Source organism: Tamandua tetradactyla, chromosome 26 (genome assembly GCF_023851605.1).
Source record: "Tamandua tetradactyla isolate mTamTet1 chromosome 26, mTamTet1.pri, whole genome shotgun sequence".
NCBI lineage: Eukaryota > Metazoa > Chordata > Mammalia > Pilosa > Myrmecophagidae > Tamandua > Tamandua tetradactyla.
In genome coordinates, this window is record NC_135352.1 from 12,852,570 (window position 1) to 12,954,399 (window position 101,830).

Here is a 101,830-nt window from a genome sequence, read left to right on the forward strand (position 1 = left end):
TCCACTGTTTTTTCATCTCTTCTACTGTGTCTTTCATTCCCATAAGTTCTGTGATTTGTTTTTTCAGACTTTCAGTTTCTTCTTTTTGTTCTTTCCTTGCCTTCTTTATATCCTCCCTCAATTCATTGATTTGGTTTTTGATGAGGTTTTCCATGTCTGTTAGTATATTCTGAATTAATTGTTTCAGCTCCTGTATGTCATTTGAATTGTTGGTTTGTTCCTTTGATTGGGCCATATCTTCAATTTTCCTAGTGTGATTTGTTATTTTTTGCTGGTGTCTAGGCATTTAATTACCTTAATTAGTTTATTCTGGAGATTGCTTTCACTTCTTTTATCTAGGGTTTTCTTGCTGGATAAATTTGTTGTCTATCTGTTCTTTGACATTCTGTTCAGCTTTATCTGGATCTTTAGCTTAAGTTTTGTTTAACAGAGGAGAATTTTTCAGTTCTTGTTTTCTTGTTTCTTGCCCTGCTTGTGTGGTGCTTTCCCCCCACACACACACTTAGGAGGGTCTACTTAGATATTATATACCCCAGCCAGATTTTCCCAGACCAAACTGGCCTCCTATCAGGAGGAAAGGGTCACCTGCATTGGTTTTCCCTGAGGGTGAGACCCAGCAGGTTGAAAGACTTTCCTGTGAAATCTCTGGACTCTGTTTTCCTTATTCTGCCCTGTGTGTGGCACTTGTCTGACTGCAGGCCCCACCAGCATAAGATGATGTGGTACCTTTAACTTTGGCAGACTCTCCCTGCTGGGGACATGGTGGAGACAGAGGAGAGGTTGTAGGCTGGTTTTTTTTTTTTTTTTTTTTTTAGAGAGGGAGGAAGGGAAGGAAAGACAGAGAAGGAAGGAAGGATAGAAGGAAGGAAGGGAAACATCTTTGAAAGACAGAGAAGGAAGGAAGGATGGAAGGAAGGGAAACATCTTTAAACATTTTCTTGTTTTATTATATTTTGTTTGTTTGTTTGTTTTTTACATGGGCTGGGGCCGGGAATCGAACCGGGGTCCTCCGGCATGGCAGGCAAGCACTCTTGCCCGCTGAGCCACCGCGGCCCGCCCTGTAGGCTGGTTTTAACGGCTTCAAATTACCAAGCTCTGGTGTCTGGATTCCTTGATGGAGGGATTCCACCTGTGTGGGGCTCCACCCCTCCCCTGGGAAAGGCACAAGCTCCAGACAAGCCCCCAAAAGAGCTCACTTCTGCCTATACCTGGGGCAGTTGCAGCCTGAAAAGTCCTGCCACTGCCTACAAAGGCAGCCAAGCCTTTGTAGATACACAGCCACAAAAACCTCTGTTTCCTTCTTTTTTTTCCCCTTCATCTGTCAGTCCTGCCCCCTTGGTGCCAGGGCAAAAATGAGAAACCTCTGCTTTGATCAGGTTCACCTAAGCTGGGGGCCTATTTTTAGTAGTCAGAATTTGTTAATTAGTTCCACAATTGGCATTTGATTGTGCCCAGTCCCTGCTGCTGGTAAAGTCCTTTCCTTTCCCCTCTGGGAAGTGGCCTGTGGGGGAGGGGTGCTGGCCACCGCATGTTTGGAAACTCACGGTTCTGGGGGGTGCTCGCAGCCGGTCCAGCTGGTCCAGACTGGGGTACGCTGTGTGTCTGGTCATTATTGTGGCTCCAGGAGCTGTTCTTTACTGTTTCTGGTTATTTAGTAGTTGTTCTGGAGGATGAGCTAAAACACACACGTTGTTAAGCCACCATCTTGACCCGGAAGTCTTTGAAACTTATTCTTGCAAAGGAGAATCTAAACCTACTCTAATTATGCCTATGTCACCTCCAGAGAACTTCTTTTCTTGCTCAGATGTGGCTTTTGTCTCTAAGCCTCTCTCTCAGCAGGTGAACTCACTGCCCTCCCCCCTTACATGAGACAAGACTCTCAGGGGTGTAAATCTCCTTGGCAATGCGGGACAGAACTCCTGGGAAGAGCCAATACCTGGCATCATGGGATTGAGAAAGCCTTCTTGGCCAAAAGGAGGAAAAGAGAAATGAGACAAAACAAAGTTTCAATGGCTGGGAGGTTTCAAATGGAGTTGAGAGGTTATCCTGGGGTTATTCTTATGTATTATATAGATACCCTTTTTTAGTTTATGGTGTATTGGAATGACTGGAGGGAAGTACCTAAAACTATTGAGCTGTGTTTCAGTTGCCTTGATTGTTGAAAACGATTGTATAAAGATATGACTTTTACAATGTGGAAAAAAAAAACTGAAGGGAAAAATCTGAATGACCTATAGATATTTCAACAATAATAGTGGGAGATTTCAATACACCACACTCCACTATAGATAGAATAACCAGACAGAGGGTCAACAAGAAAATAGAGAACTAAAACAATGAGATAAATGAATTAGACCTAACAGACACATATAGATCATTACATCTTAAACACCAGGATATACATTCTTCTGTAGTACACATGGAATGTTCTCCAGAATAGATCATATGCTTGGACACAAGATGACTCTATAAATATAATAAGATTGAAATTATTCAAAGCACTTTCACTAACCACAACAAAATCAAGCTGGAAATTAATAACCATCAAAACCAGCGTTTTCACAAATATATGGAAATTAAACAACACACTCAAATAATCAGTGGGACAAGGAAGAAGTTGGTAGAGAAATCAGTAGATATTTGGAGACAAATGATAATGAGAATACAACATATCAATACTTATGTCACATGGCAAAGGCAGTGCTGAGAGGGAAATTTATTGCCCTAAATGACACTATTAAAAAAGAATAAAGGGCAAAAATTGAGGACTTAGCTACTTACTTGGAGAATCTAGACAAAGAATAGCAAACTAACCTCAAAGCACATAAAAGAAGAGCAACAATAAAGATTAAAGCAGAAATAAATAAACTGGCGAACAATAAAACAATAGGAAAAAATCAACAAAACTAAAAGTTGCTTCTTTGAGAAAATCAATAAAATTGATGGACCTCTATTTAGAATAACAAAGGAAAAGAGAGGATTCCAATAAACAAAATCAGAAATGAGAAAGGGGCCATTACCATGGATCCTGAGGAAATTTTAAAAATCATAAGAGATTACCATGGACAACTATATGTCAACAAACTAGATAACTTAGACAAAATGAACAAATACTTTAGAAACACACAAACTGCCTATACTGACTCGAGAAGAAATAGATCTCAACAAACCAATTACCACTAGAGATTCAGTCTTCAAATATCTTCCCACCAAGAAAATCCCAGGACCAGACAGCTTCACAGAGAATTTTTTCAACATTCAAAAATGGCTAAAACCAATCCTCAAACTCTTCCAAAATATTGAGGAAAAGGGAATCCTGCCTAACTCATTTTATGACACTAACATCACTTTAATACCAAAACTGGATAAAGATGCTACAAGAAAGGAAAACTATAGACCAATCTCTCCATTGAATATAGATGCAAAAATTCTCAACAAAATGCTAGCAAGTAGAATTCCACAACCCAATAAAAGAATTGTATACCATGCCCAAGTGGGGTTTATTCCAAGGAATACAGGGCTGATTCAACACAAGAAAATCAATCAGTGTAATACCACACATTAACAAATAGAAAGGGAAAAAATCACATGATCATACTGATCAATGCTGAAAAAGCATGCAACTAAATTCAACATCCTTTCCTGATACAAACATATCAAAAGGTAGGAATCGAAGGAAACTTCCTCTATACCATAAAGGGTGTGGCAGTTAAATTCAGTTGTCAACTTGGCCAGGTGAAGGCACCTAGTTCTGTTGCTGTGGACATGAGCCAATGGTATGTGGATCTGATCTGTTGCTGATTACATCTGCAGTTGGCTAGGAGATTGGACATTTCTACAGCCTTGCTTTAATTGGGACATTTTCTGTCTTATAACTGTAAGCTAGCAACTTAATAAATTCCCCCTTTTAAAAGCCATCTGTTTCTGGTAAAGCACATTCCAGCAGCTAGCAAACTGGAACAGACCCCTACCTTACACCCTATATAAAAATGAATTCAAAATGGATTAAAGACCTAAATGTAAGAGCCAGTACCATAAAAATTCTAGAAGAAAATGCAGAGAAACATCTTCAAGAACTAGTAATAGGAGGTAGCTTCTTGATTTTTACAACCAAAGCACAAGCAGCAAAAGAAAAAGAAAACATGAATTGGAACTCCTTAAGATCAAGAGCCTCTGTGCTTCAAAGGACTTTATCAAAAAGATGAAGAGGCAGCCAACTCAATAGGAGAAAATACTTGGAAGCCAGATATCAAATAAAGGCTTGCGTGCATGAAGAAATTATGCAGCTCAACAACAAAAGAATAAACAACCTAATTATAAAATGGGCAGAGGATATGAATAGACACTTTTCTGAAGAGCAAATGCAGATAGCTAAAAAGCACATGAAGAAATGCTCATTTTCATTAGCTATAAGGGAAATGGAAATCAAGATGACAATGAGATATCACCTCATACCTATAAGAATGGTTTCTATTAAACAAACAGAAAACTACAAATGCTGGGGAGGATGTGGAGAAATTGGAACACTTAGCCATTGTTTGTGGGAATGTATAATGATGCAGCTGCTGTGGAAGACAGTTTGGCGATACCTCAGAAAACTAAATATTGCATTGCCCTGTGACCCAATGTATTAGCAAGGGTTCTCTTGAGAAACACAATCAGCAGGAGACATCAGTAAATATAAAATTTATAAAACTGTCTCATATAACTGTGGGGATGTAGAGTCCAGTAGGCCATGCTGAAGGCTGGGAGATATGATGAAGTTCCTCAACAAATTTTCAAGAGAGGCTGGCTGGGTGACCAGGGGTATGTAAGAGCCCAAAATCTGTAGGGTGGAGCACAAGTTGGCAGCTCCAATGAAGGTCTTCAATGAACTCTCAGGAGAGGCTAGCTGGCTGAAGCAAGAAGAAGAATGACTGTCTCTTCTGAATCCTCCTTAAAAGCCTCCTGGTGATTAGATTAAGTGTCACTCATTGAAGAAGACACTCCCCTTAGCTGATTACAAAATGTAATCATCTGTGGATGCAGCCAATGTGATAATGATTTAAGTACATGAAATGTTGTCATAATAACAGACAGGCTATGCCTGCCCAGACAACTGGGCACCACCACCTGGCCAAGTTGACACAAGAACCTGACTAAGACAGTCTTCCCTTGTCAATTTGACAGCTATATACATCACCTTAAATCATATTGAATCTCTAAATAGAAAAAAATAGCAGACTTTTTTTTTCTTGCCTAACAATATTCAACTGTCCCACGTACAATCGGAAATCCTTTAAATCTCTCCAGAATAAGATGCAAGTCTTTGGGTAATATTCACTCTTACACTTGATATCTTACAGCTTAAATACCATAACCCAAACAAAACAGCATTACAGTCCTCATTTCTGTAACTGATCATGTGGTCGTAGTTCATATTTATCACTACCTTCTTCCACTACCCATTTCATGTTCCCTTTACCCTCAGTAAGGACTTCAGCTGTGGTTCTTTTCCTGGTGAGATGACCCAAACCTTCATTCCTGAAGTTTCAGAGCCATTGGTAGTCCTTCCTGGATTGGATTGTTGTAGTTTTCCACTGATTTTAATCACAGGGCAATGGTAGTACTAAGAGACACCCAGGGGATCATCTATATTCCAGGAGAACTCTTCTATACTTTCATTATGCAGTTGCAGTCTTATTTCCCCCTGATGGTAAGGGTCAATAACCTCAGCCAGTAAAGTCATCCCCTTCTTGGCTTGTTGATCCAGGGCCGTGGGTAGCCCAACATGATGAGGTGGCAGTCTTAGATTCCACTTCAATGGAATCATTGTTGTTTCTCCTGATGGAAGCACTCCCCCTTCTGACACTAAAACCTATAGGCCAGCAGAGCACAAGGTTGTAGAGAAAGGAAGCAAAAATTTTCCTAGTGGATCACTAGGAATAGTAACAAGTGGTGCCACTCCCATTTTCACCCTTTGTTTCCTGGACCCATGGATCCTTGCTATGGGAGAAACAGCACCATACAGTGGAAGATGATTCAGAGTGTACATAGCCTCCTGGAGAACGTCACTGCAGCCCTGCAAGGTATCGCCACCTAGTTGGCACTGTAATTGAGTTTCCAAAAGGCTATTCCACTGTTCTATCAATCCAGCAGCTTCTGGATGATGGAGAACATGGTAAGACCAGAGAATTCCATGAGCATGTGCCCATTCCCGTACTTCATTTGCTATGAAGTGTTTTCCTTGATCAGAAGCAAAGCTGTGTGGAATACCATGATGATGGATAAGGCATTCTGTAAGTCCATGGATGGTAGTTTTGGCAGAAGCATTGTGTGCAGGGAAAGCAAACCCATATCCAGAGTGTGTGTCTATTCCGGTTAGAACAAATCACTTTCCCTTCCATGATGGGAGTTGTCCAATGTAATCAACCTGCCACCATATTGGCTGATCACCTCGGGGAATGGTGCTATATCAGGGGCTGAATGTGGGTCTCTGCTCCTGGCAGATTGGGCACTCAGCAGTGGCTGTAGCCAAGTCAGCCTTGGTGAGTGGAAGTCCATGTTGCTGAGCCCATGCATAACCTCCATCCCTACCACCATCACCACTTCGTTCATGAACACATTGGGGAATGACAGGAGTTGCTGGGGAAACAGGCTGACAGGTATCCACAGAACAAGTCATCTTATCCACTTGATTGTAAAACCTTCCTCTGCTGAAGTCACCGTCTGGTGTACATTCACATAGGATACAGATATCTTAATATTTTTGGCCCACTCAAAAAGGTATATCCACATACCTCTTCCCCAGACCTCTTGTCACCAATTTTCCCATCATACTCTTTCCAAGTCCCTGACCATCCAGCCAAACCATTAGCAACAGCCCATGAGTCAGTATACAAATGCAACTCTGGCCAATTCTCCTTCCAAATGGACAACGAGATGCACTGTTCGAAGTTCTGCCCACTGGGAGAATTTCCCTTCACCACTTTCCTTCAGGGACATGCCAGAAAGAGGTTGTAGCATGGCAGTTGTCCACTTTTGGGTGGTACCTGCATATCATGCAGAACCATCTGTAAACCAGGCCCAAGTTTTTTCTTCCTTAGTCAACTCACTGTAAGGAACTCCCCAAGAGGCCATAGCTCTGGTCTGGGAAAGAGAAGGCAACATGACAGGAGTACAGACCATGGGCATTTGGGCCACTTCCTCATACAACTTACCAGTGCCTTAAGGACCTGCTCTAGTCCTATCTTATGTATACCGTTTCCATTTTATGATGGAGTGCTGTTGCACATGCCTAGCTTTATGGCATGGTGGGTCAGACAACACGTGGCTCATGATAAGCAGCTCAGGCAACTCAAGTGTCATGGTAACTTGATGGCCCATGGTTAAGCATTCAGTCTCTACTAAGGCCCAGTAGCAGGCCAAACCTATTTCTCAAAAGAAGAGCAGTTATCTGCAGCAGATGGCAAGGCTTTGCTCCAAAACCCTCAGGGTCTGCCTTGTGATTCTCCTATAGGGACCTGCCAAGGGCTCCAGTCAGCATCTCTACTTGCCACTGACACTTTCAGTACTATTGGATCTGCTGTGTCATATGATCCAAATGGCAGAGCAGCTTGTACAGTAGCCTGGACATGTCGCAGAGCCTTCTTTTGTTGAGGTCACTACTGAAAGTTAGCTGCTTCTCTGGTCACTTAATAAATGGGTTGGAGTAGCACATCCAAATGAGGAAAGTGTTGTTGCCAAAATCCAAAGAGACCAACCAGGCATTGTGCCTCTTTTTCAGTCATAGGAGGGGCCAGACACAGCAACTTATCCTTCACCTTAGAAGGGATGTCTAAACATTCCCCACACCACTGGACACCTAAAAATTTCACTGAGGTAGAAGGCCCCTGTATTTTTGTTGGATTTATCACCCATCCTCTGACACACAAATTCCTTACCAATAAGTCTAGAGTAGTTGCTACTTCTTGCTCACTAGGTCCAACCAACATGATCAATATAATGGATCAGTTTAATGTTTTGTGAGAAGGAGAAATAATCAAGTTCCCTGAGGACAAGATTATGACATTGGACTGGAGAGTTGATAAAACTCTGAGGTAGGATTGTGAAAGTATATTGTTGACCTTACCAGCTGAAAGCAAACTGTTTCTGGTGGTTCTTACTAACAGCTATTGAGAAAAAAGTGTTTGCCAGATCAATGGCTGCATACCAGTTTCCAGGGGATGTATTTATTTGCTCAAGCAATGATACCATATACAGAATAGCAGCTACAATTGGAATTACCAACTGGCTGAGTTTATGATAATCCACTGTCATCCTCCAAGACCCATTTGATTTCTGCACAGGCCAAATAGGAGAGTTGAATGAGATGTGGTGGAAATCACCACCCCTGCATCCTTCAAATCCTTAAGAGTGGCAGTAATCTTTGCAATCCCTCTAATTCCTCCGGGAATCTGATATTGCTTCTGGTTTGCTATTTTGCAAGGTAGGGACAGTTCTAGTAGCTTCCACTTGGGCTTTCCTACGGTTCTAGTTTGAAAAGGTTCATGTGCCCTAGAAAAGCCATGTTTTAATCCTAATCAACCATGTGGGAGCAACAGTTTCTTCTAATCCCTATTCAGTACTGTATGCTGGAAACTTTTTTTCCAATAAAAATATAAAAATATTTTTATTGGCAAAACATAACAACATACAATCATAAACATTCTTAACATATGCCCATTCCATACTTGGTGTATAATCAATGGCTCACAATATCATCACATATTTGTATATTCATCACCATGATCATTTCTTAGAACATTTGCATCACTCCAGAAAAAAAAAGAAAAAAAAATTCATACTTACCATACCTCTTACCCCTCCCTGTCATTGACCACTAGTATTTCCATCTACCCAATATATTTTAACTTTTGTTCTCCCTATTTTTTTCTATATCCCTTACCACTCCTTTTCATTGATCACTAGTATTTCAATGTACTCAATTTATTTAACCTTTGTTCCCCCTAATATTTTATTTTTAATCCATATTTTTTACTCATCTGCCCATACTGTAGATAAAAGAAGGATCAGACACAAGGTTTTCACAATCACACAGTCACACTGTGAAAGCTATATCATTATACAATCATCTTCAAGGAACATGGCTACTGGACACAGCTTTATGGTTTCAGGCACTTTCCTCTAGCCTCTCTAATACATTTTAAACTAAAAAGGGGATATTGACTTCCGGGTCAAGATGGTGGCTTAACAACGTGCGTGTTTTAGCTCATCCTCCAGAACAACTTCTAAATAACTAGAAACAGTAAAGAACAGCTCCTGGGGCCACGTCAGTGACCAGACACACAGCGTACCCCAGTCTGGACCAGCTGGACCGGCTGCGAGCACCCCCCAGAGATGCGAGTTCCCAAAGCTGCAGCAGCCAGCACCCCTCCCCCACAGGCCACTTCCCAGAGGGGAAAGGAAAGGACTTTACCAGCAGCAGGGACTGGGCACAATCAAATGCCAATTGTGGAACTAATTAACAAATTCTGACTACTAAAAATAGGCCCCCAGCTTAGGTGAACCTGATCAAAGCAGAGGTTTCTCATTTTTGCCCTGGCACCAAGGGGGCAGGACTGACAGAAAAAGGGGGGGAAAAAAAGAAGGAAACAGAGGTTTTTGTCGCTGTGTATCTACAAAGGCCTGACTGCCTCTGGATACAGTGGCAGGACTTTTCAGGCTGCAACTGCCCCAGGCATAGGCAGAAGTGAGCTCTTTTGGGGGCTTGTCTGGAGCCTGTGCCTTCCCCAGGGGAGGGGTGAAGCCCAACTCAGGTGGAATCCCTCCATCAAGGAATTCAGAACCCAGGGCTTGGTGATTTGAAGCCATTAAAACCAGCCTACAACCTCTCCTCTGTCTCCACCATGTCCCCAGCAGGGAGAGTCTGCCAAAGTTAAAGGTACTGCATCATCTTATGCTGGTGGGACCTGCAGTCAGACAAGCACCACACACAGGGCAGGATAAGGAAAACAGAGTCCAGAGACTTCACAGGAAAGTCTTTCAACCTGCTGGGTCTCACCCTTAGGGAAAACCGATGCAGGTGACTCTTTCCTCCTGATAGGAGGCCAGTTTGGTCTGGGAAAACCTGGCTGGGGTATATAATATCTAAGTAGACCCTCCTAAGTGTGTGTGGGGGGAAGACACCACACAAGCGGGCAAGAAACAAGAAAAAGAGAACTGAAAAATTCTCCTCTGTTAAACAAAACTTAAGCTAAAGGTCCAGATAAAGCTGAATGGATAGACAACAAACTCATCCAGCAAGAAAACCCTAGATAAAAGAAGTGAAAGCAATCTCCAGAATAAACTAATTAAGGTAACTAAAAAGGGGATATCTATATAATGTGTAAGAATAACTTCCAGGATAACCTCTCAACCCTGTTTGAAATCTCTCAGCCACCGACACTTTATTTTGTCTCATTTTTCTCTTCCCCTTTTCAGTTGAGAAGATTCTCTCAATCCCTTGATGCTGAGTCCTGGCTCATTCTAGGATTTTTGTCCCACATTGCCAGGGAAGTTTACACCCCTGGGAGTCATGTCCCACATAGAAAGAGGGAGGGCAGTGAGTTTGCTTGCCGTTTTGGCTGAGAGAGAGAGAGGCTACATCTGAGCAACAAAAGAGGCTCTCTGAAAGTGACTCTTAGGCCCAATTTTAAGTAGGCTTAGCATATCCTTTGTGGGGATAAGTTTCATATGAACAAACCCCAAGATTGAGGGCTCAGCCTATTGATTTGGCTGTCCCCACTGCTGGCAAGAATATCAGTTATTCTCTAAATGAGGAATTGAATTTTCCCCCTTCCTTGCCATTCCCCCAAGGGGAATGTTGAAATCTTTAATTAGCTTATTTCATTGAGGTGTGACTCAATGAAGTGTGGGTATTAAGCTTGATTAGGTGGAGACATGTCCACTTGAGAGAGAAACCCTGAACTTCATCAGCCTTCTTAAATCAAGATATCTTTCCCTGGATGCCTTAGATTGGATATTTCTATAGACTTGATTTAATTGGGACATTTTCATGGCCTTAGAACTGTAAGTTTTTAACTTATTAAATTCCCCTTTTTAAAAAGTCATTCCATTTCTGGTATATTGCATTCTGTCAGGTAGCAAACTAGAATACTTACCATAATAGCCCTCACTCCATGAGTTAGAGAGCCAATGTAGGGATTCTACCAGTCGCTTAGTATGTCTATTCCAATTATGCATTCTGGAACTGGAGAAATAACTACAGAATGCGTCTGGGGACCCAACTGACCCACTGTGAGATGGACCTGAGCTAAAACTCCATCAATCACCTGACCTCCATAAGTCCCCACTCTGACTGCTGGACCAGAGTGATGTTTTGGGTCCCCTGGAATTGATGTCACTTCTGAATCAGTGTCTGATAAGCCCCAAAATATCTGTTACTTCCTTTTCCCCAAATATACAGTTATCCTGTTAAATGGCCATTGGTGTCCTTGGGGAAGATTAACAGTATAAATCTGTAGCAGTTTAACAGGGTCCTCTCTCAAAGGGACCTGGCCTCCCACTCAATCAAGATGCTCTGGGTCTGTAAACTGTCTCAAGTCTGTAAATTGATTAAGGGGCCATGACTCTCTGTTTTTGTAATTCAAGTTAGACTTCTGTTCACTTGATCTAGACTCTTTTGCTTATGCAGCTCAAACAAGAATTTAGTAGACTGCCCATCTATTGTACTTCTAGGTACCCCTTGATCTTCTAACCAATGCCACAAATCTCTGAGAGACAGATTATTTTGACTCCTTCTTTGAGTCTGCTGTCCATTAAGACAGCCACATCCGTCTTGTCTTTGGTAATTAAGTGCTGCTACCTGAATTCTGCAAACTCAAGATCTGATCATGCCCATCGTGTTTAAGGATTCCAGCTCAGTGACAGCAGTTCCCACAGTAATACATGACCTACAGAGAAGGGTGACCATAGAGCTCTTTAAGGATGATGGAGCTAGGCTCACAAATTTATTTCTGCCAGTTCTGGTAAAAGATGCATCCTCTTTGACATTCCTGGGGTGTTTGAGCAGGTTTTCCATGAGAAATCCACTCTAGCATTCCAAACTCTCTAAGCTATTGGATCCCCTCATCTACATTATACCAGTGCAGTTCTGGCATTTCAGCTTCAAGTAATGCCGGCCACCTTTTCATCCATGTTTCAGCCAACCATCCAAACAAACTGTTAATGCCTTTTCTAACCCCTGAAGCTGTAACATTGAATGCAGAATCTCCCTTAGTGGGCCCATACCAATAAATTTCAGCCTGATTCAGCTTTATATTCCTCCCACCATTATTCCACACCCTTCAAATCCATTGCCACACATATTACCCTAATTTCTATCTATATAAATTGGAAAACTCATGCAGTTATTTTGAAGTATAATGTACATCCTCAAGGGTGACCTCACCTTTTGGGGCCTGTTGGGACTTTAGTCTATTTATAGGTCTGGAAGAAATGAGGGGTGGTAGAGGTAGGTCATGAAAAGATTAGAGTTTCTTCCAATCAATTGTTTCAGGGCAAACATTTGCAGTGTCATCTGGTGAGACAGGATTAATCACTTTCGGGTTAATCCCTCCAGAGAGGTTGGATGGCCAACTCCTCAGGGCAAGTTGGAGGTGGGATGGCTATATCCTCAGGGCAGACTATTACATGGTTATCTAGAAAAGACTCAGCATGATCTAGGGTTTCAACCTCTCCACCGCCATCATTATTCAATTCATATATTGCCATCCCATTTTTTTTAGGGTCCCAAAACTTTCTAATCAATGCCTTCACTTTAATGGCAGACACCACACCATTCAGTTTACATTGTAAAGTTGCTACTCTAACAATGAAACTCTGAGTCTGATTTTCAGAGATCCCAAGTCTGCAGCTACAGGAAATAAGATTTTCCTTCAGGGCACTCATAGAAACTTTTACATCTGTCATACAGTGCATAATCTTCTCATTTGAAGCCTTCAGCTCATCCCTTTCCCTCATCAATGATTACAGCGTATCTAACAACTAGCCAACATCTCTATACCTCCTAATTCCACAAAATTCCATAAAGGTGTCAAAAACATTATCCCCCAGAGGCTGACTTAATGATATAAACAAAGCATTAGAAGAATCTAATGTTGATATTTTGACTATCTCTTTTGCCAGCTCACCCCATGGATTTACAGTGTCATTCTGATTATGAGATACAGAGTCTTTAGTGCCTTTGAGTCCAGTCAGAGTAGAAAACCAATTGTAAAAACCCATTTTTAAGATTCTGTTTCTTAAGAATTGTTTCTTGATATCACTCCTGATACCAAACTGTATTAGCTAGGGTTTTCTAGAGAAACAATCAGCAGGAGATATCTGTAGATATAAAATTCATAAAAATGTCTCATGTAACCATAGGGATGTAGTGTCCAAGGTCTGTAGGGCAGGCCGCAAGCTGGAAGCTCCGAGGAAGGTCCTCAATGAACTCTCAGAAAAGGCTGGCTGGGCAATAGTCCATTACCAGAAAGAGAGAGTTTGGCAATTCCTGAACATCATGGAGTGGTATAATATTTTCATGCTGAAGATCCTTTAATATTTTAATTTTCTTTCCAAGCAGTATTTGTGATTTTGACAAGTTCTTTTTATTAATACTTTTAATACCTATCTCCCAATTGGTTTTCTGGTGGTGCTGTGAAGGCCCTGTGTCCCATGAGGTCCCTCTTCCCCACTAGGAGTCACCACCATCTCCATGGTGGGCATGTGGCTGGACTGGGGCAGCATGGCCCTGGGTCTGGGTGCATGTTTATGTCAATAGGCCAGGGCAGAAACTGGGGGAGGCCACCATTCCAGGCTGGGGTCAGGGAGGGCTGGCTGGTCCACTACTTGTCATGGCCCACCCACTGGACTTCAATTTGCCTGTCAGTACTGCCTTAGCTGTATGATCTAAGTATTGATATGTTGTATTCTCATTATCATTCATATCCAGATATTAATGATTTCTCTAGAAATTTCCTTCTTGTCCCACAGATTACTTAAGAGTGTGTTGTTTAATTTCCATATATGTGTGAAAGCTCTGGTTCTTTGGTGATTACTAATTCCCAGCTTGATTCCATTGTGGTTAGAAAAAGTGCTTTGGATGATTTCAATCTTATTAAATTTTCAGTCATTTTTTGTCCCAACATATGATCTATCCTGGAGAACATTCTATGTGCACTAGAGAAGAATGTATATCATGGTGTTTTAGGGTGCAATGATCTATATATGTCTATTAGGTCTAACTCATTTATCCAATTATTTAAGTTCTGTATATCCTTGTTGATCCTCTGTCTGGTTGTTTTATCTGTAGTGGACAGTGGGTGTATTGAAGTCTCCCACTACTACTGTTGAAACATCTATAGATCTCTTCAGTTTTGCTAACTTTTGCCTCATGTACTTTGGAGCTCCTTGACTGTGGGCATAAATATTTATGATTGTTATTTCTTCTTGGTTAATTGTCCCTTTTATTAATATGTAGTGTCTTTTTTTGTCTCTTATGATGTCTTTACATTTCAAGTCTGTTTTATTTGATATTAGTATAGCTACTCCTGTTTTTTCTTTTGTTTTTTGGTTACAGCTTGCATAGAAGACCATTTTCCATTCTTTCTCTTTCAATCTAATTGTGTCCTTGGGTCTAAGATGTGTCTCTTATAAACAGTAGTCGCATGGGTTATATGTTTTAATCCATTCTGCCAGTCTGTATCTTTTATTTGGGGAGTTTAGACCATTAATGGTCAAAGTATTTACTGTAAAATCAGTTCTTGAATCTACCATCTTATCCTTTAGTTTTATTTGTCAGATCTATATATTCTTTTCCTTCTCTCTTTTTATCCTTTAAATTACTGTTACAGGTATTCTTCAATTCTGTGCCGTCCTCCAGACTTCCCTCTCCTGTCTTTTTTTTTTCCAGCTGATACTCCCTTTAGGATTTCTTCTAGGGCAGGTCTCTCTTTTTGACTAGTTCTATCAATCCTTGTCTTTGAAGTTTTTAGTTCCTCCCTTCAATTTTGAAGTATAACTTGCCTGGATAAAGAATTCTCCCCAATAAGATGATGGATTCAAGAAATGGCTTTTCAATAATAACTTTGAATGTTTTAATGGACTAAATTTACCAATTAAAAGATACAAATTGGCAGAATGGATTAAGAATATAATCCAGCTATATGCTTCTTACGAGAGATTCATCTTAGACACCAGGATTCAATAGATTGAAAGTGAAAGGATGGAAAAAGATGCTCCATGCAAGTTGTAACCAAAAGAAAGCAGGAATATTTATACTAATATCAGACAAATAGACTTTAAATGTAAAGACACCATAAGAGACAAAAAAGGACACTATATACTAATTAAAGGGACAATTCACCAAGATGATATAACAATTATAAATGTTTATGCTTCCAATCAAGGAGCTCCAAAGTACATGAGACAGATATTGGCAAAACTGAAGGAAGTGATAGATTTTTCAATAATAAGAATAGAAGACTTCAATACACCACTCTCCTCTGTATATAGAACAACTAGCTAGTGGATCAACAAGGAAATAGAGAAATTAAACAACTTGATGAATGAATTAGACCTAACAGACATATATAGATCATTACACCCCAAAACACTAAGATATACTTTCTTCTCTAGTGCTCATGGAACATTCTCCAGGATAAATCCTATGCTGGGGCACAAAACAGGCCTTTATAAATTTAAAAAGATTGAAGTTATTCAAAGCACTTTCTCTAATCAAAATGGAAAGAAATCAGATGTCAATAACCACCAAAGAATGAGAACTTTCACAAACAATATGGAGATTAAATAATACACTCTTAAACAACCAGTGGGTCAAAGAAGAAATTGCTAGAAAAATCAGTAGCTATCTGGAGATGAATGAAAATGAGTATACAACTTATCAGAACTTATGGGATGCAGCAAAGGCTGTGCTGAGAGAGAAATTCCTTAACTTAAATGCCTATTTTAAAAACAAGAAAAAGCAAAAGTCAGGAACTTAACTGCTTATGCAGAGGAACTTGAGAAAGAACAGTAAAGTAGCCCCAAAGCAAATAGGAGAAGAGAAATAACAGCGATTAAAGCAGAGTTAAATCAATGGGAGAACAAAAGTACAATAGAAAGAACCAGTAAAACCAAACATTGGTTATTTGAGAAAATCAATAAAATCAATCAGCCACTAGCAAGGCTGACAAAGAAAAAAAGAGAGAGGATGCAAATAAATAAAATCAGAAATAAGTGGTGCATTACCACCGATGCTGAAGAAATAAAGGAAATCATAAGATGATACTATGTACAACTATATGCTAACCAACTAGGCAACTTAGATGAAATGGACAACTTCCTGGAAACACACAAACAAGCCACACTGACTCAGGAAGAAACAGAAGAACCCAACAAACCAATCACAAGTAAAGAGATTCAACCAGCCATAAAAACCTTTCTATAAAGAAAAGTCAGGGCCAGATGGCTTCACAGGCAAATCTTATCAAAATTCCAAAAAGAACTAACACCAATCCTGCTCAAACTTTTCCAAAAAAATGAGGAAAAAGGAAGAATACCTAACTCATTTTATGAAGCTAACATCATTTTTTTTGCTTTAGATATTTTTGAAGCAATTAAGTATTTATTGAATAAAATAGAAAAATTAATATAACAAAGAGAGAAATGAAGTGTTACATCACCAGGTGGAATTCACCAACGCCCAAAGAATGCTGGTGAATGCTGAAGACAGCACTTTCAGAGTCTGTCTGGGAAAGTCCTGAGTGGAGCCTCCTCCTCTTGGATAAGATTCCCAAAGTCTAGCTGTTTGTGAATAGTTTGTATATTGCTTTTCTTTTCTTTTTACAAACAAAAGCTTTAATTTTATTGCATAATATAACAAATATACAAAGCAAAGGAATAAAAAAGCAATAGTTTTCAAAGCACTCTTCAACAAGTAGTTACAATACAGATCCCAGAGTCTCTCATGGGCTACCGTATGTCAGATTGTTTCTTCTAGCTGCTCCAGAATATCGGAGGCTAGAAGCCCTAAATATTTTTTATCACCACGATTGACTTTTTTCTTTCTTATGAAAAATAATATATATACAAAAAAGCAATACATTTCAAAGCACAGCACCACACTTAGTTGTAGAACATATTTCAAAGTTCGGTATGAGTCACAATTCCACAATTTTAGGTTTTTACTTCAAGCTGCTCTAAGATACTGGAGACTAAAAGAGACATCAATTTAATGATTCAGCATTCATATTCATTTGTTAAATCCTGTCTTCTCTGTATAACTCCACCAACACCTTTGATCTTTCTATTTCTCTCTTTAGGGGTATTTGGGCTATGGCCATTCTAACTTTTTCATGTTGGAAGGTCTGTCACTAACATGGAAGGGAGATGGAACTATCTGATATTCTGGAAAGGCTTGGCCCTCTAGGATTCAGGACTTATCTGGTCCAGGGACCCATCTGGAGGTTGGAGGTTTCTGGAAAGTTACACTTGTGCATGGAAACCTTGTGGAATCTTATATATTGCCAAAGTGTTCTTTAGGATTGACTGTAATGGTCCTGGTTGGGGCTTGGCAGTTTATGATAGGTAGAAATATCTAACTGAAGCTTGCATAAGAGCAACCTCCAGAGTAGCCTCTTGACTATATTTGAACTTTCTCTGCCACTAAGACTTTATTAGTTACACTTCTTTCCCCCTTTTTGGTCAGGATGGAATTGTTGATCCCTCAGTTCCAGGGTCAGACTCATACCTGGGAGTCATCTCCCACACCACCAGGGAGACATTTACCCTTGCATGTCATGTCCTGTGTAGCGGGGAGGCCAATGATTTCGCTTGCAGAGTTGGGCTTAGGCAAAGTGAGGCCACATCTGAGCTACAAAACAGATCTTCCAGAACTAACTCTTAGGCATACCTATAAGTAGACTAAGCTTCTCTGCCACCCACATAAGCTTCACAAGAGTAAGCCTCAAGATCAAGGGCATGACCCATTGACATGGGTGTTCCCAAAGCTTGACACAGCATCAGGGGATTCCTGGATGGTAAAGTTGAAGAGTTCCACATTTTTTATCCCATTCACCAAGGGACTCTGCCAATACTACTCAATCATCTGCTCTGTACACCCTAGGATGCATCCAAGCATTACATCAATCCATTTAGGATTAAAGGACCTCCCCCTGATTCTGGGCTCCCTGTGTTTCAATTTGTTCAAATGAACTTTAGAGATAGGTTGAGTTACATTATGTGCTACAGAAAATTTCAGCTCCAGACCAAATAAAGCCTTCTTCCCCCAGTCTCAAAGGGTACGTATGGTTCTAAAATATAGACGATGTCTTCCTAATCCTTGTGTTCTGAATTTACTTTAACCCCAACTTGATCATCTTCATTCTTATCTCTAAATATCAGGTTATATATATATATATATATATATATATAAACCTATCAAAATCCAGAAACAACAATTACCAATCTGGATTCAATGCCTACTATAAAAGTTTATAATCTAGGCCCCTGTCCTCTTATAAGCACCCTCTAAAGGCCATAGAACTGTTGTTCTTTTGTTTCTGGCTTATTTTGCCTCACCAAAGAAACTAACATCATTTTAATATCAAAATTCGGTAAAGATGCTGTAAGAAAGGAAATCTACAGGCTAATCTCCCTAATAAACATAGATGCAAAAATTCCCAACAAAATACTATCAAATCTAATCCAACAACACATTGAAAGAATTATGCACCATGATCAAGTGGGGTTTATACCAGGAATGCAAGGATGGTACAACACAAGAAAATCAGTTAATGTAATACAGCACATTAACAAATCAAAAGGGAAAAATCACATGAGCATCTCGATTATTGCTGAAAGAGCATTTGCCAAAATTCAACATACTTTTCTGATAAAATACTTCAAAAGATAGGAATCAAAGGTAACTTCCTCAACAATATGTGCTGGTTTGAAAGGATGTATGGACCCTAGAAAAGCCATGTTTTAATCAAAATTCGATTTTGTAAAGGCAGAATAATCCCTATTCAATACTGTATGTTTGAAACTGTAATCAGATCATTTCCCTGGAGATGTGATTTAATCAAGAGTGTTTTTAAGCTGGGCTAGGAGACGACATGATCTTGATAAGTTTCTGGAGTCCTATAAAAGAGGAAACATTTTGAAGAATGAAGGAGATTTGGAGAGAGCAGAGAATGCTGCTGCACCATGAAGCAGAGAGTCCATGAGCCAGTGACCTTTGGAGATGAAGAAGGAAAATGCCTCCTGGGGAGCTTCATGAAACCAGAAGCCAGGAGAGAAAGCTAGCAGATGATGCCGTGTTCACCATGTGCCCTTCCAGCTGAAAGAGAAACTCTGACTGTGTTCACCATGTGCCTTTCCACTTGAGAAAGAAACTGTGAACTTCATTGGCCTTCTTGAACCAAGGTAATTTTCCCTGGATACCTTTGATTGGACATTTCTATAGACTCCTTTTAATTGGGACATCTTCTTGGCCTTAGAACTGTAAGCTAGCAACTTATTAAATTCCTCTTTTTAAAAGCTATTCTGTTTCTGGTAAATTGCATTCTGGCAGCTAGCAAACTAGAACAGAGTATATGAAAAACTGATAGGCAGCATTATACTCAATGGAGAGAGACTGAAAGCTTTTCCCCTAAGATCGAAAATGAGACAAGGATATGCTCTGTCACAGTATTATTCAGCATTGTACTAGAAGGTCTAGCTAGACCAATCAGGCAGGAAAAAGAAGTAAAAGGCATCCAAATTGGGAAGGAGGGAGTAAAACTATCATTATTTGTAGATGACATGATACTATACTTGGAGAATCTGAGAAATCTACAAGAAAGTTATTTGAGCTAATGAAAAATTCAACAACATAGTGGAATATAAAATTAATATGCAAAAATCAGTAACATTTCTATACACAAGCAATGACCTGAGGAGTCAGTTAAGGGAAAAATTCTATTTAAAATTGCAACTAAAAGAATCAAGTACCTAGGAATGAACTTGACTAGGGATGTAAAGCACTTGTGCACAGAAAACTACATAACATTGCTAAAAAAATCAACGAAGATCTAAATAGGTGGAAAGATATTCCTTGCTCATGGAGAAGAATAAATATGGCTAAAAGGTCATTTCTACCCAAACTGATCTACAGATTCAATGCAATACCAATCAAAATTTCAACCTACTATGAAGATTTGGGAAAGCTTGTTACCAAATTCATCTTGAAGCAAAAGAAACCCAAAATAGCTAAAAGCATACTAAAAAGGAAGAATGAAGTGGGAGGAGTAATACTTCCTCATTTTATTATTATTATTATTATTATAGATAATATAATATAAGTTATTATATATAACTTATTATTATGCCACATTGGTCTAAACAGCATGGTACTGGCACAAAGATGGAAGCACTGACCAATGGAATCGAATCAAGAGTGCAGAAATAGGGTGGGCCACAGTGGCTCAGCAGGCAGAGTTCTCACCTGCCATGCTGGAGACCCAGGTTCGATTCCTGGTGCCTGCCCATGTGAAAAAAAAAAAAGGTGCAGAAATAGACTACAAAATCTATGGTCAGCTAATTTTAACAAGGCCCCCAAATCCTCTGAACTAGGACAAAATAGTCTTTTCAATAAATGGACATGGGAGCATTGGATTTCCAATAGCCAAAAGAATGTAAGAGGACCATTGCCTTACCTAAATATATGAACTAGCACCATAAAGCTTCTAGAAGAAAATGTAGGGAAACATTTTCAAGACCTAGTAATAGGAGGTAGCTTCCTAAACTTTACACCCAAAGACAAGCAACATAAGAAAAAATGGATAAATGGGAACTCCTTAAAGTCAAATGTTTCTGCACCTCAAAAGTCTTTGTCAAAAAGGTCAAAAGGCAGCCAACTCAATGGGAAAAAATATATGGAAATCACACATCAGATAAAGGTTTGATATCCTGTGTACATAAAGAAATCATACAACTCAACAATAAAAGAACAAACAACTCAATTATAAAATGGGCTAAAGATATGAAAAGGCACTTTTCTGAAGAGCAAATACAGATGGCTCAAAAGCACATGAAGAGAGATGCTCATTTTCATTAGCTATAAGGGAAATGCAGATCAAAACTACAATGAGATACCACCTCACACCTATCAGAATGACTGCTATTAAACAAACAGGAAACTAGATGTAGAGTATATGGAGTAACTGGGACACTGATGCACTGCTGGTAGGAGTGTGTAATGGTACAGCTGCTATGGAAGACAGTTTGTGGGTTCCTTAGGAAATTAAATATCAAGTTGCCCTATGGCCCAGCAATAGCAATGCTCAGCATATACCCTGAAGAGCTGAAAGCAGTGATACAAACAGACATTTGCACACCGATATTCATAGCAGCATTATCCACAATTGCCAAAAGATGGAAACAATCCAAATGCCCATCAACAGATGAGTGGATTCACAAAATGTGGTATAAGCATACGATGGAATATTATGTAGCAGCAACACAAAACGATGTCCTGAAGCACATGACAAGATGGATGAGGCTTAAGGACATAATGTTGAGTGAAATAAGCCAGACACAAAAGAATAGATATTGTATGACTCCACTTTTATGACCATGGTAAAGGTCATAATACAGGCTTATAATACAGAATATAAGAGACTTAGAGATACATAGAAGCTAGAAATGGGTGAATGGTTAGCTAATGAGGTTGAATTCAAATGTAAGAGAATAGATGAAAGCAAAGGCAGTTTACTAGTGGGTCTATAAGTAATATTACTATACTGAAAGTGAACATGTTTGAGAGGGGTTGTATACACCTATGGGTCCCACTGATTAAACCTATAAATATAAATAAGTTCTTGCATGAACTACTTCAAAGGTATGATTCTTATTGTTCTAGTTTGCTAGTTGCCAGAATGCAGTATACCAGAAATCAATGGCTTTTAAAAAGAGGAATTTAATACATTGCTAGTTTACAGTTCTAAGGCCATGAAAATTTCCCAATTAAAGCAAGTCTATAAAGATGTCCAAATTAAAGCACCAACAAGAGGTTACCTTCACTCAAGAAAGGCCAATGAAGTTCAGGGCTTCTCTCTCAACTGGAAAGGCACGTGGTGAACCTGGCCCCATCTGCTGGCTTCCTCTCCAGGCTTCTTGTTTCATGAAGCTCCCCTGGGGGCTTTCTCCTTCTTCATCTCCAAAATCACTGGCTGGTGGACTCTGCTTGTCATGTCTGTGTCATTCTCAACAAACCAATCACAGGTAAAGAAATTGAATTAGTCATTAAGAAACTCTCCAAAAAGAAAAGTCCAGGACTTTTACCTGGACTTTTACCTGGACATTTACCAGGTGGCTTCACAGGTAAATTCTACCTAACATTCAAGAAAGAATTAGTACCAATCCTGCTCAAATGCTTCAAAAAAATTGAAGAGGAGGGAAGGCTACCTAACTGTGCTGGTTTGAAAGGATGTATCTCCCCTAGAAAAGCCATATTTTAATCTAAATCCCATTTTATGAAAGCAGAATAATCCCTATTCAGTACTGTATGTTTGAAACTGTAATCAGATCATCTTGCTAGAGATGTGATTTAATCAAGAGTGGTTGTTAAGCTGGATTAGGTGATGACATGTCTCTACACATTTGGGTGGGTCTTTGATAAGTTTCTGAAGTCCTATAAAAGAGGAAACATTTTGGAGAATGAGAGAGATTTGGAGAGAGCAGAGAATGCTGTAGCACCACGAAGCACAGTCCACCAGCCAGAGACCTTTGGAGATGAAGAAGGAAAACACCTCCCGGGGAGCTTCATGAAACCAGAAGACAGAAGAGAAAGTTAGCAGATGATGTCGTATTCGCCATTTGCCCTTCCAAATGAGAAAGAAACCGTGAACTTCATCAGCCTTCTTGAACCAAGGTATCTTTCTCTGGATGCCTTAAATTGGACATTTCTATAGACTTGTTTTAATTGGGACATTTTCTTGGCCTTAGAACTGTAAACTAGCAACTTACTAAATTCCCCTTTTAAAAAGTCATTCTGTTTCTGGTATATTGCATTCTGGCAGCTAGCAAACTAGAACACTAATTCATTCTATGAAGCCAAAATCACCCGAATACCAAAGCCGGACAAATTTACTGTAAGAAAAGAAAATGACAGACCAATCTCTATGAATATAGATGTAAAAATCCTCAATAAAATTCTTGCAAATCAAATTCAGCAGCGCATTAAAAGAATTATACACCATGACGAAGTAGGATTCATCCCAGGTATGCAAGGATGGTTCAACATAAGAAAATCAATTAATGTAATACACTGTATCAACAAATCAAAGCAGAAAAACCACATGATCATCTCGATTGATGCAGAAAAGGCATTTGACAAAATTTATGATCCTTTTTTGTTGGAAACACTTCAAAGGACAGGAATAGAAGGGAACTTCCTCAATATGATAAAGGGAATATATGAAAAATCCACAGCTAACATCATCCTCAATGGGGAAAAATTGAAATTTTATCCTTTAAGATCAGGAATAAGACAAGGGTGCCCACCATCACCATTGCTATTCAACATTGTATTGGAAGTTCTAGCCAGAGAAATTAGACAGGAAAAAGAAATACAAAGCATCAAAATTGGAAAGTAAAAAGTGAAACTCTCACTGTTTGCAGATGACATGATCCTATATGTCAAAAACCCCGAAAAATCCACAGCAAAACTACTACAGCTAATAAATGAGTACAGCAAAGTGGTAGGTTACAAGATCAACACTTAAAAATCTGTAGTGTTTCTATATACCAGTAATGAGTAATCTGAGGGGGAATTCAAGAAAAGAATTCCATTTGCAATTGCAACCAGAAGAATAAAATATTTAGGAATAAATTTAACTAAGGATACAAAAGACCTATACAAAGAAAACTACAAGAAATTGCTAAAAGAAATCAGGGAAGACCTAAATAAATGGAATGGCATGCAGTGTTCATGGATTGGAAGACTAAATATAGTTTAGATGTCAATTCTACCTAAATTGATTTATAGATTCAATGCAACACCAATTAAAATCCCAAAAACTTACTTTTAAGAAATAGAAAAACCAATAAACTAATTTATCTGGAGAGGTAGGGTGCCCCAAATAACTAAAAATATCCCGAGAAAGAAAAATGAATTCAGAGGTTTCACACTACCTACCTTTGAGGCATATTACAAAGTTACAGTGGTCAAAACAGCATGGTACTGGAATAAAGATAGATATACTGACCATTGGAATCAAATAGAGTGTTCAGATATAGACCCTCTCATCTATGGACAATTGATCTTTGATAAGGCAGTCAAGCCAACTCACCTGGGACAGAACAGTCTCTTCAATAAATTGTGCTTGAAGAACTGGATATCCACATGCAAAAGAATGAAAGAGGACCCATATCTCACACCCTATACAAAAATTAACTCAAAATGGATCAAAGACCTTAACATTAGATCTAAGACCATAAAACTTCTGGGAAAATATAGGGAAATATCTTATAAAATTTATAATAGCAGGTGGTTTCTAGATCTTACACCCAAAGCACAAGCATTGAAGAAAGAAATAGATAAATGGGAACTCCTTAAAATTGAACACCTTTGTGCATCAAAGAAATTTGTCAAGAGAGTAAAAAGACAGCCTACACAATGGGAAACAATATTTGGAAATGATACATCAGATAAGGGTTTAGTATCCAGAATATATAAAGAGATTGTTCAACTCAACAACAAAAAGATAAAAAATCCAATTACAAAATGAGCAAAAGGCATGAACAGACATTTCTCAGAAGAGGAAACACAAATGGCTAAAAGGGGCATGAACAGATGTTCAACTTCTCTGGCTATTAGGGAAATGCAAATCAAAATCACAATGCAATATCATCTCACACCCACCAGAATGGCCATTGTCAGTAAAACAGAAAATGACTAGTGCTGGAGAGGATGTGGAGAAAGAGGCACACTTATCCACCCTTGGTGGGAATGTCAAATGATGCAACCACTGTGGAAGGCAGTTTGGCGGGTCCTCAGAAAGCTAAGTATAGAATTGCCATATGACCCGGCAATACCACTGCTAGGTATCTACTCAGAGGACATGAGGGCAAGGACACAAACGGACATTTGCACACCGATGTTTGGAGCAACATTATTTACAATTGTGAAGAGATGGAAACAGCCAAAATGTCCATCAACAGATGAGTGGCTAAGCTGTGGTATATATATATGATGGAATATTATGCAACTGTAAGACAGAATAAAGTTATGAAGTATGTAACAACATGGATGGACCTTAAGGACATTATGCTGAGTGAGATTAGCCAGAAACAAAAGGACAAATACTGTATGGTCTCACTGGTATGAACTAACATTAGTGAATAAACTTGAGAATTTCATTGGTAACAGAGACTATCAGGAGATAGAAATAGGATAAGATATTGGGTAATCAGAGCTGAAGCAATACAGATTGTGCAACAGGACTGATTGTAAAAACTCAGAAATGAATAACACAATACTACTTAATTGTAATACATCAGGTATGGAATGTTTGTATGTTAAGAACGTATGTGCCTGTATGTTGTTTTATCAGTAAAATTTTTTTAAAAAATAGATGAATAATATGGGGGAAAAGGGTGAAATAAATTGGGTAGATGGAGATACTACTGGTCAATGAGAGAGAGGGGTAAGGTGTATGGTATGTATGAAATTTTTCATTTTATTTTGTTTTCTGGAGTGATGCAAATGTTCTAAAAAATGGTCATGGTGATGAATACACAGCTATGTGATGATATTGTGAGCCACTGATTGCACACCATGTATAGAAAGTATGTGTGCGAAGATTTTTATCAATAAAAAAAAAGAAGGAAATGTGACCCCCACCATACAGCATGCAAAAAACAACAAAAAGACAGCTTTAGATAATTAATCCTCTGAACATGATATTTCAGTCTTTCAGTCTTGAAATGGCAAGAAAGAAACAATCTTGAAAAGAGCTGAGAGAAGATTTCCCAGGCAGGGGAAAATGCAAAAATGAACAGAAGAGCAGTATGTTGGGAGCAGAAGTATCTGAGAGCTTTGATTCAAGAGGAAGATGAGATCAAAATTTGGGGAAGGAACTAAAAATAGTACCTTCTTCATTAGGCTGAGGGTTCATTGAGAAAATGTCTGTAAAATGATACATGTAGGTGCTTAAGAAATGTTAGCTATTATCCCAACATTGGAGGATGAAGAACAGAATTGCAGAGAGGTTAACTGGTTCCTCAGTTCCAATATCTGTTAAGTGGTACAGTTGAGATTTGAATCAAAGTTTATCTAAACCCACTCACTTTCCACTAAATAACATCTCATTCACAAAAAGAGAAATAAAAAATGATAGTTACAAACATAAGACTTTCCACTTATTTATATATGTAGTCATACATGTGTAGATGTGATTGAACATTGCTTCACATCATTCAAGTTAATGATGATTCTTTTTTTTATTTTTATTGACAAAACAAAACAACATACAAACACGAACATTCTTGACATATGAACATTCCATACTTGGTGTATAATCAATGGCTTACAACATCATCATATAGTTGTATATTCATCACCATGATCATTTCTTAGAACATTTGCATCACTCAGAAAAAGAAATAAAAAGAAAAAACTCATATGTACCCTACCCCTTACCCCTACCTCTTATTGACCACTAGTATTTCCATCTACCCAATAAATTTTAACCTTTGTTCCTCCTACTTTTTTTCTATACCCCTTACCACTCCCTTTCATTGATGACTAGTATTTCAATCCACTCAATTTATTTTAACATTCGTTCTCCCCATTATTCATTTATTCTTAATCCATATTTTTCAGTCATCTGTTCCTACCATAGATAAAAGGAGCATCAGACACAAGGTTTTCACAATCACACAGTCACATTGTGAAAGCTATATCTTAGTGATGATTCTCATTGAACATTTTGGGTATGACACTGCTGTAGATGGTCGGAAAAATAGATTGTCCTCCAGGAAAACAGGATGCATTATTACGTGAAAATATAAATTTTTTATATTGACAAAATTTTAACAGCGTTTTTCTTTAGGAAGAAAATTATGGATAATTTGCAAAATAATAAAAAGCTTACATTGACAGCTCCTTATAAACCAGTCATTTATCCCTTAGTGTTTTTGTTTTGTTTTTGTGTATATTTTCTCCATTTTGGTTAAACCTTTCAAGTTTTCTACAAAGAATACTTTTTTTATTTTAATGGGAAAAAGTTCCTTGCAAGGGGAAAAGGGTGGAGGGACAAATGTGAATCAGCTTTTGTTTCCTTTAGTAATCCCACTCACATAACAATAAAGTGATGCCTTTAAAAGGCCTATGCTCACAAGACTGGAGGAACAACAGAGTAAGAACAACTGAAAAAAAAAAAAAAGTAGAAGGAAGCATATGGAAAAGTGGCAATTTTGGGTTATGGATTTTTGCCAGGAATACTACATAAATTAAGTTCTGTCCTTACTTCATCATGAGGCACACAATGACAATTGTCTCATTATCGGCAATATTTGGTTGATCACTTGATTAGGTGTTGGCTAGATATAGGCAAGCTAATCTTTCACCCTTTGTGCTCTTAAGCAATCTGCGAGAATTTACTCTGAGACTGTGTAAATAATCTTTTCCCTAAACTTTCACCCTATGGTTTCAACATTCACTGACGATTGATATGAATCATAGTTGTAAAAGGGTGATTTTTCTAACTCTTGTTCCTTCTACATTTATTACTTGGCATTCTACTGGAAGAACTCTCCCTTTTCTCCCTATATTAGTTTTTTTTTTTTAAGTTTTTTATTGTAAAATATTACATATATACAAAGAAAAGAAAAAGCAGTGGTTTTCAAAGACACTTCAATAAGTAGTTACAGAACAGATTTCAGAGTCTATTATGGGTTACCATTCCATTATTTCAGATTTTTCCTTCTAGCTGCTCCAAAACACTGGAAGATAGATACATACATACATACATACATTTTTTCTTTTTTTGTGAAACATAACATATATACAAAAAAGCAATACATTTCAAAGCACATGGCAACAATTAGTTTTTATTTTTTTAAACTTTTTTAATTGTGTAATATAACATATATGCAAAGCAAAGAAAGAAAAAAGCAATAGTTTTCAAAGCACTCCTCAACAAGTAGTTACAGGATGGATCCCAGAGTTTGTCATGGGCTGCCAACCCATCATTTCAGATTTTTCCTTCTAGCTGCTCCAGAACACAGGAGGCTAGAAGAAATAAATATTTTTTAATCATCACAATTGACGTTTTCTTTTTTGTGTGTGTGAAAAATAACATAGACACACAAAAAGCAATAAATTTCAAAGCACAGTGTAACAATTAGTTTATATTCGATTTTAATAAGAATAACAAAACTCTTTAAGAAGAATGGGACACCAGTCTGATCGGTGCGTGATGAATTTCCATTGCCCTCAATAGGGTTCTCCGTCTTGTAATAAAATGACCTATATATAGTCCCTGTGGCCTGTTACCACACAAATACAAAACTGCATTTACCACTTCACTGTGCAGTCGTTAATTCCAGTTATTCCAAAAGGACACCCCAGTTGCCAGAGCTTGGGAAGAAAATGCTTTCGTGTCTCCATTTCTACCCTATTTCTATGTTTCATCTGCGGATCACAAAAATCATTATTCGGATTCAACCTATTATTTCAATAGTTTTCAAACTAAATGTGCTTGAGAATCACCCGATGGGGAGGAGGGTGTAGTTTAAATTGTGCATTCCCGGGATTCTGAGTCAGATCTGGGTCGGGTCCAGGCATCAACACTCCAGGTGGTCTAAGGCTCAGTCTTCGCGAAAATCAGGCCGCAAACCCAGCAGAAGGCAAACTTCTTTTCCCAGAGAAGTGGGCGCCATTGGCAACTCGCGGGATGCCCGCTGAGGGAGCCAGGGTGACACCGGAGGGCGGTCGTTCTTCCCCGTTCCACAAGGCCTTCAGGAGGCACATTCAGGGTGTGGAGATCCAGGTGCTGGGGGTGAAGGCGGAGGCGGGAGGCCGGCTCGCTCCCGGGCAGGGAGGCGGGGCAGGGAGGGGGCCCCGCTCCCGCAAGCCCGCCTTCCTTCTCTCCCCCTCTCCGACCCGCGGAGCCTGGTCCCTCCCCTCCCACTTCCTCAAGGTGCTTAGTCACCGTGAGGGTGCACTGGCCTCGGGCGCGCGTCCCCTATAACCCCCGGGACCCGCCCCCGGGCCGCCGCTCCCGCGCGCCACTTCCGCGTGCATGGCTCTGCTGCCCCGGGCTCTGAGCGCGGGCGCGGGCGCGGCAGCGAGGCGGGCGGCGCGCGTTCTTCCCGGCTTCCCGCAGCGGCAGCTCCCGCCAGCCAGCGGTCCGCGCGCCTCCTCCCGCACCATGGCGCACAGGAAGCAGTCGCGGCTGCAGTGCCCGCCGCCCGCCGCCGTGACCTCCTTCGACTACTTGGTGATCGGGGGCGGCTCGGGCGGGCTCGCCAGCGCGCGCCGGGCGGCCGAGCTGGGCGCCAGGGCCGCGGTGGTGGAGAGCCACAAGCTGGGCGGCACTTGCGTGAGTACCGGGTCCCCGCAGCGCTGGGCGGCCCGCTGCCTGGCTTTCTCATCTCTCCGCTAACAGCTCGTGCTCTTTCCTGATGCGATCCCTTCGGTCCAGGCCGAGAGGACCGGGCCCCAGGACAGCGCTTAATGCTTTCCCACCTACGAGCACCTCCCGGGCAGGGACCCCACCGGGTTTACCGAGAGGAGCGTAAAGGGCAGCCCCGGAGTTACACCTTCGTTCGGAGGAGAACTGTGTGTCCACAGCCCCGAATTCAACCCAGTAACGTGAACAAAAGTCGTAGCTCTTTGTTAAATTTTAAAGAACTTTCTCGCATCCTCGCTCCTCAGTGTGGCAAAGAAACGATTGTATTTCGCGTTTGATCTTGTCACCAGATCCATGAAAACATACAAAAAAAAAAATGCATCTGGGAAAACTGCAGCGCGCGCGTAGGTTCGGGGAGGTGGAGGGCAGTGTTGTATATCCTTGAAGCATGCGGTCCCCAGTACTCTTACTTCAGTTTCAAGGGCAGAGGGGTTTTATTGCCGCCGCTCTTAACTTTGGCTGCAGGTTAGAATTACCTGAGAGGTTTGAAAAACTTGTGCTGCGGTGGTGCCGCTGGGTTTCGGGATTTTTAGAAGTTCTGCAGGTGATTCAGAGTTGCAGCCAATTTTGAAAACCATGGAATACAGGTTATCTTGATGAAGGATTGACTATTGCATGAGGTCTCAGACCTTTTGCTTTTGTTTTTCTTATCTTGTTTAGGGATGATTTGTACCTTTTTTTTTGCATTTAATTTTCTTTATCTTTTTAAATTTTTTTATTAGTTTAAAATTTTGTTTTAAAAAGACAACAACAAACAAACGCAAACATTCTTATGATCATTCTGTTCTACATACATAATCAGTAATTCACAATATCATCACATAGTTGCATATTCATCATCATGGTCATTGCTTAGAACATTTGCATCAATTCAGAAAAAGAAATAAAAAGACAACAAAAAAAAATTCATACACACCATACCCCTTACCCCTCCCTTTCACTGATCACTAACATTCCAATCTAAGTTTATTTTAACATTTGTTCCCCCTATTATTTATTTTTATTCTATATGCTTTACTTGTCTGTGAATAGGGTGGATAAAAGGAGCATCAGACAAGGTTTTTCACAATCACACAGTCACATTGTGAAAGCTGTATCATTATATAATCATCTTCAAGAAACATGGCTACTGGAACTCAGCTCTACATTTTCAGGCAGTTCCCTCCAGCTTCTCCATTACGCCTTAACTAACAAGGTGATGTCTATTTAATGCATAAAAATAACCTCCAGGATAACCTCTGGACTCTGTTTGGAATCTCTCAGCCATTGACACTTTATTTTGTCTCATTTCGCTCTTCCCCCTTTTGGTCGGGAAGGTTTTCTCAATCTTTAGGGATGAATTTTAAAACTACAACAGCAACAGAAATGGGCTGTGAATCCTGAGACTGAGAACTTATTCATATTTAAAACATTTTTGTTCTCAAATGATTTCTATGGCCTTTTCTAGTACAAAGTGAGCACCAGGTGCTTGCTGTTGAATATTAAAATAATGTAGCCAACAGTCACCTGGGATTGAGAATGAATTCTCCAAGTTCCTTTGGAGACCCATGTTTAAATTTACTAAGTAGGGAATCCCTTAAGAGCAAGGGTGGATTTTATCTGTTTGTTTACCTCCTGTCACTTGAACAAAATACCTTTTAAAATAACCAAATAAAATACCTTTCTTAATAACCAAAGTACCTTGTTTGATAACCATTTATGAAATGACTGAAACGAAAAATTGAAGTCTATGAAGGGGCTGACTCCAATGCCCAGTGCTCATTTTTCACATTCAAATTGAAAGTAGGAATGAGGAAAAAGGAAAAAAATCCCTATTAATGATCACCTTGCACCTTGACACCCTTGTCCAGACAGACTAGATTAGGAGAAATCTGACTTTCTGTAGAAGGCAGATTGAAAGCACCTCGAGAACATGGATCCGTTGTCCTCTCTCAGTCTCTTTTTTTTTCTTTGATTTCCTCCTTCCCTGTTCATGTTGTAATCTGCCTATGGTATCTCTTGTCATTGCCTAGTTCCACTGGTATTTGTTAAGGGGCTGACCCCATTTTTAGTTTCCGGTTATGATTGTGAACACTGGGAGATAAACTACTTCCCAGAGTGAGCAGATGGCAGCTCAGAACAGTCTCCCATTTACTGCTGTCTTCCAGTGTCTGGCCTTGCTCGTTTTATATCTGCTAACAGGAGCAACTTTTGTTTCCCTAAAAGCACTGATGTTTTTGGCAAACCCCTCATTACACATTTGTATGGCATTCCTTTAGGGCATTTCTCAAACTGGGTTTTAGTTTTGAATGACAAGGCAGGGTGCAGCTATGGGTTGAATATCCTAAAAGTTGGAACCAGTTGATAAAACATGGATTTAGAAAGTTTGATGATTACAGTTTATCTGGGCCATCCACATTTGCAATAAATCTGGGCCATCCACAGTTGCAATAATAAACTCTTGTGCAGTGATTTCCAAGCAGGTATAGGGAAAACTGAGGCTTTCTGAAGCTAATATTTCATTGTTCATTTCTTGAACCATATAGGTGCTTGGGTTGGGCATACTGAGAAGAGAAAGATAATCATTTGTAAGACAAAGATCCCTTCCCTCAAAGAATATACACTCTGGTGGGGGAGATAAAATGTTGACAGTCCCAAAGTACTCTAATTCAGAGAAAGGTCTAAATTACCACTTCTTTCCACTTCTGCCTGGACACCAGGAAGGAGGTAACACTTTCTGAAACTTAAAAGATGAGCATGATTTTTTTTTGACTTGGTAGGGTCAAGGATAAAAACATAGGGACTGGTCTGTTATGTAATCTAATGTATTTGAAACGGGGTATGGGAAGCTCATGGGTAGGGTGTGGTCAAAGTGTAGAGTTTTTGGAAGCATAGAATAGGGTTTTGAGAAGATAAGTGACACAAAGTACAATGAAAGTGATTTTGTGGTAAGTGGTGCTATTGAGAAAATTCACTTGGGGAGGCCAAATAGAAATTTAAGATTGTGGAACCATTTTTACCCTAAAATACATTAACTCTAAAATTTGATAGTTGCCTTGGATGAACTCACATGGATGGTTCAAATTAGTCTTCCTCTAGTAGAAGCTATTTCTGGGTGGTGAGATCATGTTTTATTTTTGTTCATTCATTTTAACTTATTCATCAAAAATGATTGAACATGTACTATATGTCAGGTACTTTTTTTAGATGCAAAAGAAGCCGATTTAAATCTCTGTCCTCATGGAGCTTATTTTTAAGTAAAAGAGAAGTAATACAAGCTTTGTTTGTTTTAAGTTCTTCCGTGAAAGTTTAGCCTCATGTCGTGATAGAACCGGAAGTGATTTAGGAGATCCACTAATCTAGTGTTTCTCAGCCAGGCTATTCTACCCTAGTGTTTTGAAAAATGGGGTTCCTGATGTAAGGTTTGCCAACTTTTAATTTTTTTAGAGTAATGCTATTAAAAAAAATGCTTTCTACTATCATTGCCATCTTTATCAAGAGCGATATATTAATAAAATTAGGAAGCTTGTAATTTTAAATAAAGGACCGTCTTTCACATTGAATGGGGTTAGTGTCACGAAATACTCACTACATAGTCCCCCCATTGCTTTAATTTCATTAGGATTGGATGCACACAGATCCTTATAAGGATTTGGGAAATATTGTTTTGGTCAAGCACTTTCACTTTACTGGGGAACAAATTGAATGTCAGCTAAAATGTGGTTAAAAACAAACCAAGTCTAAGGTGCACGGGTGGTTCAGTGGTAGAGTGCCCGCCTTCCATGCGGAAGACCTAGTTCGAATCCCGGACCATATACCTAAAAAACAAAACAAAGCAAGTCTAGTATACTGTGGAACTGGGGGGCCCACCCATCAGAAACCATGACTTTGGTTAGAGGTAGGTATGACCTGAACACATTTAAGCATTGTTCTCAGAAAGGAAAGGGTAGGGGGAACCTTCTCATTTCTGCTTTTGAGGAACCAGACATTGATTTATTCTAAAAACATTTAGTTAAGGGTCTAAGGTCTGGTGTAAAGTTCCCACAGATGTATTTTTTTTTTAATTTACTTTTATTTTTAATTTGAAATAATTTCAAACTTACAGGAAAGTTGCAAAAATAATATAGAAACAATACTGATGATTCCATCATGCCCCCACACAGATACCCAGTTTTACTATTTAACGTTTTACCAAATTTGTTAAATCACACTATCTATCCACCCATCTATCATTGTCTGAATACTTGAGAATAGGTTGCATATGTCATGTTTCTCTAACACTTAGCACTTTGTGTACATATCCTGAGATCAAGGACACTCACTTTCGTAACTGCTTAAGTCCACCAATCAAGATCAAGAAAAATATCATCGATATAGAGCATACAGGCCATGTTCTATGTTTTTCAACTGTCCTAATGGTGTTTATGCTGGTTTGAAGTTATTGTGTACCCCAGAAAAGCCATGTCTTTCCTAATCCAATCTTGTGGGGGCTGACCTGTTTTTTAGGGTGGAAACTTTGGATTGTTTCCATGGACATGTGACACACCTGGTTGTGGGTGTGACCTTTTGATTAGATGGAGCTGTGACTCTGCTGATTAAAGGTGGGTCTTGATTAGTTTACTGTAGTTCTTTAAAAGGGGAAACATTTTAGAAAAACCTCAGACACTTGGAGAGCAGTTGTTTCAGGGCCGACAGAGATCCAGATATTTGGAAATGCTTGGTATGCTGACAGAGAGCAGATGTCTAGATATAGATGTTTGGAGATGCAGATCCCAACAGACGTTGCCGGGTGCCTTCCCATGTGATGCTTAAGCAAGCAGGAACCCAGAGTTATGTCCCAGAGGAGCTAAGTGAAGGCCGGCAGATGCTGAGAGAGGAAACCAATGGCAGCAGAAGCTGGAAGCAGTGGAACCAGGAACAAGGACCAGCAGATGCCAGCCACATGTTTTCCCATGTGACAGATCATTTGTCTTTCTTGAGTCAAGGTGTTTTTATCTGGATGCCTTAGTTTGGACATTTTTGTGGCCTTGGAACTGTAAACTTGTACCTTAATAAATCCCCTTTATAAAAGCCAACCCATTCTGGTATGTTGCATTTGGTAGCATTTAGCAAACCAAAACAGTGTCCTTTTGAGCATTTTCTCCATTATCAGATCCAGTCCAGGAGCATATCCTGCCTTTGATTGTCACCGTCTCTTTATTCTTTCTTTTTTAAAATTGTGGTAACATATATGCAATATAAATCTTTCCATCTCAACCAACTCCCAAACATATAATTCAGTGATATAATTGTATTCACAGTGTGCTACCATCACTATCATCTCTTACCAAAATTCTTCCTTCACCCCAAACAAACCCTACACCTTTATGCATTAACTCCCCATTCTCTCCTCCCCCCACATTCATTCATTCATTCCCCAACTATATTGTACTTTCTGGCTATGAATTTGCATATTGTAGTTATTTCATATAAGTGAAATCATACAATATCTGTCCTTGTCTGTCTGGTTTATTTCACTCAACATGATATCATCAAGATTCATCACTGTAGGGCGGGCCGCGGTGGCTCAGCGGGCAAGAGTGCTTGCCTGCCGTGCCGGAGGACCCCGGTTCGATTCCCGGCCCCAGCCCATGTAAAAAACAAACAAACAAACAAAATATAATAAAACAAGAAAATGTTTAAAAATGTTTCCCTTTCTTCCTCCCTTCCTTCCTTCTCTGTCTTTCCTTCCTTTAAAAAAAAAAAAAAAAAAAAAAAAAAAAGATTCATCACTGTAGTTACATGTGTCAGAACTTCATTCCTTTTATGGCTGAATAATATTCCGTTGTATATGAATAGCACATTTTGTTTATCCAGTCATTGGTTGATATACCATGGGTTATCTCTACCTTTTGGCTTTTGTGAAAAATACTGCTGTGAACATTGATATACAAATAGCTTTTTAAATCCCTGCTTTCAGTTCTTCTGGGTATATACATAAAAGTGGGATTGATGCTTATTCTTTGTTTTAACTTTTTTTTTTAATGTTTTTATTATGAACAACGAATAGACATACCAATATACAAACATTCTTGACATGCAAACCTTTTTGACATGGTTGCAATCAATGGCTCACAATATCACCACATAGTTGTGTATTCATCACCATGATCATTTTTTGAACATTTGCGTCTCTCCAGAAAAAGAAAGAAAAAAGAAAAAAACTTATACATGCCATACCCTTTGCCACTCCCTTTTATTGACCACTAGTATTTCAATCTACTCAATTTATTTTAACCTTTGTTCTCTCTATTTATTTTTTTATCCATGTTTTACTCATCTGCCCATACCATAGATAAAAGGAGTATCAGACAAGGTTTTCACAATCACACAGTCAGATTGCAAAAGCTATATTATACATTCTTCAAGAAACATGGCTACTGGAACACAGCTCTACAGTTTCGGGTACTTCCCTCTAGCCCCTCTAATACACCATAAACTAATAAGTGGATATCTATATAATGTGTAAGAATAACTTCCAGGATAACCTCTTGACTCTGTTTGAAATCTCTCAGCCACTGACATTTTATTTTGTCTCATTTCTCACTTGCCCCTTTTGGTCGATGCTGAGTCCCAGCTCATTCTAGGACTTCTGTCCCACATTGCCAGGGAGGTTTACACCCCTGGGAGTCATGTTTTAACTTTTTAAAAAAATTGTTTTTGACATTTTTATTATGAAATATAACACATACAAAAAAGCAGCAAGTTTCAAAGTACATTGTAACAAGTGCTTATAGAACAGATTGCAGAGTTTGGTAGGGGTTACAGTTCCTCAGTTTCAGGTTTTTCCATCTAGCTACTCTAAGACACTGGAGAATAATATAAATATTAATAAAATGATTCAGCAGTCATACTCATTTGTTAAATCCTGTCTTCTCTGTTATGCTCCTCTTCCTTTGATCTTTCTCCCAATCTTTAGGGGTATTTTTTTTATGCCCATTGTAACTTTTTCATATTGAAAAGGGCTGTTGATAATATGGGGTAGAGAGATGAAACTAGCCGATATTCTTGGAGAGGTGGCCCCTCTGGGTTTCAGGACTTATCTGGCCTAGGAGCTGTCTGCAGGTTTTAGGTTTCTGGTAAGTAATCTTAGTGTGTGAAACTTTTGTGGAATCTCAGATAGAGCCCTGAGTGTTCTTTAGGGTTAACAGGAATAATGTTGGTTGGGATTTGGCAAACTGTGCCAATTAGCAATATCTAGCTGAAGCTTGCATAAGAACAGCCTCCAGAATAGCCTCTAGACTCTATTGAGAGGCTATTTAGCCAATGATACCTTATTTGTTACTTTTCTTTTCCCCCTTTTGGTCAGGAAGGTGTTGTCTATCCCATGGGACCAAGGCCAGACTCATCCCTGGGAGTCATGCCCCACATTGCCAAGGAGGCATTCACACCTGGATGGCATGTCCCATGTAGGAGGGAGGGTATTGATTTTCCTTGTAGAGTTGGGCTTAGAGAGAAAGAGGCCACATTGGAGCAACAAAAGAGGTTTTCTGGAAGTAACTGTTAGGCATAGCTATAGGTTGACCTAGCTTCTCTGCTACAGAAATAAGTTTCATAAGAGCAAGCCTCAAGATCAAGAGCTTGGCCTATAGACTTGAGAGTCCCTTATTTTTTGAGATGGCATTAGGAATTTCCTTGGTGGTAAAGTTTAATCATTCCATATGTTTTCTGCAGTCCCTCAGGAGACTTTGCCAGTACTTTTTTTTTTTTTTTTTTTTTAACATGGGCATGCACCGGGAATTGAACCCAGCCCCTCTGGAATGGCAGGCAAGCATTCTTGGCTGCTGAGCCACCGTGGCCCGCCCTGCCAATACTTTTTAATTATCTGCCCAACATACTCTGGGATGTATCCAGGTATTATGTTAAGCTATAGAGAATTAAAAACCCTCATTCCCATTCTGGGCTCCATATGTTTGAGTTGTTTAAATGAACTATCCAGACAGGTCAAGTTAGAATATGTGCTACAGAAAATTTAGGTTTTGGACAAAATAAACCTCTCTTTTTTTGATCTCATACAGTAGATGAAGTTCTAAAATATAGACAGTGTTCTCCTTATCCCTATATTCTGAGTTACCTTAGTCCTGACCAGATCAGCTTTGTTCTTATCTCTAATTGAAACCTAATCTATTTTTCAGTTTCTTTAACAGTTGTTGTATGTAGCAGTGTTGATGTTCAGAGCTGTAGAACTCCAGCTCTGAGTCTTAGGTAGCACACAGGTAGCCACAGTCCTAAGGAAATACCAGGTTATACATATATAACACCGCCTCTCAAAATCTAGAAATAATTATAATAATAGAAATATTATTTAATCACATTTAATATGGCTAAATGTGTCTGCCATAAAAGCTTACGATCTAGGCCCAAATTTTCTTATAAGTATTTTCTAAAAGAGACCATACAGTGTTCTTTATTTTCTGGCTTATTTTACGTCATATAACGCCCCCAGGGTTCACTCACTTCGCTGCATACCTTACAACTTTGTTCCTTACTGTAGGCACATAATTTCCCGATATATATATATATATATATATATACACCATTATTATCCATCCTTTGGGCATCATGAATAATGTCCAAAGTCAACAATTCATGTCTCACATTATCCTCACTTGGTTGTAAAATCATCAACACTCTAAATTTTAGGCAATTTGCATTGCTCCAAAGAGAAAAATAACCAATAAACAAATACACCTTCCCCAAATAGAAAATCCAAACCTCTACTTAACTGTTGTTCTTTCCCTTTCCCCAATTATTTACCCCTGGTATTGCTATGGTGCTATTGATGTCTTACTGTTAAATATAGACATAGCATGCAATAGTAGTTTCCCCTTTACACCTGTCTATTATTGACTCTTTGTATAAGATTCATACCTTTTGAAATAGTTCATGCAAGAACTTATTTATGTTTGTAGTGTTAATCGGTGGAATACATGGCTCTATACAACCACTTTCAATAATGTTTACCTTCAATCTGGTAATATTATTTATAAACCTACAAATGAACTGCCTTCACTTCTTTCCATTCCCTTATATTTAAGATCAACATCATTAGCTAAATTGACCCATCTCTAGCTTCTGTGTATCTCTAGGTCCCCTCTATTCTACATTATAAGCCTCTGAGTTTACCCTTATCAAGGTCATATTAATGAAATCATAGTTTCTATCCTTTTGTGCCTGGCTTATTTTACTCAGCTTTATGTTCTTAAGGTTCATCCATGTTGTTATACTTCAGGACCTCATTTCTTCTTACTGGTGCGTTAATATTTCATTATATGTATATACCACATTTTGTTTATCTCCTTGGCTATTGATGGGCACTTGGATTGTTTCCATCTTTTGGCAATTGTGACAGACACAATTGACAGACACAAAATCTCTGTTTGTGTCACTACTTTCAGGTCTTCTGAGTATATACCCAGTAGTGATATTGCTGGGTTGTAGGCTACTGTTGCTTAGTTTTCTAAGGAACTGCCAAACTCTCTTTCACAGTGGCTGTACAATTATACATTCCCACCAGCAGTGAATGAGTGATCCAGTTTCTCCGTATCCTCTCCAACATTTATAGATTCATGTTTGTTGAGTAGCAGCCATTCTGATAGGTGTGGGGTAATATGGGAAATGCAAATATCACTCTAATCTTGATCTGCATTTCCCATATTAGCTAATGAAAATGAACATCTCTTCATGTGCAATTTAGCCATTTATATTTGCTTTTTGGAAAAACGTCTATTCATATCTTTAGCCCATTTTATTGTTGAGTTGAAGAATCTTTTTTAACATTTTTTTTAATTTTTAAAAAATTTCAAACAAACGCAAATATTCTTAACTTATGATCATTCCATTCTACATATATAATCAGTAATTCACAATATCATCACATAGTTGTATATTCATCATCATGATCATTTCTTAGAACATTTCTTAGCCCATTTTATATGTGGGCTGTTTGTTCTTTGTTGTTGAGTTGTATGCTTTCTTTAGGTATACAGGTAATCAAACATTTATCTGATACATGATTTCCAGATATTTTCTCCCACTGAGCTGGTTGTCTCTTCACCTTTTTGACAAAGTCCTTTGGGGCACAGAGCATTTGATTTTGAGGGGTTCCCATTTATCTAGTTTTTCTTTTGTTGCTTATGCTTTGGGTGTACATTTAAGAAGCTACCTCCAATTAATAGATCTTGAAGATGTTTCTGTATATTTTCTTCTAGGAGTTTTATGGTATTGGCTTTTTTTTATTTTTAACATATATCAACATACAAACACGAACATTCTTACCATATGATCATTCCATTCATGGTATATAATTAATAACTCACAATAGCATCACATAGTTATATATTCATCACCACGATCACCTCTCAGAACATTTGCATTAATCCAAAAAAAGAAAGAAAAAGAAGAAAAAAGTTCTTATATATATGGTATTGGCTTTTGTGTATGGTGTAAGGTAAGGGTTCTCTTTCATTCTTTTGGCTATTGATATCCAGTTCTCCCATGCCCATTTATTGAAAAAACTTTTCTGTCCCAGTTCAGAGATTTGGGGGCCTTGTCAAAGACGAATTGACCATAGCTTTGGTGGTCTGTCTCTGCACTCTTGATTCCTCCATTGGTCAGTACTTCTGTCTTTGTGCTAGTCTAATGCTGTTTTGACCGCTGTGGCTTAATGAGCTTTAAAGTTCTCCCACTTTGTTCTTTTTAAGGATATTTTTAGCTATTTGAGGTCTCTTTCTCTTCTAAATGAATTAACTAGCTTTTCCAAGTCTTCAAAGTAGGTTGTTGGAATTTTGATTGCTACTGTGTTGAATCTGTAGCTCTGTTTGGGTAGAAAGGACATCTTAACTACATTTAACCTTCTTATCCATAAGCGGGAATGTCTTTCCAATTATATAGATCTTCTTTGATTTCTTTTAGCAATGTTATGTAGTTGCTTATATGCAGGTTCTTTAAATCCCTGGTGATATTTATTCCTAGATACTTGATTTTTTTAGCTGCTATTTTGAATGAATTTTTTTCCTTAATTGTCTCCTCAGTTAGGCAGTTGTTCGTGTATAGAAACATTACTGATTTTTGTACATTAATCTTATATCCTGCCACTTTGCTGAATTTGTCTATTAGCTCAAGAAGTTTTGTAGTAGATTTCTCAGGATTTGCCAAGTATAGTATTGTGTCATCTACAAATAATGGAAGTTTTACTTCTTCCTTACCGATCTGGATGCCTTTTCTTTCTTTTTCCTGCCTGATTGGTCTTCCTATAACTTATATAACAACATTGAAGAATGGTGGTGACAAATGGCATCCTTGTCTCATTCCTGATCTTAGGGGGAAGGCTTTCAGTCTCTCACTGTTGAGTACAATGCTGACAGCCTGATTAGTATATGTCTTGGAATAGGCTTATTTGGATTTATTCTATTGGCGGTTCTCTGGGCTTTGATTTTCATATTTATGTCTTTTATAAGAGTTTGGAAGTTTTCCCCTATTATCTCCTCAACTTATCTTCCTATCCCTTTACTCTTCTCTGCTTCTGGGACAGCAGTAATTCTTGTATTTGTGTGTTTCCTGTTGTCCATCATTTCTGTGAGATCTACTTCAAATTGTTCCATCTTTTTTGCTATTTTTTCTTTTGTGTATTTGAATTCAATTGTCCTGTCCTCTAATTTGCTTATTCTTTCTTCTGCCTCTTCAAATCTGCTGTTGTGTATCTCTAGTATATTTTTAATTTAGTCTTTCATCTCTTTGAGATCTGCTGTTTTTCTGTTTATTCTTTCAAACTCCTCTTTATGCTCTTCCTAGTGTCTTCCTGATCTCTTTCATGTCATAAGCAAATCTGTAGAATTTTTTTAGGAGATTTATATGAACATCTTTGATTAGTTGTTCCAAAGTCTGTCTCTCCTCTGCTGTTTTAATTTAGTCATTTGATTGGGCCATATCTGCCTGTGTCTTCATTTGCTTTGTCATTTTCTGTTGACTTTGAGGCATTTGATTATGTTGATAGGGTTATTTTGAAAGTTGATTTCCCTTAGTTAACTAAGGTTTTGTATTTGCTTTGCTTAGCTTTGAAGATCTCCTTTTGCACTTGATTTGTCAGTAATTGTCCACCAAACCAAGGGCCAGACCTCACGCAAGGGATGCAACTCTACCTGAGGATCTGTTCAAAGCTAGACAAGAAGTGTGCCAGACTGCACTTTCCATTTCTTCCCAGCAGATGGTGCTCTTGGGCCTCCTCTTCCTGGAAGGCCCCCCTCTTCTTGCCTGTGACAGCAGGATGAGCTGGATGGAGACCTGGTGCAGGCCACCAACCCAGGGACAGTGGGGTGAGCAGTATGCACCTTGGCAGAGATTGTGCTTGTGGGCCTGATGGGACTGGTGGCCCCTAGGCTCCCACCTGGAATGACCTTGGGTTGTGGGACTGGGTATTTCAACTGCTCGGTCCAAAGCCAACCTGGATATGCCTGCACGCCAGCATGGTGCATGGCCATGGGGCACGGGGCCTGGTGTGACGCAGAGGCGCAGCTCGAGGACCTGCCATGTGGGGGCATGACATGCAGCATTTCTTGCTGCCTTATCCCCACCTCCCTACCTGAGCACTCCTGTGGGCCCTGGGCCTCCAATGGAAAGAGATGTAGTGGGCTCTGTGCACTAACTGGATGGTCTGTGAGTAGGGAAAGCAAATTTGCTGGACCACGGGTTCCCTAAAGGAGCTCTGGGCTGCAGAAGTGAGGGGGATGATCTCCCAAGCTAGCTGCAGTGTACTTTCCAGGACACGGTCTCTTGTCCCCAGTGGGGTCCCTATGAAGCCCACTCACCCCTTTCTCTGTATCCAAATTGCTCAGTTTTTTTCATCCAGGACCTCCCTATATAGTGTAGAAGACCCTCTCAGGATATTTTTCTATCACTTCTCCAGTTGTTCCATGGAACAGGGGTAAACTCAGCCTATCCTATTCTGCCGTCTTCCTGAAAGTCCTATGTTTAACTTTTTGAGGAACTATCAAACTGTTTTCCATAGTGGCTGCACCGTTTCACATTCCCACTGTCCTAGTTTGCCAGCTGCCGGAATGCAATATACCAGAAACAGAACGGCTTCTAACAAGGGGAATTTAATGAGTTGCTAGTTTACAGTTCTAAGGGTGAGAAAATGTCCCAATTAGAACAAGTCTGTAGAAATGTCCAATCAAAGGTTTCCATCCAGGGAAAGATACCTTGGTTCAAGAAGGCTGATGAAGTTCACGGTTTCTCTCTCAAGTGAGAAGGCGCCTGGCGAACACAGTCAGGGCTTCTCTCTCAGCTGGAAGGGCACATGGCGAACATGGCATCACCCACCATCAACATTTGAAGTTTTCTATTTGTCTGCATCCTTGCCAGCACTTATTTTCTATTTTTTTAATGATAGCCATTCCCATGTGTGTAAAGTGATATCTCATGGTGGTTTTGGTCAGCCAGTAGCTCCATGGGTTATTCTAAGATGTATGAGTCAACACGGTGCCAGGGGCTTTGGGGGGAGCAGGAACTGGGGTGGGGTGAATTTTTACTCATTGAAAGCATTAGAATGCATCCAGTGAACCCTGCATTCTTGTGAGGATCAGACAACGATAGGTTTGGTTTCCTAATTTTATGCTTCTATATGGTGTGGCTACTTGTCTTGATTTTCTGACTCCTCTTCAGTCTTCCTTTTCCAGGAGGCTTTTTCCCCCTGTACTATGATATGATGGAGTGGGTTCCTGTCTTGGTCACATATTTTCAGGATGAGTAACATCTGTTGGTGTGTCTGAGAGTTCACTTTTCCTTAATGGAATTTATTACTTTGAAGACACTTGATTAGTAAAGGGTTAAGCAGCTCAGGTGTAAGATGATCTTGTCCCCTTAATGTATTGAAAATGAAAGAGGAAGTAAGGACCAGAACTCCTACTAAACTAGTGATTAAACCACAAAGAGAGGGATGTGTAGCTTTTCCACTCTTAAACCAATCTTTCTCAATCAAAAAGTTGTTGGAGTAGGGTATTAGGTTAGACATGTAGAATGGGGAACAGAAAGGAATAACCTGTATAGTTCAGTTAATTCCTTGCTGCCTGCTGCAGTAAAGAAATATTTGAGGGCAGAAAACCAAATAAAATGAACTTAAATTTGAGCTTTTAGAGTCTTGAAAAACCTAAATAAAATGCTTTTCTCACGATCAAATGTAGGCTGGGGAGAAATGCAAATATTGCCCAAAGCCAAAGTATATTAGAGCCTTCTAGGAGGTTTGTCTGTGGTTCACTTTTCTGCCCACACAGAGATCTGAAGAGTCGACTTGAAGAAAAGTTCTTTCTGACTTAAAGGTCCTTTGCCCCAGGGTATGCAGGAGAACATGTTCCCGCCTTCATACTGAGTATACTGGTTCTCTATAAAGGGTAATCGTACTCCTCTGGTGTTGGCATGCCGGTCTCATCAATGAGGGTTGGCAGTTAAGGGCCAAGTACCATGACAAAGTCCTTCTTTAGTTGACCATTCATTTCAGTGTGAACTGGACTGCAGGGCGTCACCAGGAGAGGGAATGTTTTGAAAGAGACCTGGGCAACATGCTGCCCAGTAGATTATTGTATTCATCTAGGCTGAAAACAATTACTTAGCAATGTGGAAATTATAACCTACCTTGAAGATGTAGGTTATGATAGCTGACTGTCATAAGGCTGAATATACAAATATTTTCTTTATTACAGAAGTTGTGGGCTTACAGCACAATCATGCATAAAATACAGGTTTCCTGTATACTACCCTATTATTAACACCTTACATTGGTTTGGAACATTTGTTACAATTGATGATAGCACATTTTTATAATTGTACTATTAATTATGGCCCATGGTTTAATTTAGGGTTAACTGTTTAGTGGAGTTCCATAGCGTTGTAGTTTTCTAGCTGCCGGAATGCAATATACCAGGAATGGAATCGCTTTTAAAAAGGGGAATTTAATAAATTGCTAGTTTACAGTTCTAAGGCTGTGAAATTGTCCAAATTAAAACAAGTCTATAGAAATGTCCAGTCTAAGACATCCAAGGAAAATTCTTCGTTCAAGAAGGCCGATGATGTTCAGCATTTCTCAGCTGGAAGAGCACATGGTGAACCGACAGCGTCTGCTAGCTTTCTCTCCAGGCCTCCTGATTCATGAAGCTCCCTGGGAGGCATTTTCCTTCTTCATCTCCTAGAGTAGCTGGCTGGTGGGCTCTCTGCTTCGTAGTTCTGCAGCATTCTGCTGTGGCTTTCTCATGGTTCTGTCCTTTCTCCAAAAGCTTCCTCTTTTATAGGATTCTAGTAAACTAATCAAGTCCCACATAGAATGGGTGGAGACACTCATTTAATTAAGTGTAATACCCACAGTTGATTTAGTCACATCTCCATGGAGATAATCTAATTAAAGCTTCCAACATACAGGACTGAATAGGGATTAGAAGAAATACTGTCTTTACAAAATGGGATTAGGAGGAAAACATGGCTTTTCTAGGGTACATAAATCCTTTCAAACTAACACATGTGGATTTTTTAAATTTATTCTGTTGCTGTACATACAATCTAACATTTCCCCTTTAAACATATTCAGATACATATTTCAGTGCTGTTAATTGCACTCACAACATTGTCCTACCCTCACCACTATCTATTATGAAAACATTTCCCTCATTCCAAATAGGGACACTATACATCCTAAGCCTTACCTTCCTATTCCCTACCACCCTGACCCCTGGTAACCTATATTCTAAATTCTGACTCTATTATTCTAATTCTTTCAAATCAGTGAAATCATGTAATAGTTGTCCTTTTGTGTCTGGTTTACTTCACTCAGTATGTATGACCTTTTCAAAGCTCGTCCCTGTTGTCACCTGCTTCAGGACTTTATTCCTTTTAACAGCTGAATAATATTCCATTGTATGTATATAACACATTTTTGTTTATCCATTCATTGACTGATGGATATTTGGGTTGCTTCCATCTTTTGGCAGTTGTGAATATACCACTGTGAATAATGGTGTGCAACTATCTGAGTCCCTGCTTTCAGTTCTTTTGGGTATATACCTAGTAGAGGGATTGCCAAGTCTTATGGTAGTTCTATACTTAGCTTTCTGAGGAACTGCCAAACTGGCTCCCACAGTGGCTATGCACCATTTTATACTGCCTTCAACAATGAATGAGTGTTCCTGTTTCCCCGCATCCTCTCCAACAGTTTTAATTTTCCATTATTTTACTAGCAGCCATTTTAATGGGTATAATATGATATCTCATGATTTTGATTTGCACTTCCCTGATGGCTAATGATGTTGAGCCTCTTTTCATGTGTTTTCTGTCCATTTGTGTATCTTCTTTGAAGTGATGTCTATTCAGGTCTTTTGCCTATTTTTTAATTGGGTTGTTTGTCTTATTGTTGTTAAACTGAAGGATTTCTTTATATATTCTGGACATTAAACCTTTATCAGATATGTGGTTTTCAAATATTTTCTCCCATTGTAAGGGCACTGTGGTAGTTAGATTCAATTGTCAACTTGGCCAGGTGAAGGCACCTAGTTCTGCTGCTGCGGACTTGAACCAATGGTACATAAACCTTAGCTGTTGCTGATTACATCTGCAGTCGGCTAGGAGGTGTGCCTGCTGCAATGAATGACATTTGACTTAATTGGCTGGTGCTTAAATGAGAGAGCTCAACATAGCACAGCCCAAGCAGCTCAGCATACCTCATCTCAGCACTCACAGGTCAGCCAGGCCTTTGGAGATGCAGAAAGAAATCACCTGGGAAAAGTTGTTGGAACCCAGAGGCCTGGACAGAAGGCCAACAGAGACCATCCTAAGCCACATAAGAAAGAACCTCAGTGGAAAGTTAGCTGCCTTTCCTCTGAAGCACTAACAAAATAAATCCCCTTTATTAAAAACCAATCCATCTCTGGTGTGTTGCATTCTGGCAACTAGCAGACTAGAACAGATTTGGTACCAGAGAGCAGGGTGCTGCTGTGGTTTGCAAATACCAGATATGTTGGAACGGTTTTTTGGATAGCTAAGGGGAAGATTTTGGAGGAGCTGTGAAGAGAATAATGAAGAAGTCCTGGAGTGCTTGAAGAGACTGTTGGTGTAAATGGAACCACTGCCAGTCTGGACAGAGGGGGACACAAAAGGGACAAATTGGAGTTTGCAGAGTGAGAACCATGGAAGTTTGGGTCTGAAGCCAGGAAACCTTGGCCAGGAGAGTGAACCCACCCATATACATGGAGAGGGTGAGTTTGCCCTGAAGGCAGAGGATGCGTCTCCCACCTTGTTGCAGTGGAAGAGTCGTGCAGCCTCAGGCCTTGGAGAAGGTACAGCATGTTCCTTGGGGGACTGGGGAGAGCCTGGCTGCCACCACATGGCAGAGAGCCCGGGGTAGCCCTGATGCCTGGAGAGAATGGAGCCGAGAAAAAGGTGGTCTCCTCGATGTTCCCTGAGGTTGATTTGGAAAGAGGTGGGCCACTGCATAGGCCCTTGGGAAGGGTGGGACTGCCACTTTCTAAAGCCGAAGGATAAGTGACTTTCAGACTTTGAAATCCAGTGGTGTTTGCCCTGCAGGTTTTCCTTCCAGTTTCTCCCTATGGATCCTGTGACTGTCATCCTTTGCATATTGGCATCAGATAACTTGTTTTGAGATTCACAGGTCCACAGCCAGAAGAGAATTTTTTTGCACCTGTTTAAGGTGATGCGTGTAGTTGCCAAGTTGATGAGGGGTGGACATGTGGTAATTAGATTCAGTTGTCAACTTGGCCAGGTGAAGGCACCTAGTTCTGTTGCTGTGGACGTGAACCAATGGTACATAAACCTTAGCTGTTGCTGATTACATCTGCAGTCGGCTAGGAGGTGTGCCTGCTGCAATGAATGACATTTGAGTTAATTGGCTGGTGCTTAAATGAGAAAGCTCAATGTAGCACAGCCCAAGCAGCTCAGCATACCTCTTCTCAGCACTCGCAGCTGAGCCCAGGCCTTTGGAGATGCAGAAAGAAATCATCCTGGGGAAGGTTGTTGGAAGCCAGACGCCTGGAGAGTAAGCCAGCAGAGATCACCCTCTGCCTTCCCACATAAGAAAGAACTTCAGTGGAAAGTTAGCTGCCTTTCCTCCGAGGGACTAATGAAATAAATCCCCTTTTATTAAAAGCCAGTCCGTCTCTGGTGTGTTGCATTCCGGCAGCTAGCAAACTAGAACAGGAGCTGTTCTACTTCCATGATAAAGTCCTTTGAGGAATAAAAGTTTTTAATTTTGATGAAGCCCCATTTATTTTTTTCTTTTTTTGCTAGTGCTTTTGGTGTAATGTCTAAGGATCTGAGGCCTAACCTAAGATCCTAAAGATGCTTCCCTACATTTCTTTCTAAAAGTAAGTAAACGTTCCTATTTCTTCACATTCTCTCCAAAACTTGTAGTTTCCTGTTTGTATAATTGCAGTCATTCTAGTAGATGAAATGTGGACTAGGTTTTTTAAAAAATACTTTTATTGAGAAATCTTCATACATATACAGTCTATCCATAATATACAATTAGTGGATCACAATTTTATTACATAGTTGTGTATTCATCACCCTGGTCATTTTTAGAACATTTGCATCACTCCAGAAAAAGAAATAAAAAGAAAAAACTCATACATACCATACACCTTACCCCTCCCCCTCATTGACCACTAGAATTTCAATCTACCCAATTTATTTTAACCCCTATCTCTCCCTATTATTTATTTTCTTTTGCATAGGCAGGCACCGGGAATCAAACTGGGTCTCTGGCATGGCAGGTGAGAATTCTGCCACCGACCCACTGTCGCACCGTCCCTATTATTTATTTTTTATCCATATTTTCTTACTCATTTGTCCATACCCTGGATAAAAGGAGCATCATCATACAAGGTTTTCACATTCACACAGTCACATTGTGAAAGCTATATAACTAATCATCTTCAAGAATCAAAGTCACTGGAACACAGTTCAGCAGTTTCAGGTACTTCCCTCTAACCACTTCAATATGCCATAAACCAAAAAGGGATATCTATATAGATGTGTAAGAATAACTTCCAGGAAACTTTCAACTCTGAAATCTGTCAGCCAGTGACACTTTATCTCTCCCCCACCTTTTGGTCAAGAAGACTTTCACATTCCTATGATGCCAGGTTCTAGCTATCCCAGGAATTCTATCCCAGATTGCCAGGGAGATTTACAGCCTTGGGAGTCATGTCCTGCATAGGGAGGACGGCAGTGAGTTCACCTGCCCAGTTGGCTTAGAGAGACCACATGTGAGCAACAAAAAAAGGTTCTCTGGGGGTGACCCTTGGGGATAATTATCAGTAGGCTTAGCTTCTCCTTTGCGAGAATAAGTTACAAAGGGGCAAACCTCGAGATTGAGGGCTCAGCCTGTTGAATCAGTTGTCCGCACTGCTTGGGAGAATATCAGGAATTCCTCAGATAAGGAAGTTGAATATTTCCTCCTTCCCAGCCCTGCAAGGGAACTTTGCAAATACTTTTTTTTCTCCATCCAGATTACTCTGGGATATATCGGGGCATCATACTAACCTGTACAAATCAACAAGATCTCACGCCCTATTGAAGATTCCATGTGTTTAGTCCACCAAAGCTGCCAGAATGCAACACATCAGAGATGGTTTAGCTTTTAATAAAAGGGGATTTATGTAGTTTAAAACTTAGAGTTCTTCCGAGGAACGACAGCTAACTCTCATATGAGGTTCTCTCTCACATGAGAAGACACAAGGCTATGACTGCTGGCCTTCTCTCCCAGCTTCTGGGTTCTAACAGCTTTCCCCAGGGCGATTCCTTTTTGCAATGCCAAAAGTCTGGTTGAGCTGCGAGTGCTAAGATGAGGTATGCTGAGCTGCTTAGGCTGTGCTGCATTAAACTCTGTTCTGACCTCTCCCTTTTAAGCCTCCAGCTAATTAAATTAAGCATCACTCATTGTGGAAGGCACTCGCCTTAGCAAACTGCAGATGTCATCAGCCATAGATGAGTTTCACATGCTAATATTTCAAGTCCACAGCAGCAGAACTGGGCACCATCACCTGGCCACGTTGACACCTGAACCTAACTACCACACCATGTGATTATGGTATTCAAATAAACTGACCATATAAGTTAAATTAGATAATGCCGCACCCAAAATACAAATTTTGCACCAAAAGGACATCTCTCCTTTTGGGTCTTACTCAGAAGTTGAGGTTTTACGATATGGACCTTATCATCCTCTACCTTGTATTCTGATTTACCTTAGTCCCATCCACATCAGTTTCATTCATGTCTCTAGTAAAGTCTGGTCACTTTTTCAACTTTTTCTATGTTGTGTGGGGTAATGCTGACTTTCATAGCTTCAGTGCTCTAACTCTTAGTTTCACGTGTTCAATAATTATCTGAAGTTTCAGGGAATGCCCAGGTTATACACAAATAGCTAGGTATCTCAGAATTTAGAAATAACAGTTAGCTTCTGAATACATGTGACTGCTGTAAGAGCTTACAGTCTAGGACCCTTTGTGGACTAGATTTTAACCTGCAAGGAAGGAAGACAGTAGAAGCTAGATAACTATGTGGGGAGTTGGGGTTGCTGGGTGAAGGAAACAAGAGGAAGGTAGTTTACTGTTACTTAAGGACAGGTGACACCTTGGTGGGTGCCAGTTGTAAGTTACTCGGTTAAGTTCTAGTTTTGTTGCTGGCATGGCAGTGTGAAGTTTTTCTCTCTCTAGGTAGAATTGAAGGTAAGAGGGCCCTAGAAAATGAGGCCCCTGAATTTTGCCACTTGTATCACCATAGTCTCCCCATGTTCTTTCCCTGCTGGGCAGAGTCCCTGTCCTCCTTGTGAGCCAGTGCCAGCCGGCTAAAAGGATTCTGAACACCAGATTGGTTGGTAAAGGACATTCTTGAAAATGACCTATCAGGTTGGAAAGGGAGGCAAAATGTATAGGCATCATGTGACGAGTGTCCTCAAGAGTACAAGAAACTTTTTTCTGTTCTTATGTCTCATCATTGATTGATACCCACCTGGAGAATGCAGGGAGGTGGGGGGGGGGTGGTCTGCAAGGAAATTTGCTAGGTGGAAAGTGTTGTGTACTGCAAGTCTTCTCCCAGTTGTGCACCCCTAGAAAGCCTGAGCCCCTTCACATTAGTACCCGGTCTGGGAAGTCAACGTTATTTATGATTAAGGATCACAGTTGATCTGTTTCAGATAGGGATCATCCTGGGAACTTATCTCCTGTCTTTTCCATAGACCTTTTGTTTCTATGTAGCCAGCAGGTTGCAGGGCTAATAGAGGTGTAAATGTCATCATCAAACCTATCATAAATCAGAAATACATGCTTTATATATATTTTCTCTGATCCTCTCAAACACCCCTGCAATGTGGGTTTTATCATTCCCATTTTATGGAAAAAAGCAACTAGGCTTAGAGAAATAAACTTGCCCAAAGACCTATGGCTTTCAAGAAGGAGCATTAAGATTCAAACTTACATCTGTCTACCTCTAGACAGATCTGTTTTCTCTCTCTCTCTCTTAACTCACTACACATGTCAGCTGGAGAAGGGGAAGGGGAAAGAAGCAGCAGAAGGGAGGGTTGAACATTGCTATGCATAGAAAGACACACAAGCTCTCCATCCCAGGTGTTCCCAGCTGACAGGTAATTAATTGTTCTTTTCTACTCTTCAAAGTCAAAGATGCATCTGGTAAGTAGTCATGTTGCATTGACATAGTGTTGGTGTTGCTGAGGCCTATTCCTAGGAGCTGCCAAAATTGGAGAAGTTGTATTTCAGGGTCATTGGCTTCCCTGTGTGTGTGTGTGTGTGTGAGAGAGAGTAAACTGTGTTTTTTCTTTTAAAAGCCATTTCATTGACATAAATTCATATACCATGCAATCCATCTAAAGTATACAATCAGTGTCTTCTAGTATATCCACAGAGTTGTGCATTCATCATCACAATCAATTCTAGAACATATTCCCCCTGAAAAGGTTTACTGTGTTATACTGTCCTCTGACGTCTACTAACATATTTGACCCTAGACTTTCCTTTTCAGTGACAATCACACCCACATATCATTGCTGTTAATTATGCCCACTACCCATTTCCAGACATTTACGGTCACCTTTTTACATGTTTTTTGGCTTCCTTCAACCACAGCCAGGACTCAAAGTGTGCTGTGCTAGAGCACAGATTCTCTGGCCTAAAAAGGTAATAATTTTCTGCCATCCTTTTGCTCTGATTTCTGGCTGAAGGCTCTGAGATTTTTAGGGAATATATAGGTTCTGCTTTTGCCCCTTTATTTGACTTCTTGGATGGGCTCAGAGCCTTGTTCTGGCTAGGACCATGGGTTCCATAAGAGCAGGGATTCTATTTTGCATAATGCCTTGCACAAGTGGGTGCTTAGTTCGTATGCCTGAATGAATAATGGTTGCAAATAAAAAAAGAAAAGTCAGAAACTTATGAAAAATACACTGAAGTTAGCCATATAGCTTCCTACCAATGAAAATCAGTCTGTTTTGGCCCTGAAAAGAAGCATATTCTAAACCTTAAAACAGATTGCGTTAAATAACTTTAAAATAGCTTCGGATATATACAAGGAGTGGACTGATGACATAAGAGAGTGTTTCAGAACCTCTAGTGCTTTATAACACCTTAAATTGCTTATGAAAGTTTTTGGGAAGCTGGGGAAGGTGATTGGTGGAGAAGTACAGTATATTTATTCAGTATACTGAAATTGTCTCTGTCTTTGGGGGAAATTGGTTTTAGAGTCTGTCCTGTTTGAAACCTCTGGGTTAACTTAAGCTGCAAACTGAAGGCTATAAGGGTGTGGGGTAAAGGGACCTGAAACTCTAATAGCTAATACAAAGTTCTTTCTTAATGTACTTGTAGAATTGCTATTGGGTATTGAGTCCTTTGTTTTATTAAGGATTGAATTCTGTACCCTTCTCTCAACCTTGTGAATTCCTGCTTGTTTTTCCTTAAGAATCTTTATTGTAGCATAATCTTATTAAAATTCCAATTCCAAAACTAGAGAGAATGTGATCCATCTCTTTCCAGGAAAGAAAAATCCAAAGTACTTGATACCTTGAGACTATATAGGAACATAACTGACTCTTTAATAATTCATGAGTGCAGAATAATAGGAAATAATAGGAATTTGGTGAAATTGGAGCAGATATACAGTTAAATAGAGAAATGCAAGGCTGTTGTTCAATAAGACCACCTCTTTTGAACATTAAGAGATCTTAATGGGATTTGGGCAGGTTAGTGTTTCATGCCAAGTTTCTTGGCAAGTGTGTATGTGGTCTGGGTTTCACCATAAAAGGATACCTAACAATGGTCTGTTGTAAGAGCTGGACTTCTATTCTTTGGGCCTATAGAATGCCACCCTAATTCCTTACAGACATGATCAGCAAAGCTACAAGTAACAAATGACTGTATTCCCATTTTAAAGAGTATGTAGAAGATTAAGATGGCAGAGTGAGAAGCATCAGAGCTCTGTCTCCCCTCAAAACTTTGAACACCCAACAAGAACTGGCAGGAGCATCTGTCTCAAAGCTTCAGAAAAGTTAAAAGTCTAATAAGAGGGCAAGTGCCAAATCAAGAAAAAGGCATACCTGCTTAAAAGCTGTAGGATCTCATGGCGCCCTTCCTGGCCCCTCCCCCACCTCTCACCTGTGCTCCCAGTTCGGATCCCTAGTCCAGCTTCCGCAGGGAACAGATTAATCCTTGTGCACATACTGGGAGCATATATTTCTGGCTCGATCTGTCTGGTGTGGCCTTGAAGGACACATTGTCCCAGAACTTGTCATGCATGTAGAAGTTGGCACACAGAACACTCCTACAGAACCCTTTAGGAGAGCAGTCACGTGGCTGAGTGTTGCCTGTCGGTCATACAGTGCAGTTCCTGAGACCATGAGGAAACTTTTGTAGGGAGAGATGAGGAATTTCTAGGGGCATATGGGTATGCCCAAGACAAGATGCATGTACAGAAAGGACCAGGGAGTCCCCTACCTCTGTTCTCAAGCTATTCTCTAACCTCTTTGTATGGGTAACCTCTGAAAGAGAGCACTGGCCCAGGTCAACCTGCGTAGACAAGGAAAAGTGTTTTCTTTTTTTCCTTCCCATTTTTTGATAGTCCTGGCATTCATGGAAAGCTCTGTCATAACGCTATCTGGATATAAGCTTAAGGAACAGACCCCTTAGAGTCTAAATTACAGTGATGACACATGAAAATATCAAAATGTCCAGGTTTCAGTGAAAGATTACCAACCAAGCAAAGAAACAAGAAGTGATGGCGCAGGTAACAGAGAAGGTTAAAGTATTAAAAACCGTCAGTGGATGGTATCAGACCTGGAACATTCCAGACAAAGACTTTTAAAAAATGGTTCTAGGGGGAGGGTCAAGGGTAGCTCAGCCGTAGAATTCTCACCTGCCATGTGAGAGACCCAGGTTCGATTCCCAGACCTGCACCTAACAAAAAATTTTTAAAAAGTTTCTAAATATGCTCAAAGAGCTAAAGGAAATTATAGACAAAGAACTAAAGGAAATCAGGAAAACAACAGATGAACACAAAGAGTAGTAATAGAGAATATGAAATAAATAGAATATTAATAAGGAATTTATGAAATAAATAGAAATTATGAAAAGGAACCAAACAGAGCTGAAGACCACAGTAACAAAAATTAGAAATTTATTAAAGGGGTTCAACAATCAGATTGGAGCTGGCAGAAGAAGGAGTCAGTGAACTTGAAGGAAAGAGAATTGAAATCATCTAGTCTGAGGAGCAGAAAGAAGAAAGAATGAAGAAAAGTGAACAGAGCTTGAAGAATCTGTAGGATACCATCAGGCAAGCCAATATACATATTGTGGGGGTCCCAGAAGAAGAAAGAGAGAAAGGAACAGAGAGAATATCAAATGAAATAATGGATAGAACTTCCCAGTTTAACATAAGATATGAATATACACATCCAAGACATTGAGTGAACTCCAAACAGGATAAACCCATATGGTGCTATGTTATATAATCAAACTGTTGAATGCCAAAAATAAAGAGATTTTTTTTTCAATCAACTAAATTTATTTTAACATTTGTTCCTCCTATTATTTATTTTTAATCCGTATGTTTTCTGTTTTGGGGGTTTTTTTTGGTTCCAGACGTATTTATTAAGCAGCAACTGTGGGCCCAGCATTGAACTAGAAGCTGGGGAATCAACTGAAACTGAGACAAACAAATCTCCCTGCCCTCATGAAGCTGACATTTTAGCTAGAACAGGCAGAAGATAATTAATAGGCATCAGGACTGGGACTTGAATGAGGCAAGTGGTTAATTTCTTTCCAGAACATCAAGGTAGTTGAAAAGCTATTGAAAAAAAAATAGAATGTATCAAAGTCAGATTAAAACAAAAACATTATTAAAATGAAACCTTATTTTAAGTTAAATATTTTGTTTATATGAAAGGAAGAACTTGTAATCATTTTACTTTCCTTCTTTAATAGAAATGAACTAATCAATAATATTTTCATTATAACCATTGAAGATATAAGCCAGTGTACATTTTTCCTTTTGCCTCAAGTTCTAATTTGGCTCATCACTGCTCTGGGGGATCTTTTTTTTTTTTAATTTTTAATTATTTTAAAAAATATAACAACAAGCAAACACAAGCATTCTTAATATATGATCATTCCATTCTACATATATAATCAGTAATTCACAAAATCATCACATAGTTGCATATTCATCATCATGATCATTTCTTAGAACATTTGCATCAATTTAGAAAAAGAAAAAGATAACAGAAAAAAATTCATACATACCATACCCCTTACCCCTCCCTTTCACTGATCACTAGCATTTCAATCTACCAAATTTATTTTAACATTTGTTTCCCCTATTATTTATTTATTTATTTATTTTAAAATTAATTTTTAAATTTTTTTAGAAATATAACAACAAACACAAATATTCTTAACTTATGATCATTCCGTTCTACATATATAATCAGTAATTCACAGTATCATCACATAGTTGCATATTCATCATCATGATCATTTCTTAGAACATTTGCATCAATTCAGAAAAAGAAATAAAAAGACAACAGAAAAAAATTCATACATTCTATACCCCTTACCCCTCTGTTTCATTGATCACTAGCATTTCAATCTACCAAATTTATTTTAACATTTGTTCCCCCTATTATTTATTTTTATTCCATATGTTTTACTTGTTTGTTAAGGTAAATAAAAGCATCAGACACAAGGTTTTTACAATCACACAGTCACATTGTAAAAGCTGTATCATTATACAGTCATCTTCAAGAAACATGGCTACTGGAACACAGCTCAACATTTTCAGGCAGTTCTCTCCAGCCTCTGCATTATACCTTAACTGAAAGGGTAATATCTATTTAATGCGTAAGAATAACCTCCAGGATAACCTCTCGACTCGGTTTGGAATCTCTCAGCCATTGACACTTTATTTTGTCTCATTTCGCTCTTCCCCCTTTTGGTCAAGAAGGTATCTCAATCCCTTGATGCTGAGTCTCAGCTCATTCTAGGATTTCTGTCCCACATTGCCAGGAAGGTCCACACCCCTGGGAGTCATGTACCATGTAGAGAGGGGAAGGGCAGTGAGTTTGCTTGCTGTGTTGGCTGAAAGAGAGAGGCCACATCCGAGCAACAAAAGAGATTCTCTTGGGGGTGACTCTTTGGCCTAATTTTAAGTAGGCTTAGCCTATCCTTTGCGGGGATGAGTTTCATATGAAAAGACCCCAAGATTGGGGACTCAGCCTATTGCTTTGGTTGTCTGCACTCATTGTAAGAATATCAGTAATTCAACTTGGGGAGGTTGAGTTTTCCTCCCTAAGGAGGGGAGGTTCTCACCATTCCCTGAAGGGGACTTTGCAAATACTTTTCCACTAACTGATCAAATCACTCTGGGATTCATCGGGGAGTCACTCTGGACAAACCAACAAAATCTCATGCCCTATTCAAGGTTCCATGTACTTATGGTGTTCAATTAAACTATCCACATAAGTTATATTGGGAACTGCATTAGTCAAAATATAAATTTTGTACCAAATAAACATTTTTTGCTTCAAAGAGAGAATTTTGAAAGCTGCAAGAGAGATGCAGTGTGTTACAATAAGATTAAATGCTGATTTCTCATTAGAAACAATGGAGGCAAGAAGACGATGGGAGGGCAAATTTAAAGTGCTGAAGCATGAAGATTGCCAACCAAAAATCTATATCCAGCAAAATTGTCTTCCAGAAAGATATTCCCAGATAAACAAATGCTGAGTAATTAGACCACCATTAGACCACCTCTATAAGAACTCTAAAAGAAATTCCTCAGGGTAAAAGGAGAGCACACTAGGCAATTAACTGAAGCCACATGAAGTAAAGTTCTCCAGTTAAGGTAATGATTGACATGGGTAAATATAAATACTGGTACTATTTTATTTTTGGTTTGTAACACCATGTTTTACTTCCTACAGGATCAAAAAGCCAAATGCACAAAATGTAATTATAGATCACATCCCAGAATATATTAAGCAGATAATTAAAAAGTGTTGGCAAAGTCCCTTGAGGGATAGGAGAAAAAATATGGAACTGTTAAACTTTACTACCAGGGAAAACCCCGATACTGTTTGACACAGTATAGGTATGCCTATGAGTTAATTCTGGACTACATCTTTTGTTGCTCAGATGTGGCCTCAGTCTCTCTAAGCCCAACTCTGCAAGTGAAATCATTACCCTCTCCCCTATGTGGGACCTGACTTTCATGGGTGAAAGTCTCCCAGGCAACACTGGAGACGACTCCCAGAGATGAGTCTGGCTCAGGGACTGTGGGATCAAGAATGCCATCCTGGCCAAAAGGGGCAAAAGAAGAGTAACAAATAAGGTATCAGTGGCTGAGGTTCAAATACAGTCAAGAGGCTACACTGGAGGTCACTCTTATGCAAGCTTCAGTTAGACATTGCTACCTATCATAACTTGCCAAGCCCTATCCAGAACCATTCCAGTCAATCTTATGAACATCTAGGGCAATATATAAGATTCTACAAAGGTTCCTTGCACTAGGGTAACTTTCCAGAAAACTTTAACCTCCAGATGGGTCCCTGGACCAGATAGATTCTGAAACCTAGAGGGCCCAGCCTCTCCAGAACATCAGCTAGTTCCGTCTCCCTACCCCATATTATTGACAGCCCTTTCCAATATGGAAAAGTTAGAATGGGCATAGCCCAAATATCCCTAAAGAGTGGGATAGAAAGATCAAAGGTCATGGTGGAGTTATACAGAGATGGTAGTGCGCTGGTTTGAAAAGGTTTATGTACCCTAAAAAAAGCTATGTTTTGATCCTACTCCCATTTTGTAAAGGCAGCCATTTCTTCTAATCCCTATTCAGTACTGTGTGTTGGAAACTTTAATTGGATTATCTCCATGGAGATGTAACTCAATGGAGATGTAACTCCATGGAGATGTGGGTATTGAACTTGATTAGGTGGACATGTGTCTCCACCCATTCCAGGTGGGTATTGATTGATTTTACTGGAATCCTTTAAAAGAAGAAGCACATTGAAAAAGCTAGAGAACAACAAGAGAGAAAGCCATGAGATTTTGAGAGAGCAGAGAACACTGCAGAACCACGAAGCAGAGAGTCCACCAGCCAGCCACCTTTGGAGATGAAGAAGGAAAACGCCTCCCAGGGAGCTTCATGAAATAAGAAACCAGAAGAAAAAGCTAGCAGACTTCACCCTGTGCCCTTCCAGCTGAGAGAGAAACCCTGAACGCTATCAGCCTTCTTGAATCAAGATATTTTCCTTGGATGCCTTAGATTGGACATTTCTATAGACTTTTTTTTTTCTATAGACTTGTTTTAATTGGGACATTTTCTTGGCCTTAGAACTGTAAACTAGCAACTTATTAAATTCCCTGTTTTAAAAACCATTCTGTTTCTGGTATATCGCATTCTGGCAGCTAGCAAACTAGAAAAGGTAGGGTTAACAAATTAGTATGATTGCTTAATCATTATATTGTTATTTCTTTTAGTCTCTGGTATCTTAGAGCAGCTATAAGTAAAAACCTAAAATTGTGAAATTGTAACCCACGTTAAGCTCTGAAATCTCTTCTACAAGTAATTGTGCTAGGCTTTGAAATTTCTTGCTTTTTTTGGTATATATGTTATTTTTCACAAAACAGAAAAAAAATGGCAATTGTGATGATAAAAAATATATATATTCCTTCTAGTCTCCAATGTCTTAGAGCAGCTAGAAGGAAAAATCTGAGATGATGGCGTGGTAGCCCATGACAAACTCTGGGATGCGTCCTGTAACTACTTATTGAAGAATGCTTTGAAAACTATTGCTTTTTTCTTTCTTTGCTTTGTATGTATGTTATATTTTACAGTGAAAAAAGTAAAAAAAAAAAAAATGTAATCATTAATCAGTAGTTTTGGATTCATAATGTATTAACGTGTAATTTGTGACAAGAACAGCATAAAGGTGAAAATGGAGGGTTATAGGGACATAGTTTATATATGATATTGAAATTAAGTACTATCAAAACAAGCAAGATTGTTATAGGTTTAGGATATGTAGTGTAAGCCTCATGGTAATCACAAAGAAAATATCAGAGAATATGCAAATCCAAGGAGACAGAAAGTAGAATACAGGTTATCAAGGGCGGGTAATAGGGGCAATGGAAAGTTAAAGTAAAATGAGTGCAGGACTTTTGTTTGGGGTGAAGGGAAAGTTCTTGTCATAGAGGGCAGTAAGGGTATTGCAACATTGTGAATGTGGTTAATTAATGCTTGGGAGGGGTTGGGATGGGAAGATTTCTGTTGTATGTATGTTTCCACAATGAAGAAGGAAGGGAGAGAGGGATAATGACAATTAAATGCAATACAGGATATTGGATGGGATCTAAGAATGGAGGAGAAAAGGCTCAAAAGGACATTATTGGGACCTTAGAAAAAATTGTAATGTAGGTTGTAAACTTTATATGAATGTTAAATTTCTTGAAATTGATAACTGTACTTAAGGTGGTTACATAAGTGAATATCTTTGTTTGTAGGAAATGTACGTGGAACTATTATGTGTTCAAGGAGTATAATGTTTGCAATCTGTTTTCAAACATTCAGGAGACAGACAGAATGAAAGAATGATATAGCAAAATGTTAAAATTGGTATATCTAGGTATCGGGGGAGTAGGGGTACTTTGGAGTTCTGTGAATGGGCTTTATATATTTTTTGCAACTGTCCTGTAATTTTGAAATTATTTCAAAATAGAAAGGTTTTTTTGAAAAGTGTATACACTAAAATATGTAGGTTTTCTCCCTCCCCAGAGGAAATGACTGTGGACTGCTTGGAATAGAGCCAAACTGCATTTAAATGCATGTGTACATGCACAAAAATCTACATAAATACAGATTTTCGTGGAACATATATTATTCTGCCACTTTCTTTTTGTCATTTAATAGTGTATCTTAGAACTGTTTCCATAACAGCATGTAGAAATCGACCTCGTCCTTTTAAATGGTTGAAAAGTATTCCATGGCCTCAGTGTACAATAATGTATTTAATACTTCCCTATTGATAGTGTATTTGTTTCCATTACCCACTGTGACAGTGCTGCAGGGAACGTCCTTTCAACTGCATATCTAGGTATAATATGTGTCTCTGGGATAAATTCTTAAAAGTAAAATTGCCGTATCCAACAACACATTAAAAGAATTATACATCATGACCAAGTAGGATTCATCCCAGGTATACAAGGATGGTTCAACATAAGAAAATCGATTAATGTAATACACCACATCAACAAATCAAAGCAGAAAAATCACATGATCATCTCAATTGATGCAGAGAAGGCATTTGACAAGATTCAACATCCTTTCCTGTTGAAAACACTTCAAAAGATAGGAATACAAGGGAACTTCCTTAAAATGATAGAGGGAATATATGAAAAACCCACAGCTAATATCATCCTCAATGGGGAAAAATGGAAAACTTTCCCCCAAGATCAGGAACAAGACAAGGATGCCCACTATCACCACTATTATTCAACATTGTGTTGGAGGTTCTAGCCAGAGCAATTAGACAAGAAAAAGAAATACAAGGCATCAAAATTGGAAAGGAAGAAGTAAAACTATCACTGTTTGCAGACGATATGATACTATATGTCGAAAACCCGGAAAAATCCACAACAAAACTACTAGAGCTAATAAATGAGTACAGCAAAGTAGCAGGCTACAAGATCAACATTCAAAAATCTGTAGCTTTTCTATACACTAGTAATGAACAAGCTGAGGGGGAAATCAAGAAACGAATCCCATTTACAATCGCAACTAAAAGAATAAAATACCTAGGAATAAATTTAACCAAAGAGACAAAAAACCTATATAAAGAAAACTACAAAAAACTGCTAAAAGAAATCACAGAAGACCTAAATAGATGGAAGGGCATACTGTGTTCATGGATTGGAAGACTAAATATAGTTAAGATGTCAATCCTACCTAAATTGATTTACAGATTCAATGCAATACCATTCAAAATCCCAACTTATTTTTCAGAAATAGAAAAACCAATAAGCAAATTTATCTGGAAGGGCAGGGTGCCCCGAATTGCTAAAAACATCTTGAGGAAAAAAAACGAAGCTGGAGGTCTCACGATGCCGGACTTTAAGGCATATTATGAAGCCACAGTGGTCAAAACAGCATGGTATTGGCATAAAGATAGATATATCGACCAATGGAATCGAATAGAGTGCTCAGATATAGACCCTCTCATCTATGGACATTTGATCTTTGATAAGGCAGTCAAGCCAATTCACCTGGGACAGAACAGTCTCTTCAATAAATGGTGCCTAGAGAACTGGATATCCATATGTAAAAGAATGAAAGAAGACCCACATCTCACACCTTATACAAAAGTTAACTCAAAATGGATCAAAGATCTAAACATTAGGTCTAAGACCATAAAACAGTTAGAGGAAAATGTAGGGAGATATCTTATGAATCTTACAACTGGAGGCGGTTTTATGGACCTTAAACCTAAAGCAAGAACACTGAAGAAGGAAATAAATAAATGGGAGCTCCTCAAAATTAAACAGTTTTGTGCATCAAAGAACTTCATCAAGAAAGTAGAAAGACAGCCTACACAATGGGAGATAATATTTGGAAATGACATATCAGATAAAGGTCTAGTATCCAGAATATATAAAGAGATTGTTCAACTCAACAACAAAAAGACAGCCAACCCAATTACAAAATGGGAAAAAGACTTAAACAGACACCTACCAGAAGAGGAAATACGGATGGCCAAGAGGCACATGAAGAGATGCTCAATGTCCCTGGCCATTAGAGAAATGCAAATCAAAACCACAAGGAGATATCATCTCACACCCACCAGAATGGCCATTATCAACAAAACAGAAAATGACAAGTGCTGGAGAGGATGTGGAGAAAGAGGCACACTTATCCACTGTTGGTGGGAATGTCAAAGGGTGCAACCACTGTGGAAGGCAGTTTGGCGGTTCCTCAAAAAGCTGAATATAGAATTGCCATACGACCCAGCAATACCATTGCTAGGTATCTACTCAAAGGACTTAAGGGCAAAGACACAAACGGACATTTGCACACCAGTGTTTATAGCAGCGTTATTTACAATTGCAAAGAGATGGAAACAGCCAAAATGTCCATCAACAGAAGAATGGCTCTATAAACTGTGGTATATACATACGATGGAATATTATGCAGCTTTAAGACAAGATAAACTTATGAAGCATGTAATAACATGGATGGACCTAGAGGATATTATGCTGAGTGAGTCTAGCCAAAAACTAAAGGACAAATACTGTATGGTCCCACTGATGTGAACGGACATTCGAGAATAAACTTGAAATATGTCCTTGATAACAGAGTCCAGCAGGAGTTAGAAACAGGGTAAGATAATGGATAATTGGAGCTGAAGGGATACAGACTGTGCAACAGGACTAGATACAAAAACTCAAAAATGGACAGCACAATAATACCTAATTGTAAAGTAATCATGTTAAAACACTGAATGAAGCTGCATCTGAGCTATAGGGGTTTTTTTTACTATTATTACTACTTTTATTTCTTTTCTCTATATTAACATTTTATATCTTTTTCTGTTGTGTTGCTGGTTCCTCTAAACCGATGCAAATGTACTAAGAAACGATGATCATGCATGTATGTGATGATGTTAAGAATTACTGAGTGCATATGTAGAACGGTATGATTTCTAAATGTTGTGTTAATTTCTTTCTTTTTTTTTCTTTCTTTCCGTTAATAAAAAAAAAAAGTAACTCTACCTCTTTCCTTTTTACTTTTTAAAATACTGTCACTAGAAAATGTGAAATTAAAAAAAAAAAAAGAATTGCTTGCAAACACTGGTTATAGTCAATATTTTATGTATTTATGAATCTGATAGATTATTCCATTATGTAGATTATCTTTTATCATAAATTTTTAGAAATGTAACTTCCTACTAAATCTTGCTTTTTCACTTTTATTACCTAAGTATTTTTCTATGTAATAACAAACTATAGGGAAATGGTTTTACCCAAATATGTGTTTATAAATAACATACCATCTTTGCATCTTTGTGCATTTAACTTTTCTATATATCAGGTTGCTTCTTTAGGCTCAATGCCTGGAAATAGTCATAAAGCATAGGTGTTTTTGTTTTGTTTTTTGGGGGGATACATAGTTCAGAAATCAAACCCAGGTCTCCCACATGGAAGGCGAGCATTCTACCACTGAACCACCCATGCACCCTAATCATAGGTTTTTATGAGATCTAATGTATTTCATTTTTTCAAGCTTTCTTACAAATTGTTGATCAACATTCTAAGTTTCATACCATGAACATTATATTTTGTGTTTTTGGTACGTATTCACCAGTATTTAAGTTGTCATTCTTTTTTAAAAATTATTTAAAAAATAATTTATTGAGAGGAAATTCACATAACATAAAATTAACCATCTAAAGTGAACAATTCATTTGGCATTTAGTACATTAATGTTATTTTTGCAACACCACATCTCTCTAGATCCAAAACATTTCTACCACTTCAATGTAAACCCCTAACTTACTAAGCAGTTTCTTCCCATCTCCCCTCCTCCCAGCCCCTGGATTTATCTTCTTGATATTTCACATAAATCACACAGTATGGTGTAGCATTTATCAGGACTTCATCCCTTTGTATGGTAGAGTAATATTCCATTGTTTGTATATACCAAAGTTTGTTTACGTTGATCTGTTGATGGACATTTAGGCGGTTTCCATTTTTTGGGCTATTAATTGTAGCCATCCTGGTGGTCGTGAAGCGCTTTGAGTTTTGATTTGCATTTCCCTAATGACTAATGATGTTGAACAAGCATCTCTTCACGTGTCTGTTTGCCTTTTGTATATTTTCTTTGGAGAAATGTCTGTTCAATTCCATTTTAAAATTGTATTGTATGTCTTTTTATTGTTGAATTGTAAGTGTTCTTTTATAGATTCTGGAAACAAGACCCTTATCAGATATATGGTTTGCAAGTGTTTCCTTCCAGTCTGTATTGTTAATTGTTTTATATCTGTAAATTCCTAAAGCTGAAAAGGTGGTTTTGAGATTGTTTGGAGTAGCTTGTACATCTTAAGGGTTGATGTGTTACAATAAAGAAAATGTCAAATTTTACTCCTTTGCTTCTGCTAAATGGGGTCGGGTTTGTTGAGACTATGTAGTTGGTATTAAAGTTAGCAGATACGTAGCCCATAATTTGTTTACTTGTCAGCATTTAGATTGAAAAGATTGTGCGATCAGATGTTCTGCCATGTGACTTAGGCATCTTCTCTCTGAAAGAAAGTCTTTGTAGAATAACTTTTACGGCCCAGATGAAGTGTTGGATATTAGAGTGATGGACAGATAGGATAAGGTTTTTGCCCTCACACAGGTTACAATAAAGTACAGTCAGATGCCCAGTGTAATATGATAAGCGGTTAACTATGACAATGAGTAACGTTGAGAGGGGAATGATTTATTATGCAGGGAAGTCCCCACATTAAAAGCTTTGCATTCAGTGGTAGAATGCTCACCTGCCATGTGGGAGACACAGGTTCAATTCCTGGCCCATGCACCAAAAAAAAAAAAAAAAAAAAAAAAAGGGAGCTTTGCACATGAGGTATTTCCAAATCCCTATTATATAGAGAATTTAGTATTCTGGTTAAGGACAGTCTCACTGCCAAATAAGCTGTTTAAAGGTTTCCTAATGTGAAAGGGTCAGACTTTATTTTATAAAGAAACAGGGCTACTTGGATTATGATTCTAATTTTATTTTTTTATTAGTTTTTTACTCAAAAACGTACTTTAAATTTTAATAAATTTTTAAATTAAAAATGTAAGTACATGCTTATAAAATATTCAGACAGTCCCAAAGTGTATCAATAAAAATGAAAGTGTTCCTACTTTCCCTGGGTTACCATAGTTAACAGTTTAAACAATTGTAAATATTAGGTGATAATTCTTAATTCTGTGCCAGTAAGCATGAGTGAGTATGCAGATTTTTTTTTTAAGGATACACAGTTGACATCTTACTTATTTAAATCTTATAACTTCATTGTAGTGACTAAGACACATTACCCAGTGTCTTACAGTCAATATTTTTAAGATTAAAGGGCATTTGGAATACAAACGTTAGATGCAGGTCTAAAGAGTTAAGGGGGCTATAACATGGTCTTCAAAAAATAAGTTCAATCTTTTTTTCTGTCTGCAACCAGCTCCTCTGCTAGGGTACACTGTAAGTAAGGTTACTATTCAGTGAGGTCCAAATTTCTTACTTGCAAAGCCAGTGTAATTGGTTTTACTTAACCCAGCTTGTTTGGATCATTTTTCTGTTGTTAGATATTTTAGGAAATGATCAGAAAGAAATATACACACATGCATAAAAATATGGGTGTAAGTATATATACCTATTGTATTCTTGGGAAGAATTTCTCTCTGGCCTTACTGGTATGAATAGTTATTATCCTAAGCAACTGATTAGTATTTATTTGATGGGATCTTTTTTTTAAAATTTTTTTTAACATAACATACAAACACGAACATTCTTACCATACGATCATTCCATTCTTGGTATATAATCAATAACTCACAGTATCATCACATAGTTGTATATTTATCACCATGATCATTTCTTAGAACATTTGCATCAATTCAGAAAAAGAAAGAAAAAGAAAAAAAGCTCACACATACCATACCCCTTACCCTTCCCTCTCATTGATTGCTACTATTTCCAATTTGATGGACTCTTAAAATGATTTGTGTTTTCTTTTGTGTATTGGCTGCTCCAAGGTCAAGAGTCAACTTTGTGGTCTGTTTTTTGCATGTGTATAAGACTTAGCATGGATGAATCTCATTGCTTGATTTATTATCCTTTGGTCCTGAAGAAGGGTGTAGCTTTCCACTAGAGGTTTTCTCAAAGAGGCCTCCTAGGTGTTTTACCCAGCACCCTCCATAGTAAGTTTCTGGGAAACCCTCTAAAACTGGTCCTTCCTTGATCTTCTGGACTTTGATTTAGAAGTCAAAGAAGCCTCCTTGCTTCATGCTTGGTTTGCATTTCTTGCAGGTTTATTAGATGGTATTAGTTTAATGTTCTTAAAGTATGTTCATTTTTGTTTGTTTGTTTTCTAGGTGAACGTCGGCTGTGTACCCAAAAAGGTAGAATTTTAATTTCTTCTTTGTCTGCTCTCCTTTTTCACATTTGGTACATCATGATCAGAATAAAGGATGTTTCCAAATGTATCTGTTATGATTCTTTCTGCAAAAAAAAAAATGAATCGAGAACTCAACTGAAAATGGCTTAAATAATGGGATTTTTTTTTGTTATTTTTCAATATCACTATATTAAGAAACCTAGAGATAGGCAATTCCTGAGATTGGCTTGGAATTTAGGATATCTGAGAGGACCCGGCTTTCTCCCACCTTTGTATTGTGCCATCTTGGTTGTAGAATCAGTGTTAACTCCCTGAGGGCACGGGGTGGCTCCAGAAGCTCCATGGAGCTGTTTCCACCTAGCGGTGTCTCCACTTTGCTTTGGGTTCTCTTGGCCAGGATTGAGCTACCCTTCCAGGGGAGGCTAGCAAGTGAGTGGCATTTTCAGCTAGGAAAAAGGAGGAGGGAGAAGTTGTTGAGGAGGTTAGCACAATATTATGAGCTCCTGAACACTAACCTGGTCAGGTATGCAAAAGAAATTCATCCTGAACATTCACTAGGTGGTAGGTTCTCATAGTGATAAAGTTACTGTGGTGGGCATGTGAGGAGGTAATGAGGCTAAAACAGTGTCTGGTTTCAAACTTCTGCTGGTTCTAGGAAAAAACCAAGACCAACAAACTATCTGTGGTCAAGGCATAAAAGAAAAAGCACTTTCCACCTGCATAGGCTTCTCTTTCTCAGTAGGGAGATCCAACCAGAAATAATGAAGTGTACACCCAACTATCAGCCCGGGCATGGATCTGACCAGGCCACCGAGTAGAAGAGGTGCAGGTGTTCACCCCTCCCACATGTGGCTCTGGTTAACCACCTGGGGTGACTTTGCAAAATATGGGATGTTTGCCTCCAGCCATCTGGTCTTTCAACCTTGCTAGTACATCTCTGAGTCAGTTTTTCCCAGGGTAACCACAATTGTTTTTCTTCTGGCAAGATGTGTCAAGATGGTTGTGGGTTCTTGTTTGTTTTCTTGGTGGTACCTTTTGCTTTGACCCGTAGAAATATTTTTCCCTATAAATTATTTTTAAATCATTATCATGTGACTTTGGGGTATCTCAGAGCCACTCTCAGATTGCATTTCTCAAGTTGTTTGACGTTTATGGGCATAGGATACTGATATCTTCATGGCAATAGTCTGTTGATAAAATTGCTGTGCCCTTGCATCTTAGCCCCATTTTTGCTGTTTGTGTTCCACTGCTTGGTTCTCTCGGGGGGGTCAGGCAGACTAGTGAATTGATTTCCCAGCATCACTAGGAATTGTCTTATAAAATGATACCTTGATTTATTAGAATGTGTGAGGTTATATCTGGTCCTGGAAATTAGGACTGGTCATCCTGCACTTGTTAATTTTTTTCTTAGTACAGAGGCCCAGCCAGCAAACCAGATTAATGAATGGACTCTTATTAAGTATCTCGATTAAGTTCTATAGCCTCATTTCTACCACTGGAGTGATTTTTGGTCTAAATATCTATGATACCAGTCACATTGAACAAACTCAATTTTCACCCTTGGCAAAGAAGAAAGAATTGGCAACGCTCATTTCCAAAGCTGCTTATATTTGCAAGTAATTTTACTCATCACTTGAATGTGCTTTCAGAACATGTTGTAATCCCAAATTTACAACCTTTGGCCCAGGATTAAGGTTTCCATTGGCAGCTTTCTAATATCATCCAAGCAGTTACCCTGGTATCAGTGACACACATCTGAGTTTAATTCCAGTAAGATTTTCTCTAATCTGTTCCCTCATATAGGTAGAGCTTTCCTGTTTTAGGAAATTATTTTTTCCTTTGGGACATTTTCCCTCCATTGTTTTCTTTCTCTTTGGTCCTAGGTTTCAACATCAATTCCACTTGAAGCCACACAAGTATGGCTATATAAATCATGTAAATTAATTGTGAAGTGGTTTTATGGAGTTTAAACCAATTACACTAGTAAATTCAGTATTGATTGGTGCTACTTTAGGGTCTCCTTATTTTAAGATACCATCTGGGCTAGTACTACATGGTAGCCCTAATTTGTAACATTTAGTTTCTATCTTTCCTTTTATTCTGATCACATGTTGTAGACATTTGCCTTGTATTTATATAAGGCTCTACTCATTTCAAAGTGCTTTTGTATTCTTGAGGATCAGTTGGTAACTGCCTCTTCCTTTTTAGAAATAGAGAAGCCCAGAGTAACTCCCTGTTACTAGAGTGAAGCAACCATAGAGAAGGAACCAGAAGGGTGGGGCTCCTTGCCCCTCCTACCCTGATTAGACCTGAGCCCTGTACCCAATCAGTTCCTATAGAACTGCCCTCTGCAGAGGTGTTTGATACTGTAGCATCATACATAATACAGATTGGAGGTAAATAAATATGGTACCTCATGATGATAGGAGATAACGTGATATTTGTTGAACGAACATTATTTATAGTATCGATAGAGCTTTAATATTTATTGTTTGATAAACAATCTAGCAAAGTCATCGATGTTTTCATTTTTAAAGTTAAAGAGACAATACAAAGCAGGACCATAAGGCTCACCTGAAAGGGTCTAAAGAGTGTCTGATCAAAAGAAAATGGCCCCAGTTCCGCTATAATCTGCAGTTAGGGATGTTGGTTTGAATTCAGTTGCTATAATGATGGGTTGGCATAAAGGGACATTACGGATGATAGGCTACATTCCACAAGCCGTGTTTTGACCTTTTGATTTTAATTGCATATATCCTAAAAGGACACATTTATATTTGCTGGTAATGTAATAAGAACTCATTCTCTTAAAGTTTTGAGTCCTCAATTTTATCTAAAAGTTTTCCCGTAAATATACTCTAAAGTTGTAGATGCAATTGCATTTGCTAGAACTGAATTCAAAAGCTTTAAGAAATCTAAAATTTTAAAAAAGGAACATATTAAATTTAAAAGGAAGGGATATGAGGCTTATTGTCTGCTTTTAAAGTGTTTAGAATCAAGGTAATCTAGCAGTGAAAGTAATTTCTCTGCTTCTCAGAAGCCTCTCTATAAAATCTATCTGATCATGTTTTTGCACTCTCTTTTAGTTTTGCTTTTAATTTAAAGGCAAATATTTTTATGTGCCGTTATATAGTTACCATCCATTTCATGATTTCTGTCTTCCTTCAGGATTCATTCTCTTCAGTTTTGGGGGTTTTTTTTTTTGTTTTTTGTTTTTTGTTTTTTTACAGGTAATGTGGAACACGGCTGTCCACTCTGAGCTCATGCATGACCACACTGATTATGGCTTTGAAAGCTGTGAAAGTAAATTTAATTGGAGGTGAGTGCTCAGAGAGTTTCATTTACACACGTAGAAACCAAGTGAGCCATGCATTTTTTGAAGCCAGCCACATTTTCAACATACTTTAGCAAATTCATTTACTTATTCAATAAATATTGAGTCGCTCCCATGGGCTAGGTGCCTTTTGAAAGCAGCTCTTCTTGTCTTCTGCAAGAAAGGAGCTGACATGTGGTGGAGAACAATTGAGTGTTCTCCAGAGCATGGAATGAAGGTTCTCTACAGGGGGGAGGGCAGCTGGACTCAGGGAAGGAATGACGGACTGCCGACATTCACTCACTGGAGTTCTTGTTGAATCTGCTCAGGAGTGTTAGGGACAGTTTGCCATAGTTACTAAGCAACTTTCTCAGTAATGACCCAGGTTTCGTTACAGCATTATAAAAGAAAAGCGGGATGCATATGTGAGCCGACTGAACACCATCTATCAGAACAATCTAACCAAGGTTTGTATGCTTTTTTTTGTCTCTAGATTTATTCACAAAAAAATTCTTTAATCACAGAAATGACACATATTCTTTGTCTAGTACAAAACAGCCTAAAGAGGAAAACAAAGTCATCCACTAAACTTACTCACTGTTTACATTATTTTGGTATTTTGTTTTCTGGTACGTCTTCTGTGCATTTGTATTTGTTGACATGCTATATTATGTGACAGTGTTATAATACTGTATCCTGGTTTCTTTACTTACCAAATGCATTAAAACTGAATGCCTTAGCACAGTAGGTTTTGAACTTTGAAAAGAAGTGGTTCTCTGCTGGAGTGTGCTAACTAGCCAGACTAAAATGTGGCCTTTGGGTATATCTTATTGTTGCTATTGTTTCTGTTATTTCTTCTGCAATTAATAATTAAGAAATTGACCTGTCAGAGCAGAAGCCTCTGTCTCCGTGAGCCAATTTCTTCTCTGTGGAGAATGGGTGGTGTGTGTGAATCAGTTGGCAAGGTCTACCCTGACGGCTGCATTTTAAGTAGGTCGGGGAAGTCCACTTGATTCAGAAATCAAGCATGTAAAAGGCTGATTTTGATGCCAATAGTGTGTTTATTAATTAAGGTCAGAAGCACTAGCTGTTCAGTTACTTAGAACAACCTTGTCCTTAGCAGTTAGATCTGCTCGGGAGACCAAATTATGGTTCAGAAGTTTGTTTGTATGAATTAAATTCAATTAAGAAAATTGGGCAAATGTATGTTTGTACCCAGTAAATATAGCTTGGGATGTTTTCCTTCCCCTGCTGGAATGCAATATGCCAGAAATGGAATGGGTTTTTTTTAAGAGAATTTATTAAATTGCAAGGTTACATTTCTAAAGGCCTTGGAAATGTCCAAACGAAGGCATCCAGAAAAAACTACCTTAACTCCAAAGAAAGGCTAATGGGTCCAGAACACTTCTGTCAGCTGAGAAGGCGTGTGGCTGGCATCTGTGCTGGGGTCTTTGGCATTTCATTTCAAACTGCCTTCCCAGGGGTGTTTTCCTTCTTAGTCTCCACACATCTAGGTCTCGTGTTGGCTCTGGCAGCACTCAAGCTTTTTCCAAAATGGTTCCCTCTAAAAGGGCTCCAGTAAGTGCCCCACCTTGAATTGGGTGGAGACATGTCTCCATGGAAACCACCTAATCAAAAGGTCTCACCCACAATTGGGTGGGTCGCCTCTCCATGGAAACAATCTTATCCAAAAAATCCCACTCAGGAATATTGAATGAGGATTAAAGAACATGACTTTTCTGGTTTATACAACAGTTTCAAACTGGCGCACTGCTCCAAAGCTTTCTCCACCTTAATCCTTAGATATCATAACTCTTCTACTGGAGACATTGACAAATTGTGCATCATTTAACACTTGTTTTTGCAGATAGCGTATATCCCACCACTTTCACCTGCCTTTGTGGTCTCACGTTGCAGTTTCTAAGATTTGAGCATAGCTTAGTTTATATTTGGATCAGTATATTCTTTTTTTTTAATTTAATTTATTTATTTTTGCATGGGCAGGCACCGGGAATCAAACCCGGGTCTCCGGCATGGCAGGTAGAAACTCTGCCACTGAGCTACCATAGCCTACCCTTAGATCAAAATATTTTTGAAGCTATTAAGCCACCATAAAAGCATTACCAGCATGTTTATAAACCAATTTTTAGGGTGAGTTACATCTATAGTTAATCTAATGTTTTTATATTCTTATTATTCATTGACCTTCATTTTTGGAGGGTGATGTTTTCTGACCTTACTCCCCAACTTAAGAGGAGGTTATCTGGGAGCTTGCAGTCTTCTGTGCACTGACTGTAAAAGATTCCAGGGCTGCCAGACATGAGCCTCAAAATACCATTTGTTATACCAAAACTTCCATTCCCCCTATTTTTTTGAGGGAGGGTGTGGACAAAACTAAAACTGCTTCTGCAAGCAAGAGATAGGAAAAAAACATTTTTTTAAAAAAGAATCACATTTTAAAAATATTTACAAATCTTGGTGTGGGATAGAATTTATAATGACTTTTTTCATTTTAGCATCTTAGTGTGGGGTAGGAATTACTTAAAGTTAAGCCAGGAATGCTGTAAAGGAAAGTAAATCTGTGTAATATTCCAGGAAATGAAAATAAAAATCTGCTCCATTCCTCCCCAAACTATTAACCTCGAGTTGTTGCACTCTACCCACACCTCTTTTTGTCTAGCCCCCCACAAGAAATCATTATCTCCTAATGGAAAGTTGTTCTGGAGGCTCATGAGTTGTTTTGATTTTGACCTTGATTCCATATGATTAAACTGTGCACATGTAGAAACAGGCCTGGGTTGTGGTATTTGGAAAGGAGGAGATAATTCAGAAATAAGCACATTCCAAAATTTAAAGCATTCCTTCCTGTGATCTGCTTAAATGGGTTCCATTATTCTTGTAAGTTGTCTTTATTTGCATGCCAGTGCCTGGTTCATGGCTGATAGGGGATGCTGGCATCCCCAAATCAAGGCCCTTGTACAAAGGATGCTGGTATAAGCAAATCAAAGTCTAGGTCTCCACCCTATCTAGCATAGAACTTCCTTGTCATGTAATTTTGTAATAGTATTTACCATTTTGTCTAAGAAAACAGATACATTGCATTTTTCTTCCCTTGACCTGAGTCTTTCTCTTTTGACTCTGTTTCTCTTATCTTTCTCAGCTGCTGCCCCTCCCCCAACACATCATTCTTTAATTTATTTTCATTGAAGCAAAGAAGACTGTTTTAGTTTGCTCATGCAGCTGGAATGCAACACACTAGAGATGGATCAGCTTATGATAGGGATTTTTTTTAGGTGCAAATTTACAGTTCTTCAGAGGAAAGGCAGCTAGCTTTCATCTGAGTTTCTCTGTCACGTGGAAAGTCACACAGTGATGTATGCTGGCCCTTTCTACTGGCTTCTAGGTTTCCAGAGCTTTCCCTGGGGCATGTCCTTTCTGCATCTCCAAACCTCTGGGTTTGAGCTGCTGAGCTCCCTTCTGACCTCTCTCTTTTAAGCCTCCAGCTAATTAAATTAAACATCACTCCTTATGGAAGGCATTCCTCTTAGCCGACTGCAGGTGTAATCAGCCATAGATGAATTTCTTTTTTATACTACACTTCAGGCATCAAATGGCAACCCCCTTACCTATGTATCGATTAACATTTCCACAGAAATCTAGAATAATGGCATCAGCTTGACTTGACATCCCCTAACCAGACATCCAAATCCTCAGTAAATGACGGGAAAGAGCTGATTAAGTTGCAACGAATGTTTTTGTTTTATTGTGAGAACTGGCTAATGTTTTCATGGTTCCTACTCCAGGCCCATATAGAAATCATCCATGGCCATGCAGCTTTCACAGGCGATCCCGAGCCCACGGTAGAAGTCAATGGGAAAAAATACACTGCTCCTCACATCCTGATTGCCACAGGAGGCGTACCCTCACTTCCTTCTGAGAGCCAGATCCCTGGTGAGTCTCCCAAAGGCATATTCTTCTTAATAAAAGCCAGGAGCAGTTTACTGTGGCTTTCGCATTTACATTTACACATCTGCCTATACCAGTTATGTCTCCTGAAAAAAGACACCACAAGAGAAGGTATCTATGGAACCTCCGTGTAATTGGTTAATGAGATGGCTAGTGATGGGGCTAAGAAAATATTTTGTCCAGCCCCAGGCTCAGGGAAAAAGAAGGCATATCACAGGTAACACAGTATCAACAGGAATCACTTCTTTTCCTTCCCATACTCAGTTTGTCAGATAGGTTGTTTAAGGTTGATAATATGTTTACTCTTTCATTTAAGGGAGAGAAATCTTGGAAGGAGAATTAGCAAATTGAGCCTCCTTTAAATGCATATTTTACTCTAATATGGGTGTTTTGGTTTGCTAAAGCTGCCTAAATGCAATAAACCAGAAATAGATTGGCCCTTACAAAGGGGATTTATTAGGTTACAAATTTACAGTTCTAAGGCCATGAAAATGTCTAAATTAAGGCATCAGCAGGATGACATCTTGACTTTGAAAAGAGGCCACTGGCATCTGGAACACTCTGTCAGCTGGAAAGGCACCTGGCTGGCATCTGCTGGTCTTTGCTCCCAGTTCCATTCCTTTCAGCTTTTGATTCTAGTGACTTCCTCTCTGTGTCCTGCCAGTCTTCTCAGCGTCTCTGGGGCATTTCTCTCTCTAAGCATCTGTGGGTCCTTTCTTAGCTTTCCTGGGGCAAACTCTGGATTTTATCTCTTAGCTTAGCATCTCCCAAAGCATTTTCTATCTTTAAGTGTCTATGCTTTCTCCAGTGTCTCCCTCATAAAGGAGTAAGTGGATTAAGACCCACTTTGAATGGGCAGGTCCGCCACATCTCCATGGAAACAACCAATCAAAAGGTCTTACCCAACAATAGGTCTTCCCCCGTATGATTGGATTAAAAGAACATGGTTTTACTGAGGGTGCATAACAGCTTCAAGCCAGTACAGTGGGGAAAGATAAAAGATCAATAAGGAACCTCAGAGATAGTCATATCTGGCCTTTGCATTCTGTACATGCAAGTGCTAAGATACAGGGATGAATAGTGAACATCTTGCCTTGTTCTTACATAGGAAACATTGTCCCTGTCCTTCTCCCTAACTATAGGACTTGTCAGGTCTTTGTGCATGTTGATTGTAGCTTAGATGCCTTTTGTACTTGTCTGAATTGGTGTCTAAAGATCCATGCCCAGCCTAAATTCATATGGAAAATTTGGGGTGTGTATGCATATCTGCATTTTTTTTCTTCCATGGGTAGAGGATCTATAAATTTTCACCATTTTTTTTTTTGTTGTTGTTGTTGCATGGGCAGGCACTGGGAATCGAACCCGGGTCTCCAGCATGGCAGGTGAGAACTCTGCCAGCTGAGCCGCCGTGGCCTGCCCTTCACCAATTTTTTTAAAAAATTTTTAAAAAATATAACAACACACAAACACAAACATTCTTAATGTATGATCATTTCGTTCTACATGTAATTCACAGTATCATCACATAGTTGCATACTCATCATCATATTAATTTCTTAGAACATCTATATCAATTCAGAAAAAGAAATAAAGACAACAGAAAAAAAGTCATACATACCATACCCCTTACTCCTCCCTTTCATTGATCACTAGCATTTCAATCTAAATTTATTTTAACATTTATTCCCCCTATTATTTATTTTTATTCCATATGTTTTACTCATCTGTTGATAAGGTAGATAAAAGGAGCATCAGAAACAAGGTTTTCACAATCACACAGTCACATTGTGAAAGGTATATCATTATACAATCATCTTCAAGAAACATGGCTGCTGGAACACAGCTCTACATTTTCAGACAGTTCCCTCCAGCCTCTCTGTAATATCTTAACTAAAAAGGTGATATCTGTTTAATGCATAAGAGTAGCCTCCAGGATAACCTCTCGACTCTGTTCAGAATCTCTCAGCCATTGACACTTTATTTTGTCTCATTTCTCTCTTTCCCCTTTTGGTCGAGAAAGTTTTCTCAGTCCCTTGATGCTGAGTCCCAGCTGATTCTAAGATTTCTGTCCCACGTTGCCAGGAAGGTCCACACCCCTGGAAGTCATGTCCCATGTAGACAGGGGGAGGGCGGTGAGTTTGCTTGTTGTGTTGACTGGAGAGAGAGACCACATCTGAGCAACAAAAAAGGTTCTCTTGGGGCTGACTCTTAGGCCTCATTTTAAGTAGGCTTGACCTATCCTTTGTGGGGTTAAGTTTCATATGAACAGACTCCCAAGATTGGGGGCTTATTGCTTTGGTTGTCTCCACTGCTCTTTTTAAAATTTTAACATATACATTTATTAATTTTTAAAAAGTATATAATAGTGGGCGGGCCACGGTGGCTCAGCAGGCAAGGACGCTTGCCTGCCATGCCCGAGGACCCGGGTTCGATTCCCGGTGCCTACCCATGTAAAAAAATAAAATAAAATAAAATTTTAAAAAAAGTATATAATAGAAACTGATGTTAAAAGAACAAAATAAAAGATGATTGTGGACAATGAGGATTTGGACACTTAGAGGTGGGTCACGTCACTTTAGGGAGGTATGAACCAAAAAGACTTCTAGGAAAGAGGCTCCTAAATTGAGCATGGTGCTGAGAAAGTGGAAGGCTAGAAGAACTAGTGGGTAAATAAAGATGTCTTTGAAGGATGGTTATTCATCCAGGTTTCTAATATCAAAATTCCGAAAGGTAAAAACCTGGTACTTAGACTGGAGTTAGGTTGGGGCCAAATTGTGTAGACTCAAAGTCAAATTAAGGAATCTGTAATTCATGACAGTGGTGGCAAATAATTATTAAGTATAAATATGTATACTTATATACCTATAAGGGTAGTGATAATTCTGGAAAACTAATCTGACAGTTAATTAAAGGGGAATAGCATAGAGGAGGGACAGATCAGTTGGAAGGATGTTGCATAGTCTATGCAGGAGGTGGGTGATACAGTTCTGAACTACAGTGTAAGCCACCTGAAAGGTGACAGAAAAGTTCACCTCGGTTCCATAGACACTTATTGAGCTCCTGCTGTGTGCCAGGCACTGGAGAACAGGCATAAAAGACACTGGGAAAGAAGCAGCAATTGGTGTATTTCATATTCAGAATTTCATCTCACTTCTGAAGACAGGATGTCTTTTAATCATGATGCTTCAGCTTTTAAAAAAAAAAGCAATCTTTGAAGTAATTGATGAGTTGGGGGGATGGGGTGAAAGATAAGGAATGAAATTGATAATTTAAGGCTTTGAGCCTGGATTATTGGTGACATGGTTCCTTTAACTGAAGTGGTAAACTTGAGAGAGGGACATGACTTGTGAGATAATGTTCAGGTTCAATTCTAAATATATTGAATTTGCAGCAGAGTAGAACTGTTGTCATGGGACAGTTAGATTTATGGAACTGGAATTTGGGAAAAAGGCCAGAACTGGAAGTATGCATTTGGACGTCTTCCACATTGAGATGAGAGTTGATGGCAACTTTTGAAGAGAACAGGGAGAAACAGGCTGGAGCAGAGCCAGTGAAGAGTCTGATCATGAGACCTACGGAGATCTTAGTTCCTTAGAGAGAAAATAAAAGTGTTCATTCAAGGAAGACTTGTTCAGCAGTTTCCCCCATGGAAGCTTTCGCAAAACTTATTAAAATAGCGAGTATGTGGGCTGAGAAAGTGTTTAGTTCTTGCATAAAACATTGTGATTGTTTTTCAAGAGAAAGTGCAATCTTATGTAAAGAAATCATGTTTTCCTACTTAGGTGCCAGCCTGGGAATAACCAGTGATGGATTTTTTCAACTAGAACAATTACCTAGGTAAGCTGGTTTCTTTCCTGACCACAGTGATTCATTTTTCTGCCATCTTTCCTGCTAACATTTCTTCTACCCATGCCAGCCCCAACCATTAAGTTTAAGAATTTCCTCTGTCCCTTCACTATTTATGACTTTGGCTATTTCACCCTCTAGTACCACTTAGTAGATGTTCTAGTTTGCTAGCTGCCAGAATGCAACACACCAGAGACGGATTGGCTTTTAATAAAAGGGGATTTATTTCATTAGTTCTTCAGAGGAAAGCAGCTAACTTTCATCTGAGGTTCTTTCTTACATGGGAAAGCACAGGGTGGTCTCTGCTGGCCTTCTCTCCAGGACTCTGAGTTCCAACAACTTTCCCTGGGGTCATTCCTTTCTGTATTTCCAAAGGCCTGGGCTGAACTGCGAGTGCTGAGATGAGGTATGCTGAGCTACTTAGACTATGCTACGTTGTGCTCTCTCATTTGAGCACCAGCCGATTAAGTCTAACATCATTTGTTGCAGCAGGCACGCCTCCTAGCCGACTGCAGATGTAGGTTCACGTATCATTGGCTCACGTCCACAGCAACAGAAGTAGGTGCCTTCACCTGGCCAAGTTGACAACTGAATCTAACTAAACACAGTAGATAACTCAGATCTTTAATGCTTTTGACCAGAGGACATTGAAAAATTTTTAGAATCAGAATCAAATACTAGGGGATTTCGTAGAATATATAGTGAAGTCCACCAGACTAAGTTAGCTCAAGTTTCAAATATGAAAAACAGAAACAAGTTTAAAACTGTCTTTCTTCAACTTGACAGGGAATGTTTGGGTTTGCTAAAGCTGACAAAATGCAATATACCAGAAATGGGTTGGCTTTTATAATGGGGATTTATTAACTCACAAGTTTTCAATTCTAAGGCCATGAAAATGTCCAAATTAGGGCATCAACAGAATGATACCTTCTCTGACGAAAGACTGATAGCTATCTGGTACTCTTCTGTCACATGGCTAGGTATATGGCCATGTGTTTTAGTTTGCTGAAGGTGCTGGAATGCAATATACCAGAAATGGAATGGCTTTTAAAAAGGAAATTTATTAAGTTGCCTGTGTACAGTTTTCAGGCTATAAAAATGTCCAACTAAGGCATCCAGAAAAAAATACCTTGACTGAAGAAGCCCAATGATATTCAGGGTTTTTCTTAGTTGGGAAGGTCTGTTCTAGTTTGCCAGCTGCTGGAATGCAACACACCGGAGATGGATTGGCTTTTAATAAAAGGGAATTTATTTTGTTGGTTCTTCAGAGGAAAGGCAGCTAACTTTCCACTGAGGTTCTTTCTTACGTGGAAGGCACAGGATGGTCTCTGCTGGTCTTCTCTCCAGGCCCCTGGGTTCCAACAACTTTCCCCGGGGTGACTTCTTTCTGCATCTCCAAAGGCCTGGGCTGAGCTGCTAGTGCTGAGATGAGGAATGCCAAGCTGCTTAGGCTGTGCTACATTCCGTTCTCATTTAAGCACCAGCCAATTAAGTCAAACGTCACTCATTGCAGCAGACACGCCTCCTAGCCGACTGCAGATGTAATTGGCAACAGATGAGGTTCACGTACTGTTGGCTTATGTCCGCAGCAACAAGATTAGGTATGCTCACCTGGCCAGGTTGACAACTGAATCTGTTCTAGTTTGCCAGCTGTCGGAATGCAATATACCAGAAATGGAATGGCTTTTAAAAAGGGGAATTTAATGAGTTGCTAGTTTACAGTTCTAAGGCCGAGAAAATGTCCCAATTAGAAATGTCCAATCAAAGGCATCCAGGGAAAGATACCTTGGATCAAGAAGGCCAAAGGAGTTCAGGGATTCTCTCTCAAGTGAGAAGGCACATGGCGAACACAGTTAGGGCTTCTCTCTCTCGGCTGGAAGGGCACATGGTGAATACAGCGTCATCTGCTAGCTTACTCTCCTGGCTTCTGGTTTCATGAAGCTCCCCGGGAGGCATTTTCCTTCTTCATCTCCAATGGACTCTCCGCTTCGTGGTGCTGTAGCATTCTCTGCTCTCTCTCAATCTCTCATTCTCCTTTTATAGGACTTCAGAAACTAATCAAGACCCACTCAAATGGATGGAGACATGTCATCCCCTAATCCAGTTTAACAACCACTCTTGACTAAATCACATCATCCAGGGAGATAATCTCATTACAGTTTCAAACATACAGTATTGAGTAGAGATTATTCTACCTTTATGAAATGGAATTTATATTAAAACATGGCTTTTCTTAGGGGGCATACTTCCTTTCAAACCAGCACAAGGCCCATGGTAGTTTTCTCTTCAGACTTCTTCAGTGGCTTCCCCTGGGGCCTTTTCTTTCTGCAACTCCAAAGGTCTGTGGCTGTGTGGGCTCTAAAGCTTTTCCCAAAATGGTTCCCTCTTAAAGGGCTCCAATAAGCAACCCCACCTTGAATGGGTGGAGACACGTCTCTGTGGAAATCACCTAATCAAAAGGTACCACCCACAATTGGATGGGTCATATCCCCACGGAAACAAAAAAGATCCCATCCAACTATACTGAATGAGGATTAAAGAATACTTTTAATTTCTGAGGTAGACAACAATTTCAAACTAGCATGCCATGTCTCCTGGTCTTTTTCTCCCGTTTTGTTGCTTTTATTATCTGGCTTTTGGTGGCTTCCTCTCTCAGCCTCTCTGGGCTTTTTCTGTCCTTTGTCCCCAAAAGAGACTCCAGTAAGAGTATTAAGACCCACCTTGAAAGGTGGGTCAAGTCTCAGTTGAAATAACCTAACTGAAAGGCCCACCCACAACTATGGATTAAAAGGACATGGCCTGGGCGATGGTGGCTCAGTGGCAGAATTCTTGCCCGCTGCTGGAGGCCTGGGTTCAATTCCTGGTGCCTGCCCATGCAAAAAAAATAGTAAATGGCATCCTTCTAGCCTCCAATGTTCTGGAGCAGCTAGAAGGAAAAATCTGAGATGATGGCATGGTGGCTCATGATGAACTCTGGCATCTGTCCTATAACTACTTGTTGAAGAGTGCTTTGAAAACTATTGTTTTTTTCTTTCTTTGCTCTGTATATATGTTATATTATACAGTAAAAACGGTTAAAAAAAAAGTTTAAAAAGATCCAAAAGAAAAAAGGGGGGGCATGGCCTTTTCTGGGGTACGTAATGGCGTCACCTATCACAGAGGGTATCAAGATAATGTGCCTAAAGTACTTTTGATTCTGGCTTCCAAAGCGGCTACTGCTGCGGATTCCATCTGTCTCACAGAAGTGCATTTTCTGAGATTGTTCTTTATTAATCTTCCGTCATGGAGTTTAGATACCTAGAGGTAAAAAAAAAAAAAGATAAGGAGAAAGACTGGCGTTTCTCCAATTTGAAAATGCCACCAATTGGAGGCTCTCTAGTTTAGAGGAATCCACCCAGGAATGGGGAGTGAGGGGGTTGGCAAAATGCACTGTTGGTCCAGAGACTGGCCTTTGTCTCCTGAGTAAGCTCTTACTTGGAGTCCGTATGGCTCACCTCTGCTGCTCCTTCCCTGTGAGGTGCCCATCTTAATCCTTGGATCTGAGGTCCTAATCCTTGTCTTTTGTAAAAACTTTCATTGAGGATGACTAATAGTCCAGTAATCCATGTTCACACATTTAACTTAATTCACCGGGAGTCACAGACAGTTAATTAGGGTTAAGCAAGGGCTTCTTTGCAGCTGCACAGCTCCAGTGAAAATGTCTCATTTAGATATTCAGGGCAGACAGGATTCTGAGTCAAAACCTCCTGACTGAGGAGTTTTGATAAAAAATAGGGCATCTTTTTAGATTCTCTGTCAGGGCTTGGAAACCCAGGTTTGGAGCACAGCCTTCACCCTCATGGTCCACCCTTTACTATTTGGTTTTAGGGTTGAATAAGATGGCACGTGATTACATACCTAGAAATGTGGTCATACATCACTATGTTTTGATGATGTAATGTAATCTAGACTCATCCTCAAAGATTTCATTAGAGCTATCTTTCCACTGCATATTTTAAATTCACTTGTTTTTTTTTAGTAGTATTTATTTTTGCATCACATAGTTGTGTATTCATCACCATGATCATTTTTAGAACATTTGCATCACTCTAGAAAAGAAATAAAAAGAAAAAACCCATACATCCCATACCCTCCCTGTCATTGACCACTAGTATTGCAATCTACCCGATTTTTTTTTTTTTACCCCTTATCCCACCCCCTATTACTATTTTTTTGTATCCTTATTTTTATTTTTTATTTTTTGGCATGGGCAGGCATGGGGAATTGAACCCGGGTCTCCGGCGTGGCAGGTGAGAATTCTGCCAGTGAGCTACCATTGCACTGCCCTGTCCTTATTTTTTTACTCATCTGTCCATACCCTGGATAAAGGGTGTGTCAGCTACAAGGTTTTCACAATCACATGGTTATATTATAAGAGCTGTACAGTTTTTCAGAAGAAATGTGGCTAAAGCCCTTTAAAACTAACTAGAAATACACTTCCCTTCTTCCATAATGACATATTTTGTACTTAAAATTGCATGGTGTTATCCTAGATTTGATCCTGGAACAGAAAAAAGACATTAGTGAAAAAACTGGTGAAATCTAAAAGTCTGGAATTTAATCAACAGTCGTGTATCAATGTCATTTTCTTAGTTTTGATAAAGGTGTTGTGGTTATGTAAGGTATTAACTTTAGGGCAAACTCGGCAAAGAAGAGAACCTCTCTAGTATCTTTGCAATTTTTCTGGAAATATAAAATTATTCCCAAACAAAAAGTCTATTTAAAAAAAAAAAAGAACCCTTTGCTCCCCTTTTAGCCGCAGTGTCATCGTTGGTGCAGGTTATATTGCTGTGGAGATAGCCGGGATCCTTTCAGCGCTGGGCTCTAAGACATCACTAATGATACGGCATGATAAGGTACAGTCTCTCCTTTTCTTTATGGTAATCAAAAAGAAAACATCTACAGTGAGGATTTTCTCCTCATTAGGTTCCAAAACATGGGGAGATCAGCTGGCCTATCTGCATGGAGCTGATCAAAGTTCCTTGAAATAAGCCTGTTAGCGCCTCCTTGGTGCCAGTTGCTGATTGATGGCAGTGATTTTGATTTGATCCAATTGACTGGTGGTGGTTAGGTCATTATCAGATATCTACATTCCTGTTTAGGTATAAGTATTTGCTAAATGGACTAGCAGATTAATTTCCTTTCCTGGAAGGGTGCATTGAGAAATCCCATCCCAGGACCCAAAGCATTAACTCACTTGCCCAAGCCATGGCCTTGTGAGGGACAGCCAGAAGTGGGACTCGGATGTGTAGACTAATGTTCTTGTTACTGCTTCATGCCACGTCTCTGAAAGCGCTAAGATCGTACCACAACAGCAGTATTTAATGATGAGTAATCAACAAACCACACTACAACAACCCATCACCAAGCAATGACAAACATGGAAGCTGCATTTTCTTATAGCTTTTATTTTTGGGGTGGGTGGTGGTGGAATGCTCGCTTTTCATGTGGGAGACCCGGGTTTAGTTCCTGGATCGTGTACACACACCCCCCCAAAATAAAAGCTTCTAATTTCCTATTGGGGAAATCCGTTTCATATGACAAGGTAGTATTACATTGTTCACAGTCAAAAAGGAACATTCTTTTCCTTCTTAGGGAGGCAGGCTAAACTCTGACTAACTGCCCCAAGGCTGTGCAGGCTGCTGTGTGCTTGAATTTCACAGAATCTTAGAGAAATGCTTTCACAGTTCAGGAAGGCCTCAGTAAGCCCAGGCTGATGTTCTTTGTGCAAACTCACTGCCCTCCCCCCCTCTCTACGTGGGTCATGACTCCCAGCGGTGTGGACCTTCCTGGCAACGTGGGACAGAAATCCTAGAATGAGCTGGGACTCAGCATCAAGGGATTGAGAAAACCTTCCCGACCAAAAGGGGGAAGAATGAAATGAGACAAAATAAAGTGTCAATGGCTATGAGATTCCAAACAGAGTCGAGACGTTATCCTAGAGGTTATTCTTACACATTAAGTAGATATCACTTTGTTAGTTAAGATGTAATTGAGAGGCTGGAGGGAACTGCCTGAAAATGTAGAGCTGTGTTCCAGTAGCCATGTTTCTTGAAGATGATTTTATAATGATATAGCTTTCACAGTGTGACTGTGTGATTGAGAAAATCTTGTGTCTGATGCTCCTTTTATCCACCCTATTCACAGACAAGTAAAGCATATAGAATAAAAATAAATAATAGGGGGAACAAATGTTAAAATAAATTTAGTTTGAAATGCGTGATCAGTGATAGAGAGGGGTAAGGAGTATGGTATGTATAAAATTTTTTTTCTGTTTTCGTTTTATTTCTTTTTCTGAATGTTCCAAGAAATGATCATGATGATGAATATTCAACTATGTGATGATATTGGGAATTACTGATTATATATGTAGAACAGTGTTCTAGTTTGCTAGCTGCCAGAATGCAACACACCAGAGACGGATTGGCTGTTAATAAAAGGGGATTTATTTTGTTAGTTCTTCAGAGGAAAGGCAGCAAACTTTTGACTAAGGTTCTTTCTTACATGGGAAGGCACGAAAGCAATCTCTGCTGGCCTTCTCTCCAGGTCTCTGGGCTCCAATAACCTTCCCCGGGGTGATTCCTTTCTGCATCTCCAAAGGCCTGGGTTGAGTGCTGAGATGTGGTATGCTGAGCTGCTTGGGTTGTGCATATGTTGAGCTCTCTCATTTAAGCACGGACCAATTAAGTCAAATGTCATTCATTGCAGCAGGCACACCTAGCCCATGAGGTTCACATACCATTGGCTCATGGCCACAGCAGCAGAACTAGGTGCCTACCGCCTTTGTGGTAGAATCTAACTACCACAAATGGAATGATCAAAATAGGAAAATAATAATAATAAAATTAAATTTAAAAAATTATTAAAAAAAAAAATGCAACCTCCAGTGGTGCACGGGTGGTAGAATGCTCACCTTCTATGCAGGAGCCCTGGGTTTGATCTCTGGACCATGCATCACCACCACCCACCCACCCCAAAAATAAAAGCTATAAGAAAATGCAGCTTCCATGTTTGTCATTGCTTGGTGATGGGTTGTTGTAGTGTGGTTTGTTGATTACTCATCATTAAATACTGCTGTTGTGGTACGATCTTAGCGCTTTCAGAGACGTGGCATGAAGCAGTAACAAGAACGTTAGTCTACACATTCGAGTCCCACTTCTGGCTGTCCCTAACAAGGCCATGGCTTGGGCATGGCTTGGGCAAATGCGGTGATTCTCATTCCTTACCTAATGGGGCGAGACAAGAGATATTGATCAATCTAGTCAATGTGTACTTCCAGAAACTTTGTCTTTGGACTTGAAACTTGTCATATAATTAACCCCTGGGAGATTGATGTCCTGCATAATGTTTTTCATGGGTCAATATTATTTACATTGTGGGAATGTATCTCAACAAATTGGAAGGAAGGGGAAAGACAGAGAGAAATAGCTAACCTGAATTTAATAAATGGATAACTAAATAAACAACAAGCCACAGCAGGTAATCAGTGTAGTAATCAGTAGAATCCTTGCATTTGGAAAGCTGGATCTTTTGGGGGGTGGGGGTCGGGGGGTATGTGGGCTGGGAATGGAGCCTGGGTCTCCTGCATGGCAGGCCAGCACTCTACCACTGAACTACCTGTGTGCCCATAAAGCTGGCTCTTTTACAGAGAGTCACATCTCCTTTGGCTTCCTATCCTTCCCCATCCCTAATACTCTCCCTGTCCCGGGACAACTCCGTTCTAGAACTGAACTATGAATATCTCATGACCTTAACCCTACCTGGGATGTGTGCATGTGTGTGATCCCAAGTTGCTGAGGCTAAGCTAAGGAGATTTCTATTTAGATAAGGAAATTTCACTAGAAAACCTTCCCTTAAAATTGTAGGGAAAGCAGACCCTAAAAAGGGAAGAGAATTTCTGATCCTAGTCTTACTGGAAACAGAAGCAAACTTGGGAGTGAGAAACATGATGATGATGATAGAGGCTAAAGGTTGGTTTGTCCATTTAATTCAAAGACAGGAGTTGATGAAATCAGCTGGCAATCTAGGGAAATAGAGGATTTATTAAATTTGAGCTCATAACATGGCCATGAATAAAGGAGGAGATAAGTGGGAGTATAACACTGAAATTTCCCTCCTGAGTTTGTAGCACGTTTTAAATCAAGTTTTGTTCCTTTTCCTACTACCCATTCCTCTGCTACTTATGTTTGTGTACAGGTACTTAGAAATTTTGATTCAATCATCAGCTCAAACTGCACTGAAGAGCTGGAGAATGCGGGCATAGAGGTCCTGAAATACTCCCAGGTATGACTGAGCCCAGGGCAGGGTTAGGTTCCAGCCCTTTGATGCCTGTCTGTCCTGAATCACACTTTTTACTTTTTGCCTCATCCAATTAGTTTTATAAACACTAACTCTCTATTGGTCCCAGTTGCTTTATTCCCTTCTAGAGCACTTGCAATGATTTTTATTTTTTCCTAAGAAGCTATATTTTACATTAAGAAATTAATGAAGTCAAGGTATCAAAGATTAGACCTCTAGTAGTTGAATTTAGAATCAAAACATAAAAGTGGTGCTTGAATATCTTACTGAGAGTCCTTATTTTCAGGTTCCTATATCTGTTTTTTGGAAAATGTTATTTATGAAATCTACTTTTAAGCCTACTTTTTGGCGTTTTTGTAGATGGAAAGGATTATGAAATATTTTACTCTTCTGGGAAATGCGTGGACTTCAGCACAATTCTAGAGCACTAGCCTTGAAAAACTGATTTTTTTTTTCATAGCTCCACTCCTTCAGCATAGGCCATATTCACTGAAGTAATAAGTGTGAACTTATTACTTGCTGTGTGTATGCAAAAGTGCTAGACCCGTGGTTGAGATTAATGTCAGAATCACCTTAGTATCTTCACTATAATCTGTAGCTCAATTCTTGTAACCCTGGTTCTTATCTCCTTTCCCTCACTCTGATTAGGAATGTCCAGGGGGACAGATGAGTGAAAAATACGGATAAAAAATAAACAGATGATAGGGGGAGCAAAGGTTAAGATCAACTGAGTAGATTGAAATACTAGTGGTCAATGAGAAGAGGAGGGGTAAGAGGTATGGTATGTATGAGTCTTTTCTTTTTTATTTCTTTTGCTGGAGAGATGCAGATGCTCAAAAAAATGATCATGGTGATGAATATACAACTATGCGATAATATTGTGAACCACTGATTGTGCACCATGTATGGAATGTTTGTATGTCAAGAATGTTTGTATGTTTGTTTAAGGTTTGACAATAAAAGTATTTAAAAAAAAAAAAAAAAAAGAATGTCCAGGAAGAAGCTAAGATTGTGTAGTGTGAAAAAATTTCCTGTGTGATGCTCCTCTAGCCCACTCCCTCCCTGTACTCTAGTTAAGAAACACTGCTTAGGTTTGTGACTTAAAATCTTATCACAGCATATGTTAAGAGTATTTGTGTTTGTATGTTGATATGTTTAATAAATAAAATAAATTAATTGAAAAAAATCTTACCACGTTTTTTAAGAAGTGCACTCTAAAACTGAACTATTATATGCATTTATCTCATAAAATTTGTATTGATCAACACTTGTGTCTTCCTTCCCCTAGCTATTATGTAAACACTGACGCAAGAAATAAAATTCTGCTTTAAAAAAAAAAAAAACACCTGAAGTATTATGATGGTGACATGAGCTGATATGGTGATTTGGGGCCACCTAGGAAGCTGGCGTGGCCCCAGGGAGGTCTACTGTTGGGGCCCTTTGGTGAAAAAGTAAATGTCTCTATTGGCATGTAGGACACAGTGGGTATAAAAAAGAAGTGTTCAGAAGTCTAGTTTAATCTTTTTTTTTTAATGTTCCAATAGAACTTTAATTATGGATCCTGGAATTTAAATTTCATATAATTTTCACGTCACAAAATATCATTTTTATTTTTATTTTTTTTCCCTCTAGCCATTTAAGAATATAAAAACATTCTTAACTTCACAGGCATATTAAAAAACAAACCCCAGCAGGATTTGGCCTGAGGACCGTAGTTTAGCCACGTCTGATTTAACAAAAGAGGAAATTAAGTTTAACGCGCAAGGTTAAGTGACTTGTTCCAATTGCTATAAACTGGCAGAGGAGGGGCTGGCGTGGTTCCTAGTCCACTAACTTTCCACTGACCCACCCTGCCACAGAAAGGAGCCACGCCTGCGTTTCGGGGACCCATAGGGGAATTCTCCACTCTGATTTCATTGGCATCGCCTGGGTCAGCTTCCCTTCCTGCCCACCTCGGACTCTGATGTGGTGTGCCCTCCCAGGCATCAAAGTCAAAGGGAAAAGACTTTTAGACAAACTATAATTACAGGCTGTTGGTACCCCTCCTCCCTCATTGTCTTTATGGCTGTTGGTTCTCTGATGCTGTCCTGTATTCGCCCAGCTAGCCTTGAATTTCCACAAAGTAGGCACCACTTAGCTGTTCATTATTCTATATCCTCAGGTGTCTCATCCAGGACTCTTCCTGCCAGAAACTTGGAGAAGAACTCAGTCACTAATAATTATGCTCTTTTCAGGCCACGATGTTGTGAGACAGGAAGTGGGGGTGGTCCACATGTGTGATGCATGTTCCCCCATATCTTGTTAAGAAAAAAATTAAACTTCCACAAGAGTTTAAAGAATTGTTTAGCGAATACCCCCATAGGCCCACCACTTGTTTCTGTAATCAACATTTTATTGCAGTTGCTTTATCAATATCTGTCCATCCATCAGTCTGTTTTTACCTTTTTGATGCATTCCAGAGTAATTTGCAGACATCGGTGCACTTCACCTTTAAACACTTCAGCATCATATCATTAATATCATTAACTAGTGTTCAGTGTTTGCATATGCTTCTTTTTATTTATTTTTTAACCTGGTATAATTTTAAGAGAACTTGGAGGCTGCTTCCAGAAAATATGAAGTGTTACCTGGGCATTTCTTAGTAATAGATAAGGCTTTGGTGACGAGAACTCACTAACCCCACCCACTTGTGCCTGGAGTAGTGGAAATAGCCAGGGTCCAGGCCTGGGTTTGAATCCTTTGCTCTTCCTTTCACTAGTGTGGTTCCTCTGCATGCTTTGTTGACGTTCCTTACCTTCTCTTCACATGTAAAATGTGGGTACTTATACCTACCTTGGGATAATAATAGTGAAAATTACAAATGGTAGGTGAATTACTTGGTTAATGGTAATATGGCAGAATCACGTGATTGAAGTATTGTGTCCATTTTCCTCAGCTATTTCCAACTTCACCCCAATCGCATACCTGGAAGTTCATCCAAGCTTTGAGTGCTAAGGTGTCACCCCCACGGGTGTTTCCACTTTGCTTTTAAAAGGCAAAGCAAAACGAACCCTCACTTGGAAAGCCTTCTCTGGGAAGGGTTTGATTCTGCCAAGGAGAGAAGAAGGGGCTGCAGCTTAAACTGGAATTGGGAGTGGTTGGAACTCAGGGGATTGGTGGGAAGAAAGAGTGAAAAGACGTAGGGCAAGTTCCGTGAGGTGGGAAGACCTGTAGCCCACACCCCCTGCAGCACCCTGGACATGACAGAACCTCTGATTAGGTGTTGGTGACGACAGCCAATGGGCATAAGAGAACAGATGTCGTGAATGGCAGTCATCTCCTCAAATGGGCCCTACAGTTTTTGGACAATAGGTGGAGACCTTTCCCCAAGTATCCTGAGTTGAACAGCCATCCCAAACACTGGAACCATTTTAGAGAGGTTTCTCCAAGCACGTGGAATGCCCCACCTTCAGTAGGTTGAATCTTAGAGTCATATTTAATTTAGAAAACTAACAATCCATCCTTGCAGTGTTCATTCCCTGTTTCTTAAAAAAAGTCATTGTCTTGACAGAACCACAGGTAGTGCTGATAGGAAATGATTATTTGGTAGAAAAGGAGTTAAGGCTCTAGAGAGTCTTCCCAACTTCCGGAGAGATTTTGGTCAGAGAGACTTGAAAACCATTGAAAAAGGTGATCTGGCTCGAGCGCTTCTACCTCCCATCTGGGAGGAAAAGAACCTGAGGAAGAGGGCAAAGGGAGACAAGGGGGAGCAAGAGAGGAAAACCTACATCTGGAATCCCTTAACCTTCTATCCCATAACCAAACATGGTTCTCCTGCTTCTCTTACCTCCCAAGCTGCTTTTTCCTGTAGCTTGTCTGCTGGAGAGTAAAACCAAATGGACTGTGAAAAAAAAGAATTCAACAAAAATAATTACAGGTTGCAACAAATCAATTGGAACTGTGTAAATAGCCTTCAGGCAGGTAGCCCAGTCAGGGTTCTGCAGCTTAACACTCAGCCCTCCCACGGCAGCTCCAGTATAGGTCCTGGCACGGGAAGAGCCCTGGATGTGAGTCCCTGCCCTGCCCTAACCTAACCAGCTGCATGACTTTCAGCAATCAACCCTTTCTCCTCCTAGTCTCCACTTTCTCCCCTATAAAACAGGGGAGAAATAATTATATCTACTCAGTATACCTCATGGATTGTTGAAGGTCGAAGGAGATAATCGATGTGAAAGTGCTCTAGAAACTGTATAGAGCTAGACTGATCTTTTTACCTTCTGAGTATCTCTTGACTCCATTCACTTCCCTCCATCTTTATCAGTCCCTCCTTGGGCCAGCTCTCACCATCTCTCTGAACTGCTTGCCATAGCCTTTTACCTGTAGGTCTGTATCCATTATAGCCCCCTAGTTTAATCTTGATTTGCTTTCCCCACCTTTTTTTTTTATTCCATTCAACTCATTTTATTTGCCAGTAGGTCAGGGAAGTTAAACAGACCTCGTCTGGCTTGGAACTCAGCATGGTCACTTCAGTTCCTGGAAGGTCACCCACCTCTACCACGATTGAGCATGTCGACTGCCTGCTGTGGGCCATTGGGCGGGACCCAAATTCCAGCAGCCTTAATTTAGGTGAATTGGTAAGTTGTCTCAGTCTGTCCAAAACATTCTTGAATCTGCTAGTGGCCTCGTAATCCCCCCCACCTCCTCCCTAGACTCCCCAAATTTGGGTGGGCTATATTGGATTCTTTTTATTCCATGGATCCAGTTTGTCATCAAATCCTACTGTTTCTTCCTTTAAATTTAAAATATATATATATAGTCATCACCCTAGATCAGTTTCCTGCTACCTCTAATCTAGATTGTCCAGCAGTGTGCTGGCCTCCTTCTTATAGACTTTCTTTTTACTTTGATACTTGTCTATTTGATGCTCGACAATGAAATAATAAATTTAATCTTCCCAACGAGTCTTTGAGGGATAAGGGTGAAGAAACCAAGAGCACAGATATGGCTGTAAACTCCCTGGAGTAGTATGTTGTATTCCCAGTATACTATAATAGAATCTTAAATACTTGTTGGGAAATAGTCAGACAAAGCCCTATGACTAGTAAGTGGCAGAGCTGGGTTTTGAACCTAATGCTTTCTACCTCCATAGGTTGTGCTTATCTGCTATGCTACCTACGTTCTAATTCTGGGGGATCTCTACTGCTTCACACTGGAATATATGCTCAGAGACTCTGCAGAACCAAAAAACTTGGGACAAAAATTTGACTTAATTATGGGGAAAAAGGTTTTGGTTAAGGGAAAGAAGTATCAGTATATTTAAAAATAGATAGTAAAGTTTGCTTGGTTTTTTAAAGATAAAAAAGTAAGCTCCATAGACATCTACTTCTGGTGACAATTCAGGTTGTACCTCTCTAAGGAATGAGTTGACATGCCTAAGGAGGAGTGCTTCAGTTTAGAAAAGTTGGCAAGCAGTGTTGTGAGTGGTCTACACAGAGAGAGCAAGTAGCGCATGTTGATAGCTGAATGGTTCTTTGTCTAGTAGCTTCAGTAGTTCTTTTTCACATTTACCTGCCTAGTTGAACTGTGCTTTGCAAAGTCAAATCTTGTCCAAATACCTCAAGGTTAGATAAATTAAGCAAAAGATATGAAACTTGCCAACTTTAAGTGTTTTTCCCCTGTGGCTGAGTCTTATGGTTTCCCAGAGATTAGGCTGAAGAGGTGCCAGCGTGAAATGAGACAGCTCTAGAAATTTCATCGGCCGTTTTGTGTAAGTGGACTAAATATTTACATGATGTCCTTTCACATTTTTAGGGTATTCAGACTGATGAGAGAGGCCATATCATAGTAGATGAATTCCAGAATACTAATGTAAAAGGCATCTATGCAGTTGGGGATGTGTGTGGAAAAGCTCTTCTTACACCAGGTAATGTTTCTTCTTTCTTTGAGTAAGGAAAGTCTATATGTTATACAAAGCAGTCCAGCTCTTCACAGTGAAATCAGTGAAAAGGATGAATATCTTACATCATCAAAATGATAAAAACATATTGAAATAAATGTTGGCTGGGTATATGCCATTTTCTGAATAATAATCATTTTTCCCTACAGTGCTGTGTGAAGATTGCAATTTTCATTTAGAGGATATGGTCACCCTCTGAAGAAATCTATAAGTTAGAATAAGAGCTGTATGTGGTGACAAACAGGAAGTGGCTTTGGGGAAGAATTAATTTAGAGTGGCATTCTTTTTTTTAAAATTTATTTTGTATTATCAAACCAAAACAACATACAAATATGAACATTCCTAACACACGAACATTCCGTGTATGGTGTACAATCAATGGCTCAGCAATATCATCATATAGTAGTATATTCATCACCATGATCATTTTTTAGAATATTTGCATCATTCCAGAAAAAGAAATAAAAAGAAAAAAGTGATACATACCATACTCTTTATCCCTCCCTCTCATTGACCACTAGTATTTCCATCTTAGAATGGCATTCTTATATGACTGTGTTGTCGTGTAAGATTGACTTCCCTCCCCACCCCTCAGCCAACTTACTGAGGTACCTGGCACCATTTCAAGCTCTTTGTCCCTCCCCCTGTCTATTTGTGACTTTACTCATTCATCCACTTTGACTCTACCCCATGGGCCCTCACCAGCCTTCTACCCTCAGGGTGGCAGCCTGCGTGGTCACATAGCCAGGGTCTTTTGGCTCTTTTAGGAAGTTCTCTTTAATGAAAACGAAGTTTCAAAAACTTTATAACATAATCTCGCACTTAAAAACAATGTCAAAGTGAAGACATTTTTTTTAATGTACCCTTCCGGTGATCATTTTATTTTGAAAAAAGTTGCCAATTTGAAATCAACAGTATTAATAATTGATGCTTTTACTGAACACTGACAATTTTTTTAAGATTGAACTAGATATCATAAAGAGCATTGGCATAAAATTTGTCAGACCTCAAATGTGAAGCCAGATGGATGAGTGGCTAGTAGAACAGTTCAGTGTTAAAACGACCAATTAAATACCGATTTTAAAATGTCTTTGTAGTTGCGATAGCTGCTGGCCGAAAACTTGCCCATAGACTTTTTGAAGGCAAAGAAGATTCCAAATTAGACTATGAGAATATTCCTACGGTGGTCTTCAGCCACCCACCTATTGGGACAGTGGGACTCACTGAAGGTAGGTCTTGAAAAAGATGGTCATTTATAATTTCATTCCCCACCCCATCCCCCAACTTCAAGCTAGGCCTCTGTCAGCTGCCTAAAGCTCTCATCCCACCTGTAAGACACTCCTTTTTGGTTATTATATAGTCACAATTCCAATTTCCCCCTCAACTACTAATACTTTGAGAGTGCAATTCCTTTCTTTCACATTGACTCATCTGTTTGGTCGTTAGCATTTTATTTTAAATTCATTACAAACTTAAAGAAAATTATAAGACAGTACAGAGGCTTCTTGCATACACTTAACACTTTTGCTTTATCATTCTTTCCTTCTTTCTTTACACACACATACACTTAAGGATATATTTCCTAAGAAAGGCTGTTGGCCTTATATAAGCACAGTACAAAGCTCAAAGTGAGAAAATTTAAATTGATTCAGTATTATCAGTTTTTTCAAACTTTGCCAGTTATCTCAAAGATGTCCTTAGCATTTTTCTGAGTCAAAATTCAATCGAGGATTAGCGCACTATGTTTAGCTTTCATATCTGTTTAATGTCCTTTAATCTAGAGACAAAACCCCATATTTTTTTGCTTTGTCTTTTCCTAACTCTGACGTTAATTTTGTAGAATGTCTCTTATGTTGGTTTTATTTGACATTTCTCCATGATTTGATTCAGGTTATGTCTTTCTAACCATCAACTCTTAGAAAGCCCAGTTGTCGTTGTTTAGCTTTTTTGATAGATGCAGCTTTTATGTGTATTACAGATCAGGCGATTTGTAAATATGGACAAGAAAATGTGAAGATCTATTCGACCTCCTTTACCCCGATGTATCATGCAGTTACCAGAAGGAAAACAAAATGTGTGATGAAAATGGTTTGTGCCGACAAAGAGGAAAAGGTACGGGGAAAATCCAGTAAGCTAAACATTGCTCTCTATGGCTGGCAGGAAGAGCAGTCTTTTGGTGGGATGCAGAGAGAATGATTCAGTCCCATTTTTACTGGCCTTACATAGTGGGATTCTTCATAGTGTTTTGTCTGGAGTAAAAGTTTCCACTGATTTTTGGAAATAAGGGGCAAGGTTGAAAGCCACAGAAAGTCATCATCATTGACCACTGGCCAGAATAGAGAGGAAACTCAAAAGTACTGACAAGTGTCAGAATTGTAAAATACATTTAAATTTGTGAAGAAGAGAACGTTTATTCAATCACATTTTCTGAGATAATCCATTGTGGATTTCTGGTGAGAAATAATGTGGGGATCTTAATGTACCCTCAAATAAAGTTCAGGTGAGTTCAACAGATAATTGGGAAAATTGAAACTATAAATACCTAGAAGAATGTATAAATAACTGTCCCTCTGAGCTTAAGGATTGCTAACTTAAAAGCAATTTAAGAAATCAGCAGGAAAAAATTGAATGATAGTACTACATGAAAACTAAAAGTTTCTTTTAAGGGGGTTTCACTTTTTATTTTTATTGATATATATTACATAGTCACATACCATGTAATCATCCAAAATATATACTCACTGGTTCACAGTGTCATCATATAACTGTGCATTTATTATCACAATCAACTTTTTTTTGCCTTTTTTGCGAAAAATACGAAAAAGCAATAAATTTCTAAGCACATCGCCAAGAATTAGTACAGAAGAGATTTCAGAGATTGGTATGAATTACAATTCCACAATTTTAGATTTTTACTTCTAGCTGCTCTAAGGTTCTGGAGACTAAAAAATATCAATAAAATGATTCAGCAATTCTACTTTTTTGTTAAACTCTACCTTCTCTGTATAACTCCACCATCACCTTTGATCTTTCTCCCATTTAAAAGTTTATTTTAAGATAAAATCAGCAGGCTTTAAGCTGGGGCAACATAACAAGAAACATGGTAGAGGATTTAATATTAATAATTATAAAGACATTGTATAAATCCATATAAAAGCATTCACCTTCAATAGGTAAATGGGTGGCAGATATGACTAGAAAATAAATATGGCTAACATGGGAGGAAAAGTTAATCTCCCTAAAGGAAATGCAAATAAAAATAACAATGAGATGCCATTATCTTGTCCTGCCAAGTTCCCAATGATAAATAAATAACACCCTGTGTTGGCAGGATGCTAAGAAATAGGAACTTTCATAAACTGATTAAGTTATAAATTGGTACATCTGGAGATGAAGGAATCGAGCCTTTTTTTAGAAAGTTCGTAATACTTTTTGACCTATTAGTTCTACTTAAGGTAGTCTATTCTAAGGAATTTTCTGAAACGTAGATAATAATTTATATAATTATTTGCATCTCTGAAAGAAAAAAGATGAAAGATACCTAAATTCTAGCAGTGTGGAATATTGAAGTACATTTTTGTACAACCAGATGATAGACTATTGTATAGCTAGTAAAAAAAATATTTCTGAAGGGTTTTAGTAATATGGAGGAAATGTTAATGATACAAGGTGAAGAAAGAAAATAGAATAGAAAATTTTGTATGCTTCATGATTTCAACTATGTAAACATACGCATCGAGCAGGGAAGAAAATGAAAGAAATATGCTAAAGTGTTAGTGGTGACTATCCATTTTTAGGAAGGTACTTTTCTAATTTTTTCAATTCTCTATTATGATTAGATTTTCTTTTTTATTTTTAACAACAGCTTGATTGAGATATGCTTCATATACCATAAATTAACCCTTGTCAAGAGTGTTTTAGTACATTCAAGAAATTATATAATGATCACCACTATCTAATTTTAGAACATTTCTATCACCCCAGAAAGAAACTCTACCCACTTCCTCCTTCCCCCAGCCCTTGGCAACCACTCATCTATTTTGTCTCTGCGGATTTGCTTATTCGGGACATTTTATATAAATGGAATCATATGATATGTAGCCTTTTGTGCCTGGCTTTTTTCCTTTAATATGTTTTCAGTTTACATCCATGTTGTAGCGTGTATCAGTGCCTCATTCTATTTTTATGACTGAATGATATTCCAGATATGAACATACCCCATTTTATTTATTCATTCATCAATTGGCGGACATTTAGATTGCTTCCATTTTTGGGCTATTATGAATGATGCTATGAACATTGATGTAAAAGTTTGTATTTTTAATCCTTTTGGGCATATACTTAGAAGTGGGATTGCTGTTTTATGATAACTCCATTTAACATTTTGAGGAACTGCCAAATTGTTTTCCAAAGCAGCTGCACCATTTTGCATTCCCCCCCACCCCCAGCAATGTTCAAGGGTTTCAGTTTTTCTACATCCTCACCAATACTTGTTATTATCTGTCTTTTGGCTATAGCCATCCTAATGGGTGGGAAGTCGTATTTGCGTTTGAACAGGCTTTCTTTTTATTATTTAAAAAACAGGTTGTGTGTTGGTATTGTCAGCCTGCTGGGCTCTTTCTACTAATTGAAGTAAGTAGAAGCCAGCAATATGCCTTCAGACCATAGTTTTGTGAGGGAGAGTGGCTTAACGGAAGCCTCAGGAGTAATTTCCAACTTCCATTATCAAGAAGAAAGTGGTCTATATCTTTTTCTGTGGCCCCTTACTCAAGCCACTAGGCAGTATAGTCCCTACCGTACAGAATTTAATATCGCTGAGGATTGGCAAAAGCCGAGGTTTAGGGCCAAGAGACAAAAGTAAGAGGATTAGTGGCCAAAATGGGTGCTATTTCTTAGGCCCTGAAAGTTCCTCATATCACTTGTTCTTTCATATAAGTTATCATTCATTTGTTTTATGATCATTACCTAAATCTGCTATAGACTAAGAATATGGAGAGGAATAACGTAAAGTTTCTGCCATCAACAGAGGCTCCGTATCATTTCACTAATCGATCGCTAATCGATTCAGTAGATTTGATCACAGTATCTAAAAATCTGCTCGTGTTTAATTAGTGCATTGAGATATACTTGATTTTTTTAATGCCACCATTTAAAAATATATATCTTTAATGGCAGATCTTCACACACATACCGTCCATACATGGTGTACAATCAGTGTCTCATAGTATTATCACAGAGTTGTGTATTTATCATCACAATGATTTTGAGAACAATTGCATCACTCCAGAAAAAGAGAGAAAAAGGAAAAAAACTCATACATTCCTCTTCCTCTTATTGCCCACTAGTGTTTTAATTTACCCATTTATTTTTACCCCTTTTCCCCTGGATAAAAGGAGCATCAGACACAAGGTTTTCACAACCCTGCAGTCACACTGTAGGAACTATATCATTATACAGTCGTCTTCAAGAATCAAGGCTACTAGAACATAGTTCAACAGTTTCAGGTATTTCCCTCCAGCCACTCTAATACACCATAAACTAAAAAGGGATATCAATATAATGTATAAGAACAACCTCCAGGATAACCTCTCGACTCTTTGAAATCTCTCAGCCACTGAAACTTTATTTTGTCTCATTTTCTCTCTTCCTCCTTTTGGTCAAGAAAGCTTTCTCATCCCGGAAGTTCTGTCCCATGTTGCCAGGGAGATTTACACCCCTGGGAGTCATGTCCCTTGTAGGGAAGATGCCACCATTTTTAATGAAATTTGATTGAGATATATTCACACACCATACAGTCCATCCAAAGTATACAATCAATGCCTCATAATATCATCACATAGTTGTGCATTTATCACCATAGTTGATTTTAGAACATTTCCATTACTCCAGGAAGTAAAAAGAAAGAGATAAAAAAGAGAACACCCAAAACATCCTGCACCCCTTATCGGACTTGTTTTTAAACAAATTATTTTTTGCGGCTACATTTGATTTTCTCTAATTCTGTTTTTTAATAGAACATTCACTAATAATTTAAAGACAGATTGAGAAACCTCACTGGAAAATGTGATTTGAAGCAACTGCCTTTTAATCATCATTCTTGTAGCCATCCAATGTATATAGACTGAGTACCTCCGAAGGGCCAATCTTTGTGCTGAGTCAAAGCGTAGACTGGTGAAAAAAAAAACTGGCAGGGTTCCCACCCTATAGAAATTAAAATGTCTGCTCTGGGTGGTGTGGTAGAGGCTCAGGGGCAGAATTCCCACCTGCCATGCCAGAGTCCTGGGTTCGTTTTCCAGTGCCGGTGCCTTGCCCATGTTAAAAAAACATGTCTGCTTGGAGAGATGGATGGTAATTGTACAGTCACACAAATAAAAATTAAATAACAGCTGTGACGACAAGCAAACTCACTGTCCTCCCCCTCTCTACATGGGACCTGACTCCCAGGGGTGCGGACCTTCCTGGCAATGTGGAACAGAAATCCTAGAATGAGCTGGGACCCAGCATCAAGGGATTGAGAAAACCTTCTCAACCAAAAGGGGGAAGAGAGAAATGAGACAAAATAAAGTGTCAATGGCTGAGAAATTTTAAACAGAGTCAAGAGGTCATCCTGGAGGTTATTCTTATGCATTATATAGATATCACTTTTTAGTTAAGGTGTATTGGTGAGGCTGGAGGGAACTGCCTGAAAATGTAGAACTATGTTCCAGTAGCCATGTTTCTTGAAGATGATTGTATAAAATACAGCTTTTGCAATATGACTGTGTGATTGTGAAAACCTTGTGTCTGATGTTCTTTTTATCTGCGGTATGGACAGATGAGTAAAACATATGGATTAAAAGTAAATAAATAATAGGGGGAACAAATGTTAAAATAAATAGTAGATTGAAATGGTAGTGATCAATGAAAGGGAGTGGTAAGGAGTATAGAAAAAAATAGGGGAAACAAAGGCTAAAATATATTGGGTAGATGGAAGTACTAGCCGTCAATGAGAGGAAGGGGTAAGGGGTCGCATAGATGAGTTTTTTTCTTTTTATTTCTTTTTCTGGATTGATGCAAATGTTCTAAGAAATTATCATGGTGATGAATATACAACTACGTGATGATATTGTGAGTTATCGATGATATACCAAGAATGGAATGATCGTTTGGTAAGAATGTTCGTGTTAGGAATACATTTCGACTGTGGAAAATTTACCAAGGTGTTATTGATCTCAAGAGATTATATTAATTAAAATAAGTTTTTAAGTTTAAAAAAAAAAGAATGTTCGTGTTTGCATATTGTTATGTTTAAAAAAAAATACTAAAGGCAAAAACAAAAAAAACAGAAATTTTACTTTATAAATATTCCCTTCCCCTTCAGGTGGTTGGGATCCATATGCAAGGAATTGGGTGTGATGAAATGCTGCAAGGCTTTGCTGTTGCAGTAAAAATGGGAGCAACTAAAGCCGACTTTGACAACACGGTTGCCATTCACCCTACCTCTTCCGAAGAGCTGGTCACCCTTCGCTGAGGACACAGAGATGTGCCGCTGGCAGCTGGACCAGAAGACCCACTGAGATGAACCAAATGTTTACTTCCTGTTCCAATGTTACGTGTTTCTGTATTTCATTAAGGATCTTTTTGTAGTAAAGAATCTTCAGTAAATAATAGAACTTATTCATGTAATTGAAATTTTTTTTTTAATCCAGAATTGATTTTCATTGGGTCATTTCTCAGCAAAATCAATATTTTTAAGTTTTTTTTTTTTAAATAGCTCTGTGATGGCTGTGAGTTTTTTGTTAGCTTCAGCCTCATCTCAACTATAAAACCATATGAAATACAAATAAATTAATCTACTTGAATGAATACAAAGGGAGATGACAGCACTTTTCATCGTTTAAATAATGCAAGTACACAGAATCGTTCTATATGTTTTTTTGAAGCCAGTACTGTGGTCTGTATATTGCCAAGCTGTTTCACGGATGTGACCCTTTCTCTAAAAATATACAGCGTGAGAGTCCTGCCCCCTTTGCTTTCATCCTTTCTTTTTTAAATGGTAAGACATTGTGTTATTTTTATGGGTAGAAGTGTATCAAACTTGGAAAAGGTTTGAACAGGCTTGTTAAATATCTCTGAGGGACATTGTACAAGTGATTCCAGAAAAGGACTTGACTACTTCAAATGTCCCTTCCTTTGCTAAGATTCATAATTCAGTCAATAATTTGGATATTTGTATGCATTATCATCTTTTTCTGAAAACTGCTCTAAAAGGTTGAAAATAAATCATTGTCTTCTTATAAAATTCAATGTTATGAACTTATGGATAGTGATTCATTTTCTAAAGACCAAATGTAGAGAAGAAACTTATAGCAATTGAATTTGAGAGAATGCTGTAGAAATCACTCAGGTGTAGCATTTTATTTTCATTAGACTTTACCTGCTAGATAACTGCTGGTTTGAAAGTAGGGCAGAATCTTTTGATTAGATTGTTTCCATGGAGACTGTTCCACTGAATTGTGAGTGTGACCTTTTGATTGATTACTTCCATGAAGACGTGACATGCCCATTTGTGGGTGTGGTGTTTTGATTAGATGGAGATGTGACTCCGCCCATTGAAGGTGGGTCTTGATTAGTTTACAGGAGTCCTTTAAAAGGGGAAACATTTTGAAGGAAGCATAGACACTTAGAAACTGTTGCTTCAGAGCCAACAGAGACACAGATGTTTGGAAATGCAGAAACCTTAGGAGATGCCAGGAACTGAGAGAGCCAACAGAAGCTAGACAGGAACCAGAGTCAACACAGAGAGAGAGAGACATTTGGAGATACAGAAATAAACACCCTTGGGAAAGCTGTTTGAAACCAAAAGCCTAAGGACCGGCAGATGCCAGCCATGTGCCTTCCCAGCTGACAGAGGTGCTCTGGACCCATCAGCCTTTCTTGAGTCAGGGTATCTTTCCTGGATGCCTTAGTTCAGACATTTTTATAGCCTGAGAACTGTAAACTTATAATTTAATGAATTCCTTTTTTAAAAGCTGTTCCAGGGCAGTGCAACAGTGGCTCAGTGGCAGAATTCTCACCTGCCATGCTGGGGACCTGGGTTCGATTCTCAGAATCTGCCCATGCCAAAAAAAAAAAAAAAAGAGGGGAAAAAAAGCTGTTCCATTTCTGGTATATTGCATTCCTACAGCATTTAGCAAACTAAGACAGTAATTTAGTTGGATTTGTCCATGGCTTTTATTAGTGATACAGTGCTACTGCATTCTTTTTTCAAGCTTTTACTGAACGTCTTTCTTGTGGGCTGTCTAGACGTATACCACAGACTATTTGGCTTAAACAACAGGAATTTATTGTCTCGTAGTCTTGGAGACTAGAAGTCCAAAACTATCAGCAGATCATGCTTTCTCCAAAATCTGTAGAATTGTGGTGATGGCTCACCAGCAGTCCATAACTTCATCTCTGCCTCCATGATACGGAGAGCACCATGATATGTGGTCTGTGTCCTTCTGTCTCCTCGTCATTCCTACTCCTGGATCCAAATTTCCCCTGCTTATAAGGACTCCAATCAAATTGGACTAAGGCCCACTCTGATTCAGTTTGGACTATCTTACTAGGATCTATCCTATTTATAAATGAGTTCACACCCACAGGACCAGAGGTTAGGACTTGAACATGTCTTTGTGGGGATGCAATTCAATCCCTAACATGAGCCATGGCCAGGTTACTGCCTGGACTTCTCAAGTAGGCCCGATGCCAATGAAAGAAAAGAATCACAGTGATAACTAGGCTATGTAACTGATTTGAAGAAAAAAAAAAAAAAAGCCCCAAAACCTGGACATGGACTGACATAACCACTGTCTCCTCTTCCCTACCAGCCTATAGGGTGATGGGAAATACGAAGCTGTAAAAGGCAGCACACTGTACAATGTCTCACTTCGTAGGTGCTCAAAAGATATTTGTTAAAGGAAAGGCATGGTACCTGCTTTCAAGTAATTGTAAATAGAAATGCCTTCTACATGGGAGAACTGAGGAAGGCT

General features: G+C 39.0%; 1 protein-coding gene and 1 long non-coding RNA gene across 4 annotated transcripts; one reads left to right on the forward strand and one right to left on the reverse strand.

Moving 5' to 3' along the window:
- Positions 1-29,297: 29,297 nt before the first annotated feature.
- GSR (glutathione-disulfide reductase) lies at positions 29,298-101,623 on the forward strand. Of its 2 annotated transcripts, none has more exons than XM_077144432.1 (13): positions 29,298-29,612; positions 66,398-66,424; positions 69,651-69,739; positions 70,131-70,200; positions 73,537-73,684; positions 77,482-77,536; positions 82,341-82,440; positions 85,781-85,867; positions 90,337-90,495; positions 91,673-91,784; positions 92,915-93,046; positions 93,796-93,929; positions 99,178-101,623. In XM_077144432.1, exons 1-13 carry the CDS (start codon positions 29,313-29,315, stop codon positions 99,325-99,327), a joined length of 1,563 nt encoding a protein of 520 aa, XP_077000547.1. In that variant the 5' UTR covers positions 29,298-29,312; the 3' UTR covers positions 99,328-101,623. The 2 variants fall into 2 exon arrangements, with proteins under 2 accessions (XP_077000547.1, XP_077000548.1); XM_077144433.1 differs by having other exon boundaries at positions 93,796-93,945; positions 99,178-99,327.
- On the reverse strand, positions 66,706-92,417 carry LOC143669857 (uncharacterized). 2 transcript variants are annotated; one of them, XR_013169095.1, is made up of 3 exons: positions 92,304-92,417; positions 89,709-89,762; positions 66,706-66,866 (listed from the first exon to the last, which is right to left on the reverse strand). It is a non-coding gene; the product is annotated as an uncharacterized LOC143669857 (long non-coding RNA). The 2 variants fall into 2 exon arrangements; XR_013169096.1 differs by lacking the exon at positions 66,706-66,866 and adding an exon at positions 89,180-89,598.
- Positions 101,624-101,830: the final 207 nt, after the last annotated feature.

Excerpts from the sequence above, each read along its gene's own strand:
- GSR (XM_077144432.1), top strand. The coding sequence starts at position 29,313 with ATGGCTCTGCTGCCCCGGGCTCTGAGCGCGGGCGCGGGCGCGGCAGCG. Across the intron at positions 85,868-90,336 it reads AGGTCCTGAAATACTCCCAG|GTCAGGGAAGTTAAACAGAC; the intron begins GTATGACTGAGC and ends ATTTGCCAGTAG. Across the intron at positions 93,930-99,177 it reads GTGCCGACAAAGAGGAAAAG|GTGGTTGGGATCCATATGCA; the intron begins GTACGGGGAAAA and ends CTTCCCCTTCAG.